Source organism: Myxocyprinus asiaticus, chromosome 7, assembly GCF_019703515.2.
Source record: "Myxocyprinus asiaticus isolate MX2 ecotype Aquarium Trade chromosome 7, UBuf_Myxa_2, whole genome shotgun sequence".
Taxonomy (NCBI): domain Eukaryota; kingdom Metazoa; phylum Chordata; class Actinopteri; order Cypriniformes; family Catostomidae; genus Myxocyprinus; species Myxocyprinus asiaticus.
The window spans coordinates 55153664-55297842 of record NC_059350.1 but is presented as its reverse complement, the minus strand read 5'-3'; the positions used below and the strand labels follow the sequence as shown (position 1 = coordinate 55297842).

The following is a 144179-nucleotide window of genomic DNA, read 5'->3' as shown; positions in this document are numbered from 1 at the left end:
GATTGTCAAAGGTGAAGTGTGTCCGAAAGGAGAGTGTCCATGGCAGGTGAGGATTTATGATCAATTCAAATAAACGCTGCTGAAAATGTAATGCATGTAGGGGCTGCACGATTATGACATAGTAACTGCTGATGATTTCCCTTCATTAATGTAGTTTTAATTAATGGAATTTACAGTTTTTTTGTTTAGGACAGCTGCATGCCATGTTCTTAATTTAGGCTATGCATCCAAAACAAGCTGAAACGTGTGTTCATGTGAAAATAAATCATGCATCAGACTGCACTAAACTCTTTAGGACCGTTTCCGATAGCCACACGGAATCTGTGCGTGCAGATTTACACAGATTTGGGACACATCATTCTCACATTCCCTGCCCCTTGTGTTTGTTTATTAATTATTTGAGCTAATTTCATTAAACCTTCAGCAGCTATTAAGACTATTCAAAAATACATAAAAAATGCAGTTCACACAAAACATTTACTTGAATACTCTACGATGATGACATTTCTGAATTCAAAGTCATTTAAATATTTTTTCAGGGGCTTAAAAAAATGTAATGTGGTGTAACCGTCCAGAGACAGTAGAAAATAAATAAATAAAAGTTTCAATAAAAGCTGAAATCCTTGAAAAAAAAGATATGTTTGCATAAGTAGTGCAGAAAAATATTTTATTAATATTTCTTTAAAAAAAAAAAGAAATCAGTGAAACAACTGTTTTAAAATATGATTAAAATTGGAAAAACTTTTGCCAACCAAAAATAAAGTCATGTGGTGTAACTCACATGTAGGGAGCAATTTTGTTGTCATGTGACAAAAATAAAATAAAAACTTTAGACCCTCATGACTGTGTGGAGTTTTAAAAAATATCAGATATTTTCCTGAAAATGCCTATTTTGTTGGTCAAATGGAGTAACCCTATGAATATTTTTTTTACTCAAAAATATTGATTAAATTGACAAATGTGTTTGAAAACTTTTTTGAAATGAATGATTAAGTAGTGTAAACACTGATGTATTCAAGGTGCAAGAAAAGTGCTTTAATACGTTTTACTTGATGGTTAAACCACATGACATTTTTAAGGTAATTTAATCCATTTAGTTTGTTGAAAATGCTATAAATGTTTTTTTTAGAACTTTATGAAACCAAATTGGACACAAAGATTACATTTCAACTTGACATTAATGTTTTAAACTAGATTTTAAAAGCTTATTTTTATAGCACTGAACACTTAACACATTTGACCATGTTTACATCCATTCCGCAAAATTTCTGGGTTCACAGAAAATGCCAAAAAGTCAGTTTGTGACTGTGCCAAAACCAGTCTAAACACCCTGATTCATTATTGCATTCATGTGTCTGATTGTTTACAATGATCAATGTTACAAAAAAAACACGACTGCCATATATCTAAAGGCAGTTCTGTCATTGACACTTTTCAGGATAAGTTAATTGCACCAGCCATAATTGTAATCGATTATTTTTTCAATGAATTGTGCAGCCCTAAAGACATTTACTGTATTTTTCCTTCTGTTTATTCAGGAATCCATTTAGTTTCTCATTCGTTCTCTCTCTGTGCTGTTTCTCAGGCTTTACTAGAGTACAGAGGACAGTATAAATGTGGAGGTGTTATTGTAAATTCTCAATGGATACTCACTGCAGCTCACTGTGTTTGGGCGAAGGATCCGACCCTCTTACAAGTGACAGTCGGTAAGACATTATTGGTATGGAGGTCATATTCACAAAAGAACAAATTTGCCTCGTTTTCATTTATTAGACTGATGTCTATCAGTACGTTTACATGCACATTAAAAGTTTGATTTCAGTCAAATAACATTCGTCTTTTTTTTTTTCAATGTGGAATGCCCAATTCCCAATGCACTCTAAGTCCTCATGGTGGCGTAGTGACTCACCTCAATCCGGGTGATGGAGGATGAATCTCAGTTGCCTCTGTATCTGAGACCGTCAATCCGCGCATCTTATCACGTGGCTTGTTGAGCGCGTTACCGTGGAGACGTATCGCGTGTGTAGGCTTCACGCTATTCTCCGAACCGTCCGAATGAACTGACTCACTTAACTGAACAGAGTTCCGAACAGTAAATGGAATCCTTTATTTGAATCGTTTCGTTTCCAAGAACTTACTGAAAGAACCGATTCACTTAAATGATTCAGTTTCATTAGGGGCAGTGGTGGCTCAGTGGTTAAGGCTCTGGGTTACTGAATAGATGGTCAGGGGTTCAAGCCCCAACACTGCCACGATGCCACTGTTGGGCCCTTGAGCAAGGCCCTTGACCCTATCCGCTCCAGGGGCACCATATCATGGCTGACCCTGCACTCTGACCCCAGAAAAAAAGAATTTCACTGTATATGTGCAAATGTATAATGTGTGATAAATATATAAAATTATAATTATAATTTTCCCAACACTACCTGAGAGAGAGGACGGTTTAGGCTGCGCTGGGCTCAAGTGAATCAGTGAATCATTTATGTGAACTTGTTCATTTCCATGAACTGTCTGAAAGAACCAACTCACTTAAATGAATCAGAGTTCCCAACACTAAACATAAGCAAATCGTTTATTGTTACCGGTTCATTTACATGAATTGTCCGAAAGAAGCTATTCACTTAAATGATTCTGTTTTCCCAGCGCTACACAAGAAAGAGAGGATGGTTTAGGCTGCGTGGGGCTCAAGTGAATCAGTGAATCATTGATGTAAACTAGTTCATTTACATAAACCAGCCGAACAAACCAACTCACTAAAATGAATCAGAGTTCCCAACACTAAACATAAGGGAATCGTTTATTGTAACCGGTTCATTTATATGAACTGTCTGAAAGAACAGATTCACTTAAATGATTCAGTTTTCCCAGCGCTACATGAGAGAGAGAGGACGGTTTAGGCTGTGCGGGACTCAAGTGAATCAGTGAATCATTTATGTAAACTAGTTCATTTACATAAACCATCCGAACGAACTGACTCACTAAAATGAATCAGAGTTCCCAACACTAAACATAAGAGAATTGTTTATTGTAACCAGTTCATTTATATGAACTGTCTGAAAGAACTGATTCACTTAAATGATTCAGTTTTCCCAGCGCTACATGAGAGAGAGAGAGAGAGAGAGAGGATGGTTTAGGCTGTGCAGGGCTCAAGTGAATCAGTGAATCATTTATGTGAACTAGTTCATTTACATGAACAATCCAAACGAACCGACTCACTAAAATGAATCAGAGTTCCCAACACTAAACATAAGAGAATTGTTTATTGTAACCGGTTCATTTATATGAACTGTCTGAAAGAACCGATTCACTTAAATGATTCAGTTTACCCAGCACTACATGAGAGAGAGAGGACAGTTTAGATGAGTGTGTTTGATTACTCTCTCGACTCCATCACTGTGTTCACAATATAATGTGACAAATGAAGTGTTTTGTGACTCTACAGCGCTACTCGCTGGAAAATGAAGCTCATTACTGGAAAACAAACGACACTATTGTGAAAATATCTGAACTATTGTCACGCTACTGAAACATGTAGTTAAGTTAGAAGCGTCAGTACTTTTAATTAGTTACTCCTCAACACTGATTGAATATTGGTTTTCTTCAGCTTGAAAACATAAACCTGCACGTTGCCTTAAAAGTCTGCAGATGCAACCCAAGCAGAAGCATCTACCCCGTGAGAAAAGATATTTTATTGTTTTTCTTTTAAGTCTTCAATATAACGCTGGCTCCCTGTTAGTGGGTTTCCTCTAACAGTTCTCTCAGTGTTGAGATCAAAGTGTTGCACAGATCTCTTTATCTTCTCTTTCTATCTCTTTTGGCTTCACTCTTAGGTGAACACATCCGTTTTAAAGACGAGAAAACAGAACAGACGAGGAAAGTGTCTGAGATTGTCATCCACCCACAGTACAACCAGACCAGCTCTGACAGCGACATCGCCCTACTGCGTCTGCTCAGCTCCGTCACTCTCAACGCCTTCGCTCTTCCCATATGCCTTGTACCCGTGAACGGTACGTTTGGCCGCACTATCGGGATGATTCGCATGTCCACTGTCAGCGGCTGGGGTCGTCTGTCGCAGTCAGGGCCCGAGTCCACGATTCTTCAGAGGCTGGAGGTGCAGAGGGTTTCATTAGATGACTGTCGGGCCCAATCAGGTCTGAAGGTGACCAAGAACATGCTGTGTGCCGGCTTCATCGAGGGAGAGCGAGACGCCTGCCAGGGCGACAGCGGAGGACCGCTGGTTACCCGCTATAAAAACACATGGTTTTTGACGGGAATTGTGAGTTGGGGTAAAGGTTGTGCACGCTCGAATGTCTACGGCATCTACACGAGGGTGTCTGTCTTTGTGGAATGGATTATGAAGACTATAGACACCGCATGAATTAATGAGCTTGTAGAATGAATGTCAATAATGGTGAAGTGTGTCTTTTGTTTTATCTTAAAATACTTTCACTGTTCTGCTGAATGATGAAAAGTTCATTAAAATAATCTGAATTACATTTTTTTACTAGGCTTAAATTGCTCTGTTATTTTCTGTATACTTTCTGTGTTTCATACAGATATGAATCATGCCTATATACTTTAAAAACCTGTAAAAATAGAATGAATAAAAGGTGGTACTGCTGCAGGAGCATTGTTAATATATAAAAGTCGTCCATATCACTCGTGCACTACATTTCAGTTCTTCTGAAGCCATGCGATGGTGTTGTGTGAGGAACTGACTGAAATGTAAGTGTTAAAACACCCCTTCACCCATGTGAATCTGCCAATAAACAAGACAGATGAGACGAAAGTGTGCACATTGGTTCTTGTGTTTTTTTATGTGTGAAAGTGAACAAGATTTGAGAACAGGGCAGTCCGCCACTTTGAGAACCACTACAGTAATCCACTAAGAATTTAGGGTAGTTTGACTTCCTGAAGACTCTGCGATGCCTTTAAGACATTGCTTGGAAAGATGGCATATGTTCTGGGGTGTCCTGGCACGCGGAAAACCAAAGTATACTTGTGTCGTTTCAGACCTGTAGTTCGTTTGGTTTCTGAAGCAGTGGCTGAAATTGTTACAATGTTGCATTTTCTCCTTGGTTTGGTTCACTTTCACAAGGGAACATTTCAAAATGGACAAATGTGTTAATAATTGATACAGCGGGCAAAATACAGGTTAAAATAATACTGGTTGAAATGTGTCAAGCGGTACAATTGTTTAAAATATTGTTCATATTTTGGTTACGCAAAACGCTGCCACGTGCTACAGAATGCACGTTTCAATTAGAGGTTGTGCCACAAATAGCATTATCTTTCCCTCAGACAGAGAAATTTCATCATGGTTATTTTTATCCATCAATAGCTTCTTTTGCCTTATTTCGGGATTAAAGATCCTGTGAAATTAAAATGAAAGTTTTGCTCCTTTTAGTCCATATCTATTAGCTTTAAGGTTATGTATGTTAGTGTTCTTCTAAACATTGACAAAATTATTTATAGAAGATATAAGTGTTTCAAATCTGCAGTCTCTCTCTTCTGGCTGAAAGACTCATGAACATTCATGACGTCACATAGAGGTTCAGAAACCTTCAATCAAACGCTTTCTAGAACTAAAACAACCCGGCTGTGTTCTAACTGCTGCTGATCATGCCTTCACAGGGCTCTTCGAAGGGAACACAGTCCATGCTGTAGGGTCATTCCAAACAGATTTTCCAATTTGAATAGCTTAAAAAGTAAGTTCTGACTGACCATTATCACCTTTCAGCCATCTGAAGCTCTCACAGTGGAGGATAATTGTCTTTGAAGGGAATAGGGCATAGGGATGATCACTTCTGAATGGGACACACCAACATGGGAACTGGACAGAAGAAAATTACTCGTTTATTGAACCCTAACCTGACCCCAACCCAGATCGATTCATCCTCGTCAAAGCACTTCACAGGGACTTTAAAAAAGGCTCTCTCATTCACACACGTAAAGATGACTGAAATGAAACATGAAGCGCTAGCCGTGTTGCACTGTAAAAAATGTCTGTAATTTTAACGGTAAAAGACTGTAAAAATGCTACTTTTTTAAGATGTAAAAAGTATAATTTTCTGTATAATTAATGATAAAAAATGGACACTGTTTAACAAGAGAGTACATGTACTTTTTACAGTAAATTATCGTAAGTAATCGGGTGTTCCCAGAATTCCCTGCATGACCCATCATATTTCATTATATTTTATGGGAATAGTTCTGTTTCTACTTATTTTTAATATCACTTACATACATTGGGTTGTTCTGTGTTATATCTGATGTAGTTTAATGAATGTTTACTGCATTATTTTAATTTCACGTTACACTGATGATGTTTAGTGTTTGTGTGAGTGATAATGTCTCGACATGTTTATTGATCATTACTCCTGAAAGAGCCACTATTGATGAACTTCATGTCATCATGTGCTCTTCTGTCATTTTTACTGTGATTATCAATACATTATACAGTAAAAAGCAGATTTTTACAGTTTCAGAAGGTTAATATCAAGTTTATGACATTTTTTTTTACTGTAAATTTACCAGATTTTTACAGTGCCAGCGTAGTCATGTAAATTACAATAGTTTTAAACTGTAAAATAAGAAGTTGTTCTGTAAAGTTGTTTACATTTTTACAGTATTTTTTCCATAATTATTCTGTCAACCACAGCTGGCAGTTTTGTTGTTGTAGTTGTGAAAACAACAGGATTTTTACAGTGTAGGTAAGTTACTCAAAAAATAAATTATCATTCTAAAATTGTAATCAGATAAGTGACTTACTGATTACTTTATTGAAAAAGTAATCACATTACTTTAATTACTTATTACTTTTTCTGTTACTTTCTAAAACACTTTTCACAGACAAAAAAACACACACATTTGTTTTTCTGCTCAACTAATTTAAAATAATGTTTATTTTTCTCCTTGTTCATTGACTTGTTAGTGGGCAAACGCCAGCTTCAGAAAACAGATGTACATATTAACGTAATTCATGCTTTAAATGTAATTAACATTTATACGATTATTTTAGAAATATGTGTAACCCAAGTAATTAACTTATTTTAAAATCATTAACTGTAATCTGATTACAAGAATCTGAAATTGAATGCACTACACTACTTTTTGTTCTAAAAAGTAATTGAAATACAGTAATTAATTAATTTGTAATTAGATTACATCCAACACTGTGCGCTAGTTCTGTTTCATGGCTCCTAAATGCGTTTCTTGTTTTTATGTCAAAAAGTTGCTAACGGCGTAAAGCTGCCTGTTCTTCCACATACAAGGAGAGAAGCAATCGCATTGACTAAATGACCCCAGGAGTGATTAAATAACACATTTATTACAGGTGCAATTATATATATATAGTTGCCAAAAACGTTTTCCAGTATTTAAATCTAAATCTGCGTTTTGATGATGAATTACAGTGACGTGCTGACCCAGAGATTTCCTCTCCATTAGGTATACTCATGGTTATCACAGGGATATTCTTTGATTTGTTGGTCCGCTGGATCGATTTGCATTCTCATCACAAGTGAACCACTCCAGAGTTCGTTTAAAAACTAACGTCCTCGAGGACCGATTGTGTTGGTGTGGATCTGAGAGCGATGGCCGTGTTCATGTTATATGCATAAACTAAACGAATCAAGGGAGAAAATGCACCAGGTTTGAAAAAAAACTTGTGCCAAATGAGCCTAGTGTGAAAATGCCCTAGCAACCGCATAGCAATGCCTTGGCAACCACCCCCATCCCCCTGGCATCGTGATTTTTGCACAGAAAATGGGGACATCTAGATACTTTTGCAGTTCTGTTTGGTTCTGCTAGTGGTGAAATCACACGTTTCACCTTTAAAGATGTATTTCTGTAAGTGTTTATGTGAAATAAAAGATGACTTTAAGCAGAAGCTGTAAATGTAAAACATGTTTTGTCCTGTGTCTGTGTTCAGAAGGGTGGAGGGTCAGGTTTACTCTAAACTCTGTGGGTGGAGAGTTTTTAGACTTTAGACCTTTGAACCCGCAGCAGACAGACTAACTGATCAGAACGCTGGTCAACATGTGTCTCCTGTCTGTGTTATATGTCCTCATAAGTCTTTACTGCTGTCATTCTGCTACAGGTAATATGAAGAGAAAAAATCATATCCACATTATACTACAAATAATCCAATATTATTCATGATCAGTATTGAATGTGTTTGCAGTATTTGTAGAGAAAAACGAGGCTCATGAAGTGTTGTTGCGGATGAAACGGGCGAACTCAGGCTGGTTTGAGGAGCTGAAGATGGGTAATCTGGAGAGGGAGTGTCTGGAGGAAAAATGCTCCTATGAGGAGGCGCGTGAGGTTTTTGAACACACGGAGGTCACAGTCAGTATTATATACAGTTTTTATCACATGATAACTACAGAAATAATCATGTGTTCAGTGAATGAAAGCATTCCGTTTGGTTTGTAGATAGTAGTCTTGCTCAATGTGATGTTTGTTAAACAAATATCTTTAAAGGATTAGTTCACCTAAAAATGAAAATTCAGTCATTGTTTACTTACCTCTGTGTTGTTATAACCCTATATGACTTTCTTTCTTTTTCTTAACACAAAGAGAGAAATTGTGAAGAAATATTGTGCTCAGTGATGTCATACAATGGCAGTTTATGGTGACCACCTCTTCAAGCTTCAAAAGAACACAGAAGTATAATTCAGAAGTCTAATAAATTATTCATGAGACTCATGATTGTTATGAAAGTATACGATAAGATTTGGTGAGAAACAAACTGAAATCTAATGTATTATTTAGTGAAAATGTTCACTGACCGTTGATCTCCTGTGTGTGTTCATGATAGGGCACGAGAGCAACAGTTCACGCAGCGCCCTCGCGACATTGGGGCGTTCAAGCAAAAACTCGTTTTTATATAAAACAGTTCCTCCACAGTGATAGTGACAACAGAACACAACTGCACACAAAACAGAGAACAGAACTTACTAAACATGTCTGAAGAGTTTGTTGTCGAAGAATTGATGCATTTCTATGCCCAGCCTTATTTTTTTAAATGTTTTTGGACCGGTGCCAGTTCACAGTGGATGGAGTTCCCCACACAATGCCGAAAATAGAAAACAAGTGATTGATAGAATGTACCGTCACTTGTCACTGCTGGTTAGGACAAAAACTCTGATTACCATAGAAAATATACCTTTTATCGTGTGTCGTTTGCCGTCAGGTTAGAACACGGTGTGACCGTGGCTGCCTGTAGCTCCTCTATGTTTCTGTTTGATTTCAGAGTACTCAAAAAAATAAGGCTGGGCATAGAAATGCATCAATTCTTGGACAACAAACTCTTCAGACATGTTTAGTAAGTTCTGCTCTCTGTTTTGTGTGCAGCTGTGTTGTGTTCTGTTGTCACTATCGCTGTGGAGGAACTGTTTTTAGATAAAAATGAGTTTTCACTTGAACGCCCCAGTGTCGTGAGGGCGCTGCGAGAACTGCTGCTCTCGTGTCCTATCATGAACGCACACAGGAGATCAACGGTCAGTGAACATTTTCACTAAATAACACTTCAGATTTCAGTTTGTTTCACATCAAATCTTATCGTATACTTTCATAACAATCATGAGTCTCATGCAATAATTTATTAGACTTCTGAATTATACTTTTGTGTTCTTTTGAAGCTTGAAGAGGTGGTCACCATAAACTGCCATTGTATGACATCACTGAGCACAACATTTCTTCACAATTTCTCCCTTTGTGTTAAGAAACAGAAAGAAAGTCATATAGAGTTATAACAACACAGGGGTGAGTAAACAATGACTGAATTTTCATTTATAGGTGAACTAATCCTTTAAGTTTTTTTAATGAGATGTACAACTTGAAATAAAAGTGACTTCAACTGCTTATTTATTTATTTTAGTTGACGGCTTAATAAGGATTTGAGTTGCCTATTTTATCAGTGTAACCCGTCATGACAAATTTAACCCATTCCTTGTTTCCACACAGAATGAGTTCTGGATAAAATACAATGGTGAGACTTTGAAGTTTTTTTTTTTTTTTTTATCTAAATAAATGTCATTGTACTTTATTCCATGCAAATAAAGTCTGTCTGTTCATCTACAGTTAAAGATCACTGCAAATCAAACCCCTGTGAGAATAACGGCAAGTGCGAGATTCATAACGCAGAATCCTACACGTGTCTGTGCGCGCCGGGCTTCAATGGACGCCACTGTGAGCACGGTAAGACTTTCATATCTGTGTAAAGGTGGCAGTACTGACAGCTCTAAGATGTGATTTGTAATTATTGATAAATCTATATTCCCCCAAAAATTATAATTGTTTTTGATAATATTTTCCACGGTAACTTCTGTAACAGGGATGAATGGGCTTGACAGAAGCATTGAACACAACACAGTAGTGCCATCTTTAATTTTTGACGGGAATGAAAATGAGGCTGTGAGAGATAGACTTAAAGGTCTCTGTTTTTTTGACTGTGCTAGGCACAGCGCAATGACCATGCAATATGTCTTATCCAATTTTCATGAGAGTGCTCATTCTAAGTGCAATTTTCGTGCCAGCGCAAAGTGCAAGTGGGCATGAGTGGGAGTGTGTAACAGTATAAGGATGGGCAAGGAGGAGGCGGGAACAGTAAACATAAACTTTAATGTTAAACTTAAAACCAACATAAACAAACACGCAGCACGGCCATGTGTGTGTCTCTCTCTCGAACCGGAGTCTCTGGCCACCCCTTTATCTCGCTCTCCCGCTGATCAGCTGATTCAGCGCCGGCCGTGCTCCATCACGGCCTGGCCACACCCTCCTTCTCATCATAGAGTGTTTGCACTACTGTATGTGTATGCGCGCAAACTGTGGGTGTGTTGTATGTTAATGAAGTGGCGCAAAACGCAATTTGCTATTTTCTTTAGAAATAGGTTATTGCGCTGAGACATTTCAAAAGCACGTCTGTTTTCAGCACAAAGTCTAAACTCAGTTCCTGCATTTGCAGTTTGGAGAATACAGTCCATTTGCACAACCAACATCTTATGAATGTGCTGTCTTTGTTTATATCGTTGGTGCTTGACAGGGAATGGACTTTATAATAGGACACAGACAGTGTCGGAGAAGAACCTCAGAATTAAATAGCACTTGACCCAGCACGTACAATTTCACCAAACCTACTTGTGAAAAAGACTTAGCGCATACTTGCACCAAAATCCCAAAACTTCATGCCCAAGACCACCGACTTGGTGCCTATGATGTATCGCATAGCACCTAAAATAGGGCCCACAGTCTCCTGAATGTGTTGTACTGTTGTTTAAAGTGTTGTTTAAACATGAGTTATGGAAAATTAAATGTGATTCAGGAGCTTTATACAGTTTGTAACCTATTCATGGAAAGTGCCTCATCTATGTGCAACTGCTTCATCAGGACATTATCTGAACAATGTTGTGAAAGCCGTTTTGGCATTCAGAGTGGCATGAGAACTGCCACGACCTTGAAGTTTAAGAACAAACAGAGATTCCTGAATCAGGCACAAAACATTCATCTTGGATTTGACTCCTTCAGTCATTAAGGATGTTCCTGACTCGTGTCTCCATGACAACGGGCGCTGTGAGCACTTCTGTGTGGAGGAGGATGGTCAACGTAACTGTTCCTGTGCAGACGGGTATTTATTAGGGTCAAACGGTCAGAACTGCCTGACACATGGTGAGAAAATCACAAAAACAGTTCAAGCTAGTCAGCCATCTATACTTGTGCTGTCTGTTTGTTTACTAAAGATTATACACATTAGTGGCTAGACTTTGTGATGTTTAGCTGGATGTTTGATGTGTTTTGATAGTATAAAGTCAAACATATATAAATGTCATTGCATTACCCTGCAGAATTAAAAAAGCTGGTTGGCTGGTTTTATCTGGTTGCCCAGCCTGGTCTTAGTTGGTCAGTTGGCTGTTTTAGAGGGGTTTTGGACACTGTTTAGCTTGTTAGTCTGGGAGACCGGCTAACAAAAAAGTGTTCAAAACCCCTCTAAAACAGCCAACTGACCAACTAAGACCAGGCTGGGCAACCAGATAAAACCAGCCAACCAGCCTAGGCTGGTTTTATCAGTTTTTTCAGCAGAGTAGACAACAAAATATCAAAGCAAGTGGTGTTTATCTGAGAGAAAGATAGCACAAGCACAATTTTCAAGCAAAACATTTGACAAATATAGCTGCAAGCAGCAATTAACGGGGTTCAAGTGTTTAAGAGCCTTTAAGTACAAATGCAACAGATATTAAATATTAATTACAAGGTCTGTTAGCACCTAAACAATGATAAAGTGTCTTAATTTTCAGAACTATCAGGTTAGGTAGCACAGAGATATTGTATTTTTTACATTCCTGACTGTTATAGCGCCACCAAGAGGCAGAAGTGTGCAATTTTGTGTGTGTCCTCAGATTTACCTACTACATAAGTGTCTAAAATATAGTGAAAATATCTCATTCCGTTCAAGAGTTATAACCATTTAAGTAAAAGGGGCCACGGCCATTTCGTACGTTTTAGCATAACATTCTGACGATTAGGGCTACATTGTCAGCAAAATCATTGCGATTATAACGTGGGTATTCAATGTATCGCCCAGCCCTATTGACGATTAATCGAATGTTTGATTTTGGTTTTATAATTATAGATATTGGGACTCCAGAAAATCTCTCTGCACTGGTTTGGTTCTAAAATGGCGAATGGCCTAGGTTTATTTAAAAAAAATAATAATAATTTAAATAATCTCAAATATTTAACAAACTATTTGATTCACACCAATGGTTCTTGAGGCAAAGTTGTTTAGAATAAAGATTCATCATATAGTATGAATAATGTGTGTCTGTGTGAAACATTGCAGTTTATACAACAATTTACACGCATGAAAAATGCGATAGCGCCTAAATTTTGCACAAACCTCTTGGGCCAAGAGACAAATAGGCCTACTACATTTCGTTTCAATCCGCCTTTTATAACCTTGTAAAACAGATGATAAAATTTGATTGGTCGCTGACGCATGTTTTTAATGATGGCACGTTGTACAAAGTAACTGCATGCAAAATTTCGGTTCCATAGTTAGAGCCATTTTTAGATTTTTAATTATTATAGCGCCCACAAGAAGCAGAGGCACGCAATTTTTTTTGTGTGTCCTCAGAATTACCCCATACAGAAGTGTTCCAAATTTGGTGATAATATCTCATTTCTTTCAAGAGTTTTAATCAGTTAAGTAAATGTGGCCACGACTACTTCTTACATTTTGGAGTAATTTTGCCACGATTAATCGAAAGTTCAAACTTTTTTTGATAATTATTGATACTGGGACTCCAGAGAATTTTTCTGCACTGGTTTGGATCTGATAAGGCAAGCGGCCTAGGACTAGTTTGAAAAAGTAGGTTTTGTGAAAAATCCAAAATTGTGCAATATCTAGGGGGCAGAGCTTTGTTTTGTTCACTATAGCGTCCCCCCCACCATTGGCTGATTGGGCCGAGTCCATGTGTATGGCTAGCCAGCTGGAGTACTACCATTCCCCAGAATTTCACGTCTCTAGGCCTTACGGTTTGGTCTGCAGGATCAGTTTTAGGGCAAAATACTAATAATAATAATGCTAACAATTGGGGCCTGGGTATCTCAGCGAGTATTGACGCTGACTATCACACCTGGAGTCGTGAGTTTGAATCCAGGGTGTGCTGAGTGACTCCAGCCAGGTCTCCTAAGCAACCAAAATTGGCTTGGTTGCTAGGGAGGGTAGAGTCACATGGGGAATAGCGTGAGCCTCCACACGTGCTACGTCTCCGCGGTAATGTGCTCAACAAGCCACGTCATAAAATGCGTGGATTGACGGTCTCAGACGTGGAGGCAACTGAGATTCATCCTCTGCCACCCGGATTGAGGCGAGTCACTACGCCACCACGAGGACTTAGAGCGCATTGGGAATTGAGCATTCCAAATTGGGGAGAAAATAAATAAATAAATAATCCTAACAATTAAAATAGGGTTTCAGCTATTTGTGCTTGAACCCCTGATAATAAGTTCACCTGTGTGTCTTCATACATCCACTAAAAATCATCACAACACCAGTTGGTTAAAAATCATTGAATAAAAAATCCCTCCGAAAAGTCAAGTTAGTTCTGAGAAAGTGTTTGATACACACAGATCACACTTGCTTTCATATTTCACTATCTAATGCAATGACATTCACACATTTTTAATGGGAACAAAAGTGTCAAAATACTTTTGGGGGGCCACTAATCATTGAGGGTCTCTTGAAATTTTATAGACAATTGGTGTTTGCATTAAAATTTCAATACTGTAATTGTCTTTTCTAAGAGGCTTTTCCGTGTGGAAAGGTTCCACTTCTTCAGGGTAAAGGAAGTGCTGTCAACCCTTATGAAGACCCCAGATCTCGTATCGTTGGTGGAGAGGAATGTCCTAAAGGTCACTGTCCTTGGCAGGTACAGCAGTCAGACATTACAGAGTCTATATGGCCCAGTGCAGTTTTGGGAGTGACAGCTGGATTTAATTGAGGGAGTGAATCCACTAAATTATTATTATATGAACTGAGTATAAGAGTCACTCTCAAACCAGCAATGTTCCGTTCTGCTAATATTCACACATCAGCACCAAAATTCACCAAAATGATTTCATTTTAGGTAAAGACTTTGTGTGATGTGTGAAGGCACCTAATGGTTTACATACTGATGACAAAGCAGCGTTTTGGCATCTTGCAGTTGTAAAACAGAAATACAGATGCAAACAGTTTAACTCTTTAAGCTCGGATTGGCCCGCCCGCCGGCAGGTCCGTCGAGAAAAAAAGTGATGATTAAAATATTTATAACTATATATTATAGTCCTGACCAACACAATATAGGTATCGTTTGAAAGCTAAAAAGCCATACTTTCCAATACATGTAGACATTATGAACAAATGTTCAAGTGCTTTAAAATTTGCAGACAAATCAGAAGTGTTCTGTTTTGAGAATTGTAATAATTTTGCGCTGTACATATTATTGTAATCAGTAAAAACATCAAACTCATCAAATAGTCCATGTGTCATATGTTGTTGGAAAGCTCTCAAAGAGTAGAATACAACCAGCCAATTTGTTTTACTCACAGACAAAAATATAGTGAGTAATAGCTAAGTATATGTGTTTGACAATTATGTTGGTGTTGCTTATATGCCGTGTTTTCGCTTCTAACTTCAAGAAAAATAAACAGAACATAAAATATCAGATATCATTACTTAGAGGAGGTGATTATCTTTCAAACGAGTCCACACACAAGATAATCAGATGCATAGATCATTAGATAATCCACATGAATCACAATGTGGACACACCACATAATGTGTTATCTGGTTAAAAACACGTTATCTTTCCTGGATCAGATGACTTCATCGGAAATGATGTAGTACGTTGTCCAGCGTAATGAACGCTAAACCAGTCGTATTAAGATTCAAATCGCTGCAACCAGAGGTGGAAGTCATCCAAATATGGGCAGAGATGATCGATCACTGTAATTACATATAACCACCAGGAGATGCCGCCAAATACATGACACAGACTCAATGATGACTCAAATAACACAGAATGGAACTGAATGAGATCTTGTTACTCACTTTTCCCCCCCTTTTTCTCCCAATTTGGAATGCCCAATTCCCAGTGTGCTTTTTAAGTCCTCGTGGTGGCGTAGTGATTCACCTCAATCCGGGTGGTGGAGGACAAATCCCAGCTGCCTCCGTCTCTGAGACCATCAACCCACGCATCTTATCACATGGCTTGTTGAGTGCGTTGCCACGGAGACAAGCTTCACGCCATCCACCGCGGCATCCACGCTCAACTCACCACGCGCCCCACTGAGAACGAACCACATTATAGCGACCATGAGGAGGTTACCCCATGTGACTCTACCCTCCCTAGCAATCGGGCCAATTTGGTTGCTTTGGAGACCTGGCTGGAGTCACTCAGCATGCCCTGGGATTTGAACTAGCGAACTCCAGGGGTGGTAGCCAGCGTCTGCCTTTGGTCTTTGTTTAATTTTGGGTATGCCACTGAAACAAGAAATCTTTAAATACACCCTCAGAGCTGAAAGTGTTAAGATTACTGACCAAAGTTAAGCCTATTCTTTCTTTTAACAATTTTGAGAGGGTGATGTATGCCTTTGTTTCTTCACGTATGGACTATTGGAATTCCCTTTACATAGGAGTCAGCCAGTCATCTTTGTCAAGACTGCAAATGGTTCAAAATACTGCTGCTAGACTCTTGACGGGTACTCACAAATGAGACCACATCTCTCCAATATTAACCTCTTTTCATTGGCTGCCGGTACATTGATTATAGAATTGATTTGAAGATTTTATTGTTTGTTTTCAAATCATTAAATGGGTTAGCACCATCCTATCTTTCTGACCTTTTGCATATACACAAGCCCCTTAGATCTCTTCTGATCAGAGGATTTTGACTGAACCTACAGTAGGACCAGACTCAAGCTAAAGGGGGACCTCTTTGGAGCAGTTTATCCCTGCCAATTAGAACAGCTCCAAAGTTGTTATCTTTTAAATCACAGTTAAAATCTTTTCTCCGAGGCTTCTAGTCGAACCGTGAGTTGAGATTTGTCTGTCCATTTGTTTATTTTTTTTATTGATGCATTTATATATTTTCTATGTCTTGTAATTTGTATTATTATTGTTGGGGTTAGGTGAGGGTTAACCCTAACCCTATTATTTATTTTTATTTATTTTTATTTTTTTAGATTTAAAATAATTAGATCTAATTAATTACAATAGAAATATGAGAAATTAAAATGTAATTGGCGATTAACACTTTTTATTGATTCACACATTTGAAACAGAAAAGCAAAACATATATTCATAGAATCAACTATAACCCCCATTATTCCCTTTCCCCCTCCCAATCCCACCCTGACCCTCAACAAATATGCCTGTGGTCACAACTTGAGTTACACACACACAAAAAAAGAAAAATATACTATATATATATATATATATATATATATATATATATATATATATATATATATATATATATATATATATATATATATAAAAACATAATAATAATAATCACACACATTTAAAATTGCACTTCTCTCTCCACTGCCCCTCCCTGAGAGTCCTCCAAAAAGGCCAAATATCTGCCCCATTTCTTATTGAAGGAATCTAAGTTGCCTAGCCTTCTATATGACATCTCCTCAAATGCCACCACCCTGCCCATCTCTGTGTGCCACTCTTGAAATGAGGGTGCTCTAGCCGATTTCCATCCCCTAAGAATGATCCGTCTGATGATCATAACACCGGCTAGGACCCAATTTTTTATGCATTTATCCCCTATATTAATGACCGCCCCATTGCCTAAAATACAGAGTCTGGGGCAAAATGAAATTTGAGTGCCCAATGCATCACACATAAAACTCTGAACCTTCAACCAAAATTCTTGAATCTTAACACACCACAAAAAAACTTGGGTTGTGTCTCCATCCTCTGATTGGCATCGCCAGCAGGTGGGTGTGTCTTTAAGACCAAACCTATACAATCTAGAGGGGGTCCAATAGAATCGATGTAAAATCTTGAACTGCATAAGGCGCACCCTTGCATCTCTAGATGCAGACTTGACATTTTTTAGAATCCTAGCCCACACTCCCTCCTCCAATACCAAGTTTAAATCTTTCTCCCATAATCTCTTGAGTGAAGTTGAAGCTCCATCCCCCAGACTCTGAATTAGCAGGGAGTAATACACTGATGCCTCATGACCTTTTCCAAAAGCAGTAATCACCCCTCCCAGAGTATCTGCTGCTTTAGGGGGGTGTGTGCTACTCCCAAAAATAGTACAGAGCAGGTGGAACTCCACTCTCATATAGGTCACCGAGTGTAGTAACCTCCCTCACAATCCACTCTGACCAACAGAAAGGGGACTTATTAATACATAGTTTAGGGTTCAGCCATATGCTTGGGGAATAGCGTGAGCCTCCACACGCGCTACGTCTGAATTAAATAAATGTCCGAATTAAACACTCTGGACACTTTTGTCCATACCGCGTGCAAATGCAGGATAATGGGGCGTAATTTAAGTTCTCCGATTAGTTTGATTGAAAGGCTTTGCGATGGTGAAATAGGGGCAAGAACTTCCTGTTCAATACAAAACCAGGGAGGGGCTCTCTCAGGTGGAAGCGACCAATGAGCCAAATGTCTGAGACCGAGTGCATAATAATAAAACAAAATCTTGGGTAGGCCTAGCCCACCTTTGTCAATCGGCCTATGCAGCTTACTGAAATGCAATCTGGCACACTTACCATTCCAAATGAAGGACTTCACTATGCTATCTAATTGCTTGAAATAAGAGAGGGGGACATCTACAGGGAGAGATTGTTGCAGGTAATACAACTCATTTTAATAACATTAATCTTCCCAATCATAGAGAAATGTAATGAAGCCCACCTGCTCACATCGCTCGAAAAACTTTTTATTAAAGGGTCAAAATTAACTCTAACTAAATCACACAAATTTGCTGGGAATAAAATACCCAAATACTTAATGCCCTGTTTGGGCCATTGGAAGGTGCTCGGCTGAAAAGCCGTTACTGAACAGTACGCTGTCAGAGACAAAGCTTCAGATTTAGACCAATTCACTAAAATGTAATTTCACATTTAAAATGTTAACATGTTTTTTTTTTTTTTTTATGTGTAAAAATGTAGTAAATATTCACAGTTTTTTAGTCATAGTTGTTTTCTTTTTATGAAAGTGTCCTTTAATTTTTGTCAATATGTAATCATGTCATATTCATTCATTTTACTAAAATGACATAAATGATATATGTAATTTTAGTTGACAGAAAATAACATTTTAGTTGACAATAATGTGCAAAATTACAAAAACATGTACAGTATATGTTAAATATTCCAACATTTTAAAACATTTATGAACTACTTTCAATTATTTAACCATTAAAGAAGAAAGTTTAAAATGTGAGATTCGTGAGAAGCTGAGCTCTTGAAATTAACACATATAATGAATATACTGAAGTATTCACTACTTTTAGAAATGACTCTGTTGTAAATTCCTCACATTTACACAGTTTATGATGTTGTGTTTCATGTAGCATGTTTTTAAGGAAACTGCATATTCACAACACAAGTTACACACTCTTTCACTCTTTTATCTTTTTTGTTTATAAATAAATAAATAAAATGGTGTTAGTGCATTGTTGCATCATGCAATATATTTGTTTCCCATCATATTTTCATCAACACTGCGTTTTAATTAAAACCACATGATTACCGTCATGATGTGTCTTTTTTGTCTCGTTGTTGTTATCGTTGACAAAATAAAAATAAAAAAACTTTAGTTGAAGAGATTAACACTGTGTACACACTGCACAGATTTAATGTGAATTTGGTTGTCATTACCTGAATGTTTTAGGTGTGAATTGTGTTGTAGAATGTAGCTCTGTGTGAACAGAATGAGATTAAACACTTAGAAGAGGAGTGACAATCATATTAGGTTCAGTGTGTTTGTGGCCATAAATGTTCTCAGGATGTTCTAGACTTTAAAGCCAATGTGTGTGTGTGTGTGTGTGTGTGTGATGACAGGTGTTGCTGAAGTACAGTGAGAAGGGCTTCTGTGGAGGTGTGATCTATAAACCCACCTGGATCATCACTGCCGCTCACTGTTTAGAGAATCTCAGAGTTGAGTTCCTCAAGATAGTTGCAGGTACAGACACTCAAAAGTCACATTTTACACCCATCCTGATGTATACATTGTGCGTTTATAATCTGTCTGTTTTGCCGTGCATCAGGTGAGCATGACATTGAGGTGGAGGAGGGCACAGAGCAGATCATACAGGTGGATCAGATGATCATGCACCCCAGATACGTATCAAAGACCGCAGAAAACGACATTGCATTATTGCGTCTGCGCAGCCCCATCATATACAGTTCATATGCTGTTCCTGTGTGCCTGCCTCAGCGAGACATGGCCATAAACGTGTTATGGACCATCAGCAAGCACACGGTGAGCGGGTGGGGCAAACGCAGCGAGGATGGGCCGACATCACGATTACTGCGACGGCTGATAGTGCCTCGAATCCGCACGCAGGAGTGCATCGAGAAGAGCAAAGTGTCCATCACCAGCAACATGTTCTGTGCAGGTTACATCGAGGGAAAGCAAGACTCATGTCAAGGCGACAGCGGTGGGCCACTGGTGACCCACTACAGGGACACCACATTTCTGCTGGGTATCGTGAGCTGGGGTCGAGGGTGTGCTCGCCCGGGGACATACGGCATCTACACGCGTGTCTCCAACTACCTGCAATGGATCCATGAATGTGCAGGAAACACCGTTCTCAATACTACAGCAGCAATTATTGAGCTTCAAAAATGACACAAATGAAGAATTACTCATTTACTATTTATATTTACCTGACTTTTTATGAATTACATGATTACATATTAATTTATCAATCCCTCTAATTCTTCATTTTAAATCCACCTATGTGGATCTGGGTAGCTCAGCGAGTAAAGACGCTGGCTACCACCCCTGGAGTTCGCTAGTTCGAATCCCAGGGCGTGCTGAGTGACTCCAGCCAGGTCTCCAAAGCAACCAAATTGGCCCGGTTGCTAGGGAGGGTAGAGTCACATGGGGTAACCTCCTCATGGTCGCTATAATGTGGTTCTCACTCTCGGTGGGGCTTGTGGTGAGTTGAGCGTGGTTGCCACAGTGGATGGCATGAAGCCTCCACACATGCTATATCTCCGTGGCAACGCACTCAACACGTGATAAGATGTGTGGGTTGATGGTCTCAGACACGGAGGCAACTGGGATTCGTCCTCTGCCACCCAGACTGAGGCGAATCACTACACAACCACGAGGACTTAAAAAGCACATTGGGAATTGGGCATTCCAAATTAGGATAAAAAGGGGAAAAATCCGAAATAAATAAATAAATAAATAATCCACCTACAGCTTATATAGTCTTCGAGTGTTTTCGGCTTCACAATTTTTGAAACAGTTTTTATTTATGACGTTGATTTACATAAATAACTGGTCTAATCTTTTAAGTAATCAGATTACAAGAACCAAGTACTAGTAATCAGTAATTACAGTTACATTTTGTTGTTGCTTACCGGTAAATGCATTAAAAGAAAACTCTTAATGGATCAAAATATGAGAATTTATATGTTTTTGTGTCTGTTTTCAAGAGAAATAAAAAAGGCACATAAAATGGAATACCTGTTTTAAGATCTTAGTTGGTATTGGATCTAACATACATGTTGTGACTTTTGATTTTTTGATAAGTTTTGTTAGCTCTTCTTGACCTATGACAGCAAAGGATTGAAGTTGCTTGAGAGGAAAATTATGAGACACTGTTTTCTGTGGTACTGTGACTGACAATTGCATAATTCCAATTTTATTTCTGATGATTTCTATATTATTAGTAAAAACATTAATGAAGTCATTACTAACTACCACACCTGGAGTCACGAGTTAGAATCCAGGGAGTGCTGAGTGACTCCAGCCAGGTCTCCTAAGCAACCAAATTGGCCCGGTTGCTAGGGAGGGTAGAGTCACATGGGGTAACCTCCTCGTGGTCACTATAATGTGGTTCTCGCTCTCGGTGGTGAGTTGAGCGTGGATGCCGCGGAGAATAGCGTGAAGCCTCCACATGCGCTATGTCTCCGCGGTAACACGCTCAACAAGCCACGTGATAAGATGCGCAGATTGACTGTCTCAGATGTGGAGGCAACTGAGATTCATCCTTCACCACCCGGATTGAGACGAGTCACTACGCCACCACATGAATTTAGACCGCATTGGGATTGGGCATTACTATTGTGCTGCGATGGAATATCTGGTTCAGTTGATGTTTTATTCCTAACCAATTTATCCACAGTACTGAATAAACACCTAGGATTGTTGTGGTTATTTTCTATGAGTTTGCTGAAATATGCTGACCTGGCAGGTTTTAGTGCCTGTCTATAGCTACAGACACTATCCTTCCATGCACCGTGAAATACCTCTAATTTTGTATTCTTCCACTTGTGCTCCATTTTCCGATCTGCTCTCTTGAGAGCATGATTGTGAACATTGTACCACGGTGCGGGGCTTTTTTCTTTAATTTTCATTAATCAAAGTGGGGCGACACTATCAAGAGTGCTAGAGAAGACCGTATTTATATTTTCTGTTATTACATCAAGTTCATCTAGACTTTTTGGTTTACTGAATATGTGAGACAATTCTGGAAGATTATTAGTGAAGCTATCTTTAGTGGTCGAAAGAATAGTTCTACCTGAAAAATAGCGTGGTGTAGATTGAGTGACATTAGCTGATTGCAGCAAACAAGAGACTAAGTAATGATCTGAGATGTCATCGCTCTTGGTGAATAGAAATTCACCAAGGAAATCAGAATATGGCCCGGGTAATCGATATACTGTAGCAAGGGAAAATGACGACAGAGATTTTTTATTTATATCTGACGGATACATTAAGCATTATTAGTTCAAAAGACTTTTATCCTGTCTTCTGTGTAACAAAAAAAACTTCACTGTAAATTGTAGCAACACCTTGAGGCTCATGTTTATAACAATAAACTGGGGGAGTAGATTCATTTAAACTAATATATTCATCCGGTTTAAGCCAGGTTTCAGTAAAACAGAGCACATCCAAACTATGATCTGTAATAATTTCATTTACAATTAGTGCTTTGGTTGAAAAAGATCTAATGTTTAGTAGCCCTACCTTCATATGATGTTTATCTTCAATTATTATTATTTATTTTTTCAAGTTTTACCTTAATACATTTTTTTCTAAATTACTTAGTGAGAGTTTTGTGTTTGGTAGTTTGTGGAACAGACACAGTCTCTATATGATATCTAGTTGATACAGTCTCTATGTGTTGTAGTTTGTGACCTGTGTGATGTCTCAAGGCAGCTAGCAAACATTCGGATTAGCCAGTTTGTCTGCTTCCTGACCTGGACCCCAGTTAGTCAAATACTATCACTATTAAGACTATGAGCCAAATTACTATAGAGGAGAGTGGCACCTTCCCTGGAGGGATGGAGTCTGTCTCTCTTTAGCAGGTCAGGTCTACCCCAAAAATTCTTCCAATTGTCTATAAATCCTATTCTATTCTCCAGACACCACTCAGACATCCAGCCATTCAGTGACACAAATCTACTATAAACCTCATCACCACGATGTGCAGGGAGGGGGGCAGAGCATCTTACAGTGTCTGATATAGTTTTTGCAAGTTCACACACCTCTTTAACATTATCTCTAGTGATCTCCAACTGGTGAAGCTGGACATCATTATTGCCAACATGAATATCAATTTTAGAAAATCTACGTTTAGCATTAACCAGCACTTATACATTTGATCTGATGTCAGATGCTCTGGTACCCGAAATGCATTTAACAATGGTGGCTGGAGTCTCTATTTGCACATTCCTTGCAATAGAATCACCTATAACTAGGGCTCTTTCAACATGATTCTCAGTGGGTGCATCACTGAGTGGGAAGAATCGATTGGAAACCCTAACAGGAACGGGAGAGTGGTGTCGCTTTGCTAAGTGAGTATGCTGCCAAGACGTCACCCAAACGCCCTGCTGCAGGGGCTCTACAGCCGGAATCGAAGTGTGTGTGTTGCTCGCTGTTCTACCCGCATCCGAAACAGTATCTACCGGCTTCTCTTTCTCACTGACTTCCACTAGCGTTCGGATGCGGGTCTCTAACTCATTTAACTTCTCCGTCAGCCTGACTAATTCCTTACATTTATCACATGTAAATCCCTCACTGCTGATGGAAGAAGCTATAGTAAACATGTGGCATGCAATGCATGAAGAAATAACTTGAGTGAAAAAATAAAATAAAAAAGAGAGAAAACGGGTGTGCGAGGTAAAATTCACGCAGTTGAAACAGTAGAAAAGCGGAAAAAACGAAGCATGCAGTAAAATGGTAAAGGATAAAACGATGAACGTATAAGAAGAATAAGCAATGCTAATCAGGCCAGCAAGCTACAAACACAGACTCGTGCAGTGTGCTGGCAGCAACACTAGAAGCGTCCGTTGCAGTGCGTTGCGACGACAGTAAACAGATGTCCCATTCCATTTTGCGCTGCGCACGCTGGCGCTACTACTGCCAACAACAAAAATAATGGCTAGGAATATTTGTGTTGACACGTCGTGTAGACAGGGTGTAAGAACAGACCAAAATATGACTATTTTTTCAGTATAATCATGACATCAGTGGTCTCCTTGGCGATCATGATTTCCAGCTCCAGATTACACTTCCTATAGCGCCATCTAGCGCTCTGTGCATGCATCAAGCACTAAGAAATTTAATCGAGCTAGAAATCATGATTGTCAAAGGAGTTATATTTTGATCTGTTCTCACCCAAAATCAACTGAATTGTTTCCGAAGACATTGATGAAACCACTGGATGTCAATAATTCAGCAGATGTCTTTGAGATGTTTATGATTTAGAATGTTTGTAAATCTGATCTTTATAAGATGTTTAGCAGATGTAAGATGCTTTCCAGATGAAAAGATTTAAAACAGACATCTCAGAGACGTACATGTGCTATCTGGGCAAATACTACCCTAATGAATATATACTTTAACATTTACACAATATATATCATTATTTTACTTTGCACCACAGTCATGAAGACAAGTTTTGTTTTTGTTTGTTTGTTTTTGTTTGGTATTTCCTTCAGTAGTGCTTGCCCATACAAATGCAATGACAACTTTCTCAGTATTTACTAAGCCATTGCTAAGGGTTTTCTTAGTGCTATAAGGGTTATTTTCATTTGTCAAGATGAAAGTCTAAAAAGGCCAAAATGGTTATACCAGTGAACAAACTGATTACTGGACTTAAATACAAAATTCACATCAGGTTAATGTCTTAAACATTGAACAGACTTTGCACTGGATCGAATGAGTGTTCAGTTCACTTCACAATCAATGACAGATAGTAAGAAATTAGGTTTCTTCTGAAAGTAAAGGCTGGCCATTCGTGTTTCCACCGAGTGAACATGAAGATTCGTACAGTTGTGTTGTTTTGTGCTTTCATAATCCAGGGATCCAGTGAAGGTAAGACAAAACAATGAGGAAATTACTGCAAAAATGTCGGCAAAATATAGACTCTCCCTTTAATATGAGCAGAGCTGATTACACTGCAAGCGTGCGAGTCAGCTTAGTTTATAGTGTTGTTGGTTTTGTTGTGTATACAGCGACTAAAATGATATATGTTATGGCTGTTTTTAGTGTTTCTTGATAAAGGTGACGCCAGTTCTGTCCTCGCAGACAACTCGGGTTTCCTGGAGGAGATGAAGCGCGGGAATCTTGAGCGCGAGTGTATCGAAGAAATCTGCGATTATGAAGAAGCGCGCGAAGTGTTCGAGGACGACACGAAGACAGTACGACCAAATAAAATCATATGTTATTATTAATGAATAAATCATTTATATGTTAAAATATGGAGTTTATAATTTCATTTTGTTCTTCATTTGCAGAAGCAGTTCTGGTTGAGTTATTCTGGTGAGTTTTTGTGTCAAAATAATTGTATGAAAAGTGATCATGGTAACCGTCAAAAACAGTTAGTTATAGTGGCTAGAAATCACGATAAATTAATATATGGTATTTTTCCAATAGTAGCTTCCGTAATCTTTTTGTCAAATATGTTTCATATAATATTTTATCAGGTTACTTAAGTTTTACAGTAGTAGAAATAACTGTAGTAGCCTAAGTATTCAATTTTATTTGTATAGCGCTTTTCACAATACACACTGTTTCAAAGCAGCTTCACAGCTGTAACAGAAAAAGATGCTGTAATGTCTTAAATTCCTCATTGTGTGGTTTAAAAATTATTTGTCTTTAGAAGGTGTAGTTAATGGAGATAAATAACTCTGGGGGGAAACCAGGCTCACCGGGGGAGCCAGTTCCCCTCTGGTTTATTATGGTATTATGGTTACCATAAATGGCTAAATATTTGTAAGGGACTTCAAATTTGATTTACTTTAATGGATGTAAGGGAGCTTGTGTATTTGATGTTTTTCTGGGAAAGTGAAAACTGATGAGCAATATTTGCACTAGCCTACAGTTTTTTTGACCCAAATTCAAAGGTTGTGTTTATTTTGAAGTCTGTTTCAGCGCAGTACAGAATACATAGGATTTAATAGAATACCTCTTATTATTTTTCTAAATTGAAGTGTTTTGAAGTGCTATATTATGTAGGCCAATGGGTAATATAAGCTGCAATCAAGTGCACTCATTTAAACTTGTATTTACATATTGATTTTATGTATAAATAAGCTAAGGAACCCTGCTTGACGAATCCATGCAAGAACAACGGCACATGCATTTATCTGGCCAACACCTACTACTGCATGTGTCTGGAGTGCTTTGAGGGCAAATACTGTGAGAAGGGTACGTTAATATGATAACACGTGTAAAATAACCAGCAGTGTGTTGTCTGAAAAGTTCATATAACTCTGATGTTTTCACTGATAGGGTTAGAGGAAACACTGAAGTGTCAGTATGTGAATGGAGGTTGTGAACACTTCTGTGACGGTTCTGGGCTCAGACGCGCATGCAGCTGTGCCACGGGTTACACTCTCACAGCTGATGGGATGTCATGTGTTGCTCAAGGTCCTCCATTGCCAACAAACAAATTATGGACAAATTAGATGACCCTGCATGTTATCACGTACAATATGTCTTGGAAACAGAATCAAATAATAATTGCTGTTGTTATTTAAATGTATGACGTTTCCTTCTCCAGTTGAGTATCCGTGTGGAAAAGTTCCTGTTCAGAAAAACACAGTTCATTCTCAAACACAGTTTGTGGGTGGAATTCACTGTCCCAGAGGTCACTATCCATGGCAGGTAACTCTGAACATGCACGTCCACTCCGTCCTCATGTATACAGAATGGGACTGAGAGGAATTTAAAAATGATGTGTTTAATTTCTGCGCGATTGCAAAAATAATTGTTGTTTTCAAACATCTTTACGAATACACCCCCGTTGATCGAACAAACAGATAGTTCCACCCCCAATTCAAACCATTGGTTGAGTAACATTGTTGGGACGAGTCTAAGTGAAGGAATTTTGATTGCGCCAATGAGACACAGTGTTTACAGTTCAAATCAGCGCCACCTAGAGGTCATGTGGTAGAAATGTTAATAAGAATATAAAAGTCTTTCAAATAGCACTTTAATAGAGAAATCATATATCAAATGAAAGCTCTCATTCTCAGGAATGTAACTGTATAGTTTATGTTCGTTGCCCTCATAACACAGTACAAAAGATTTTCAAAAGAATCCTAAAGTGAAGTATGGTTTCTGTAAGACATCAAATAGAAATGTCTCTTTAATGTGCCAATAACTGCTGCTGTAAGCAACAAATAGCTAAAAACTTTATATCTGTTTTTACCTTACAGTTTTCTTAAAAAATGAGCCATTGTTTACGTGTCTGTGAGCTTGCTTGTCTGAATAATCCAATCTTATATGTCCAGAACAAAATATGCAATCCAGCAGGAAGAGCATGCAAAACAAATCATTAGAAATATATGTTATCAGCTATTGATCAGCTATTACAATTATATATCATCGCAAAGGGGAGGATCTCAGCTTTCTAATGACACCTATATTGAGCTTCTAGTCCACTCAGAGGCCGAGATATTCAATGAAATAATGAGGGTGTTGCTTGAACTGAAAATTAGACTGAATGTCTATGGACGAGCACATCTGTGAGGAATAAAATGTGTTAGAGCGCAACCTACATTTCAGATCTGTATATTGTGATGGAATGTGATAGAGAACAAAATATTTTCTAGTACTTGCTGCCACCTAGTGGAATAAAATAAGACTTTTTGGAGGGAGATGAAGTGAACAGAACCAGAATTACATGCTGTCAAATTTAGGACAACAACAACAAAACAAAAAAAATATTTAAAAAAAAATTCTACTCATCATAAGATTGTTAACAGATACAATATTATTTATGAATAATTCAAGTATTATTTATTTGAGGTGGGTTTCTGAGAACAATTACACTATTTATTTGCAATTAGTCCACAGTATGTTTGAATGGTGAGCTTATATATTTGAGTGTGAAAAATTGCAGACAGCAGCACAAAAATGCACCAGAGTTGAAGAGGTTAAATTAATTACTTTTGAATACATGACTTGGTTTACACATTTCAAAAATAATATTTTTGTAGAATACATTTAAAACATGAATTGTGTTCATGTGTATGTCTGTTTATGTTTCCGTGACAGCTCAAGAGACAACGACAATGAACAAGGAGGAAATATAGACATTATTTTGAATTCACTGACCAGAAAAACAAACTTTTCTTTGATATTTTTTTTTTTTTAAAGTACAGTAATTAGTAGTACGATTACTTTTCCCTTGACGCAATCAGTAATCTGATAACAATTTGTAGTGGATTACTATTTTTGAGTAACTCAAATATCAACACGGATATTGTGTGCAGGTGTTGATTGATTATTACGGTGTGAGTTTATGTGGAGGGGCTCTTCTGGACAATAATTGGGTGATAACAGCTGCTCACTGCGTTCAGAAGAAGGATATGAAACATATGAAGGTTATCACAGGTATTTGACATGTTTGTACCATGCATTGTGTCATTATGTTATGTACAACAATGTTAATTCAGTGTGTTTGTAATCAGGTGATCATGATCTGGATGTTAATGATGGCTCAGAGGAGGCGTATGATGTAATTTCTGTGGTTATACATGAGAAGTATGACCCTGTGACACTGGACAGTGACCTGGCCCTCCTTCGACTTCGTGAAAAACCCACGCCCTCAGTGTACGCCGTGCCCATCTGCCTGCCCACGCCACAGCTGGCACAGAGCGAGCTAGCTGCCGCCCGCTTCCACACCGTCAGCGGATGGGGCAAACACACTGAAGGGGGCAACATTCACCCGTCTAAGGGTCTTAAAGCTCCGTCATCTCCGATAATGCAGTGTCTGGCCGTACCGCTGATACCCACAGCAGAGTGTGTGTTAAAGAGTGGCGTTAACATCACTGACAACATGTTCTGTGCCGGTTACGCTGAGGGCACCCATGAGTCCTGCAGAGGAAATGATGGCAGTCCTCTGATCACGCAGTACAAGGGGACATCTTTCCTGACGGGCGTTGTCACATGGGGTAAAGGATGTGATCAGCCTGGATACTATGGTATTTACACCAAGGTGTCCAACTTCCTGAACTGGCTTGAACAAAAACAGGTGAAGCAGCTGAATAATACTGCAGTTGAGCAGTACATTCACAATTAATGTCTTAATTGAAGGCAAAGTGCAGGTTTATGTAAGGATGAATCCAAATGTTCAAGATTGGGCTGGTCAAAATGGAGGAGTAAATCTTGAGTAACAACAAATCAGGTCTAGAGTGGTTATGGCACTGGGTTTACTGTAATTACTGATGACATTTGAAATAAAACAGTCATTCTGAATGTGTTCTGTATTTGTTTACATTGACTTTTAGCATTCACATATTTGTTTATTGACCTGCTTCAGTCATGTGACTTTCTTCCTTGTAGCTGCCATATTTGTGACCATCAGCAGGAGGAAGCAATGACTTGTGCGAAAAGTGACTCTTATGTTGGGATAAATGACAGCTTATTTTAATAAAGTAAAAGTGACAGTAATGATTATATTGTTACTGATATTTTAAAGTGAGTATCTGCTGAATATAAGCAACTTGTGCTTGGTTCAAATGTTGTATATTATTTTATTGAAAAAGCTCCTTTGAAATCCATGTATCAAATATGATACAACAGGCTTTTGAGGAATATCTCTCCATCACCGTTACATTACATTCATGCACACCACAAAACAAATTATTTTATAAGATATATTAAAGTGTGAACTGATATTTCTGTGTATTTTCATATATGCAGCGTGCTCTGTCATTATAACGATCTCATTATTTTACATCACAAGCCATTATGATGATGTCATCTTACATCTTATGATGAAGTTCATGAGACCCAGCTAAACAACAATTTCCCTTTTTTAATATGACAATATAGTGTTTGGTGCCAGAGAGTCCTCTGATAATACCCCAAGATTTACCACTGTAGAAAAACTTCAGTAACAAACGTCCTACACAAAAATCAGGAGGATAATGACCTTTAAAGACTAATGCATCAAATATGATATTCAAAACAATTTTATAGTTTGTCTAATGGTACTAAAAAACAGTTTAATATATATATATATATAAAAATAATAATTTTCGGACAATTCTTTCAAATGTCAGGCTTTACAGTGTTAACATACCCAAAGTATTCCCCACAGGTAGATTTAGGTAGGGATGGTAACTTTCAGAAAATCAGAAATGTTCCGACCAACAGTTGGGCAATTTTACTACACAGAAAATACTTTAACATTATACTATGTTTTTTCTTTTAATTTGAATGACTAAAAAAGGTATAATTATTTATGTGTAAATTATTGTCCTACCTCTTCTGAAGCAGCGTGCAAACGGTGTTGTCACGTAGCGTACTTTTCTCAGTGCTGTTCAGGATACACCAATCACAGTCGTTTGTAAGATTTTTAAAAATTCATTTTCTGGAGAATACATGCGCAAATTACCATTGGTATCTTACGTTCCGTCATTGAAATGAGTAGATTTAAACATGTATAAATATAACCCCGACCTCCAAAGATACCAAATGAGTTTTATTGAGACCGTCACGAGCAGAAACATTTGTCAAAAAGAAAACATCAGCAAAATAGCGCTCTCACCTGACAACTGTTATAAACAACATGGCATAAAAATGGCATTAAGCCTCAATAATTCACTGGAACTACAACACTATGAGAACGTGCAAAATGATTGACAGGCAGAAAGTGTCATTTTTGTTTGCTGTTTACAGAGTCTAAAGCTGTCACAGAGACCGGTGAGATATGTCCCTACCAACTTTAAACCGAACCTACGACCCTTGATTTTCCCACACAGCGGATTTTAACCGCTTTCATGGCTCTGACATGTCTGTGTGCTGCTGCCGCGCTCGCATGAAGCGTGTGTCGCCTTTAAAATGGAGTGATGGCTATATGTAAAATAAGGAAGTTGTAATTTACAGATTTATGTTATCACATCAAGTTTATATGATGCTGGGTAAATGTGGCCGATTCTGTCTTAATTGAACTGATTTGGATTTTAGAAAAGATCAGAAAACAACTTACTTTAAATTAATGCAATGCCGTGAATGAAAGTATCGTGAAACAGATATACTGTACATGCCTATTGACAACCTTACTTTATTCGCTCTAGACTTGACCTTAAGAGTAGGGTTAGACAATGTGATGTGACAAATTGTGTGTGTGTTCTATAAGATACAGATAATTCTAAGTCTTGAAGAGAATTACTGTAGAATACTGTAGGGTCGCTCTGTAACTGCATATCTTTTTCTTCGTTTGTGATGAAGAAAGTCATTTGTAACCACTGGATTGATATCTGACACTTTAATAAACACTGACATTATACCTATGCATTTACATGTTTGGACTGCAAAGCAAATGGTTTGAGGGGGATTTAACTAACATTTCCAAAGTGGGTTTATGAGGTTTGTTCCTTTTACTGACATCATTTTGTGCTTGATTAACTGGAGTCAAACAGGAAGTTGTATGTTTATATCAAAGGGCTCATCTCTTTTATGAAATAGACAGTAGCCTTTAGTTTACATCACAGCCATGAACCCTCATTTGCTATTTGCAATAGAGCTCAACAGTCTCTTTCTCTATCACATTCATTTTCTCCACTGACAAATACATTTTTAATGTTAACTTGGTAACTCGATGGTATATGCTTCTGTTGAAGACATCAGTCTGCGTTATTACAACTTCATTTTTAAACAAATCATGTTTAATAGCAGAATTCCTGGTGAAGAACTACACTACCCATAATCCTGAAGAGAGATCCACCAATCAGAGAATCACTTCAAAAGAGCTCCGCCCACCGATACACTGTGAATGATGTAATCGAGTCACTCTCTCTACACTCTCAAAATACATTTATATTTGTAAATATCTGGACATTTTGCAATCAAATTAAAATATATTGTTTCTATATTTATAATCAACAACTTTATATCAATAGTTTAATATTTTTCCATCGTTTTTAATTCGATTACGTCATTCGCAATGCTTCATGGGATTGTAGTTCATTCCCTCATTAAAGACGTTTGTCTGATTGCTTCAAATCAAAGTTTGTAATTTTGTGATTCTCCTCGTAGCTGGTTTGTTTTGTTCATGGCTTACAACTCTTTTATGAAGGATTTTATGAAATCACTATGGAAAAGATGAATGGGAAAAATACTTCCAGAACCAAGCCACTAAATTCTAATTTTGATTTCATGGGGTCTTTGAAGCACGTAGACAATGTTTATATCAGTGCAGGCCAAAGTCTCACATCATTTGATTTCACTTTCAGGGAGAATTCATGTAATTGTCTCACTCTCTCTGCAGTTTGAAGTTGTGTTTCCTGCACTCTGAAGTGAAATATTACACGTCTCAATAATGTAAACATCCCTAAAGTTCCCTCATCTGCTTGTATTTTGTCCTCCCCTCAACGTCTCTTCACTCCTCCCCCGTTTCACTCATTTCTCTCTGTCTATCGTTCAGTCAGTTCATTGACCTGCTCTCTGTTTTCTGAACGATTCTCTCATGTAGAAGAGCGCTGAAGATCTCATCATGTCTTGTCTCTTCTGGAACATTCTGTGTGTGTTTCTAATTCACTGTGTGTCGTCAGAGGGTGAGTTCACCAGCAAAACACAAGACTGTGTGTCGTCTGTAACTCATGTGTGTGTGTGTACACGGTGTGTTTTCAATTCCTCTTATAGTCGATGAGCCTGTTTTATCTCTGAACCTTCTGTGGTTGTGATCTAAAGGTCATGGACTTGACCTTAAGATGTTTACAATGTCAGACTGAAGCTTTACCGTGATTGTTACTTGTGTGTTATTGGCTTAAAGAGACAGAGTTCTGCTTATTTCACAACACTTCACTAGTGGACTTGATGATGATGATGTCACTGGTGATGTCATGTGTGTCTGCAGTCTTCCTCCATACTCAAGATGCCAATCAGGTGTTAAGTCGACATCGGCGTGCCAACACCATGTTTGAGGAGATGAAGCAGGGAAACATGGAGCGAGAGTGTGTCGAGGAGCGCTGTAGTTATGAGGAGGCCAGAGAGATCTATGAGGACGACCAAAAAACGGTCAGTTGTTTTTCTGATGTGTGTTTGCTGTTTTAACTCTCAAGAAGTCTGGAAACTGCTAATTGTTGCCTGCTTCTTTATTATTTATTTCATTGTTTCATTTTATTTGAAAAGGTCACTGCTAAACTTTCAAGACATTATATATTTTACAGGGCCTGTGTTCCTGGGTCACATTGAACACACATTATAGTTAAAAAACAACAGAGTTTTTGGAATTCTGGAAAGAGAGTGCAGGAATTCTGTATTTACTCAGAAAATACATAAAGAAGAAAATACATTGCAAACATTTAATAAATTTAAGTTCTTTTGCATGACACAATAAACAGTTAAATCTATTAAATAGTGTAAGTTCAGTATCTGTTAATTACAGTGTTGGGTAAGTTACTAAAAAAGTAATCCATTACACATTTTCAGTTACTCCTCTAAAAATTGTAATCAGATTACCTTGCTGATTACATAATATAAAAAGTAATCACATTACTAATTACTTAATGTTTTGTTACTTTCTGTTTTTTTTTTCTCTCCCCAATGTGGAATGCCCAATTCCCAATGCACTCTAAGTCCTCGTGGTGGTGTAGTGACTCGCCTCAATCCGGGTGACTCCCGTCTGAGACCGTCAATCCGCGCATCTTATCACGTGGCTTGTTGAGCGCGTTACTGTGGAGACGTAGCGCGTGTGGAGGCTTCACGCTATTCTCCGCAGCATCCACGCTCAACTCACCACGCGCCCCACCGAGAGCGAGAACCACATTATAGCGACCACGAGGAGGTTACCCCATGTGACTCTACCCTCCCTAGCAACCGGGCCAATTTGGTTGCTTAGGAGACCTGACTGGTGTCACTCAGCACACCTTGGATTTGAACTCATGACTCCAGGGGTGATAGTCAGCGTCAATATTCGCTGAGATACCCAGACCCCTCAATGTTTTGTTACTTTCTAAAAAAATTGTCAACGAATTCAAAATGTCTCTATTTCCTCTTTGTTTATTGTCAGCAATCACAGAAACGCTATAAACGCTTAGTGTATACACTAAATACAATTATATAGAAATATGTAACCAAAGTAATAATGTACTAAAAAGTAATTACCTTAATTGATAAAGGTAACTGTAATCTGATTACAAGAATGTGATGATGTACACTACTTTTTGGCTTAAAAAGTAATTAGATTATATTACTTTGTAATCAGATTATACACAACACTGGTTAATTATATCAGTAGAAAGTTAAGGAAACACACAGCACACAAATGACCCAAATGTTTTTCTCTTTTCTCTCTTAGAAGGAATTTTGGAATAAATATGTCGGTAAGTGTGTATAATGATCATCCTGTTTATTCATTATGAATTGTAACAGGTCTTAAAAAAGGTTGTGTAGTGCTGCATGTGTCTTTTAAGTGAAATTCCCCTAATAAACTCATCTATCTGTGTGTCTGTTTCTACAGATGGTGATGCGTGTTTGTCTACCCCGTGTCTCAATGATGGTGTGTGTAAAGATGGGATTGGCCCGTACACCTGCTTCTGTACTGCAGGGTATAAAGGATACAACTGTGAGATTGGTAATAAAGCACGACCTCTTCTGTTATAATGCATTACACCACCAAACAAACCTTTAAAGACCTCATGAAATCACAATGTGAGTTGTTTGGCTTTTATTTCATGTCTGTTAGCTTTAGCATCATCTGTGCTAGTTTACTTTTGATTAAGATTGTAAGATTAAGATTGTATATTAGTACCGGCCATGACTCAGGAGTGTATCAAATGCTCTGTAGAATGAGATTGCCTCTCCACCCATTTTTACAAGATCTTGTTTGAAAGCAGAATTCCTGGTGAAGAACTACACTACCCATAATCCTGAAGAGAGATCCACCAATCAGAGAATCCGCCCACTCCCATTATGCACTGTGAATGATGCAATCGACTCTTAAACTACTTATATATTTCTATATATCTTGTACATATATTTTGAAATAAAATTAACATATATTTGTTTCTATACTTATAATTAGGGATGATAGTCTATTAAAGTTTTTATCGAATTACTCACACGGTATGTTGATTAATTAATCAAACTAATCGCATATACAAATATTTGCTGAGAAAGCCCCTCAAATAACAATAATTCAATATATAATGATGAAATAATGATAAATAGGTAAATGTAAATAATTACAAATTAATATATATATATAATACATAATAAAAAAAACTGATAATTACAATGCATTACATTAAGCATTGATAAGAGTGGCTTTAGAATGCAATATATTGCATATACATAAACCTGTTATTGGCCTACAGTTTACAGCAATCCATTTTGCAACTGAGTTTGTCAATCAGTCCGAGATTTATTATAAGGATGCGTCAACGTTCACCTGTGTCAGACGGATGATTTTGGAGTGTCTCACTTTGGTTGCATTGTGTCATAAACATACCATTATTAGGTCACCGTGTCAAGTAGTTTGAAACGTAGAAAACACTTCTTGAGATCCCTGCGCTCGGATTTGCACTCCATCAAGCTGCGTTTGAACGCAAGAGTGTGTTCTCATCTTGTGTTGTCTCAGAGATTATTTCGCAGAGATTGACCACTTCTATTTAAATGAATGGGAGAAACACCCAACCTCCCGAGAGCGTTCCAAACATGACCGACAGTAGACAGACTTTGGTTGTCTCCACTTGTTAAGTGTAGTTTGTTCTCTGTATAAGATGCGTGTTGCCTATACTGCTGAAGTTTCACTTACTGCCCCCTGGAGAAAAACTTACCCTAACACTAACCCTAAATCAACAGCCCTACTTACAATCAAGTACAATCTACACACACACCACAAATGCACGTCCTGTTTCAACAGGAAGTAGTTTAGTGTCTGTGTTTGTAACTCTGTTGTGATGTTGTTCCAGTGATTCCGAAACTCTGTGAGAGTGAAAACGGTGGCTGTGCCCATTTCTGTAAGGTGGACAAAGGGAAAGTCGTCTGCTCTTGTGCTAATGGATACACGCTGAGCTCCAATGGGAAGTCCTGTCAATCTGATGGTAAATATGAGTGATAAAGTGTGTGTGAGAGAGGTTTACCACGGTAACATACCCTGATGGACTCTAATCAGGGTAGAAGCCCTATGTGAATGGCTATATTTAATCTGACGTATACTGTTTGTTCAATAATGTTTGTGTATCTTTATGTTAATCATTCAGATGCAACATTTACATTCATTTCAGATCCATTCAAATGTGGCGTTGTGTATCCTGAGAAGACCAGAACAATCTTCATATACACACCAAGCATCACCGACACTGAAAACACTGACGAATCGAACTCCGAGACTCCAGTCAACAGTGACATCGAGACAGTGGACATGTCAAACTCGAGCAGTCACTCCAGTCTTGACGAGCCAGACATCAAGATAGTGAACGGGTCAAAAAACACGCCTGTTAATGACACCACCAGCCTCTTCGGTTATCAGGAGCCAGAGGCTGAGAATCTAGTGAATGAATTGCTTCATGAAGAAGAAATATTTGTTGAAAAGAAAATTGTGAATGGAGTGGACTGTCCTCCTGGAGAATGCCCATGGCAGGTACTATTATTTTTATGGTCATTTGAAGATTTTACGTGCACAGTGTCAAACCTTTTTCATTGAGCTCTGAGGAAACATCTTCAAACTGATCAAGTGACGGCCTTGATTATTTTTTTAAATGTGCTTGACTTTACATCCTAACCTCTTCTTTTACATAAACCTTTGACCCCACAGTCTGTTAATGTTCACTAGCTCCTGTGTTTCTGTTCTTCAGGCTCTTCTCATTAATGAGGATGATGTGGGTTTCTGTGGCGGCACCATTTTAAATGAGTACTTCATCCTCTCCGCCGCTCACTGTATGAATCAGAATATCTCCATCAGAGTGATTGTGGGTATGTGAGTGCTTTTAAAGCAACATATTCTTTCAGTGTTGCTGAAGCTACTTTGACAGTGTAGTTAAACTATAGTCAAGCTACTCAAAAAAAGTAGTTAGCCACACTACAAGTTACTAACAAAAAGAAGCTTACTACATTAAATCTATTTAAGGCTGCATCCACATTAATCCGGATCCATTTGAAAACAGTGTTTTCCAAATGCTCTCCGTTCACACTGCCATTTTCAAGTGTTTTCCAAAAGTTACTCGTCCACACTTAAATCCCCTTAATGCGCATGTGACAAATCACCGTTCCATGTACAGCCTGAAGCACAATTGTCCTTGTGTTTCGGCGCAGAAAAGGAAAGCATTGTGAAGGTTGCACAAAGTAACATTTATCTTTAACAGCACTCTCAAAGTGAGTAACAGGCACAATAACGCAGCTACAACATAGGCCGCCGTCTTGAGTGTTTTGGGTTGAATGGATCACATGAATGCGTCACATGACAACAAATACATCATCGTTTTCAGATATCTCCTTTCTTCTCCGTCCACACTACAACGCAAAGACAGCGTTTTCAAATTTATCCACTTGGGAGAGCGTTTTCAAAAAGCTCAGTTTTTACTGTCAAAAACCCGGTCTCAGTTTGAACAGAAGGCCAAAACGTAGAGAAAAAGATGAAAACAGGGCCCTATTTTAAGAGCGCTAGTGCTAAGTTTCAGCGCTATGCCATTAGTTATAAGCGAAGAGTCAATGGGCATGGCCAAGAAGTTTTGGTATTTCGTGCAAGTATGCGTTCAGTCTAGGCAAAAATTGCGCACGCAAGGCCCCAATGGGTTGGGTCAAGTGCTATTTAATTCTGAGGTTCTTCTCCGCCACCGTCAGCGTCCTATTATACAGTCCATTCCCTGTCAAACACCAGCGATATAAACAAAGACAGCACATTCATAAGAAGTTGGTTGTGTAAATGGACTGTATGCAGAAGAACAGAAATATGAACTTGCGTTCTTTTATGCATTAACTGCATCCTTGTTGAATGTCAGGCATTTTTCTTTGACAGTGACACGCTCCTTTTATATGCATGGAAAATGTGATTCTCGACTGTATAGTTTATTTTGATGTCCTAATACCACAGTTCGAAAGATTTTCAAAAGAATCCCAAAGTGAAATATGATTTCTGTAAGTCATCAAATACAAACGTCTCTTTTATGCTCCGATAACTGCAGCTGTAAACCACAAATAGCTAAACACTTTATATCAGCTTTGACATTAGATTCTCTAAAAAATGAGCCATTGTTTACTTGTCTGTGAGCTTGTTTGTGTGAATAATTCAATGTTATATTTTAGATGTCCAGAACAAAATATGCAATCCAGCAGGAAAAGCATGCAAAACAAATCATTAGAAATATATGTTATTGATAACAGAATACAGTATATGTGCTATTGATGACAAAATAGTTACACATAATAAAAATAGTTATAAAAATGTTATACATCATCACAAAGGGGAGGATCTCAGCTTTCTAATGACACCTCGATTGAGCTTCTAGTCCACTCAGAGGCCGAGATATTTAATGAAATAATGAGGGTGTTGCTTGAACTGAAAATTAGACTGAATGTCTATGGACGAGCACATCTGTGAGGAATAAAATGTGTTAGAGCGCCACCTACATTTCAGATCTGTATATTGTGATGGAATGTGATTGAGAAAAAAACTATTTCTAGTACTTGCTGCCACCTAGTGGAATAAAATAAGACTTTTTTGGAAGGAAATGGAGTAAACAGAACCAGAATTACATGCTTACAAAGTTAGGACAACAACAACAACGACAAAAGTGTAAATATTTCTATTCATAATAAGATTGCTGACATTTACAATGTTATTTATGAATAACTGGAATTGTTTTTTTGTTTGTTTTTTTGAAGGGGGTGTTCTGGCAAAATGAGACCAATCTTTTGCAGTTAGTCCACAGTATGTGTGAATGGTGATCTTTTAAATTTCAGTGTGAAAAATTGTGGACAGCACAAAAATCCACCAGAGTTGAAGAGTTTAACACAAATCTGTGTCATGTGACATAAAGTCTGTGACATTATTTGATGTTCCACTATGTTTTCAGAGTTTGTACATGAACTTTATCACCACCTGCTGGTGGAATCTCCAAACTGCAAATGTAGGAACTGAGTTTAGACTTTGTGCTGAAAACAGACGTGCTTTTGAAACGACTCAGCGCAATGCCACCTCATTATTATATACAATACACACACAGTTTGCACACATACACCCACAGATAGCGCAAACACTCCCACCCACAACCACTTGCACTTTGCGCTGGTGTGAAAATGGTGCTTGGAAATAGCGTTCTCAAGTAAATTGGATAAGGGTTAGCTTACGGTCTTTGTTGGCTGTGCTTTGCGCCTCACGAGAATAGAGCCCACAGTGTGAAAGACTGCGTTTTGTGATGTAACAGCGCTACTCGCTGGATAAAGTAGCTTGTTACTTTAAAAGCTGGACTGTTGTAAAAATAGCAGAGCTATTGTCACACTACTGAATGTTTTTTAACTAAATTAGCAGTGTCGATACTTTTAGTAAACTACTCTCCAAAACTAGAATAAAAATGAAATGCTGTTTTCACTCTTTTTAAACTTTTGAAAAATGCAAAACTGATATATTTTAATGGACATTATGATTTAAATTGTATAAATATAATTTAATATAATGACAATTATTCATTGATATTTTTCATGGGCCTAATGTTTCTTTTCTGTGGGTCGTGTTTTCTGATCATCAGGAAGTATTTCTGTAAGTTTTGTGTAATGTGTTTTCTATTATAAGAGTTTGTGTGTTTGTGTGTTTGTGTATTTCCTCTCAGGTGAGTTTGACAGGCTGCACAAAGAGGGTCGTGAGTCAACACACAATGTAGACCAGATACTCATCCACATGAACTTCATCCCTGAAACCTACCATAACGACATCGCCCTCATTAAACTCAGCAAGCCAATCACATTCACCAAATACATAATTCCCGCCTGCATACCAGAGCGTGATTTTGCAGAGCGCGTGCTGATGCAACAAGACACCGGGAGAGTGAGCGGTTTCGGCCGTTTGCATGAAGGCGGTCTTCAGTCCACCAAACTCCAGAGATTAGCAGTGCCGTACGTCGATCGTGCGAAATGCTTAGAGTCCAGCAGTTTTAAAATCTCCAGTCGCATGTTCTGCGCCGGTTACGACCAGGAAACCAAAGATGCATGTCAGGGTGACAGCGGCGGGCCACACGTGACGCGCTACAAAGACACGTGGTTTGTCACAGGTGTGGTGAGCTGGGGCGAGGGATGTGCACGGAAGGGCAAGTATGGAATCTACACGCAGGTGTCCAAGTACATCAAATGGATCTATAATGCAATGGAAAAAGTAATGCCACAAACAGAAAGTCTGATAATGCCGAAAGTCAAGAGAGAGCTGCTGAAGAAGACGCAGAAGAGTTTGATACGAAGAGTTTGATACGGATACGTTAAAGTCAACATGAAATCAAAATCAACACTATTTACTTTCTGAATACAAATGATTGAGTGAATCATCAGTACATTCAAAAGAAACGACTTAATCAAGCCCTCTTATGTTTCAACGTCCTGTCATATAGAGACACTTTTCACCACCCAATACATTTCCAGTGGATAAAATCAAGTCCCGCCCTACATTTGTTCTCACTGAATATTCTGTTTCACTCAGAAATGCGTCACATTACGCAAGTAAAATGGGTTGTGAACGCTGTTTCATGTTGACTTTAAAAATCCAAATGAGACATTTACAGTGTTGGGTAAGTTACTCAAAACTGTAAATTACCAGTTATTAATTACTTTACTGATTACTTCAGCGAAAAACTAATCACATTACTAATTACTTTTCTTTTAAGCTACTTTCTAAAACACTTTTCACAGAAAAGTTCCTCTCAACGAGTTCAAAATAATGTCTATATTTTCTCACACACTCTTTAATTGTTACAAATGTAAACAGACGTATATATGAATATAATTCCTATTTTACAGTACATGTATTATACATTAATATCATTGTAGTAACATGTGTAACACTAGTTATGTACCTAAAAATAATGACCTTTATTGAAAGTCAGTAACGATATCTGATTACAAGAACTTAAAATGTAATGTGTTACTCACCTTTTGATTAAAAGTAGTTAGATTACAATAACGAATTACTTTGTAATTAGATCACACCCAACACTAGATGTTGCACAATTGTAAAAAAGAAAGTACTCAGTGATTTTGTGTTTTATTGATTTGATTCATCTGTTTCTGTAATATTCAGATGTACGATAAGTGCACTTAAACTGAGGTATTTTCAGAAATAAACTTTAAAGACTTGTCAACAATTCTAGAGACTCTTCAGCTTTCAACTTCAAACACATACACGTCACATGTAAAGTTCAGAGGTCAACAGTGAACCTCTCATGTTTGTGCAGTTGTTTACAGTCTAGAGTTCAGACACACAATTCCCAGAAACACTGAGTGCCCGATACAGTACATTGAGTTTATTTTCAGACAATCTGACATCAAATATAACTGCAAATCACAAACACACTCATGAATGTAAAGTGATTGTTTAATCACTGATTAAAACTGCATTTATGCGCTGAAATTGTTCAATCATAATTTTGAAAACAAACCCAAGAAATAACGTTCCCAAACTAAACTGGTTGTCATTCATGAAGTCTTTGGACTGCAGGGGTAGGTTTGGTCTCTTTTGAAAGAAAGGACTTCAGGTTTGTTGTCCAACATTATAAAGTGAAACAGTAAGAAAAGCTTTAATGTGTAGTGGAGTTGAGTCATGTAGAGGAGTTTTGAGTGTCAGTATTGACTGTGGGCGGTCAGATCTACAGAGGAGTTGACGATCGATCATTATGATCACTGACAGACGGGAGTCTGCGCGGTTTTGTTGATTGATTACGATGGAATTATTAATATGGCTTTTGCTTTTCTTCACACTGTACAGTCATCATGTGTTATGCTGGAGTGAACGCACAGGTAAGAACTGAACTTTAAAGCTTTCATATTTACATTATTGTGTCTGTTATCGTCAATTCATCTTTCTTGGCCTTGATTTGATGCTGTAGACTTTGATCTGATTTGAGTTTAACACACACTACACAACTGTCAGCATTCATCCATCACACAAGATTTAACTGAGATAAAAAATAATAATGCATCACTGCAGTTTTCAGAAAAAAATGACATAAATCTCCTGTGTCATTTCCAGAACATCTTAAATTTTGTGCTGTTCTGGAAATGACACTGATGGACATTTTTCATGTTTTTCAAATATAACGGCCGATGTCTTGGTAAGGCTAGATATTTAATCCTAAATACACACAGCTGAATAATATTTTTACACTTTTTGCATAATTTGGCTAAATAACAACTTCATTGCCCTTACAATAAGTCTAAACTAGACAATTTTGCTGCTTGTTATTTTCACATGCAAATGAGCTTTTGATTCGCCGCAGATGTTTGCCAGAAGTTTGCAGCTCTTTATCGTTAGTGGTGAACCTCCGGCAAACCTTCGGCAACAATGGACATTTTGCCGCAAAGCTCATTTGCATGTGAAAATGATCAGTGGTGCCACTCAGGGGTGTAGATTCCAGGAGGGATGGGGGGAGGTAACCCCCCTATAATTAAAACAAGCAAGTACAACCCCCCAATATTTATAACATGATCAATGGAAACACTGTAACTCCCCCAATGCTCCAGCCAAATCTACACCCTTGACGCCACATTTAATTAAATGCTGAAATAAAGATCGATGTATGGGATTTTAACACATTATAATCAACAGATGTGAAAAGTATACAAGAATCATCAAACACGTGCCTTCTATCTTATTATCTTGCTGCATCTGTCTGATTCATGCACAGAAATTTGCACGCTCGCAGAATTTAAAAATGTCTTTCGGTGGACCAGCTCTGGGTCAACGACATGACGCTCATTTTTTTGTCCACGTCTAATAAATTATAAAAAAATACAAAATAAAACATAAAATGCAATTCACACAAAACAATTACTTAAATATGTTTTCAGTTACCGAGTTCAAAGTCATTTTGATATTTTTTCTGGGGCTTAAATTCAAAAATGTCATTCAGCGTAACCGCCCAGCTGACACATTTATGTTCTTAAAACATTTTCCAAACGTTACATTGTGGGTGTGGGAACATGAAAATGTCCAGTTTTCTTAACATTAGTACAATGCTATTTAAGGTTAATAACGATGTTCCATTAGTGTTTTATTCACAACATTTGTTCCAAACCTTTAAATAATAATGTTTTTTTTTGTGTGGAACCTTCCCCTTTTGTACCCAATTTGGAATGCCCAAATGTGCTTTTAAGTCCTTGTGGTGGTGTAGTGACTCGCCTCAATCTGGGTGGTGGAGGATGAATCCCAGTTGCCTCTGCATCTGAGACCGTCAATCCGCGCATCTTATCGTGTGGCTTGTTGAGTGTGTTGCCACAGAGACATAGTGTGTGCCATCCACTGTGGCATCCACGCCCAACTCACTACGCACCCCACCCGGCTGGAGACACTCAGCACGCCCTGGGATTCAAGCTGGTGAACTCCAGGGGTGGTAGCCAGTGTATTTTGCCACTGAGCAACCCAGGCCCCCCAAATAATAATGTTAGCCAAAGCTGATGGAACATTCCCTGTTAGAGACAGTAACAAAAAAATAAATAAATCAAAGTCTCATTAAAAGCTGAAATACTTGAAAAAATACTCAGCATGAGTAGTGCACAATAAAGCAGTGAAACAGTTTTATTTTAAAATATGCTTAATATTCGAAAAACTTTTGTCAATCATATCAAAGTCATGTGGAGTAATTGTCATGTGACAAAAATTTAGCAATTTATTTGTCATGTGACAAAAATAATAAAACATATAAGATCTCTTTAGACATGCAATACTGTATGTGAACGTTTATAAACAAATCATTATTTTGTCATCATTAAATATCAATATTTTGTCATTTTTATGTTAAACACTCATTTTTTTCAGGTCATTTGGTGTAACTATGAGTGGAATTAAGGGACGTTAGGGGAACCTTCATCTACAATCTAAAACAAACATTCTGTTTCCATTAAAAAAAAAAAAGAAACTTTCCTGGAAACCAAAAAGTACCTTAAAGCTCTGTTCTGGGAACCAAAATTGTAGGCTAGCCTGTTTTGTAACTGGGTAAAAAGCTTCCAATTTAGTTTTAATGAGAGCTTGATATAAACAAAGAGAAAAAAGGTGAAATCTATTGTCATGTCTGCTTTATGAAAGAATATATGGCGTGATGTCTTTAGAAACAAGTGTTTCCTGTCATCTTGTCTGTCAGTGTTTCAGTCTCCTCAACATGCCAATACAGTTCTCCTGCGATCCAAACGTGCCAACATGTTCTATTTGGAGGAGTTTCTGCCAGGCAATCTGGAGCGGGAGTGTATGGAGGAGAAATGCAGCCATGAGGAGGCGAGAGAATGCTTCGAGAATGATCAGAAAACAGTACGACATCTACTTTCATATACTGAAACTGTATGACAGTCATTCATGTGTTCAGCTACACAAAACACATACAAATAAGTGAAAAACAAGTGAACATACAGTACAGTGCTTTTTTTGGTTTCAGTTAGACAATTCTTTATTGATTTAACCCTCCTATGGTATTCAAAAATGGCACCATGGTCATTTTTGACCGGAAGGGTCAGATGTGTAACCCTTTTTCTTTTGATGATGATTAATAATACCATTTCCTCCCTGAAGTAAGAACAATAAAATTGTGCATTTCTTTAGAGATTTTATGCTATTTTGATCTTATTTACATGTACATTTCTACATTTTACCATTAATTTGCATATACAAATAAGCACATTTTTGAAAAAAAAAAATGAAAAATTCAGAATCTACACTTCTATAAATTGAAACAAGAAGAAAATATGAGAATGTGACATGAATTGGAGGCAGATTTCTGCCATCTGGAGAACAAAATATAAATAACATGAATTGAAAACCAGTAAAAACCAGTAACAGCCAGTAGATGACTGTAGACACATACTGTGTAGTCTGATGACTCGTTGTAACCTCATTTTATATTTTATCACAAGATATGCATTTGGATATATATTTAGACATTATCAAACTATTATTTGTCAAAGTTTAGTATTTTAAAATTGATTTGAAGTGTCAGTTTTTGCAGTTAATGTCATTATGCTGCAATCAAACCTGACCATGGTGTTACAAAGAGAAGACACAGAATAAACATTTTTCTACCAATAATTTATTTCAAACATAAAAATGTCATAAAAATAAATGCATAATAATGTCAAGAAAATGAACATCAAGAAACAGAAATGAACTGCAAAATTCTGAAAATTCAATTAGAGTATAAAACAGAAGAATCAAAGCAGACATTTTGCAATTTTAAAACTTTCTATAGTAAAAATGTATTTTGCAAATGTGTGTGTGTGTGTGTGTGTGTGTGTTCTGCTTTGTGAGTGTGTTATCGTCTCACCCCTTCATTATTGAGTGTGTGTATTTAGATTTATTGGTTATATTTGACTAATGTAAAAAAGCTGTGTGTTATAGTCTCACCAGTTCATTTTCTGTGTGTGTGTGTGTGTGTGTGTGTGTGTGTGTGTGTGTGTGTAAGTGTGTTTGTGTGTGAGTGTGTGTGTGTGTGTATGTTTTGCACCAAGTTTTGTACTTTTCAGATAAAGGAAACCATTTTTATTCAATTTAAAAAAATTATTTCGGTCAAAAATGACCCAATACTGTAGGAGTGTTAAATGAATGTTCATTCTAGATGAGGATCAACTCTGCTAATTACAAAAAAAGAAGAAAAAAAAAAAGGAAAAACTATAGAAACACACAGAAATTCTAATTGTTTTAATGGTAATTGAATTGGTTTCATGGAAACTATATTGGTCCCTGTGGGTCTCTGCTAGTAATGTGTTGGTTGCATATTATGTTCAGTGGACATCATTAGAGACCAATACACATCTGTAATGGAAACCAATACAAACCATTAAATCCTAATGGAATATGGCCCAAAACACACTACACTCGTAATGGTATTTGTAGTGGAAACCATTAGAATTACTATTGTTTTGTTTTTTCCTTTAGGGAACTGTGAATAAAATGTGTTTCCTTTATGAACAGACAGGGTTTCAACAGTTTAGATGTTGTTAAATTCCAAATCTGACATGTAAATACTGGCAAACATCTACACAATCTTGCTCATTAAAGATATTTTTCCTTTATTCCCATCAAGGAAGAGTTTTGGACCAAGTACTATGGTGAGTAGGTATTTCCTACTATGAGTGTATTTCCAGAGTTTTCACTTTAAGCAGTGATGAACATAAGTGCCATATGTTAATTATGACAGATGGAGACCAGTGCAGTCCAAACCCGTGTCAGCATGGTGCCACATGCAAAGACCGGATCGGAGGATATACCTGCAAATGCACTGACATGTACAGCGGAGCAAACTGTGAGACAGGTAAATCATCGCTTACACTGTTTGAAAGTGTGAGGTATTGTACATATATTGTCTCCGTATGAAGCTCATCAAAGTTACTGCAATATTTTTTCATGTTTTTTTGCAGATGTATCTCAGTGTCCATCTGAAGGACCTTTAGCCTGTGAGCATTTCTGCAGAATGACACACGATTCATATCGTTGCTTCTGTGCTCGAGGATACATGCTTCAGAGCAACGGCAGAAACTGTCAGCCACAGGGTACACATCACACACTGTATATATACGCCATCAAACCTGTAAACACCTACCGGAATGTTTTTGAAACTAACATGTAACTGTATGAGCATTATCCGGCATTTTAGGGAATGAAAGTCTATTGACTCTGTATTGAACATGGTTGAATTAATATCCTCCTAAATTTCTCAGTTCAGAATCCTTGTGGAAAGACAGACACCTCCAACCAAAGTGAACGCAGCAGCTCATTTTGTAATGAAGGACACTGTCCATGGGAGGTGAGAGTTCACAATGATCCAACCATTCATCAGCACAGTAGCGGTTCTAGCTTGTATGGCGCCCCGGGCAAAACCCACTTCAACACACCCCCAAAGTTGTTGACAGCAGGGGCCTGGGTAGCTCAGTGGTAAAAGACGCTGGCTACCACCCTGGAGTTTGCTAGTTTGCTAGTTCGAATCCCAGGGCGTGCTGAGTGACACCAGCCAGGTCTCCTAAGCAACCAAATTGGCCCGGTTGCTAGGGAGGGTAGAGTCACATGGGGTAACCTCCTCGTGGTCGCTATAATGTGGTTCTCGCTCTCAGTGGGGTGCGTGGTGTGTTGTACATGGATGCGACGGAGTATAGCGTGAAGCCTCCACACGCGCTATGTTTCCACGGTAATGTGCTCAACAAGTCACGTGATAAGATGAGCGGATTGATGGTCTCAGACACGGAGGCAACTGAGATTCGTCCTCCGCCACCCGGATTGAGGCGAGTCACTACGCCACCACGAGGACTTAGAGCACATTGGGAATTGGGCATTCCACATTGGGTGAAAAAAATAAATAAATAATAATAATAATTGTTGACCGAGGGGGTGGGTCTGTGTGTTTTCTGTACAACAGAGTGTTGATTATTCATGTGTTTCAGACATTACATCAGAAATGATCATAATTAATTCAGATTTAAAGTAATGTCCAGCATCATCCAATCACTGTCAATCATGTTAAAATAAAATGATACATTATAAATTCTGAATCTATGTACTGATTATCATTGTCTCATGTCTGTCAAACATGTTGAGTGATCCAAACATCATCTGCAGCCTGAAACTGAACTTTTGATCAGATTTTAGAGAGCTATAGGATGCTCCCTTGCTCCCTATTTAGTGAATGACTTAACCTCCAGTGTGCTGTCTGTCTGCACTGGTCTCAGAACAGTTTCAAATGCACCTTATTTTCATCCTAACTCCATATAAAGCCTCTGAAAGTAATTTATTTTCTCAATGTGATAATGTACAGTAAATATAGGACTTCTATGGAAAAAAATGTGCTAAAGTACACATTAGTGTACATTGTGTTTAACAGCGTGCCGTTTCGCAATAAATTGCTCACATTTTTAAAATGACATATCGGATGAAACTAGAGACTTGTTGCCGTTTCTCCCAAAGACAAACTCCGCTGCAGTCAGCGCCATGTTGTTTGGTCACATGACACCGTGCGTCAAACATTTAACCCTTTACTGACAGCACATATTCTCCTGAACTGAGATCAGTCAGTTTAAATTAATTTAAATTATGCGTTGTGTATTTGAAAGCCAAAATACAAAGTCCACGCATGTGTACATGGGGTGGTACAAGGTTAAAGACAGATCTACCATGAGCTCAGAAGTTGTTAATCGATGGTATATGCTTCTGTTGAAGACATCAGTCCACGTTAATTCAACTTCATTTATTAAAAAAATCATGTTTAATAGCAGAATTCCTGGTGAAGAACTACACTACCCATAATCCTGAAGAGAGCTCCACCAATCAGAGAATCACTTCAAAAGAGCTCCGCCCACCGATACACTGTGAATGATGTAATCGATTCACTCTCTCTACACTCTCAAAATACTTTTATATCTGCATATTTTCCAATCAAATTAAAATATATTGTTTCTATATTTATAATCAACAACTTGAAATCAATAGTTTAATAGTTTTCCATCATTTTTAATTCGATTACATCATTCGCAATGCTTCATGGGATTGTAGTTCATTCCCTCATTAAAGACATTAAGTACACAGTCTTGTATCTTTGTCTTTTTATACAATTTTCAAACACTTTTTAGCTTCAAATCAAAGTTTGTAATGTTGTGATTCACCTCAGAGCTGGTTGGTTTGGTTCACAGCGCACAACTCTTTTATCAAGGATATTATGAAATCACTATGGAGAAACATGAATGTGAAAAATACTTTTGCCTGGAAAAGTGTGCAGGCATTGTTGCATTCTATTGTGGTATCATCCATTTCTTTTCTTTTTTTTAATTTTTTTTATTAATTTTATCCCCTTTTCTCCCCAATTTGGAATGCCTAATTCCCACTACTTAGTAGGTCCTCGTGGTGGCGCGGTTACTCACCTCAATCCGGGTGGTGGAGGACGAATCTCAGTTGCGTCCGCTTCTGAGACCGTCAATCCGCGCATCTTATCACGTGACTCATTGTGCATGACACCGCGGAGACTCACAGCATGTGGAGGGTCACGCTACTCTCCACGATCCATGTACAACTTACCACACGCCCCATTGAGAGCGAGAACCAGTAATCACGACCACGAGGAGGTTACCCCATGTGACTCTACCCTCCCTAGCAACCGGGCCAATTTGGTTGCTTAGGAGACCTGGCTGGAGTCACTCAGCACGCCCTGGATTCAAACTCGTGACTCCAGGGGTGATAGTCAGCGTCAATACTCGCTGAGATACCCAGGCCCCCGGTATCATCCATTTCCGATAAAGCTGTGGTTGGTTGTTTTGCCATGTCAACAAATGCACCCTTGCCATGTAAGTAGGCGGTTCTTGGTCAGAATAAGCTGCAAAGTAGACCAGATTTTAAGCTGATAGTCAAAAGTCTGTCCACATGATACTATTACATTCATAATTCTGGTTCAACACTGATCCAGACTTTCTGTGAGTTTCTCTGATGCAGCGTTGACCTGAAGAGGTTTGTATGGAACTATGATGAACACACAGGTGTTTTGTTTTGTTGTGCAGGTGAAGTTTCTGAACGCTAATGGTGATGTCGTCTGTCATGGTGTGATTCTGGGGAGGGTGTCTGTGCTCACATCAGCTCTGTGTATGTCCATACTGACAGATCTCCACATCAGTCTAGGTTAGTGCACCGACTCATCCGTCCTACAACATCTTCTCAACATCTAGTCATTGTCTTTCATTTTTATATACATGAGTGTTTCATCAAGGCACTTTCAGCACTCTAGACTTCTAGAAAGTGAAGTCTCATTAAAAAGTATTAATTTCTTCAGCTCTTGTGTTGGCTTTCAGGGGGTTACTCAAACATAACGCTTAACGCTGCGAGCTGGACGCCTCACAAGAAATATGTGTCGGGTCAACCGGAGGATGACCTCGCCTTCCTAGAACTGCAACAGCCCATTCCACAGGAAGTAGGAGCCGTTCCGCTGTGTTTGCCTGAGAAAGACTACAGTGAGAATATTCTGATGAGGAGTGGCCGAGAGGGCGTGGTCATGGGCAGTGCCAGTCACTCTTATCTCTCATTGGACGACTGTCGCACTCTCAACCTGACGTTCTTAATGACCAATAAGATGTTCTGCATGAAGAAACACAAGTCTGGCATTCCCATGAGATCTAAACTGCTGCAGGAACGAGTGACGTGTTCAGTGAAGTCCGGCAGTCCCGTTGCAACAGTGAACGGAAAAACAGCGTTCCTGACCGGAATTTCTCTGGCCAGTGAACACTGTGATGACAGACTCGTGTTCACTAAATTATCACGATATCTGCACTGGATCCGTCCACTTCTGCGTGCTTCAGAGAAAAATAAATGAATAAATTAATTTATTATGGTGCCTTAATACCAAAATTAAATATGCAGATAATCCAATACCAATAAACAGCTCTCACGAAACCTGTCAAGAACACATCTGGATCATGCTTCACACAAAAAAATAGAAATAATACATTATTATTTGCAATAAACGATTCTCATTACAATAAAAAATAAAATAAAAATAAAGTATTTATTTATACATCATGGTAGTATTTGTGTCATTGCCTTAATTTTATGCAAATGTATATTTTTAAAAGCATTGTGTTACATTATCTAAATGTAATACAGTAATTTGAATGTATTATGGTGTGTTCACCTCATTACCGTATGGAATTACCCTAATAAAAAAAACTTGACTTTCAAAAAGCCGTCACGTTTCCGCAGAATTCTATGAAAGCTTTGACTTGACCGTTGTGACATCATGTAAAAAGAACCAATATGGCAGTGAACACACATTTCTGCTTTATGTGCCATTTATGCTTGGAGCATATTTTTATTGTTGTTCTTCTTAAAAATAACAGCAAGAGAAGCTGTTTTGGCATTATAAGTGTTGCCATAGTGTTAGTGTTCCAGCTATCTTTTGAAACGGGTCTCCAAATTGCAAAGGCCACCTCTGATGGACACATTACAGTAGTGAGAATTTTGTCAAAAAAATCTTAACCACCTGAGACCTCGCATCCACATGTGTGGACATTACATTTTGGCTTCGCTATTTGCTATGCATAATTTAATTTCATTTAAACGGACTGATCTCAGTTCAGGAGACTCTGTGCTGTCAGTAAAGGGTTAAACGTTTGACACACCGAGTCATGTGACAAAACAACATGGCGCTGACCGCAGCAGAGTTTGTCTTTGGGAGAAACACCAACAAAACTACATCTGGTAAGAAACCTCATTAAGTTTTTTCATTGAAACCTGTTTGCGTCAAAAGATTAAAGTCTCTAGTTTCATCTGATATGCCATTTAAAAAATGTTAGTGATTTATCGCAAAACGGCACGCTGATAAACACAATGACCACATACGTGGATGATCAGTTTCAGTTCAAATATCCCATATACAGGTGCATCTCAATAAATTAGAATGTCGTGGAAAAGTTCATTTATTTCAGTAATTTAACTCAAATTGTGAAACTCGTGTATTAAATAAATTCAATGCACACAGACTGAAGTAGTTTAAGTCTTTGGTTCTTTTAATTGTGATGATTTTGGCTCACATTTAACAAAAACCCACCAATTCACTATCTCAAAAAATTAGAATACATCAGAAGACCAATAAAAAAAAACATTTTTAGTGAATTGTTGGCCTTCTGGAAAGTATGTTCATTTACTGTATATGTACTCAATACTTGGTAGGGGCTCCTTTTGCTTTAATTACTGCCTCAATTCGGCGTGGCATGGAGGTGATCAGTTTGTGGCACTGCTGAGGTGGTATGGAAGCCCAGGTTTCTTTGACAGTGGCCTTCAGCTCATCTGCATTTTTTGGTCTCTTGTTTCTCATTTTCCTCTTGACAATACCCCATAGATTCTCTATGGGGTTCAGATCTGGTGAGTTTGCTGGCCAGTCAAGCACACCAACACCATGGTCATTTAACCAACTTTTGGTGCTTTTGGCAGTGTGGGCAGGTGCCAAATCCTGCTGGAAAATGAAATCAGCATCTTTAAAAAGCTGGTCAGCAGAAGGAAGCATGAAGTGCTCCAACATTTCTTGGTAAACGGGTGCAGTGACTTTGGTTTTCAAAAAACACAATGGACCAACACCAGCAGATGACATTGCACCCCAAATCATCACAGACTGTGGAAACTTAACACTGGACTTCAAGCAACTTGGGCTATGAGCTTCTCCACCCTTCCTCCAGACTCTAGGACCTTGGTTTCCAAATGAAATACAAAACTTGCTCTCATCTGAAAAGAGGACTTTGGACCACTGGGCAACAGTCCAGTTCTTCTTCTCCTTAGCCCAGGTAAGACGCCTCTGACGTTGTCTGTGGTTCAGGAGTGGCTTAACAAGAGGAATACGACAACTGTAGCCAAATTCCTTGACATGTCTGTGTGTGGTGGCTCTTGATGCCTTGACCCCAGCCTCAGTCCATTCCTTGTGAAGTTCACCCAAATTCTTGAATCGATTTTGCTGGACAATCCTCATAAGGCTGCGGTTCTCTCGGTTGGTTGTGCATCTTTTTCTTCCACACTTTTTCCTTCCACTCAACTTTCTGTTAACATGCTTGGATACAGCACTCTGTGAACAGCCAGCTTCTTTGGCAATGAATGTTTGTGGCTTACCCTCCTTGTGAAGGGTGTCAATGATTGTCTTCTGGACAACTGTCAGATCAGCAGTCTTCCCCATGATTGTGTAGCCTAGTGAACCAAACTGAGAGACCATTTTGAAGGCTCAGGAAACCTTTGCAGGTGTTTTGAGTTGATTAGCTGATTGGCATGTCACCATATTCTAATTTTTTGAGATAGTGAATTGGTGGGTTTTTGTTAAATGTGAGCCAAAATCATCACAATTAAAAGAACCAAAGCCTTAAACTACTTCAGTCTGTGTGCATTGAATTTATTTAATACACGAGTTTCACAATTTGAGTTGAATTACTGAAATAAACGAACTTTTCCACGACATTCTAATTTATTGAGATGCACCTGTATACTGTGCATTATCACATTGAGAATAAATGGAAAATGCACACAGCAGTCACGCCCGGGTCTCAGGTGTGTTAATGGTCCTTAAAAAATAAGCTTTATTGTCCTTATCCAAATAAATAATTTCTTATTTTTCCTCTTTAAATTTTAGGGTGAAATATGCCCAGGATGTTTTCATGACTTTCACCCTTATTTTTCTACAATTAAGTTTTATACTAATGTTATTCACTGTTATAAGCCAGCAGCAGTATTCTATAAAACTGAGCAGACACATACGAAACACTTTCACATTTATTTGACATGATCAGTAAAAAAAAGACAAAAGAAAACTAAAATGAAAACACTGGGCAATAATGCAAATGGTAGCTTCCATGCTCCTTTGTTTGAGCGACTGAAGTTCGTCCTGAGATGTCGTTCAATGATATTTAAGACACACTGGACAGAGGAGGAAATGCATTCTGCTTGCTCACAACCAACTTCTGGTGCTGGTGAGAGATGTAACCTTTGATGTGACCCTGAAAAACAGACATTTAACATCACATAACAGAATAAAATCACATCAGACAGACAGGACAAGGTTATCATACTGAATACAGATATCGTTCCAAAACCTAGTGAGCTGGCTTGCTGTCTAGTGCCTCCATAGGCAGCATCCTAACTGAAATGTAACCTCATAACTGAGTGCTTTGGAGCGATCTATATAGGCAGCAACTTCATGCACCACACAAATGGCACACAAGAGGCTCGACTCCATTGATTTTAATGGAGGTTAGCATTAGCATGTTGCTAAGCTAACAACATCATACAATAAAAAGCATAAAAATACACAGCACAAAGAAATATTGGGTAAAATGGTACATTATTTATTAGACTGAACTGTTGTTATTAATACTTATTAACAAGCAGAGACAGGAAGTGACACTGTGTGTTGTGTGACTCTGACCATGTAAATGAGGTTAGCGAGAATGCACTGAACTTCATCGATGTCCACGTCCTCCACCTTCATCATCTTCAGGGCCACCAGGAACGCATCCAGAGGAAGCTGATGGGTTTTCAGTAGGTGATACCTGCACAAATCCAACAGGCTCAGTGTTTAAGAGACACAAACACACAATGTCACCTATTGTTTTCCTGCCTAAAGAACTAGAAATGAGTCAGACTGACACTAAATCAACTTGAATGACTAATATACAATGGAAACAAAACAGCTAAATAACTCCACTGACATAATAAATGCAAAATACTGTTTCATGGTAAGAATATTTGAGCCTGAATGTGCAAATTATGAAAGTGTGCTGTTTCTAAACACGTATACATCATGTGTTTTGTACTCACACTTTCTTAAAGAGATTCCTGTAGGTGATGACCTTCAATTTCTCCAGAATTAGGAAGATTCCACAACGGATGAAGAATGTCTCGTATTTGACCAGAGCTTCATTCAACAGTAGCAGGTTTCCCTCACTGACACACATGAAGAACGAGACAGCAGAAACATTCATGTTCATAGTGATATCTGAAACACTGCGTTTATGCGCCTTTTTTAATTTTCAGAAAATCATAAGTGTCCTCCTAGGCCGTTTGTCTGATTTACATGAAATTTGGTATACTTCATCTACAGACCCTCCTGACAATAAGGTATTAAAATAATGTTGATTCATCAAAGCGCTTTGGAGTTACAATCCAATAAATTATTTGGCTGTGGCCCATTTTCGCTTAACGACCTACAGTATATCTTGTAAACGCAAAATCCAAACATAACTAAACTTGGGGAACATAGACATGTAGATATTTTGAAGATGCGCACCAAATTTCATACAATTCTGCCAATAGGGGGCGCTATAACTAAAAAACCCATCATACCTCTGCAACTGTTTCATCAAAGAAGTTAAAACTTGGAATCTTCTGTGGTTCAAGTGCTAATGTAACCTTAAAATATCCATTCAAATCAACAAAAAAGGCCGGCAACAGAAAATCAAATTCAGCAGCTAATAAAATAAACTGCGTATGGACGATGGCCATGAAACTTTGTATACTCAAGCAGGGTGTCTACAAAACGTTTTGAGAGAACTGACCACAAGGTGGAGTTACAGTGAATTCAGAAAGTATTCAGACCTCTTCATGTTTTCACATTTTGTTATATTGCAGCCTTATGCTAAAATGCTTTAAATTATTTACATTTTTTTATCATCAATCTACACTCCATACCCCATAATGACAAAGCATAACCAGATTTGTGATAACTTTCCAAATATATTAAAAAGAAAAAAAATTGGGGGCCTGGGTAGCTCAGTGGTAAAGACACTGGCTACCACCACTGGAGTCGTGAGTTCAAATCCCAGGACGTGCTGAGTGACTCCAGCCAGGTCTCCTAAGCAACCAAATTGGCCCGGTTGCTAGGGAGGGTAAAGTCACATGGGGTAACCTCCTCGTGGTCACTATAATGTGGTTCGTTCTCGGTGGGGCGCGTGGTGAGCCTCCATGCGCTATGTCTCCGTGGCAACGCGCTCAACAAGCCACGTGATAAGATGCGCGAGTTGATGGTGTCAGACGTGGAGGCAACTGGGATTCATCCTCCGCCACCCGGATTGAGGCGAATCACTACACGTCCACGAGGACTTAAAAGCGCACTGGGAATTGGGCATTCCAAATTGGGTGAAAAAGGGGAAAAATAAATAAATAAATAAATGAAATATCACATGGACCGTATTAATACTCAGTACTTAGTTGAAGCTCCTTTGGCAGCGATTACAGCCTTAAGTCTTTTGGGGTATGATGCAACAATCTTTGCACACCTGGATTTGGGGATTTTCTGCCATTCTTCTCTGCAGATCCTCTCAAGCTCTGTCAGGTTGGATGGGGACGGTCGGTGGACAACCATTTTCAGGTTTCTCCAGAGATGTTCGATTGTGTTCAAGTCCGGGCTCTGGCTGGACTCAAGGACATTCACAGAGTTGTCCCTAAGCCACTCTTGTGTTGTCTTGGCTGTGTGCTTAGGGTCATTGTCCTGTTGGAAGGTGAACCTTTGGCCCAGTCTGAGGTCCTGAAGGCTCTGGACCAGGTTTTCATTAAGGATATCTCTGTATTTTCCTGCGTTCAGCTTTCCTTCAACCCTGACCAGTCCCCGAGTCCCTGCCGCTGAAAAACACCCTCACAGCATGATGCTGCCACCACCATGCTTCACCGTTGGGATGGTATTGTGCAGGTGATGAGTGGTGCCTGGTTTCCTCCAGACATGACGCTTGGATTTGAGGCCAAACAGTTCAATCTTCATTTCATCAGACCAGAGAATCTTGTTTCTCACAGTCTGAGAGTCCTTTAGGTGCTTTATGTGTCTTGCACCGAGGAGAGGCTTCCGTCTGGCCACAAAGCCCAGATCGGTGGAGTGTTGCAGTGATGGTTGTCCTTCTGCAAGTTTCTCCCATCTCCACACATGATCTCTGGAGCTCAAACATAGTGATCATCGGGTTCTTGGCCACCTCTCTTATCAAGGCCCTTCTCCCCTGATTGCTCAGTTTGGCCGGACGGCCTGCTCTAGGAAGAGTCCTGGTTCTTCCAAACTTCTTCCATTTAAGAATTACGGAGGCCAGTATGCTCTTGGGAACCTCCAATGCAGCCGAAATCTTCCTCAGATCTGTGCCTCGACACAATCCTGTCTCTGAGCTCTTTTGACCTCATGGCTAGGTTTTTGCTCTGATATGCGTTTTCAGCTGTGAGACCTTATATAGACAGGTGCGTGCCTTTCTAAATCATGTCCAATCAATTGAATTTGCCACAGGTGGACTCCAATCAAAGTGTAGAAACATCTCAAAGATGATCCAGAGAAATGGGATGCACCTGAGCTAAATCTCAAGTGTCATAGCAAAGGGTCGGAATACTTATGTCAGTGTGATATTTCAGTGTTTTCTTTTTAATAAATTTGCAAAGTTATCAAAAATCTGTTTTTTGCTTTGTCATTATGGGGTATGGAGTGTAGATTGATGTGAAAAAAATAATAATTTAAAGCATTTTAGCATAAGGCTGCAATATAACAAAATGTGAAAACATGAAGGGGTCTGAATACTGTCTAAATGCACTGTATTACTAAGCTAATTCACTCCATACTTTCTGGCTAAGCATGGAAAAAGTGTAAGTATACAGGGATGTTTTACCTCACAGCTTTGGTGACATCAGCAAACTGCATGAGGTCATATTTCTTCAGAAGCTGATTGGTGGGCATGTGACCCTATCAACACATCAGCAACAGAATAATCTTAATAAATGCATCTGTTATTACATTTCTCATTTAAAACCATTAAAGTTCAAATCTAGTACCGAATGTTGATTTGATCACAGTAAAAGACGGAAATGATAAAGTCACAGATATTTGTCGACAGTCGTTTTTTTACACCAAAAACAGATGCTTTTGAAAATGTTCCCCATAACCGCATATTTTAGAAGACAATGATGTTAGGAATCTGAAAACAAGCTTTTAAACGAAAACGGACATGGACGTGGCCTGAGTTAGATTTCAAACAGTCAATGTATATAATTCCATGATCTCCCCAACACAAATATTCATCTTATCATCATTCGTTACCAGCAGCATCTTGACGGGCAGCAGATAAATGAGGATGAGCCTTTTGTTCCTCTGACAGGAGCGATGACAGTGACTGAAGGAGAACGACAGATACTCCTCCGCTGAACAACACATGACAGAGATGAGCAGTTTCATTCAACATCACTGACCTCAAGAACAATCCATTGAGAATTTGAAATATAAAACACAGCAGCGTGACATGTCACCTGGTTTGAAGTCACTGTCAAACATCGCCTTTCGGCCCACGTAGTATTTATAGGTGACTCTCTGGGCCATACTGTACTCGTCCTTCAGGTTCGAGCTGTCGATGGCTCGTATCAGAGGCTTACAGAGGTGCAGTTTATTGATCTGATAAACATACAAATGCATAATTAATTACACGACACCAGGCTTCTTTTCTAGGCCTGACCTTGTACAGTATTTATAGGTACTCGTATATCTGCAATTCTTCAACTTTATCTGCCATAATTGTTCAAATTGAGAAAAGAAATGTAAAAAATCTGAATAAAAATGAATCTTACTTTGAAGTAGATCTTAAAGAGTTGATTGATCAGAAACAACATTCCCCATTTCTTTGAGTCATCAATACCAGCGCGACTGAAACACACAACAAACACCATCACACGACGTTACTGTTGCATATACAGTAGACTGAACATCAGACATTCACCGACCGTTTAATGCAGCTGACAAGAGCTGCCTGAAATCACAAGCTCCAATCTGATTGGCTGGATTAACTTCCAGAGGTTTAAATCAGAGTACCAGGACACAAAGTCATGTTTAAAAGTTCCCAGACTGCTTCAATGAGGAAGAAATAGTCACTGGATTTGACAAGGTTTTGAAGGTTAGTGACATGAAATCTTCTGAAAGAGAGTTTTATTGAGACAACTGTTATTAGCGATGTCATTATTTAAACTAGTTTTTTCACACTGGTCAATTATTGTTACAATGGAAGTCAATGGGGTCAATCTGTAAACATTAAAATACTTACTGTTTCAAAAGTATAGACACAAGACATAAACAATATGTGTGTTAACATGATTTTACTGTGCTATAATCACTTACTAACTGCATCTGTGGAAAGATATAGACAATTTTACAACTTTGTTGCCATGAAGACGTAAAACAACTGTAAAAACGATGATTTAACCCTTTAAGCTCTGAAGGTGTTTTGAAAGATTTCCTGTTTCAGTGGCATACCCAAAATTAAAGGATTATAACTCGACAAAAAACACAAGGAGGGTCGTCAAGTGTTTGGCATCATTGTAAAGAATACTTTTACTTTTTTTAATGATTAAAAATTATGTTAAATTATAAGACTCTCAGCCTAAGAAATTACAGAAAAGCCACAAAAAAAATTTTTGTTGAAAAATTTACTTTTTTTTCTTATTTTTCTGATTTGACATTATATATCTCTGGTGAATAAGGTGAAAAGGCGAAAAACTGCTTGTGTTTTGTTCCCAATTATCTCAACTGTAACTAAGAAAGCAATCAAAAGTTATAGCATTACAAATATAATTTATCAGTGTCCAAAAGCATCTCCAAACAAAAACATAATAATTATACATAAGAACTAATTATACATGCAAACACAACAATGACTAAAGGTTTGCATAGCATGCAGACATGATTTTAGTAATGAGATTTCACAGAATGAGTTTCATTCTGTGTCATTTGAGTCATCATTGAGTCTGTGTCATGTATTTGGCGCCATCTCCTGGTGGCCACATGTAACATTGTGCTTCATGTGGATTATCTAATGATCTATACATCTGATTATCTTGTGTGTGGACTCGTTTGAAAGATAATCACCTCCTCTAAGTAATGGTATCTGATATTTATTTTCAGTGAAGTTTTAAGTGAAAACTCGTCATATAAGCAACACTAACATAATTGTCAAAGACATATACTTAGCAATTACTCGCTATATTTTTGTCTGAGTAAAACAAATAGGCTGGTTGTATTCTACTCTTTAAGAGCTTTTCAACAACATATGACACATGACTATTTGATGAGTTTGATGTTTTTACCGATTACAATAATATGTACAGTGCAAAACTATTAATATATTATCAAAACGGAACACTTCTGATTTGTCAGTAAATTTCAAAGCACTTGTTCAGTTTTGGTCATAATGTCTACATGCATTGTAAAGTGGAGCTTCTAAACGTTCAAACGATACCTATTTTGTGCTGGTCAAGACTGTAGTTATTAATATTTGGACAAGTATTATTTTCTCAGCGGGCCCATCCGAGCTTAAAGGATTAAACTTCACAGCAAAAATAATAAACGATTTGTAATAGAAGAACTAATATATGTGCTTTTATAAAATGATAAGCTTCACATTTCTGCCTTTAAACCCTCCAAAAATGGGACGAGTCAAAATTAGTTATTGTGCTAATCAACATTATGACACAAATGTTGTCGATTGAGCTTAACTTGTATTGAACCCGGAATATTCCTTTAAGATGCGTTTTTGACAGTCGAGACACATTTACATTTATCTCACAAATGAGCAAGAACACATGTTGTTTACACCTGGTATTATCATGCGTCTCCTGCGACCACTTGTGTTCAGAATTCGAGGGTTTCTGATATCATGACGACATACATCAATCATTACATCAGCATATCACTGCATGATTATAAAGTGCAAAAAAGTAAAAGAAGCACTATTTCTCCCAATTATAATTGCATTTTTGATGTTTAGAGCAAAATCCTCCATTATTTTAGTGGAGTACCTGTATTAACTTGAGTTTCAGATGTGTGTCGCTGTATATCAGACACACTGAAGAAGGTCCATCAAGTTTTTCGGCATGTATAGGTATTCACTTTTTCTAATCAGAAGCTTATTTCCTTTGAAACCGCACGTAACTAGCACAGTTTAAAGTTTGGTTTTGCGGCGCTTCACTGCTGTCCTGAATGAAGTTGAAGCAGACAAATCTCAAAATGTTTTGGACCCCATTTACACCTGTCTTTGGTGTTGTACCATTTCAAATGGATCACCCAAAATGCATCTTAATAACAGGTGTAAACGGGGCCTAAGTGAGTCAGAATAAACTGTGAAGTGGACCAGACTATAATACCATTGTTAAAAGTCTAGCAATATAATGTGTGTGTGTGTGTGTGTGTGTGTGTGTGTGTAAACTCACTTGTCACTGGCACACACTCTGAAACAGCTCATGAGTTGTTCGGCTGCTTTCTCCAGCATGTCACCAACCTTCCCTTTACCCTTCACCTGCAGCTGCTGCTCCGCCTGCCAAACATATACATATATATATATATTTATATATATATATATACACATGCATATAATAACAATAAGAGACACTCTCTGGAGCAAAAGGATAGTTATAAATCTACACATGACACAGTCTCACTCACATTATTGGCAAACACCCTGAGGTCAAGGGTCACTGCAAACATGATTGGCAAAGCCCTGAGAAAAGACAGTGTTTAGTTTTAAAGACAAGTACTGTTGTTGTTGTAGCAGAAATCATATAAATCTATGAGTAAAGTCTCACCAGTTCTCTTCTTTATGAGCTTGAAACGCTTTCAGGAATGATGTTCAACCGTTAAAGAAAACAAACGTATGGATACAACTTCATAACTCAATATGCAACATCTGACACTACAACTTGAATGTTCCAGAAAAGGATATTGAACTACAACCGTCTGGCATTTGTACGCCTCTACAAAGTCATGATTGGACACAGCGAATGTGCATCTGCAGAGAACGAGAGATTGTTTACTGTATCATCTCATACAGTACACACAAAGCACTGAGTGTACTGAAGTATGCAGATGTTCACCGGAGATGTGCGGCCACCATCTCATCATAGGGCGGCTCCAGTAACTGCTGACACTTCTCTTCTGGACTGGACAGCTGCAGACACACAGTTCACATGTTAAATCAAACATCTGTGAGTGTCAGCTCACTTTAGCAAGTGTTCTGCATTTGTGTCTGTATTCACAGTACCTGCAGTCGAGGATTGGCCACATGTGGATGTTTGAATGACAACAGCTCTCCACAGAATGACCCGTCTCTGCTGTCTATGGCTTCCAGAACCTTACGGAAACAAAAACAGTTTGTTTGTTGACAACATTAGAAACACAAAAAGATACAGAACGAAAGTTTCACAGATACAGATGTGAGGTGAACGCTCACCTGCTGCAGGTATTGATTGAGTGTGATGTGAGCCATTGTGATCTTCAGTCATTAACCTGAAATATATCATCATCATTTGTCATTCATTCCTTCATTCAAAACAGACTGTTGCTCAAGACCTAGTGAGCTATGTACTTAGTCAACATCTTATTTGGGCATCATAGTGAGCTGACTATCTAGGCAGCAGCATTTCTGTTCATCATACTGAGCCAACTATCTTGACAGCAGCATTTTTGGCTATTATAGTGAGCTGACTATATAGACAGGAGTATTTTTGGTCATCGTAGTGAGCTGTCTACCTAGTCAACAACATTTCTGGGCATCGTAGTGAACGGTCTACCTAGTCAACAACATTTTTGGGCATCGTAGTAAGCTCACTATCTAGGCAGCAGCCTTTCTGTTCATCATAGTAAGATGACTGTCTAGACAGCAGCATTTCTGGGCATCATAGTGAGCTGACTACCTAGGCAGCAACATTCTTTGGCATCATAGTGAGCTGACTATCTAGACAGCAGCATTTTTGGCACCATAGTGAGCTGACTATCTAGGCAGCAGCATTTTTTGGGCATCATAGTGAGCTGATTATCTAGACAGCAGCATTTTTGGCACCATAGTGAGCTGACTATCTAGGCAGCAGCATTTTTTGGGCATCATAGTGAGCTGACTGTCTAGACAGCAGCATTTTTTGAGCATCATAGTGAGCTGATTATCTAGACAGCAGCAATTTTTGGGCATCATCATGAGCTGACTGTCTAGACAGCAGCAATTTTTGGGCATCATAGTGAGCTGACTGTCTAGACAGCAGCATTTTCTGGGCATCATAGTGAGCTGACTGTCTAGACAGCAGCATTTTTTGAGCATCATAGTGAGCTGACTATCTAGACAGCAGCAATTTTGGCCATTATAGTGAGCTGACTATCTAGACAGCATCATTTCTGTTCATCGTAGTGAACTGACTATTTAGACAGCAGGATTTTTTTGGCATCATAGTAAGCTGACTATCTAGACAGCAGCATTTTTGGGCATCATAGTGAGCTGTCTACCTTGTCAACAACATTTTTGCGCATCATAGTAAGCTTACTATCTAGACAGGAGTATTTTTGAGCATCATAGTGAGCTGACTACCTAGTCAACAACATTTTTGAGCATTAGAGTGAGCTGACTATTTAGACAGGAGTATTTTGGGGCATCATAGTGAGCTGGCTACCTAGTCAACAACATTTTTGGGAAGTCAGCTTACTGTGATATCTAGACAGCAGCATTTTGAGGCATCGTTGTGAGCCGCGAACCTATGACTCGGAACCTATGATGTCTAAAAATGTTGCTGTCTATTTAGCCAGCTTACTAAATTGAGAGACACAGTAAACAGTTAGTATGTGCTAGAAGAGTTCTGCTGTATGCTCTTAATTCAATGCACATCTGTCGAGCTGAGCTGTTAATTCCTTTATTTTGACCTTCAATAAACACTTAATTTGATCAGATGTGTCGTTCTTTCATCAGATACCTCTCTGTAAACATTATAATGAATTTAAAGACAATCATGTTTATTTATTTACCTCAGTTCATTCACATCACCCGCGCGTGTACTTTACTGTAGACTCCGATGACGTCACACACACGCTTCCTGTTTCCATCTGCGAAAACGCAGCTGATGATTACATAAGGCACTTTCGACAATTAGAAAAATAATAAAATACCTCACTTAAAGCAACCTGTATGGTTGTGGTTAATCTTAAAGCCTTTTAGAGAAATACGTATATTTAAAATTTTATTTTACAGTTTTGTGTATTATAAATGGCATCCAAAATGTTACAAAACGTTTGTAAAAAAATACATAATAACATTTTACATACAGAAGAGAACATGCTTATATACAAATGTATTACAATTATTTTATTATATTAGTTTATTGTTTTATTTTATTATTTTATTTTATTATTTTATTATTTTATTTTATTGTACAATGACTCTTCTGATATGGTGCAGAGTGTATGTGATGATTCTCCAGCCGCAGATTCGTTGATGTTTGCCATCTTGTTGTGATTGTCGCTGTGGATCAGAATGAGTGTGTGTGGAGTTTATATGATACATATATGATGAATATTTGTAGATTTCTATATAGAAGTGTGTGTTATAAAGTCACAGCAGCAGCCAAATTCACTCCATGAGGGTTCTGGTCCGTGTCGATGGGTTTAGTTCGGTCGGTTCGGCGGTTTAAACAGTGTTTTTCTCTCGTGTTTTTAGGTCTCTTTAGCTAACAGCTAACACAGACGAATTGAACTTTATTTGCCCACAATTAAACTCTATTATTCAACTATTGTTATGATTGAATGTTTAATGTAAATGCACATTCACTAAGATCAAATCAGCTCACCATGGAAGAAGATATCGAACAGAACCAGAAATCAAACGTTAATGGACTCACGAAAACAACTAAAACAGGAGCGACAAAGAAACTGATTATTAAGAACTTTAAAGGTGAGTTTATTAAAACAACACAACTCCTGTTATAATCAACGAGTGTTTGTCTCAGTTTATACAGAACACACAACTCTATACTAGTTAAGTAATAGTTTTCTTACATTTCTGAAAAACATTTATAGCATTTTCTACAAAAGATTACTTTTAAATGTCATGTGGTGTAACCATCAAAGCACTTTCCCTGCACCTTGAGTACATGTGTACACAACTTTATCATTCATTAAACAGCTTTCAAACTCATGTTTCAAGGTACAATGTATATTATTTTACAAATATCAAGAAGTTTTCTCAGGGTTACACAACATGACCTGAACAAAAGATGCTTTTTATAAATGTTAAAATATCTGATATTTTTTATTCACACACAGTCGTGAGGGTCTAAAGGTGTCTCTGTTTTATAGTGTTTGTCAACATAACACAGTGGCTACCAACATTTTTTGTTACACCACATGACAAAAAAAGGTATTCAAAATTAAAATACCATATTTAAAACAAAATTGTTACACCGCTTATTTAAAAAAAAAAAAAAAAAATATATATATATATATATATATATATATATATATATATATTAATAAAAGATTATTCTGCACAACTCATGTCAACATTTCATTTTCAGGAAATGCTGCTTTTAATGAGACTTTTATTTATTTATTTATTTTTTACTTTAAGCCCCAGAAAACATCAAAATGACTTTGAACTCAGTAATTAAAAAATGCTAATCATAGAAGAGATGTATTAAATTTATTACATCTGGACAAGTGTCACGTCATTGACTCGTATGTTAAAGTGAAAGGGCATCCTGGGTTTTTGGCGATAATAAATGTTAGGGAAATTAGAGCATTTGCTCACCTGTTGGAGAAACACTACAGGTAAATATGTTAAACATTTATGATGTTGGGGCCTGGGTATCTCAGCGAGTATTGACTATCACACCTGGAGTCGCGAGTTTGAATCCAGGGTGTGCTGAGTGACTCCAGCCAGGTCTCCTAAGCAACCAAATTGGCCCGGTTGCTAGGGAGGGTAGAGTCACATGGGGTGACCTCCTCGTGGTCGCTATAATGTGGTGAGTTGTGCGTGGATGCTGCGGAGAATAGCGTGAAGCCTCCACACGCGCTACGTCTCCACGGTAACGCGCTCAACAAGTCACGTGATAAGATGCGCGGATTGACGGTCTCAGACGCGGAGGCAGCTGTGATTCGTCCTCCACCACCCGGATTGAGGCGAGTCACTACGCCACCACGAGGACTTAAAGCGCATTGGGAATTGGGCATTCCAAATTGGGGAGAAAATCCAAAAAAAAAATAAAATATGCGTGATTTTTCTATGCTGTGTCTAATGCTAAATAATAATGTTGTAAAACATGTGAATGTACAGTTTTATTCACAGGTATGGTTTAACTTGTCCGCATACAGTGAGATAGTTTATGTCCTGCTCCCACAGATGTCTTGATGTTTTAAAGGGGAAATTTACATTTTTGGATGAACTAATCCTTTAAATGTGTTTATTTTACAGACAGACCGAAGCTGACAGACAGCTACACTGAAGACACGTGGATGAAGCTGCGAGATGCTGTGAGCGCCATTCAGAACAGCACTTCCATCAGATACAACCTGGAAGAACTTTACCAGGTGTGAAAACAGCTGAGCTCACATGGGTGTGATGGTGCCATCTCTGGTTACTGCAGATGCGTTCATGTTGGTTTAAAGCAGGGGTTTTCAAACTGGGGTCCAGGGGCCTCAAGGGGGTGCTAGGTGGTCCACGAAAAAAAAAAAAAAGTAAAACATCTCAACATTGTTTGAAATTATTACTGTTTCTATGGAAGTATTTTAATGACAAATGTCTTAGGAAAAAAAACAACATGCTGAATTGCACTAATTGAAATATACACACATTGCAGGAACAGTGCTTGCATTTTTTGCGGATGAAATTTCATATAGTTGTATATTTAAGCTGTAAATATTTTGGCTCTAAATAAAATAAAAAAGCAAATTCGGCTCTCAAATTTCAGTGGTTAAAATTCGATTGGAAATTCACTTTTTCAAATTCACTGCTTTTGCTGCAAAGCCAAGATGTACAAAGTTGAATTTCCAACCGAATTTTAACCCTTTAAGCTACAGTCTTGACCAACGCAAAATAGGTATCGTTTGAAAGTTTAGAAGTTCTACTTTACAATGCATGTAGATATTATAACCAAAACTGAACAAGTGCTTTGAAATTTGCAGACAAATCAGAAGTGTTACGTTTTGATAATTTATTAATAATTTTGCATTGTACATATTATTGCAATCAGTAAAAACATCAAACTCATCGGGTGCCAGGGTAGGTCAGCAAACAAAGACATTGACTATCACACCTGGAGTCGCGAGTTCGAATCCAGGGCGTGCTGAGTGACTCCAGCCAGGTCTCCTAAGCAACCAAATTGGCCCGGTTGCTAGGGAGGGTAGAGTCACATGGGGTAACCTCCTCGTGGTCGCTATAATATGGTTCTCGCTCTCGGTGGGGTGTGTGGTGAGTTGTGCGTGGATGCTGTGGAGAATAGCGTGAAGCCACCACATGCGCTACGTCTCCGCGGTAATGTGCTCAACAAGCCACGTGATAAGATGCGCGGATTGATGGTCTCAGATGCGGAGGCAACTGAGATTCGTCCTGCACCACCCGGATTGAGGCAAGTCACTACACCACCACGAGGACTTAGAGCGCATTGGGAATTGGGCATTCCAAATAGGGGAGAAAAAAAAGAAAAACATAAAACTCATCAAATAGTCATGTGTCATATGTTGTTGAAAAGCTCTCAAAGAGTAGAATACAACCAGCCTATTTGTTTTACTCACAGACAAAAATATAGTGAGTAATAGCTAAGTATATGTCTTTGACAATTATGTTGGTGTTGCTTATACAGTATGCTGCGTTTTCACTTATAACTTCATGAAAAATAAACGTAACATAAAATATCACATACCCATATTTTCAAACGAGTCCACACACAAGATAATCAGATGTATAGATCATTAGATAATCCACATGAAGCACAATGTTACATATGACCACCAGGAGATGGCGCCAAATACATGACACAGACTCAATGATGACTCAAATGACACAGAATGAAACTCATTCTGTGAAATCTCATTACTAAAATCATGTCTGCATGTTATGCAAACCTTTAGTCATTGTTGTGTTTGCATGTGTAATTAGTTCTTATGTACAATTATTATGTTTTATTTGTTTGGAGAGACTTATCAGTGTCCAAAAATTATTTTTGTAATGCTATAACTTTTGATTGCTTTGTTGTATCAGCACTAAATTTTTCTCAGATACAGCTGACATGATTGGGAACAAAACAAAAGCAGAGCCACCTTATTAACACCCAGAGATATATAATGTCAAATCAGAAAAGCGTAAAAAGAGTTTTAATGACTTCTGCCTAAGTGTATGTAAACATCTGACTTCAACTGGATATAATATCAACTCAGAAAATAAGAAAAAAAGTACATTTTTGGCTCTCTTTTTTTGTGTGATTTTTAAGTAGTTTCTTAGGCTGAGAGTGTCAGAATTTATCATAATCTATATTATTAAAACATTTGAACATTTTTCTTTACAATGATACCAAACACTTGACCCTTCCTGTTTTTTTGTTTTTGTTTTTTTTGTCGAGTTATAAGCCTTTATTTTTGGGGTATGCCACTGAAACAGGAAATCATTAAAAACACCCTCAGATCTTAGTGTTAACCACTGAAATTTTAAAGTCGAATTTGTAAAGCGAAATATAATGGACCGAAGATTACCTGTCGAATAACAAAGATGACATTTTTAATTTTGGAACTGATCTTTGGGGGGTGAATATTTATTGTTGAATTTTTAATGCTGAAAGTTTGTGTGAAATATTCAGAGCTTAAATATACAACCATATAAAACTGCATTTCCCAACAAATGCAAGCACTGTTAATGCAAAGACTTTATTTTTCATTTAGTGCAATTCAGTATGCTTTTTTGTTTTGACGACATTGTCATTAAAATATCTCCATATGTTTCATTCTGCAAACATGGGATTAATCACAATTATTCTGGTGACAGCCATAGTTTTAAACCATGAGAAATAAAAACACATCAGAATATAATTTAATATATTATAAAAAAAAAACATTTTTTATTTTTAAGAAATAATGGTTGTACTTCAGTATTCTCTTTAAATCTGCTTTAATACAATATTTGTGCTATATAAATAAATGTAAATTGAATTAGAAATGTTTTTCATCGGGTTTAAACATCTAACATTATTAGAATGATTAAATAGTATATATTTTCCATATAAATTGTAAATAATTTATTTTGCTTTAGTACAATGGCACTATGAAAGTTATTTTTATTTAGCAAACAACATGTCTGTGTAATGTCATGTTTGCTATTTTTCTCACACAGGGTTTTCAAACTTTTTGAATGTCAGAGGGATCCCTTTTCTAAAGCAGAAAGACAACATTTTGTTTGCAAAATTAAATAATTGATGTATATATTGTCACTGTACTAAAGCCAAAAGAAATGACTAAAATATTATATGCAAAATATTTACTTTGTATTAAGTTCACAGTGTCTTTTTTTTCTAATCACTATTAGAGTGATAGATTTATAAACCTATAATTGATTTCAGATATGTTTTGCATAGTGCTTTTCACAATAAATATTGTCAACAGAACAAAATAAGCACGATTATTCTTGTTTTTTTGTTTTTTTTTTACCATTCTTTTAAAGGCAGAATGAAGTAGTAATAGCATCAAATTCTGTACATGTTTTTTATTTTGTGTTTGAAAACATTAAACGGTGAAATATTCCTTTATTCATACATTATTGAGAATGTATTCATGAATAATGAGTTTTTAATAGAGCAATTTCTCCCTTTGTGTCTCTCAGGCAGTGGAGAATCTGTGCTCGTATAAGGTGTCGCCCATGTTATACAAGCAGCTTCGTCAGGTGTGTGAAGATCATGTTCAAGCTCAGATACACCAGTTCAGAGAATATCCTTCATCAGTAACCAGCCGTCAGTGTGTGTGTTTGTGTGCAGATAACACTTGTTTTGCTCTGTCGGCTGATGTTTGTCACTAGACGGCGCTGTGCACATCAGTCTATACAGGACAGTTGTGGGAACTCAGAACCTCACTGAACTTCATCTTTCATACTATCAAAAACCTGACTAGACTTATGCTAAATCAACCTAGATGGTGCAAAACTAGATCGCTCATATTATAGTTCATTAATATAAACTCTGGCAGCAGCTGATGCAGCATGTGTTCAGCTGACGGATGCACTGTTGTTCTAGATGCTTTATTTTCCCCGTATGTCTGAAAGGAGCACTAATGATGTATTGAGAGTATAAGCCCTTAACAGTGTCCCACAGAGTCTCTGGACAGCCTGTCATTTCTGAAGAGGATGAACAGATGCTGGCAAGACCACTGCAGACAAACGGTAAGAGAGACATCGTCTCCTGTCATCTGATCACACATGGTCCAGATAGATTGCTGTTTACACCTGGTATTGAGATGCATCTGGATTTTAGTACATTTTTAAACATGACGTTTTGTACAGAGCACTCAATGAGTATGTTTACATGCACGTTTTTCCACTGATTATGCTTAATATTAAACAGCTTTCATTTATCGGTGTGAGGTCATAAACAGCGTAAGCATAAACCGATCGACACGGGTAGATTTTTGCCCATTACCCTTATTTTGCGTGTCATTTGAACACCTTTACCAGTGTTCTTGCCGGCTTATCCAATGTGCGCACGTGTAATGCACATGCATCTTCACGGTTTGACATCAAAAGCAGAGAATAACTTGATTATTTAAAGTCTCAAGTGAACGTGGTTTACTTGCTTTGTCTGATTTTTTTAAATAAGCAGACTTTTGGGAGTAATAAGCGTATTGGTTTGCATGTAAATGGACTCATTGTTATTTCAGTCGATCACTGTTATTAACTTAGCTTCAGATGCACTTTATGGAAGTATTTATATATAAATATATATATATATATATATATATAAATGTTCTCCCCGATTTGGAATGCCCAATTCCCAATGCACTCTAAGTCCTCGTGGTGGCGTAGTGAATCGCCTCAATCCGGGTGGTGGAGGACGAATCTCAGTTGCCTCCACGTCTGAGACAGTCAATCCGTGCATCTTATCACGTGACTTGTTGAGTGCGTTACCGCGGAGACGTAGCACGTGTGGAGGCTTCACGCTATTCTCCGCGGCATCCACGCACAACTCACCACGCACCCCACCGAGAGCGAGAACCACATTATAGCAACCACGAGGAGGTTACCCCATGTGACTCTACCCTCCCTAGCAACCGGGCCAATTTGGTTGCTTAGGAGACCTGGCTGGAGTCACTCAGCATGCCCTGGATTCAAACTCACGACTCCAGGTGTGATAGTCAGCATCTTTACTCACTGAGATACCCAGACCCCAGAGTGATTATGTATTATTAAAGTGACGTGTGAAATGTTTTCAGGTGAAATATTCACAGCTTAAATATACAACCTTGTTAAATTGCAGCCCAAAAAATGCAAGCCCTGTTAATGCAATGCATTTTTGTTTTTCAATTAGTGTATGCAACATGCTTTTTTTAATCAAAATAAGGTTGCAAATTTTAATGTTCTTAATCGACAATTGTTAATGTTAATAAATAAAGATCAATGCATTATTAACAATAAACTGTAAGCGTTGAACAGCTTTAAACTCTAAAAATACAAGACGCATATATATCTTCAAGCAAATCTTTATTTATAAAAAGTATCTTCCCCTTAATATAATTAATTCAGTGTATTTTTAATACATTCAGGCTGTTTGTAGTATGAATTTGTGAATTATTGAATTTGCTGTTAATGTATTACTGTTAATTAAAGGGATGGGTATTGATACAGATTTCCTAATTCGATTCCGATTCACAAGCTCTTGATTAGATTCGATATCGATTCATGTGTATATTTCAGTTATAATGTCCCTTTTGCTTAAATATAAATAAATTCTCTCCCAGCTAATGCTGTGAATTATACAGGGGACCTTCTAACTAGGTACAATATAAAAATATTTGACTAATCATATTTTATTCAGGGTTCCCACGGGTCCTTAAAATGTCTTAAATTCAGTTTTCTAAAATTTAAGGCCATAAAACATCTTAAATGGTATAACAAAAGTCTTAATTATAATTTAAAAAGGTCTTGAATTTGACCAGATAAAGACCAGAATCGTGATTATTAAATTTTAAAAGGCTACGATTTCATTTAATAAACGTATGTTCTGCGTGTGCTGCGGGCTTCAAAGTGAAAAGCACACCGGGAACTCAAGATTCAGTGTTTCCAGCGGCTTCAGACCGTTTCGCGATCAGTGAATACCGTACATTTATGACAAACGATCGCTGATGATCTGATATTTTTGAATTATAAGTGTTTATATTGTAATACCTTGTAGATGAATGTTAGAGTGTGTATTTTATTTCCTTTATCTGTTTGAATGAGCAGCTGGAAGCAGTGAAGCACAGACATTTCAAAATAAGAGTCCTCTGAGTTTATTGTTAAAAGTCCTGCGTTATACACCATATCCTTTTTCTTTTTGGTTATTATTGATATTTTAGTTGCACAATAATCTGCTTCTGGAATTTATTGCATTTCTTTCAACACATTCTTATCGTGTGAGCAAAATCCAATATCGTTCGAACTCTAATTGATATGCATTGATATATTGGTACATAAACCAATTTTAATTTAATATATATATATGACACTCTGTTTTACAAGTTCTAAGGGCTTGTTGAATGTGTGCCAGCCTGTTTAAGTAAAAGAATCTGTGAAACATTATTTATTTGGGACTCTGTGTTTGTTCTGTATGGACATACGGTATTAGTTTTATTTGTTCAGGTCTTAAATAGGTCTTAAAAAGTCTTAAATTTGATTTTAAAAACTCTGCAGCAACCCTGTTATTAGTTTATCATCATTTTGGTCACATTTTAGCTTATTAAAAATAAACAAATCAATGTATTTAATCAATATGATGCTGTGATGCATATATTATATTTTGTTACATGTTTATTATTTAATTGCATAATTTGTACTATTTAGAGGTATTTATGGCACATTGATTTGTTGAACAGGTGCTAAAAACGGTACTGTCTCTTTAAGAGGATCCGGCATTTCTGTAAACAGTGTCTTTAAATTAGTGCATGTTAACGAGAGACTCGAATGGCATTATCTCATCTGTACACTGCGTGATTACAATTAAATGTTTAGTTTTGGTTGTTTTTGATCAAAAACTGAAACTGAATTAAAAGAGACATTATTCAATGACAAATGGATTGTGTGGAGCTCGGACGGTTAATTTCTTTTAAAGCTGCACGAAACTCTTGATTGACAGTGGTGGTTGATTGAGGTGTTTCTGACTCTGAATGTGTCTCAGTGAGCCCATCATAAAAGCTTTAGACCTCGTGTACACTGTATTTAGTGCTGGATTTATCTCTTTTTATTTAGGAATTATCTCTCCTCAAGTGTTGAAATTTACAGGTGTCAATATTGAATGAATCTGAGTTTCTGTGCATCTCTCCTGCAGATCATGATTCGTAGTATCTTCCTGTTTCTGGACCGAACGTATGTCCTACAGAACTCCCTGCTGCCATCCATCTGGTGAGTCCAATGATCAGAGATGTTTCCACACACACAGCTCATGTTGCTATAGTAACACCCGTGTTTTGTCAGGGATACGGGGCTGGAGTTGTTCCGCACACACATCGTGAGTGACAGCGCTGTTCAGAGTCGGACGGTTGAGGGAATTCTGGAACTGATCGAGCGCGAGCGGAACGGAGAGACCATCGACCGCAGTCTGCTGAGGAGTTTACTGGGCATGCTCTCTGACTTGCAGGTGATTGGCCAGTGACCTGATGATGTCAGACAGAGGGAGTTTTCTATTGGCTGTAGATGGTCAACACAAGTTACATTGTTCATTACTAGACAGTATGCAGTATTATTGTCATAATGTTTCATTCAGCAAGTGGCATCCAGTTATCATCTTACATATAAGTGTCTATCTTGCATTTTGTTCTTACTTTACCATAACTTTTGACTGTTTGATGAACTAAATAATTCCTTTTACTCTGGGGCATTTTTGTGCTGCTGTCTGCAATTTTTCACACTCATTTAAAAGATCACCATTCACACATACTGCGGACTAATTGCAAAAAATGTCTACTTTTTCAGAGAAACCCCAAAATAAAAATAAAAAAAGACTCCAATTATTCATAAATAATATTGAATGTGTTTATAATCTTATTATGAACACTGTTGTTTTGAAAAATAATTGTAATTTGTAATATAATTCTGGTTCTGTACACTCTTTGAAAAGTCTCATTTTATTCCACAAGACAAAATATTTTGTTCTCTATCACATTCCATCACAATATACAGATCTGAAACGTAGGTGGCACTCTAATGCATTTTATTCCTCACAGATGTGCTCGTCCATAGACATTCAGTCTAATTTTCAGTTCAAGCAACACCCTCATTATTTCATTGAATATCTCGGCCTCTGAGTGGACTAGAAGCTCAATCGAGGTGTCATAAGAAAGCTGAGATCCTCCCCTTTGCTATTTTATGAGCAATAGTCAAAAACATATTTTTCTGATAACTTGTTTTGCATGCTTTTCCTGCTGGATTGCATATTTTGTTCTGGACATCTAAGATATAACATTGGATTATTCACACAAGCAAGCTCACAGACAAGTAAACAATGGCTCATTTTTTAGAGAACTTCCGAATGTCAAAGCAGATATAAAGTGTTTAGCTATTTGTTGCTTACAGCAGCAGTGATCAGAGCATAAATGAGACCTTTGTATTTGACAGAAATCATATTTCACTTTGTGATTCTTTTGAAAATCTTTTGATAAGTCGTATTAGTGCAACAAAATAAACTATACAGTTACATTCCTGTAATATAGCTTTCATTTGATATATGACATGTCCATTTAGGTGCTATATGAAGGACTTTTATTTTCATATAAATATTTCTACCCCATGACCTCTGGGGGTTACTAATTTTCAATGTGAATGTTTTGAGACCTTATTTTGTTATTTTAAGTAACATAAATGCAGAAGTGATGGTTATCTCTGAAAAGTTCATATTCTAATCTTTCAAATGATACCTCATATGCTAGCCTCATGTATACGGAGACTTTAACGTTTTAAACATAAGCTTGTTTTGCAATATAGCGCCCCCTTTGGACCCGCCGGTGTGTCTATAGTGTTTAAGGGTTTAACAAAAATATGTTGAAAATGTGTTTGGTATTACAGTTGTAATAGGAGTAGTATACTAGTCCGAATGTAACATACTAGCTGAAATGAGTGTAAGTTGTGATGTCGTAATTGTGTAAATGTGTTTGTTCTTGTGTTGTCAGGTGTATAAGGAGTCGTTCGAGCATCGGTTTTTAATGGATACCAACCATCTGTATGCCACTGAGGGTCAAACACTCATGCAGGAGAGAGATGTGAGAGATACAGTGCTGTGAGAAAGTATTTGCCCCATCCCGATTTCTTTTTTTTTTTGTGTACATCTCATAGTAAATTTTTTCAAAAATTCAAACAAAATCTAACATAAAACAAAGGCAATCTGAGTAAACACAAAATACAATTTTTAAATGATAATGTTATTTATTAAAGCAAAAAAGTTATCCAATACCAACTGGGCCTGTGTGAAAACGTATTTGTCCCTTAGTTTCTAAATCCCCAAATCTATGAAACTGCATTCATAATGGGGTTCAGCTGGACTAGACACACGCAGACCTGATTAATGCCACTCTGTTCAATCAAATCAACACCTAAATACAACTTTTTCAGCTGCTTGAAGTTGGCTAAAAGGTCTCACCCAGTAACACACTATGCCAAGGTCCAAAGAAATTCCAGAAATGATGAGGAAAAAGGTGATTGAAATACATCAGTCTGGGAAGGGTTACAAAGCTATTTCAAAGTCTCTGGGACTCCAAAGAACCACAGTGAGAGCCATTATCTCCAAATGGAGAAAACTTGAACCTTCCCAGAAGTGGCCGACCTTCCAAAAGTCCTCCAAGAGCACAGCGACGACTCATCCAGGAAGTCACAAAAAAGCCAAAGACAACATCCAAGGAACTGTAGGCCTCTCTCGCATCAATAAAGGTCACTGTTCATGACTCCACTATCAGAAAGACACTGGCCAAAAATGCCGTCCATGGAAGAGAACCACTGCTAACCCAGAAGAACATTAAGTCTTGTCTGAATTTTGCCAAAACACACCTTGATGATCCTCCTTTTGGGAGAATGTTCTGTGGACTGATGAGTCGAAAGTGGAATTGTTTGGAAGACAGGAGTCCCGTTACATCTGGCGTAAATCAAACACAGAATTCCACTAAAAGAACATCATACCTATGGTCAAGCATGGTGGTGGTAGTGTGATGGTGTGGGGATGCTTTGCTGCTTCAGGGTGACTTGCAATAATTGAGGGAAACATGAATTCTGCTCTCTACCAGAAAATCCTAAAGGAGAACGTCCGGTCATCAGTCCGTGAGTTGAAGCTCAAGCAAAACTGGATTATGCAGCAAGACAATGATCCAGAGCATAGGAGTAAGTCCACCTTTGAATGGCTCAAAAGAAGCAGAATTAAAGTTTTGGAGTGGGCTAGTCAAAGTCCTGACTTGAACCCGATTGAGATGCTGTGGCAGGACCTTAAATGGGCAGTTCATACTCGAAAACCCTCCAATGTGACTGAACTAAAGCAGTTCTGCAAAGAAGAGTGGGCCAAAATTCCCCCACAGTGTTGTGAAAGACTGATCTCCAGTTATCGGAAGCGTTTGGTTGCAGTTGTTGCTGATAAAGGCGGCACAACCAGATATTAAGTTTAAGGGGGCAGGTAGTTTTTCACATGGGTGATATAGATGTTGGATAACATATATATATATATACAGTTGTGCTCAAAAGTTTGCATACCCTGGCAGAAATTGTGAAATTTTGGCATTGATTTTGAAAATATGACTGATCATGTTTTTTATTTAAGGATAGTGATCATATGAAGCCATTTATTATCACATAGTTGTTTTGGCTCCTTTTTAAATCATAATGATAACAGAAATCACCCAAATGGCCCTGATCAAAAGTTTACACACCCTTGAATATTTGGCCTGTTACAGACACACAAGGTGATACACACAGGTTTAAATGGCAATTAAAGGTTAATTTCCCACAACTGTGGCTTTTTAAATTGCAATTAGTGTCTGTGTATAAATAGTCAATGAGTTTGTTAGCTCTCACGTGGATGCACTGAGCAGGCTAGATACTGAGCCATGGGGAGCAGAAAAGAACTGTCAAGAACCACATTATAGCGACCACGAGGAGGTTACCCCATGTGAAAAGGATATAAAAAGATATCCAAAGCCTTGAAAATGCTTTAAAGTACTGTTCAATCACTTATTAAGAAGTGGAAAATTCAGGGATCTCTTGATACCAAGCCAAGGTCAGGTAGACCAAGAAAGATTTCAGCTACAACTGCCAGAAGAATTGTTCAGGATACAAAGAAAAAAGCCACAGGTAACCTCAGGAGAAATACAGACTGCTCTGGAAAAAGACGGTGTGGTTGTTTCAAGGAGCACAATACTTGTTGACCCCTCTCCAAACATAGCGCTTATGGTTGTGACCATAAAGCTCTATTTTGGTCTCGTCACTCCAAATTACAGTGTGCCAGAAGCTGTGAGGCGTGTCAAGGTGTTGTTGGGCATATTGTTATCGGGCTTTTTTGTGGCATTGGCGCAGTAAAGGCTTCTTTCTGGCAACTCGACCATGCAGCTCATTTTTAATGACCATCATTATATTTGGAGGAAAAAGGGTGAGGCTTGCAAGCCGAAGAACACCATCCCAACCGTGAAGCATGGGGGTGGCAGCATCATGTTGTGGGGGTGTTTGCTGCAGGAGGGACTGGTGCACTTCACAAAATAGATGGCATCATGAGGAAGGAAAATGATGTGGATATATTAAAGCAACATCTCAAGACATCAGCCAGGAAGTTAAAGCTCGGTCACAAATGGGTCTTCCAAATGGACAATGACCCCAAGCATACCTCCAAAGTTGTGGCAAAATGGCTTAAGGACAACAAAGTCAAGGTATTGGAGTGCCCATCACAAAGCCCTGACCTCAATCTGATATTTGTGTGCAGAACTGAAAAAGCGTGTGTGAGCAAGGAGGCCTACAAACCTGACTCAGTTACACCAGTTCTGTCTGGAGGAATGGAACAAAATTCCAGCAACTTATTGTGAGAAGCTTGTGGAAGGATACCCAAAACATTTGACCCAAGTTAAACAATTTAAAGACAATGCTACCAAATACTAACAAAGTGTATATAAACTTCTGACCCACTGGGAATGTGATGAAAGAATTAAAAGCTGGTTTACTCAGGTTACCTTTGTTTTATGTTATACCTCGTTTGAGGATCTAAATCTATTTCATATGAAAAATACACAAAAATAAAAGAAATCAGGAAGGGGCAAATACTTATTAACATCATGGTATACTTCATTACTGATGTTACCTCATATTAATGACATGAACATTTATTACACAATTGTGTGTTTGTCTTTCATTAAGGTCCCCAAGTATCTTCATCATGTAGCTCGTCGTCTGGAGGAAGAGAATGATCGTGTCATCAGTTATTTAGATCAGAGCACACAGTGAGTCTGACACACATTCATAAACACACTGATCTCAGATTAAACTCTAGACAAGTGCAAGATAGTCAGCTAGTCCTTTTTGACGCCAAGGTCCCCCCACTGTATGTGTAGTTTTATGCCTACATCTTAATTTTTTTAATTAAGTTTAATATATCGTTTTAAATAATTTAGAGTCATCTTGCAGCCTCATTGGAAGTTTGCTGAGGCCCCCCGTTTAAGAAACCATTTCTGTGGGGGCCTGGGTATCTCCGAGTATTGACGCTGACTACCACACCTGGAGTCATGAGTTCGAATCCAGGGAGTGCTGAGTGAATCTAGTCAGGTCTCCTAAGCAACCAAATTTGCCCGGCTGCTAGGGAGGGTGGAGTCACATGGGGTAACCTCCTCGTGGTCGTGATTAGTGGTTCTCGCTCTCAGTGGGGTGCGTGGTAAGTTGTGCGTGGATCGTGGAGAGTAGCATGAGCCTCCATCAGTCTCCACGGTGTCATGCACAACGAGTCACGTGATAAGATGCGTGGATTGACGGTCTCAGAAGCGGAGGCAACTGAGACTTGTCCTCCGCCACCCGGATTGAGGCGAGTAACCGCGCCACCACGAGGACCTACTAAGTAGTGGGAATTGGGCATTCCAAATTGGGGAGAAAAGGGGATAAAAAGGCTGAAAAAAAATAAACCATTTCTGTGAAGTTGCATCAGTAAGTGTAGATAAACACACTGATGTCAGTAAATGTGTGATTGTGTCGCAACAGGAAGCCGCTCATCGCCACTGTTGAGAAGCAGTTGCTGGAGGAACACATGAACAACATTCTACAGAAAGGTTTGATTTCTGGGGACAGAGATAATACAAAGTCAACTGATGTTATGAAACACACACTCAGTTACTGTGTGTTTGTGTTCATGTTCCTCAGGCCTCAGGACTCTATTAGATGAGAATCGTGTGTTTGAGTTGACTCTGTTGTATGAACTCTTCAGTAAAGTGAAGGGAGGACTGACTGCACTGCTGCAGCACTGGAGAGAATACATCAAGGTACACACACATTCATTCATCACAAGATCAAAAGAATCCATCAGAATGAATCAATGAACTGAATGTATCAAAACCCATCAGGAATATTTCCAGGAGTGTTTTTAATCTGAGATGTAAAGAAGTCATGCTGGGCCCACGAGATAGAAAAACATAACTACAATCTTGACCAACACAAAATAGGTATCGTTTGAAAGTTTAGAAGCTCTACTTTACAATGCATGTAGATATTATGACCAAAACTGAACAAGTGCTTTGAAATTTGCAGACAAATCAGAAGTGAAACGTTTTGATAATTGATAAAAATATTTGCACTGTACATATTATTGTAATCAGTAAAAACATCAAACTGATCAAATAGTCATGTGTCATATGTTGTTGGAAAGCTCTCAAAGAGTAGAATACAACCTGCCTATTTTCTTTGTCTTTGACAATTATGTTAGTGTTGCTTATATGCCGCATTTTCACTTATAACTTTACGAAACATAAATCGAACATAAAATATCAGATACCATTACTTAGATGAGGTGATTATCTTTCAAACGAGTCCATACACAAGGTAATCAGATGTATAGATCATTAGATAATCCACATGAAGCACAATGTTACATATGACCACCAGGAGATGGCGCCAAATACATGACACAGACTCAATGATGACTCAAATGACACAGAATGAAACTCATTCTGTGATATCTCATTACTAAAATCATGTCTACATGTTATGCAAACCTTTAGTCATTGTTGTGTTTGCATGTGTAATTAGTTCTTATGTATAATTGTTTTATTTATTTGAAGAGGCTTTTGGAACTATGATAAATAATTTTTTAATGCTACAACTTTCGATTGCTTTGTCATATCAACACACAATGTTTCTCACAGTTGACATGATTAAGAACAAATCAAAAGTTTTTCAGAGCCACCTTATTTACACAGAGATAATGTCAAATCAGAAAAATAAGAAAAAAATATAATTTTTGGCTATATCATTAAATAATTTGAATAGTTTTCTTTACAGTGATACCAAACACTTGACCTTTCTTTTTTTTTTTTTTTTTTGTAGAGTTATAAGCTTTAATTTTGGGTATGCCACTGAAACAGGACATCTTTAAAAAATACCCTCAGTAAATGTTTAGATTTCAGTCACCAGTAATTAATTGGTATAGCGGTGGAGAATTCAGCAGCAAAATCCTTAAAACTGCATGTTGAGAAAAAAAGTTGTTCCGTGTAAAGTGTGTCCAAAGATGAGTGTGTTTCTCTTATAATAACTTTTCTGTTCTTTACAGTCAGTTGTTGATAAAAAAACAACAAAAAATATAAATATAATTCTACCAGCAGCCATATCACCCTGCAGCTCTTGCCTGGTTGCCTACTAAAGCTAAGCAGGGTTGAGCCTGGTCAGTAACAGGGTGCTAACCCTGTGGTATGTGTGGGTCCTAACGGCCCAGTATAGTGATGGGGAAACTATACTGTAAAAATGCACCGTCACAGGGTTCTGGGTATCTCAGCGAGTAAAGACGCTGACTACCACCCCTGGAGTCATGAGTTCGAATCCAGGGTGTGCTGAGTGACTCCAACCAGGTCTCCTAAGCAACCAAATTGGCCCGGTTGCTAGGGAGGATAGAGTCACATGGGGTAACCTCCTCGTGGTCGCTATAATGTGGTTCTCGCTCTCGGTGGGGCGCGTGGTGAGTTGTGCGTGGATGCCGCGGAGAATAGCGTGAAGCCTCCACACATGCTACGTCTCCGCGGTAACGTGCTCAACAAGCCACGTGATAAGATGCACGGATTGACGGTCTCAGACACGGAGGCAACTGAGATTCATCCTCCACCACCCGGATTGAAGCAAGTCACTACGCCACCACGAGGACTTAGAGTGTATTGGGAATTGGGCATTCCAAATTGGGGAGAAAATAAAAAATAATAAATTCACCATCCTTTGGATGAGACGGAGGTCCTGACTGATGTGCACTCATTTACAGATGCCTTTACAGACATGCCGGTTTTCTTAAAGAGACAGTACCAGTTTTTACCACATGTTCAACAAATCAATGTAAATAGTACAAATTATCAAGTAATTGTTTTGTGTGAATTGCATTTGTAATGTATTTTTGAATCATTTAATAGATCTGGAGCGTCACGTCATTAAAAGACATTAGAGGAAAACGTGTGTAGACTTTGTAATGACCATTTCTGTCCATCTAAAAGTCATTAGCAAACAAAGCAGAATGTTACATGACTGATGAGATAAATGTCACAAGCTATTTCAAATCCATTGACGAGTTCTTCCTCGAGACATGCTTGTTGTATCAAGCTGGTGCCTTGTAAACACCACTTTGTTTCCTGGCAAACTGATAAAACCCTTTGCGCTCTAAATCACAACAGCCAATCAGATTAGAGACTATGCGTTTGGCCGGTTTTGTGTAAATTATGGATCATATGTTTCTATCATCATTGTGAGTGACGTTCTTTCTGCAGAACTTTGGTGGAGAGATCGTGAGTTCTCCGGAGAAAGATAAAGACATGGTTCAAGAGCTGCTGGACTTCAAGGAGAAGATGGACAACGTGACTCTCGGATGTTTCCAGAAGAACGAGACCTTCATCAATGCCATGAAGGAAGCCTTCGAGAACTTCATCAACAAGAGACCCAACAAACCTGCTGAGCTCATCGGTCCGTCCACATGCAACACAATATCAAGAATCGGAATTGATCCGGCTTCATACAAAACAAAACAAAACTATTTTTATAACAAATTCCATTGTGAATGTGTATCTTTAAGTAACATTTCCAAGCATACAGTGAATAAGTACGATTCAGGAACCACTCTGACTGATTCAGTGAACGATTCACGAGACTGATAAATACTTTACAGATTCATGAAAAGAATCAGCTCATAAGAGTCATTAGCTCATGAATCAAACTTCGCCGTTTGTGCTTTTGTTTTTATAAGTGTTTAGCCATCAAACTGAATCAGATTCACTTCAAACTGCAAAGTCAAAACTCAAATAGAACATGATTTCTGTTGCTGTAGATTCAGCAGTGCTGCAAGAAACACAAATACACTCTACATCTATCATTGCTCATTTAACAGTTTAATTTATTGTGCTCGAGTGAAAGCAGACACTCAATACTTCAGTGTGTTTATTCTTAAATGTGTGTTTCAGCGAAGTATGTAGACTCTAAACTGCGCGCTGGAAATAAAGAGGCCACAGAAGAAGAGCTGGAGAGAATCCTGGACAAAATCATGATTATGTTCCGTTTTATTCATGGTAACGTGTGTGTGTGTGTGTGTGTGAGTGTATTCATATTAGATTAGTTGTAGTAATAGTTTTATTCTTGTTAATATAATCATTCTAGACGGATCTCTTATCAATATGACCAATTGCTGTGTGTCAGGTGATGTATGTTCTCTCTCTGTCTCTCTGTCCGGCAGGTAAAGACGTTTTTGAAGCATTCTATAAGAAGGATCTGGCCAAGCGTCTGCTGGTGGGGAAGAGCGCGTCAGTGGACGCAGAGAAGTCAATGCTGTCTAAACTCAAACACGGTTCGTCACAGGCCCCATTTACACCTGGACAAGCGAGACACATCACTGCTCATAATATGCATCATTAATACTTTTGATCACCTCTGAATGAGGTTCAGAACCTTTTGGACCTCGTTTACACCTGTCTTTAGTGTCGTCCCGATTCAAGACTCATCTGGGTGTAAATAGGTCCAGAAACACTGTCTATTGGTCATCAGTCTATTGGCTGTGTTTCCTGCCAGTGAGGGTGGAAGTCAGTGGGTCACGTGATCATGTGAACAGGAAGAAAGCGCACAGCTGTGGTTGAGTTTTGATTTGAGTGTTTCACACTGAACTCTGAAGAAGCTCAATATCAGACACAAAATAACATCACTTTTATTGTGTCGACTTTGTTTTTAAACAATATTAGATGATTCCTAAAGTTTTTTTTCTTTCTGTACCATTAGCGTCACCAAACAGAATTGAAAATATAACTAGATTTAAGGAAGAAAATGTGAGTGGTGCTTGCCGTGGCAAAATTCGTCACCAAAATGTCCCACCAACTGCCCCAAGTTGAAAGAGCCCACCCCAATGTTTGTGAGATGTTCTGGTGCAGAGATATGCTAGCATATTTTAACCGGTCATTAGGCATTGCTAGCATGTTGCAAGCATGTTTTGGCATCAAGCTAGGCAATTCTAACATGTTTTAACATGTAGCTAGGCATTGCTAGCGTGTTGATAGCATATTTTAGCTTCAATCTATACAATACTAACATTTTTTAGCATGTAGCTAGGCAATGCTTGCATGTTTTAGCATGTTGCTAACATGTTTAACATGTAGCTAGGCTTTGATAGCATGTTGGTAGCATGTTTAGCATGATGTTAGGTGTTAGTAGCATATTTTAACATGTAGCTAGGTATTTCTAGCATGTTGCTAGCATTTTTTACATGTTGCTAGGTGTTGCTAGCATGTTTTAGCATGTAGCTGTGTTGCTAGCAAATTTGAGCATGTAGATAAGTGTTATTAGCATGTTTTAGCATATAGCTAGGTGTTGCTTGCATGTAGCTAGGCATTGCCAGCAAGTTTTAGCATGTAGCTAGGTGTTTTTAACATGTTTTAGCATATAGCTAGGTGTTGCTAGCATGAAACTAGGCAGTGTGTGCATGTTTTAGCATTAGCTAGGCAGTGCTAACATGTTTTATCATGTAGCTAGGTGTTCTTAGCATGTTTTAGCATATAGCTAGGCAGTGCTAACATGTTTAGCATGTAGCTATTTGTTGCTAGCATGTAGCTGTGCAGTGTTAGCATGTTTTAGCATGTAGCTATGTATTGCTAAAGCAAGTTTTAGCATGTAGCTAGGTGTTCTTAGCATGTTTTAGCATGTAGCTAGGCAGTGTTAGCATGTTTTAACATGTAGCTAGGTATTGCTAAAGCAAGTTTTAGTATGTAGCTAGGTGTTCTTAGCATGAAGCTAGGCAGTGCTAGCATGTTTTAGCATGTAGCTAGGTATTGCTAAAGGAAGTTTTAGCATGTAGCTAGGCAGTTCTAACATGTTTTAGCGTGTAGCTAGGTATTGCTAAAGCAAGTTTTAGCATGTAGCTAGGTATTGCTAAAGGAAGTTTTAGCATGTAGCTAGGCTGTGCTAGCATGTTTTAGCATGTAGCTAGGTATTGCTAAAGCAAGTTTTAGCATGTAGCTAGGTGTTCTTAGCATGTTTTAACATGTAGCTAGGCAGTGCTAGCATGTTGTAGCATGTAGCTAGGTGTTCTTAGCATGTTTTAACATAGCTAGGCAGTGCTGGCATGTTTTAGCATGTAGCTAAGTATTGTTAAAGCAAGTTTTAGCATGTAGCTAGGTGTTCTTAGCATGTTTTAACATATAGCTAGGCAGTGCTAGCATGTTTTAACATGTAGCTAGGTATTGCTAAAGCAAGCACCACTAATGACAAGTTGAAAAAATTTCCCAGTCTGTCATTGGTCAGTCAAATAGATTCCACCTCCCAAACTCACACCATTGGTTGTCGGATTGCTCAAATAAACACATTGCAGTTCCATATGGTGCCACTAGAGGTGCTGAAGTGACACACTGCAGCTTTAAATGTCTCATGTTGTTTTGTGTTATGTATATTTAGCATATATTCAGTATACAGTATCAGTATATGATATAGACTGAAAAGTAGTCTGTAAAGTGATGTAATGACGATGTCATCAGTCCTCTGGTCTTTGTGTGTTACAGAGTGTGGAGCAGCGTTCACCAGTAAACTGGAGGGGATGTTCAAAGACATGGAGCTCTCCAAAGATGTCATGATCCAGTTCAAACAGGTGTGTGTTTGTGCACTACTGTAAACACACAAGGACATATCAGATAATTATATTGTGTTCATATAACAATGACTACAGGCTAACCCAAACCATAATCATAAAATAAGACTTGTTTATTCATCAGTTATTTTTTACTTTTGAGGATGTCACCAGCGAGAGGTTTATCACATTTGGTTAACGTTTTTTTGTAAAAGTGAAGTTACAGTGTAGCTAATAACACACACAAACATGCTTTCATTCTTTGTTGAAACAAAGTTAAATTGGCATTCAGTTCTGCTCAGTTCTCTTCAGACTGTGATCGTGTGTGTTGTGAGTGAGTGTTGCATCTGGAGCTGATCACACGTGGTTTTATGTGCTCTCATGAGGTGTCATCCATTTATGAGTGTACTAGAGATGAGAATCTAATCAGTTGTCTTTTTTCTCTCTGTGTGTGTGTGTGTGCAGTACATGCAGAATCAGAGTGAACCTAGCAACATCGAGTTGACCGTCAACATCCTGACGATGGGCCACTGGCCTTCATACACACCTATGGATGTCCACCTGCCCGCTGAGGTCTCTGTGTGTGTGTGTGTGTGTGTGTGTTCACATATATCTGTCAAACCTCAGTATGTCTGTGTGCAGCAGTGTGAAATGCTGTGTGTGTTTGTGAGTACAAAAATGGACAAGTGCTGCTCAAGTGCTAAGAGTGTATGTTTGTGTCAAGGTTCACTTTTATCTTAATGCTATATTTAAAATGTACATTATATTTCAGTTTAGTTGATTTCAGCATTGTATTGTTAGTTTCAGGGTTTTTTCAGTATCATTTGCTTGTAGTTTTTCATGTTCTTTGCATTAAATCCATCATTTTCATTTTAATGTTAGTATACGATAATGATCCAGGTGTGTGTGTGTGTGTGTTCAGATGGTGAAGCTTCAGGAAGTGTTTAAGATGTTTTATTTGGGGAAACACACCGGACGTAAACTACAGTGGCAGCCCACACTGGGTCACGCCGTTCTGAAAACTGAGTTTAAAGAGGTGACGCATTCAGATACACTCAAAAACACTCAAGCATCTCAAATGCTCAAAAACACTGAAATACACTAATACACGACCTCAGTAGAATTCAACAATGCAGTGTGAGAGGATGTGTTATATTGTGAATATAGCTACAGATGAAGGCCGTTATTAGGCACGACACACAGCAGAGTGACCAGATTTATAACACGACAGTGCCTTATTGTTTTTATTAAGCTTTAGTAAATAAATATTGTATTAATCATATTCATTCTTATTACACAAGATCTGGTGAACAGTTGTTTCACATCAAATTTGATACTATATTGTGTATTTTAATACAATGAAATACTTTATTGACCAATCAGCATCCAGGATTGCAACTATCAGATTTATAATGATGTGTGTGTTTGTCTCTCTGCAGGGTAAAAAGGAGCTTCAGGTGTCTCTCTTTCAGACTCTGGTTCTGTTAATGTTTAATGAGTCTGATGAGTGTACAGTTGAGGAGATCCGCACAGCGACAGGCATCGGTACATACAGTGCACATGACATCATCATCATCATCAGTGTCACAGACTCATCTAAACATACACACAAGCACCTGGAATACAGTTCAGATTCTGGTACCATTTACTCACCCTGATGTTGTTCCAAACCTGTATGACCTTTTTTATTCAGCAGAACACAAACAGAGATGTTCAGCAGAATGTTCTCGCTGCTCTTTAATATGCAGTAAAAGAGAATGGTGACGGACACCGTATCATAAAAGTAGTCTCTACATCTTGTGTCCTTTCTGGAGCATGACAGCCCCTGGTCACTGTTTACTTCCAGAGTATGGAAAAGATCAGCGTGAACATTCTGCTAAACTTCTCCTTTTATGTTCCACTGAATAAAGTCAGTCATACAGGTTTGGAACAACATGACGTGAGTAAATGATGGGAAAATGACATTCCCTCTGTTTTTCTGTTTGTGTTTGTCAGAGGACGCTGAACTCAAGCGAACTCTTCAGTCTCTAGCGTGTGGTAAAGCTCGAGTGCTCAATAAAACGCCCCGCGGTAAAGACGTGGACGACGCAGACCGATTCAACTTCAACAGCGACTTCAGACACAAACTGTTCCGCATCAAAATCAACCAGATTCAGATGAAGGAAACGGTGAGTCATTCTTTTACTGATACTGTCACTTTAAACCTCTTCCTCATCTCTAAAGCTCTCTCTCTCTCTCGCTCGCTCTGTCTGCTGTTACCTCACTTCCTGCCGAATGTCTCAATCTGCTCCATATTTGGCTGTTTAGAGCGTGTAAAAGATTATTAGCTGTGTTTAAGTCCAGCATCAAACCTCATAATATACTTGAGTTTGTTTGTTGTTTGTTTGGCTCATGTGCATGTCTGTGTTGTCATGATCAGGTGGAGGAGCAGGTGAGCACCACTGAACGAGTGTTTCAGGACCGTCAGTATCAGATCGATGCAGCTGTAGTGAGGATCATGAAGATGAGGAAGACCTTGAGTCACAATCTGCTGGTGTCTGAACTTTACAACCAACTCAAATTCCCCGTCAAGGTGCAGTATAAACAAGACGTGTCATGAGCTTCCTGCCAGTATGTTACAAAACTCAAAAACTATTTATTTTAATGTAAAGACTTCTCAAATCAGCGACAGAGAACAGACACATTAGTTGTAAACTTTACCACTCAACATCTGCACAGACAATGAAGACAATAAACAGCTAAACATGAACTAACTAAATTATCTTATTTTTGTTGACTAAAATTATATGCCATTTAAATCAGAGTAAAGTTGACTACATTTATAGGAAATTTTCATATAAATAGAAAACTTATGACTAAAATAAAAAAAGCACAAGTTAACACTGAAAGACAGTAAGAATAGAAACCTTTACATAATATGTGCAAAATAATACATTTATCATACTCCGGTATATTCATTATTTACTATTTTTTCAGGAGCTCAGGTTATCACATCATTCATCTTTAAGCAATATGTCAAATATGGGATGATCATTGCATTTAAACTCACTCTCTGTTGTGTTTTTAGCCATCAGACCTCAAGAAGCGCATCGAATCGCTCATCGACCGGGACTATATGGAGCGAGACAAAGAGAATCAGAACCAGTACCACTATGTGGCGTAAGAGCGGCTCTGAGGAGGTGTTCCCTCACCTCTGCCCTGTTCATCCTCCTTAAAGGGCTCCAAACGGCTCCCGTGATGCTATAAACCCCTGCATGACCTCTCATGACCCTTTGGCACAAAGACTTCTGCAGTGAATTTGGGGGGGTCGCACTGCACTCACGGACAGAGGGGTGATTGTAGAATGATCATGAATGATTTTTACTGAAGATGCACTTTTCTCTTTCACTCACTGTCTGTTTAGTTTGTGTGATCAGTTCTGTTCTACTGTAGCTTCTGGATTTGTTCTTTTAGATGATTTTGAATAGTTCTTGTTCATGTTCAAGTTCAGTTTTGATGCTTCAGCGTTTGTCATTTACATTCTCAGGCAACAGAAATCTGAAGCAAAATCAATGTGTTTGGACATCTATCACTTATGAGCTGTATTCTGAATGACACCCGTCATATATAATTTTGTAGAACAGAGGATTCTATTCTTTGTACGTGTGCAAAGATATGACAATATTAAACCATATTTAATTAAGATATTTCTACTTTCTCTTGTTTATCATTCTGTGTATATTCTTAAGGGCTGAACCTCACACAACTGTCAAGAACACGTCCAGCTTTTATTTCACCCCACATTAAACATTTAAGCTCGGATGGGCCCGCTAGAAAAAAATAATCGTCAAAATACTAATAACTACAGTCTTGACCAACACAAAATATGTATCGTTTGAAAGTTTAGAAGCTCTACTTTCCAATGCATGTAGACATTGTGACCAAAACTGAACAAGTGCTTTGAAATTTGCAGACAAATCAGAAGTGTTTCGTTTTGATCATTTATTAATAATTTTGCATTGTACATATTATTGCAATCAGTAAAAACATCAAATAGTCATGTGTCATATGTTGTTTGAAAGTTCTCAAAGAGTAGAATACAACCAGCCTATTTGTTTTACTCACAGACAAAAATATAGTGAGTAATAGCTAAGTATATGTCTTTGACAATTATGTTGGTGTTGTTTATATGCTGCATTTTCACTATAACTTCACGAAAAATAAACCGAACATAAAATATCACATATCAATTAGAGGAGGTGATTATCTTTCAAACGAGTCCACACACAAGGTAATCAGATGCAGAGATCATTAGATAATCCACATGAAGCACAATGTTACATATGACCACCAGGAGATGGCGCCAAATACATGACACAGACTCAATGATGACTCAAATGACACAGAATGAAACTCATTCTGTGAAATCTCATTACTAAAATCATGTCTGCATGTTATACAAGTCTTTAGTCATTTTGGGTATGCCACTAAAACAGGACATCTTTAAAAACACCTACAGAGCTTAAAAGGTTAAAGGAAATGTGCTTATTTATCATGAATGTAATGCAGAATATATCAATAGGCTGCATTTTCCTTATGCAAAATATAATTTAAATTTTTTGGGCTGACTTATGACATTTGGTCTCACTGGAACACAGATTTGTGCTTTTTTTAAAGAAAAGGAGGAATGAGTCGAAATAATTTTTGTGGTAATCAACATTATGACACACATGCTGTCGATTGAGTTTAACTTGTACTGAATCTGGAATATTCCTTTAAGTTTTTATTTTATAAATATTTTATTCTTAAGTATGTTCCATGAATCCAGCCGCTGGTGTTGTTATTAACAGGTTTTGTGAGATTATATTCTTCATCAGTGATCTAGTGCTTATATATCTGTATGTTCTTAAACTCCATGTCTTTATTCTCTGCCTGCAGACACAAACACTGACACACTAATGTGATTTTCTGCCTCATTCACAGAGTAATTCTTAAAGAAACAAATTACAGCCGAGAGAGTTTGACACAGCACACAGTGTGTTATCTGCGGTCTCACACACACACACACACACACACTGCTGTTAAATAGTAGTTCATCTCTGTACTAAACGCAGACACACATCTTCAGTAAAACTGACCCAGTTTAACTGCACTTAGAATGGAGATCATCTTCTCTGGAAGTATATCGGGGCCTTTAGTCTGTTATAGAGTCATTCAGTCACATGTTCAACTGCTGTGAAACCATTTAGTGTCTTAAGACTTTATCTGACATTTCTCATGGGTGCATGACATATTGACAGAACACAAACATGTAAATATTAGACTTACAATTAACACTTAAAGGAGGATTCAAGAGTCCTGATAAAAGTTTTGATTTCCATAAATGGATGCTTTTAATCTTTTGTAATATCCAATTGTGGAAAGACAAAATGACCAAGTTTACTCACACTTTTCACATAAAGACTCGTGTGTGTGTGTGAAAACCTCAAGTGTTCCTCAGAAGTTTGAATTGACGCCAACTCATTTACTGTGGTGTTCATCATATATATATATATATATGTGCTGTATGATTTCAGGAAGGCAGTTGTGGTTCTTTGACTCTGATTATACGAGTCGTTTAACTGGGTTAAAGATGTCAGAGTTTGTTCAGAGTATTTACTCTCCTGTGAGAATGACCAGCACTCAGCTCACGACCGCTGGGGTCAGAGGTCATTCCTGAAATGCCGACACATGACCAAAAAGAGACCAGCACATTATGTTAGTACAACTACATTTATTGCCATCAAAGCATTTAATGTCACAGAATACACTGAGATTTATAGTAATTTACAAAACAAGATAACACTTTAAATGTTTCAGACCAGTGTTGGGTAAGTTACTCTAAAGCATTTATTAATTACTAACTACTAATTACATCTTCTACAGTGTAATTAGATTACTGTACTAATTACTCTGTCTGAAAAGTAACTGCATTACTTATTACTAATTACTTTCTAAAACCCTGATCATCCTCGACCAGATGAAAAATACAAGGATAATTCTTTCAAATAAAATCAAATAAAATCAAATAAATAATTCATGAACTGGCCAAAGAATTTAAAGGGGCGGCGTTAAATTAGAAAACATATTTTAACGTTTGACGTTAAATTTCGATTTTAAATTCACTATTGTTTTATATAGAATTGTACTAGAGTCTATACAGTTTTAATGCAATTTCATCAGAAGTATCTAATTAAGTTACTGAAAAATTAAGAGTAATCCCTTACTTTTATCAATAAAAAAGTAATTTAATTACAGTAATTAATTACTTAGTAATGCATTACAACACTGTTTCAGACATGTTCACACTGTATTCAAACAGAAATATATGAAAAATAATAAACTAATAATAAATATGTACATTAATTACAGTTGTGTGGTGTGGGTTGGCACACTTTTTAATCTTTGTTGAATATCTCTGGTGGAACAACCAATAAGAGACCCCAATACAGGTGCAAATGACAAATTAAGTTCTTAGTTAAAACAAACTCATTCTACGTCATCAAATATTTATTAACGTTTGTTAATGTTTAATATTATATTGTGCATTAGTGTTAAAACACTCAAGTTTTAAGAGAGAAGCAACACATAGAAAAACAAAAATAATGTTTTTTTTTTATCAGGACAACAGAACTCAACACAATTGTGTCTTATATCATTAATATGAGAGATGATTGTGTCATTAATATGATTATATTAGTATGATTATGATATATATGTGATTCAGTTGTGGTTTGGAATTAATATGAACCATCATTACATATATAAACTTTATTTGTAAAATAAATATACAAAATTATTTGTATAAATGTAAAAGATTTTTTAACATAAACGATAGCCCTAGTTATAATTATGATAATAACATTATTATTATTATTATTATTATTATTATAGATTATTTTATGTTATATATATGTGTGTGTGTGTAGAGGTATAAAGCTGATGAATAGTGTGTATGAAGGTTATAAATTATTTGTTATTCTTTTTCGACCCAATGCGTCAACCAACCGCACTCACTCGTTTTGTGCCGATTTTTCTCTCCCCAGTGTTCTTGTGTTTAGGGGCGGGGTTTAAAGAAGAACGACCAATGAGTCCCTACTGTGATTAGAGTTGGAGGCGGGCTTTAGGGATAAGGACCAATCAGGTAGCAGGGTGTAAGAATCTGGCGGGGACTCAGATTTCGGCACAACACAGCTAGTACAACTGATCACAGGCCTGCAAATGTTATACTAAAATATAGTTTACACCCAGCACTAGTATTGACTAAAATTAATTTATTATATGTATCGAATGGAATGGTAATACAGTGGTACTTTTATATATATATATATATATATATATATATATATATATATATATATATATATATATATATACACACCATGGAACTGGAAGATTACCATATTTATGTTCCATAATATTTTCAGTATTTTATTCCGCGTTTTAATTTTAATATATGAGTGCGCATCACGTGACCACTGTGGGCGGAACAGATGTAAAGCCCCACCCCCAACACTCACATGACTGGAACATTCTTCCTGAACAGACATACACAGCAGCGGTAAACTCACTTTATACCCTTATATTTTATTATTACCGTATCATATTTAGTGCTTTATTGACGGCGATCGACACACACTGAGGAGATGTTCGTCACACAGTCTTCATTCACTGCAGGTGTCTGCTTCAGTCTCGGTGAGTCTTTATAACTGAAATAAAACAAACATGAATATTAATCTCTACGGACTGATGAATGTCAATGATTTAAACGGACTCTACGTTTAATATTAGTTTGTTTCTTGAGTTTTCAGTGCTGTTAAAACTCCATTATTTACTGCGTGTTTGTTTAATTTGGTTCTTCTATCGTCTTTAAATGCTTTTTTTGTATTAACTGAGCTGCGTCATTAATGTCTCTGAACGCGCTCAAAGCTTCATCTTGACTTTCATGATTATTTATAGAATATTAATTGCTCCTCATTTACATAGTGTCATCACGTGACAGAACAATAGACAAGCGTTTAATAAATGGAATAGTTGACATAACGTTTAATTCTGTCATCATTTACTCTTCTGTGGAACACAAAAGAAGATGTTTAATAGAATGCTCATGCTGCTCTTTTCCATACAATGAAAACAGACAGTGACTAGAGGTTCTCAAGCTTCAAAAAGGACAAAAAACACCATGAAGTCATACAACAGCTTTATGTGAGGAACAGACCCAGTGCACAACTCATATGGACAACTAGACCTGTCACGATTAATAAATAATCATCTGAATGTGATTATTTGATCTCAAATACTCAAGACGCCCAATTCTATTTCTGTGGAGATGATAGAATGAAGAAACAGAACCTCAAAGGTTTTCTTTCATGAGAAATAAGGGCTGGTGGGTTTAATCTGAGAGCCTTAAAATAATGTGTGAAAGTGAAGAATTTAGGACAGAAATATATTACTATTTAGGGCTGCAGCTAATGATTATTTTGATAATTGACTAATCTAATGATTATTAGAACGATTTCGACTATTCGCAGATTATTGCAATGATTAATCATTAGCTCTAAACCGATTATTCAGCTTGTGCCTTTAATAATCGATTAATCTAATGATTATTAGAACGATTATTTGACTATTCGGGTGATTGCAACGATTAACCATTAGCTCTTAACCGATTATTCAGCTTGTGGTTTTGATAATCGATTAATCTAATGATTATTAGAACGATTATTTGACTGTTTGGTGATTATTGCAACGATTATTCAGTTTGTGATTTGATAATTGACTAATCTAATGATTTTTAGAACGATTATTTGACTATTCAACGATTATTGAAACGATTAGTCATTAGCTCTTAAAATGATTATTCAGCTTGTGGTTTTGATAATCGACTAATCTAATGATTATTAGAACAATTATTAGACTACCTGCGATTATTGCAACGATTAACCATTAGCTCTTAACCGATCATTCATCTTGTGATTTTGATAACCAATGAAGCTAATGATTATTAGAACAATTATTCGACTGTTCTGCAATTATTGCAAAGATTAATCATTAGCTCTTAACCGATTATTCAGCTTGTGGTTTTGATAATCGATTAATCTAACGATGATTAGAACGATTATTCGACTATTCGGGCGATTATTGCAATGATTAATCGTTAGCTATTAACTGATTATTCATCTTGTGCCACGACTTAAAAGGTTGTATTAAACGTGCTTACTAACAATGAAGAGGACAAAATATTTTTTTAAAATGCCTCTACATGACATTCACTGAATAAAGGAAAAAAATACTTTTTATTAAGTTTAATTCACTTAAAGGAGACCTATTATGCCCCTTTTTACAAGATGTAATAGTCAGGTGTCCCCAGAATGTGTCTGTGAAGTTTCAGCTCAAAATACCCCACAGATCATTTATTATACCATGTTGTAAATGCCTCTTTTTGGGTGGAATCAAAAACACGCTGTTTTCGTGTGTGTCTCTTTAAATACAAATGAGCTGCTGCTCCCCGCCCCCTTTCCGGAACAGGGCTGTGCCTTTATAGCTCATGCTTCGGATACTATAGCAACAACAAATCAGAACCAATATGACTGATACCGTAAATACCGGAGTGTTTTTCAGCCATTTAGCAACGATGGATGAGCAACACAAAAATATACTGTAATGACGTTAGCTATGCGCTATAACGAGACATGACATTTTAGGGGGTTGTCTTGCATCATGCGATTCGCAAATGTTCACAAAATATAAAGTGCGATACTTACATTTTCAGGATATAAAACTGGAACACGAACAGTTGGTACTGATCAATGCTTGAGAATCAAATTTTTAGAAAATCCTGCTTTATACCCTCATTCACAAAGCAGTCCGGTGTAAAATGATTTGCATAAACATACTCAAATTTTGGTATGTTTTGGGGCACATTTTCTTCAAAAACAAAACTTGTCCACTGCGTCTTCAGTGGCTCTGATGGCGGGAGTACATGAAGACTCTTATGTTCACTTTTACAGCCAAGAACAGAACACGTATGACATTTATGAAGCTGAGACATTATTCTTCTCACCGTAGCTGCTCCAGCGCGGAAAAAAACGGCGGACTGTGTGTCGATCACTCAGGGGAGGATCTATGATAATAGGGTGGAGTCCGTCACCAGTCGTGGGCGGGGCCTGCGCTAAAATGACGTCACTTTAGAGCGGATACGAAAACCGATCATTTTGAGACACTGTTTTTGATTAATAGAAATTTAAGAAAGAGGAGTGGGTGGATTTTTAACAGTGTAGGGTGGTTGTGTACACACACTGCTGACTCACATTTATGTTCAAACACCATGTAAAAGCCTTTAAGAAAATCACTGCAAAAAATCTTATTGTTTCAAGTGTTTTTGTCTTTTAATGGTTAAATTTTCCATTTAAAATGATAAAAAAAAATCCTTAAAACAAGATATATTTACATGAGAAGCAACATATAAGATATTTAGACTTGCTTTAAGAGTATGTATTTTGTATATAAGTGTATTTTTCACTTGTTCATACTTCTGCTAGTTCAGTAAAGACAAAATATACTTATATTCATGATCTGTTCTCTAAAAGCAAGTCTCTTTGTAACAAGGTTAAGAAAGGGCAAGGAGTAGGTGGGAACTGGCTGAACAGTCAAAGTAATATTTTAATTTAAACTTAAAAAGACACAAAACATAAATGCAAACACGCTGCTGCGTGTGGCTCTCTCTGCCAAACTGACGCATCCTGCTGCATTTATCCTTCTCCTCGGCTGATTAGCCCGATTGTGGGCCGGGCGTGCGTAGTCATGGCCCCGCCCTGCCCTCCTCCTCATCACAATCTTATATGCTGCTTCTCAGGTGAATGCATCTTTTTTTTTTTAAAGGATTTTTAGATATTTTTTTATATTATATTCAGTATTCTCAGATAACAATTTTTTCTTCTGCAGTATAGCTGCTAAAGAAAATGCATGTTGTTTTAAAGGAGTTTTAGATATTTATATTGGAAAACAAGCCAAAACAAAAACAAATCAAAAACGTATTTTGTTGCCGTGTATAATGGGGTGAAGACTACCCTCTCTCACCTTTCTGTTCACTTCAATCCATCTTTAACTCACAAAAACACAAACTCTCTCTTATTAATAAAGCTGCGTATTGACAATGTTCTTCACGATAAGAAATGCACAGTGACACATATATATTATGATTCAATAAGTCACGAGTCATCACGTTATAATCTAGCTGCATTAAGCATGTGCGCTCGAGGGATGAGCGTCCCGTGACAAGAGTGTGCATCAGCCGGTGCAGTTTCAATCTCTCCCCCTTAGATCGGGACATTCACACAACTCATAGAAGAGACGCTGACCACACAGAGAAATGACCGTTTCAGAGTTTGAAGTTATTTACATGATCTGTGTATAATTTGAACTTTAATAAAGCTATAACGCATTAAATATAACCGCATTAAAGATGTAACGCATTAAATATAACCGCATTAAAGATGTAATGCATTAAATATAAGCGCATTAAAGATGTAACGCATTAAATATAACCGCATTAAAGATGTAACGCATTAAATATAACCGCATTAAAGATGTAACGCATTAAATATAACCGCATTAAAGATGTAACGCATTAAATATAACCGCATTAAAGATGTAACGCATTAAAGATGTAACGCATTAAATATAACTGCATTAAAGATGTAGCGCATTAAATATAACCGCATTAAATATAACCGCATTAAAGATGTAGCGCATTAAAGATAACCGCATTAAAGATATAACCGCATTAAATATAACCGCATTAAAGATGTAGCGCATTAAATATAACCGCATTAAAGATATAACCGCATTAAAGATGTAGCCGCATTAAATATAACCGCATTAAAGATGTAGCGCATTAAATATAACCGCATTAAAGATGTAACGCATTAAATATAACCGCATTAAAGATGTAACGCATTAAATATAACCGCATTAAAGATGTAACGCATTAAATATAACCGCATTAAAGATGTAGCACATTAAATATAACCGCATTAAAGATGTAGCGCATTAAATATAACCGCATTAAAGATGTAACGCATTAAATATAACCACATTAAAGATATAACGCATTAAATATAACCGCATTAAAGATGTAACCGCATTAAATATAACCGCATTAAATATAACGGCATTAAAGGTGTAACGCATGAAATATAACCGCATTAAAGATGTAGCGCATTAAAGATGTAGCGCATTAAATATAACCGCATTAAAGATGTAGCGCATTAAATATAACCGCATTAAAGATGTAACGCATTAAATATAACCACATTAAAGATATAACGCATTAAATATAACCGCATTAAAGATGTAACCGCATTAAATATAACCGCATTAAATATAACGGCATTAAAGGTGTAACGCATGAAATATAACGGCATTAAAGATGTAACGCATTAAATATAACCGCATTAAAGATGTAACGCATGTTCATCTAAAATAAGATGTACATCCTTATTTTATTGTAGGATTCCAAGTTAAAAATGAATGAATGACTTCTTACGGTGTATGAAGCATGCATTAATCATCATAATCGCAACTGTTTGTTTGACAATTAATCATCAGCCAAATTTCATAATGGTGACAGCCCTGTGGACTACTTTAATGATGCTTTTATGGTGCGTATTTCTCCCTTTATGGAGCTTGAAAGCAGCCTGAACATTCTGCTAAACATCATGAAAGTCGTACAGGTTTAGAACAACATGAGGGTGAGTAAATGATGGCAGAAGTGTGAAGTGCAGTTGTGTGTGTTTCATGTCACGTGTGAAATATAATGTAGTAATATTAGACAGTATATAGTGATGATGTGTATTCAGATGTGATTGGACAGAGTCAGCAGATCCACACAGTGATTGTAATTGTTATTATTCAGCTGATGTAAGACTCATTCTGACTGGAACTCTAAATGATCTGCAGGACTGTTTTTAGCTGTTTGTTTGGTAATTTATCACATGAATAGACCATGTTAATGCTGTTAGTGTGTGGTCATCATTTCACAAACTCTTTCGGTCATGCTGTGATTTGATTTCACAAGAGTTTTACTTCAGTTTTCATAACATTTACACAGTTGAGCAAAATATAGCAGAAAACATGACATAAACTACCCCTGAGCTATGTTTGCCAGTGTATGCAAGTGAATGGTGACCAGAGCTTTGAAGCTCGAAAAAGCACATAAAGTCAGCATAAAAGTAATCCATAAGACTCCAGTGGTTTAATCCATGTCTTCTGAAGTGATATGATAGGTGTGGGTGAGAAACAGATCAATCTTTAAGTCCTTTTTTTTTTAACTATAGATTCTCCTCCCTTACCAATAGGTGGCGATATGCACGAAGAATGTGAATTGCCAAAAACAAAAGAAGAATGTGAAAGTGAAAGTGGAGATTTATAGAGAAAAAGTAATGTCAAAATCAGTAATGTTTTGGATTGGATGTCATTGTTTCCACCAAAACTAGTTTATTGCTAAGAAAATTTAAATATTGCTAAAAATAAAACATGTATAAAAATAAATACAATTATATATTTGGTGGGGCCAGTGAAAATGTTGGCAGGGCAGGAAAAAAACATATACTGTATATATATATATATATATATATATATATATATATATATATATATATATATATATATATTAATACATTCTTATAAAACCAATAGTTCTGGTCCTGGATGCTGATTGGTTAACAGCCGTGTTTTATTCATGATAAATCACAGTTCTGACCTCTTCACAGAACTTCTATTTGTATCACTCCGCAGCACCTGACAGATATTCTTGTTGCCTAGCAACATTCTGTTCACTGTTTACTGTCAGGGACTATCTCTTCTAGCGGAAGGATGACATAACTTTATTTTTTATATTAAAATAATTTATTAATAAACTTCTGTGTCCTTAATATTTTTATAACAAGGTAACCGTTTAATAAAAGCAATAAGGCACTCAAGGCTGTCCAATATTGTGAATGACTCACAATGACACATGCCTAACAATGGTCTTTAGCCGTGACAATATTCACAATATAGCACAGTCTCTTATTCCTTACTGCTTAAATATATACAAATATATAATTAGAAAGATTATTTGACTATTCAGCGATTATTGCAATGATTAATCATTAGCTCTTAACTGATTATTCAGCTTGTGATTTTGATATTCAATTAATCTAACGATGATTTAATAAAAGCAATAAGGCACTCGAGGCTGTCCAGTATTGTGAATAAGTCACGACTCGCAACGACGCATGCCTAACAGCGGCCTTTAGCTGTGACAATATTCACAATATAGCACGGTCTCACATTCCTTACTGCTTAAATAAATATATACAAATATATAATTAAATATATATATTTATACCATGGTCTGATCGTATACTCAGTTCTGATTAGCTGGAATTTGTGCGTTAAAACAGTTTAATGCACAAGTAGTTCCAGTCAGTTTTAATCACCGTTCTGTATAATGCTGTCCTCAGTAATGAAACTACCTCTGTATGTAAATATTGTGTAGTAAGTCTGATGAGTCTCAGAGACGAGATTATCCATCACATCACAAAACACAATATCATAAGTCATGAAATAGCATCTTTAAATCAACTATGAAGCGCTACTGGAAAAAAACAGAAGAGACAGCAGTGATCATGAGCCCCGTATTACTGAGTCTGACCTGGAGATAATTAGAAATACACCTGAACTTTCCTCTTACATACCGATAAGACTTGACAGGAAAGTTTTGGTTTGACATTTGGTTGTTTTGCACGGAGAGGGAGAGAAGGAAACCAAGACCAATGAAAGGCATCTTTCGCTAACCTGTAAGACGATTTGAATTGTAATATAATAAACATTATCTAATATTGTTGTGCTGTTCAGCATGTGCCTCACACAACCGCTAGAGGGCGCCGCTTGATCACACATCACTGACTGAAGCGGTCAATGCGATGCGTTTTTTTGCTGTTTATTATTCGTGATTTCATTCATAATTCAATCAGTTGTGTAATATTAAGGGATATCATATTGATGTCTCAGAGGTAAAAGCCTGCAGGTTTCAAAGTGTTTTGGATGTTTTTCCCCTCATCATGAACAGTAAGTGCCACTTTTACAACGGTCACATTCACAATGCCGGATTTTCCTCATTAATGTAATATTAAATTTATATTCTTTGTAATTTTTACATGTTCTTAGGAGTGCCAACCCTTCTACATTATTTGTAGAATATTTACTATATTATTATTTCTGGATTGAGTTTTTACAGTGTGTGGTCTCCAAAAAACTTCCAATTATTCATACAGATTTTTATTTAATTCATTCCAGTAAATGTCATTTTATCGCACTACTGTATCTTTGTGTCTCATTTAGAACGGGCAGAACTCTTGATCTAACAACCGGTAGATAAAGATATTCTTACAGTTCAAATTTGCTTTTCAAAAATCAATGTGTGGTTCTTCGCCTCCACGTCGTGCATTAAAATCATGTAACGCACCCCTAGCCCTGGTTTATCCCTTACATATTCCTTACTGTTTACACACACACATACAGGCCTCACAAGTAAGGAATATTTCTGCTGGTTTAGATTTTTTACATTTTCAGTGGAAAAACAACAACAACAACAACAAAACATTTTATTTTTAGCAACAGAGTTTTATGTGCTAGGATTTTTTATATTTATATTTTTCTTTACAAAAAAAAAATAAGTTTAAATTAGCAAATATAACTTCAAATACAGCTATAATGTCTATCCATGACAATTATAAATTCAAAAACACATTTATGGTACAAAATGATGACACAATGCAAACATTACATATTGGTTTGTATTTTTCAACCCATTCTAAGTGATGCGTTCAGAATTATCCCAGGTCATTAGGGTTGTCATAAAATATCGATTATTGATCTGCATGTTAATTTATCGATACATTCTTGAGACATCGATATATTAACATCAGCCGACATTTAAATTAGAAGCCTAATTTGTGTGCTTTCAATTCACTGCAATGTAGTCTGACGTAATAGCTTTGGGAGACCACAAGGGGGCGACATTACATTTACTGAAGCCGGTTGAGACATGGACAAGGGACAGATCACGCATATTACAAGCTGATGCCAGTCCAAAGTCGCAAAGGTTTTCATACATCAAGAACGAACAAAGTGATGATGATGAGTTTGCAGGTTAGTGTATGAAATTGGTGTAACTGCGCAAACTGGACGATTAGAAATGGAAATGTTTATTATGCAATTTCCCTGTATGCAGTATTGAATAGATCTTTCATTTAAGCTGTCAAACCACAAAAAGGCATACTTGTAACTGAAAATATGTTGTGTAGGGTCTATGATATGATGATAATAATGTAGTGGTGCTGCAGAATTTTTAACAGCCTCCAGAGACGGCGCGTTCGCAGTGTTTGCGTACATTCCTTCATAGAAAATAATTGTTTTGAATTTTATAATGTGCCATGTCATCTGCCAGACACTTATTAATTAACCCTGTCGCTCACACTTCTGAAAAAAATCCGATATATTGCTAATCATCGGGAAAATCTTCCGATAATCGATACGTGAAAACCCAAGCCTACAGGCCATCCCCACCTCATCTGTGTTTGCCAACTAGATAACTTGCCCTTGGTGACCTTTAAACATCAGCAAAACTTGCAACAACATTGAATTTATAAAAGGAAACCAAATGTTTATATTTACAAGCCACAAAAACACGTTCAGTGTAAGTTTTAGTGACAAGGCACCACTGGTCCAACTGGGCAAGTGACTGTGCCATCAAGTGGTCGTTGAGCCCTGATGTATATATATATATATTTACAATATATGCCTCCGTCAAGAGGTTTTCAGTTGTGTGATGTGTGACATGAGCACCATCTGTTGGACATGCTGCAGAACAACATCACTGTCACTATCATGAACCAGTAAATGTTCTTTGTGTTGTCTGGATTCTCTTTGAAAGGCTTTATGGCTAACTGGAATAAGAGAGGTCATATAAGTGATACAATTATATCTTAACACATTAGTGGCCCATGATGGTGATTATATAATGAGTTTGTGTCTGATTGTGTTTCAGTTTGTTTGGTCGTAGCTCATGCTGTGACATTCGAGGTGAAGGAAGGAAACTCCACCTGCATTATAGCAGAATTCAATGCCAACTTCACCATCACCTACAACACCACCAATGGAACGGTACAACACACACACACTGACCATTAACAACATATTCACTCAGATCTGTCATTATTATGTTGATGAATTAAATTAAACCATTAATGAAACATTAGATTGTTCATCACTTTAACAGTTGAAAATAATGTCACGGTGCACCTCAATGGTTCATAAAATAGACTTTATATTTTCTTTTGCTGTTGGAGTGAAATATGACCTGTCCAGTTGTCTGATGTGCTGTTGTGTATTGCTGTAGAACAGCGCTGTGTTTGTGTTGCCCGCATCAGCAGTGGTGGGCACAGGAAGTACCTGCGGCGGCAGCGGCGTTCCTCCAGAGCTGGCAGTGTCGTTCGGTGACGGTCACACACTGTCTCTGGAGTTCTCCAGTGATAATAGACTGTATACAGTAGCCAATCTGAGTGTACAGTACAACCTGAGTGACAGCAGCACCTTCCCACAATCCACCAGAACAGGTGAGACACAAACAAAATCTGATCACAAGTGGACTAGCATTTAACAGCCTGAATGTTTGTGATCAGTTCACCCGAGGCGGATAGCATGTGTAAACATAGCAGTTAATCACATGTGTTTGTGTTGTTCACAGGACTTGTTTCAGTGATGACGAACGTGCCTGGCATGTCAGCGAGGTTGAACTCGACCTACAGATGTCTGAGTGCTGCAGCAGTCAGTCTGGGCGGAGCGGACGTCACCGTCACCTTCTCTGATGTTCGGATAGAGGCGTATATGCCTGGAGCAAACCTCAGCACAGACGGTACAATGTGAAACAGAAGTTGGGCAGGACAAATCAAAGAGCTTGAACATTATTTTTACATTCCCTTGTTATACATTTATCCATTCCTTACAAAAATTAACCATGTTTTACTTATGTAACCACACTTGAACTATGGTATTTAACCCTTTACACTCTTAGGGTGTTTTTAAAGATTTCCTGTTTCAGTGGCATATCCAAAATTAAACGCTTATAACTCGACAAATAAAACTAAAAAACTAAAGAGGGCAATTGTTTGGTATTATTTAAAGAAATTTTTTTACATTTTTGATCAATTCTGAGACTCTCAGCCTAAGAAACTGCTGAAAAAAACTTGCATATAAGGTGGCTCCAAAAACATGCTTTCGTTTTATTCTCAATCATGTCACCCATAATTGAGTAGTTTTGTGTTGATTCAACAAAGCAATCAAAAGTTATAGCATTACAAATATAATTTATCAGTGTCCAAAAGCCTCTTCAAATAAATAAAACATAATAATTGTACATAAGAACTAATTACACATGCAAACACAACAATGACTAAAGGTTTGTATAGCATGCAGACATGATTTTAGTAATGAGATTTCACAGAATGAGTTTCATTCTGTGTCATTTGAGTCATCATTGAGTCTGTGTCATGTATTTGGCGCCATCTCCTGGTGGCCATATGTAACATTGTGCTTCATGTGGATTATCTAATGATCTATACATCTGATTACCTTGTGTGTGGACTCGTTTGAAAGATAATCACCTCATCTAAGTAATGGTATCTGTTATGTTCCGTTCCGTTTATTTTTCATGAAGTTATAAGTGAAAATGCAGCATATAAGCAACACTAACATAATTGTCAAAGACATATACTTAGCTATTACTCACTATATTTTTGTCTGTGAGTAAAACAAATAGGCTGGTTGTATTCTACTCTTTGAGAACTTTCAAACAACATATGACACATGACTATTTGATCAGTTTGATGTTTTTACTGATTGCAATAATATGTACAGTGCAAAATTATTACAATTATCAAAACAGAACCCTTCTGATTTGTCTGCAAATTTCAAAGCACTTGTTCAGTTTTGGTCATAATGTCTACATGCATTGGAAAGTAGAACTTCTAAACTTTCAAACGATACCTATTTTGTGTTGGTCAAGACTGTAGTTATTAATATTTTGATGATTATTTTTTTCTCCCGCAGAGCTTAAAGGGTTAAAACCATGGTTCTTACTACAAAAAATTGTGACATGGTTACTGCAGGTTTAGTGAAAACATGGACATGTGTTGTCAAAATTACCGGTACTTCAGTACCAAGTCGGTTCTAAAATAAAAAAGATGTAACGATACCAGTGATTCTACTGTACCAGTAGTACCGAGCACCGACTCAATCCGTTACCCGCACACTGTCTTACTGACACACGACTGCTTTCAAATGCTCACACGAGTGCTCTGTTACTCCTTTTATACTGAAATGCACAACTAATCAAATTAAAATCGTGATATGTCCTAGTGTGATTATTAAACTGTGAAATGCTGCAATCTTAGTCTGTATGAGCTGCATGAGCTTTAAATGAATGTGTGAAGCAGACCGCTCATACACTGGAAACTGAGAATCATTTGCGTTGTATGAGATGACAGAGCAGAGCACTAAACCACTCTGAAGCGTTATTTTTATATAATTTATATAATTAAATCACAGCATTTGCGCTTTAACGATCACACTGGGCCATGTAGCGAACTGTTTTCAGGAGAAGTTAAACTTCCATCAAAATACACGTCAAAATAAAAGCACGATTCATAATAAAAGTGAACCCAGATAGCACACGTATGTCTCTGAGATGTCTGTTTTAGATCTTTTCATCTGGAAAGCATCACAATCTAATTAACATCTGCTAAACATCTTTAAAATCAGATTTACAAACATTCTGAATTATAAACATCTCAAAGACATCTGCTGAATGTCTTATTGACATCCGAGAGGAAACGTCTTGTAGAGGTATTGCAGATGAGCAAACAACCTGAAAACTACATCTAGATAATGTACGTGTTCTATCAGGGAAACACTTGAAATTAAAGAAATTGCAACAGAAATATATTATAACTGTATAGTAAAATGTTATCCTCACTGTAGAAATAATAATAATAAATAATAAATAACAATTAATGAATAGTGATTGTAATAATAAAAATTAAGCAATAAATCACAAGCAAGAGTGCTTTTGTACTGAATAAAAGTTTGTTTAAGAATGCAATGGTAGGGGGCCTGGGTAACTCAGCGAGTATTGACGCTGACTATCACCCCTGGAGTCGCGAGTTTGAATCCAGGGCGTGCTGAGTGACTCCAGTCAGGTCTCCTAAGCAACCAAATTGGCCAAAAACACACAACTTTCCACACGCCCCCATTGAGAGCAAGAACCACTAATTACGACCACGAGGAGGTTACCCCATGTGACTCTACCCTCCCTAGCAACCGGGCCAATTTGGTTGCTTAGAAGACCTGGCTGGAGTCACTCAGCACACCCTGGATTCGAACTTGTGACTTCAGGTGTGATAGTCAGCATCAATACTCACTGAGATACCCAGGCCCCCGGCAAAAGTCTCATTTTGATTTAATGGTGTTTTTAAAGATTATATAAATATGGCTTTTTTATTGAATATGTCACATTCAGCACTTGTGTATGTGTATGTGTGTGTGTGTGTGTGTGTTCTATTTTGTATTCTGTAGAAAACAAGACTTATAAAACAGAACGCAGCATTTTTAACAGCTTAAGTTCTTATAACTTGACAAAGTGTCTAAAAAAATGTGGTGCCCCTGTGTGAGACGCTGAAAGAAAAAGTGAGATGCAGCGCAATGATGTCTGTCTAGTGCGTGTTGAAATAGGAATACACAGACAAACACAAAAACGTGTTTATTGTGAACAGCCCTTTTAAAACACTGATGTGCTCTGGATCAGAGTGTCTGTAAATGTGTTTGAAAGGAGACTTGTGACTTATTATTCCGTGTTTGGTCTCTAACTGCTCATGTTGAAGTTTAATCGTGATGTAATGTGTGTGTGTGTTTTCTAGAAAGCGTTTGCAGTGCCGATCAGAAGGCTACAACTGTTGCCCCGACACAAACACCCAGAACAACCCCTGCCCCTGTTCCAACGAGCGACCCAGAGCGCGGCAGCTACAACGTCACCAACAACAACGAAACCGCGTGTCTGCTCGCCACAATGGGACTACAGCTGAACATCACACACTTTTCAAAATCACAAAATAAGGTGATGACACTCACACACACTCCAAATGACTGGCATTGTAAGGTACTTTTACAGTGAAATTTCATGAATCTCAATACAACAAAAAAAAAATACGACAGCAAAAACTGCTAGTAAACACAGTAAATATTGATATGATTATTAAATGAAAACTATGGCACGCAGTATTCAAATCAATGAAGTCAAGTGTTAAGTAAACAGTTACAAAAAAAAATAATTCAATATAAATTAAAAACTTAAAGGAATAGTTCACACATTCTCATTGTTTACTCGCCTTTATGCCGTCTTTGTTCTGCATAAAACAAACGGAGATATTTTGATGGATCTATGAGGTCAGAATATCAGTATATCTTTGTTTGTGCTCCGCAGAAGACGGCATAAAAGTGAATAAACAGTGAGAGAATGATTATTTTTTGAATTAACTATTCCTTTAAAAGTTGAAAAATGAACTCAAAACATGGTACTTTCATGAGACCATCAGCAACCGTCTACAGTTATGGCCTTTGGAAAACTGAACGTGAATGTTCAAACTCTACCAGTCTGTTTATGTGTATATAATATTTCTGTTTGTTAATGTTTGATTGTTTCTCCTCACAGACCGTCAGTGAAGTGATGAATCTGCAGCCCAACAGAGCAACAGTGTCGGGGTCATGTGGGGTCACAGTCGCTACACTGACTCTGACAGAAGATCAGACCAACCTCAGCTTCACTTTCACAATGGTCTGTCTCTATCTCTCTCTGTCTGTCAGTATGTTCTTTAACATCTCTTCTCTCTCTCATTAATGTGATATGTTGTGTGTCTGCAGAACTCCACCACACAGAAGTTTCATCTGAGCGCTGTGAACGTGTCTGCTGACTGGCCTGACATGACAGGTAACAACAGCGTCTCAAGCACATCACAGTTTCATATTAAACATGTATATAATACAGAATACATCCAGCACAGAACATGATATCAATTCATTGTATTTGATTAACACTTGGTGTTTTTAAAGATTTCCTGTTTCAGTGGCATACCCAAAATTAAAGGCTTATAACTTGACAAAAAAAACAACAAAAACAAACAAGGAGGGACAAGTTTTTGGTATCATTGTAAAGAAAACTTTTATTTATTTTTCCCCTCCCCTTTTCTCCCCAATTTGAAATGCTCAATTCCTAATGCGCTTTAAGTCCTCGTGGTGGCGTAGTGAATCGCCTCAATCCGGGTGGCGGAGGACGAATCTCAGTTGCCTCCGCGTCTGAGACCGTCAAGCCACGCATCTTATCACGTGACTTGTTGAGCACGTTACCGCAGAGACGTAGCGCGTGTGGAAGCTTCACGCTATTCTCCGTGGCATCCATGCACAACTCACCACGCACCCCACCGAGAGCGAGAACCACATTATAGTGACCATGAGGAGGTTACTCCATGTGACTCTACCTTGCCTAGCAACCGGGCCAATTTGATTGCTTAGGAGACCTGGCTGGAGTCACTCAGCACACCCTGGATTCGAACTCGCGACTCCAGGTGTGATAGTCAGCGTCAATACTCACTGAGATACCCAGACTCCCATAAAGAAAATGTTTTAAATTTTTTAATGATATAGATTATGATACATTCAGAGATTCAGCCTAAGAAACTGCTGAAAAAAAATAAAAACGACTGAGCCAAAAATATATTTTATTTTTCTGATTTGACATTATATATCTCTGGGTGTAAATAAGGAGGCTCAGTAAAACTGCATTTTTTGTTGTTGTTATTGTTTTCAATCATGTCAACTGTATCTGAGAAAGCAATCAAAAGTTATAGCATTGCAAAAATAATTTATCATAGTGTCCAAAAGCCTCTCCAAACAAATAAAACATAACAATTGTACATAAGAACTAATTACACATACAAACACAACAATAACTAAAGGTTTGCATAGCGTGCAGACATGATTTTAGTAATGAGATTTCACAGAATGAGTTTCATTCTGTGTCATTTGAGTCATCATTGAGTATATACATATACTTAGCTATTACTCGCTACATTTTTGTCTGTGAGTAAAACAAATAGGCTGGTTGTATTCTACTCTTTAAGAGCTTTCCAACAACATATGACACATGACTATTTGATGAGTTTGATGTTTTTACAGATTACAATAATATGTACAGTGCAAATTTAATTTTAATAAATTATCAAAAGGGAACACTTCTGATTTGTCTGCAGATTTCAAAGCACTTGTTCAGTTTTGGTCATAATGTCTACATGCATTGTAAAGTAGAGCTTCTAAACTTTCAAACGATACCTATTTTGTGCTGGTCAAGACTGTAGTTATTAATATTTTGACAATATATTTCTTTTCTCACGGGCCCAACAGCAGAGCTTAAAGGGTTAAATTATAAAGTGTTAGATGGAGTCATTGCACCCATGAGATGAGGTAGACCTTGGATTGACACTAATACTGTATGTGTGTGTCCAGCTCCATTCTCCACAGCGAACAGTTCTCTGGAGTATTTTCAGGGCAGTGTGGGCCGCTCGTACATGTGCAGTTCTAAGCAGACACTCACTGTGATGTCCACATTCTCCATCAACACATTCAGACTCCAGCTACAGCCCTTTAATGTCACTGGAAACCACTTTGCTGCAGGTATGACCATGCTGTTGCATGTCCTGTTTACATATGTCTCAGGTGATCCCATTTACTGATGTGCAAAACTACACATTTTCAGTATTTAATAGTCAGTTGTAATGAAGTATAATTAGGGTGGTTTTGGTTCATCTGAGCCAATCGGACGCATTTCTTAGGGGGCGTTTACATAAGACACAGTGCAATAGAATGTAACTCCCTGCAAGTGTTTTTGAGTCAAACCTTTTAAACTATTTTTAACTTGAAACACTATCTTAAAAATGCAGCACTCTTGGTGGGACAAAAACAAACCAAAAAACACAGAGGGTTTTACTGAACTGAACTGTTTCATGCATCCAGCATTGTCGTCACTTAAAGACACAGGATTGAAGAAGAAGGCAAGAAAAGCAAGACGCAGCTGAACACTGGTGTCTCTAGTAGAGGTTGACCAATAGTGGATTTTGCCAATACCGATAACTTTAGGGGTGAAAAAGGCTGATAACTGCTTAATCGGCCGATAGTTTTTAAAATCGATTCATAAAATGTTACAAAATGTTCTTAGTTGGCACAGACATAGAGGTCAAAGTCCAAAATGAATAAAATCCCAGATGTAGTTTATTTTTCAAGCAAAATCCCAATAATAATCAGAAAAAAAGATTGGGTGCATAACATGGGACTTTAAACACTAAACAAGCCTGAAACACACCAGGGACTCTTATTTTGAAATGATGGAGACTTGGCTCCGTTACAATGCTCTATATTTAAAGCTTTAAGCTTTTTAAAGCCTATATATTATTATTATTCACAATATGAAGTTGGAGACACAATGTATGTGCTGATGAGGGATGTTTCTATATAGTATTTTATTTTGCAAGCCCTCATTTCAATTTAAAACACTTAAAACACTTAATTTTCAGTAAAACACTTAATCGGAAACTATCGGCATAGATTTTTGCTGACAAATGATAGTTCCAAAAAGCAACTATCGGCACCGATTAATCGGTAAAACCGATATATCTGTCTACTTCTAGTGTCTAGATGTGTTTTTACAGGCAATGTTCATTTTAAGTTGACACGGCATCTAAAAAATAAGAGACGCCGAAAAAAACCCAGCAAGACACGGTGGAACGGTCAAAGGATTTGAGATATTTACAATTCAATTTTCACTTGTTAGAATGCTATTTTTTTTATTATTACCTTTGCACTAATAAAAAAATGACAACATTGCTTGCAAAAATACACATTCTTGATATAAAACATTTAATTAATCTAGTAAAAAACACAATTACTGATATTTATAATTAATTTGTGACTTGTTGAAATTCCAATTTCACATATTGGCTGTGTTGTTTCTAGTAAAAATGCTCACTTTTGATATCTGTGAATTGGTTTTCACTAATGGCAGTGCTTATTTCACATATCTGGAATGTTATTTTTACTACTAAAAATCATTTAAAGATATCTTTAATTACTCTCAATTTAAAAATTCTAATTCAAAAATGAGCATTTTTACTAGTTGTTATTAAATTGTTGATATAAGAAATGGACATGTGCACTAGTAACAATGTAATTATTGATATCAAAAATGATATTTTTACTAGTAAGAAGAACAGCTGGTCAGAAATGATTATAGATATCAGTAATGGTGTTTTGAACAGGAGTGAATATGCACTTACAGTATCAAGAATATTTAGTTTTACTAGTTGCAGTTCTATTGTTGATATCAAGAATTCATGTTTTTACTAGTGACAATTGAATTGCTTATACATAATATTCAATATTTAAGTGAAAATGTCCATTCCTGATATTAAAAATGGTATTATAGCTAGTTCAAATGCTCATTTCATATCTTTAAATTGGTTTTCACTAATGGCAATGTTCATTTCAGATATCTGGAATGTGATTATAACTAGTAAAAATATAGCAACATGAATTGACTTTTAATCATGTGCAGGGTTATCAATTATAGATATCAACAATGCAATTTTCACTAGTTAAAATGCTAATTCTTCATATCAGAAATGGAATAACTACTAGTGAAAATGCTTGTTTTTGATATCAGTAATTACATTTGCACTAGTAAAAATTGTCATTCTTGATATAAAAAATGACCACTTGCAGAAATACAAGATTTTATTAATAATTGAATTTCAACTAGTAAAACATCAATCTTGACATCTGAATTTTTACTAGTAGAATTTGACAATGATCATTTATTCACTCCTTTTCAAAACACAATTACTGATATTTATAATTCATTTATAATTATGTACTTCTTACTAGTAAAAATGATAATTTTTGATATCATTAATTACATTACATACGTTACTAGTGCAAATATCCATTCATGATACCAACAGTTAAATTACAGGTAGTAATCTCTGAAATGTTACATTTGGTATTTCAGTATCTGAAATGAACATTGCCATTAGTGAAAACCAATTTAAAGATATGAAATGAGCATTTGAACTAATTGTAATTCAATTGTTGATATCAGGAATGGACATTTTCACTCGTAACATTGTAATTATCCATATAAAAAATGATCATTTTTACTAGTAAGAAGAACAGCTGATATGTGAAATTGGAATTTCAGTTAGTAAGAAATTAATTACAGATATCAGTAATTATGTTATTTACTATTTGAATTACATTTTTTGATATTAAGAATGGGTATTTCTGTGAGTGATGACATCATTGTTTGATATCAAGAATTAACATTTTAATTGGTGAAAATTGAATTGTTTATCCATTGGGGTGTATATATTTACACTAACAACAATTCGATAATGATTCTTTACCTAACGATTACGATGCATTGTGCATCCATGAATCGATTCAATCTGATTCAGTTATTTTAGAACGATTCATAATTATTGAAAAACAAATATGCATAAAAAAAGTTTCAAAGTTTTTACTGAACGTTCACTAATTCAGTGTCTCTCTCTCTCTCTCTCTCTCCAGCGGAGGAGTGCCGTGTGGACCAGGAGAACATGTTGATCCCCATCATTGTTGGAGCGGCTCTGGCGGGTCTGGTGCTCATCGTTCTCATCGCGTATCTGATCGGCAGGAAGAGAACTCATGCCGGATACCAGACCATCTGAAACATCCACAGCATCTCGTGTGATTGGCTGATTCAGAGCGAGCGAGTGAGTGTATGTGAGAGCTGGTTTAGGATTGTCAGACTTTTTCTTACTTGCTCGAGGTCACCGATGCATCAGTCGATATTCGTTCTCTTTTGTGTGTCACTCAGCTCTCTAGTTCAGTAGTCCAGGAGTCTGTCCCAATCTCAAACTTGTTTCAGTGGAGTTCACTTAATATGGTCAAGTCTAAAGTCATTTTCAAAACCATTTCACCGTGTACCCTTAATAGTGCTTTTGTTCTTTTCTAATCTTTGTTTGTATTTCTGCATTTAAAGGTGTTCTCAGTCATTTTGATTATGTTGCGCTCAACACTCGCTCTGTGTGAATGAAACCACTTTTATCAAAACACAAATATTCATCTCATATTAAACACAATTTTCTTTAGAAGTACTTTTCATTTCTTGATATGTTAAACATTTTTTAATGAGGAAAAAGACTATATATTATTATAAGTAATCAATGTTGTTAATAAATACCAGCTGTTTTAATGCTTAACCTTGAAATCATGTGGCAGACAATTCAGTCAGTAGTGTTGTAATGTTTAGTCCTTCAGGGCCCTTAATAGTGTTCAAATTCATGTTCACTATGAACTAGAGAGCTGTAGTGTATTTGCCCAGGTTCATCATGTTTTCAATCCATGATTCGCTCCACCTGACCCACTCCAAATAATTCAGTCCATATGATTCACTCCACCTGATTCAATCCAAATGATTCACTCTGCCTGATTCACTCCACATGGCCCACTCCAGCTGATTTAGTCCACATGACTCACTTCACCTGATTCAGGCCTAATGATTCACTCCACATGATTCACTCCACCTGATTCAATCCAAATGATTCACTCTGCCTGATTCACTCCACATGGCCCACTCCACCTGATTTAGTCCACATGACTCACTTCACCTGATTCAGGCCTAATGATTCACTCCACATGATTCACTCCACCTGATTCAATCCAAATGATTCACTCTGCCTGATTCACTCCACATGGCCCACTCCACCTGATTTAGTCCTCATGACTCACTTCACCTGATTCAGGCCTAATGATTCACTCCACATGATTCACTCCACCTGATTCAATCCAAATGATTCACTCTGCCTGATTCACTCCACATGGCCCACTCCACCTGATTCAGTCCACATGACTCACTTCACCTGATTCAATCCAAATGATTCACTCCACCTGATTCAATCCAAATGATTCACTCCACCTGATTCAATCCAAATGATTCACTCTACCAGATTCACTCCACATGATTTACTCCACCTGATTCAGTCTAAATGATTCACTCCACCTGACCCACTCCACCTGATTCAATCCAAATGATTCACGCCATATGATTCTTTAGAAATGTACACTGCATAACAGTCCAGAAAATTCAGTGTTGCTTCATTTGTGTGTATTTATGATGCCAGTGTGAACAGATCTGAACACTGTTTTTTGTTTATTTGGATACAGCTGGGATGTTCATAACCAAACATCGATAAGAACTCTTTGAAGAGATGCTTCATGTTTGAAACATAAATTATCAGATGTTTCCTGACAACAACAAAAACGTACAATGATGTTTCATTTGTTAACAATGAGCAGAAAATGCTTATTAAAAGGATAAAAGATTCTCTAAATATAACCATAAACTCACTTTAGAGAGAATAAACATGGATGAGTTCAGTCTGAAGAATTGAAATCAGTAGAATTGAGGAATTGTGTGTCTGAAATATTGACTGGAGATTGAAGTACGTGTAGAGTTTTCAGTTCTACATTCAGGGTTCCTGAAGTTTATTGCAAATATTATTTATTCCTGATTAACAATTTAAATGCTGTTTGAATTGTTCTGTAGTGAAAATCTGTAGAATTGGGTGTAATCCAGATTGTGTCATCTGTCGACATTTCTTCCCAGGTCACAGTAAACTACACGATCAGATCAGCCACAACATTAAAAGCACCTGTCTAATATTGTGAGTTCCCCCTCGTGCCACCAAAACAGCGCCAACCCACATCTCAGAACAGCATTCAGAGATGATATTCTTCTCACCACAATTGTACAGAGTGGTTATCTGAGTTACCGTAGACTTTATTAGTTCAAACCAGTCTGGTCATTCTCTGTTGACCTCTCTCATCAACAAGTGTTTCCATCCACAGAACTGCCGCTCACTGGATGAGTTTTGTTTTTGGCACCATTCGGAGTAAATTCTAGAGACTGTTGTGTGTGAAAATCCCAGAAATACTCAAACCAGCCCATCTGGCACCAACAATCATCCATGTGATTATCTAATCAGCCAATCGTGTGGCAGCAGTGCAGTGCTTGAAATCATGCAGATACGGGTCAGGAGCAACCTGCATTTCAGAATACCATTTGGTCCAAATCACTGAGATTAAATATTTTCCCCATTCTGATGGTTGATGTGAATATTAAAATGATTTTATGCACTGCAGCCACACGATTGGCTGACCAGACTGGTTTGAACTGATGAAGTCTACAGTAACTCAGATAACCACTCTGTACAATTGTGGTGAGAAGAATATCATCTCTGAATGCTGTTCTGAGATGTGGGTTGGCGCTGATTTGGCGGCATGAGGGGGAACTACACAATATTAGACAGGTGCTTTTAATGTTGTGGTTGATCTGTTTATATAAACATGTATATATACATGTACAGTACTGTGCAAAAGTCTTAGGCACATAAGATGTTTCACAAAAGCATTTGTCTTAAGATGGTTATTTATATCTTCAGCTTTAGTGTGTCAATAGGAAATACAAATGTTAAACTCACAAACATTACTTTTGCAAATAGAATAGAAGAACAGGGAGCCCTGCAACAGGTGTCATGGCCCCTACAGAGCCCCCACTGAACATCGAGTCAGTCTGAGATTACATGAAGAGACAGAAGCAATTGAGACAGCCGAAATAGAAGAACTGTGTCCAGGTGTATCTCGGAGAATTGATGCTGTTTTAAAGTCAAAAGTGGTCACACTGAATATTGATTTAGCTTTTTTATGTTTACTGGACTTTGTGTGACATTAAGTGATAAAAACTATTTATGACATTATTTTTGAAGACATCCTCACTATGCAACATTTTTCACAAGCGCTTAAACTTTTGCACAGTACTGTGTATATATACACACACACAGACTATAGGAGAGATGCTCTTTAGGGCTGGGTATTGATACAGATTTCCAAATTCAATATGATTCTGATTCACAAGCTCTTGTTTTAATTCTGATTCCAATTCATTTGGGTATATTTCAGTTATAATGTCCATTTTGCTCACTTATTAAAAAATGATCTTATGCTGTTAATTATACAGTAGTCCTTCTTACTTGGTCAATTATGAATATGTTCATTTTGTGCTGAGTGACTCCAGTCAGGTCTCCTAAGCAACCAAATTGGCCCGGTTGCTAGGGAGGGTTGAGTCACATGGGGTAACCTCCTCATGGTCACTATAATGTGGTTCTCGCTCTCGATGGGGCGCGTGGTGAGTTGAGCGTGGATGCTGCGGAGAATAGCGTGAAGCCTCCACACGTGCTACATCTCCACGGTAACATGCTCAACAAGCCACGTGATAAGATGCGCAGATTGATGGTCTCAGACGCGGAGGCAACTGAGATTCGTCCCCCACCACCCGGATTGAGGCGAGTCACTACGCCACCACGAGGACTTAGAGCGCATTGGGAATTGGGCATTCAACATTGGGGAGAAAAAAAAAAAAAAATATATATATATATTTACAAAAGGTATTTTATCATTAGTTTATCATTTTGGTCACATTTGAACTTTTTAGAAATGTAAAAATTTCATGTTAACCATGAATAAATTTGTCTTGAAATTGCATATTATATTGCGCATATACACTACCGGTCAAAAGTTTTGAAACACTTACTCATTCTTTATCAATTTATTTATTTTGTTCATATTTTAGAATAATAGTAAAGTCATCAAAACTATGGAATAACATAAATGGAACTATGGGAATTATGTTGTGACTAAACAAAATCCAAAATAAATCAAAACTGTGTTATATTTGAGCATCTTCAAAGTAGTCACTCTTTGTCTAGAATTTGCTGACATTTTCTCAACCAACTTCTTGAGGTATCACCCTGGGATGCTTTTTAAACAGTATTGAAGTTTTTTTTTTATTTATTACATTTTAGTTTTATAATGAAATAAATTAATATGTTGGCACAATTATATTTTTGTCTACAAAACTAATTTCAAACATTTAATCATACGCCTTCAGATCAAAAGATTTCTAAGATCATGAGAAACATTTCAGTCAAGTGTTTCAAAACTTTTGACCGATAGTGTATATATAATTAATGTTACATGTTTATTGTTTACATGCATTATTTACAATGTGTTTTAGAACTTGTGCTAAAACTGTACTGTCTCTTTAAGAAAGATTCTTACCCAGCCCTAATGCTTATTTCATTCTTTTTCTTTTGACTGGCATTAATTTAGCAAATGAGACATGAAAAACCTTCTAGAAAAGTCGAACACAGTAAATATTGTTTTTCTGTATCTTGCTGATATCGGTTGCAGTGTGTGAGCTTTTATATTTGTAAAGAATGCTTCAGTATTTTTGATCTGAGTGACGGGTTAATAAATAATGACTTACTCTCTCATCTTTGTGTTTCATTAAACTCTTCTTATATAAGTGAACTGCTACAAGAGATCACACTCATGATCAAAATCCCATAGACTTACATTAGAGGACACACTAATAACACCTGAGCAATGGACTGGCAATTATAAGTGTTTGAGTCACAGTGTGAGTGTTAAATCAAGGTTTTATTTCACAGTATTGTTGGTCATCTAAAACGAAATGAAAGTTTGAGTCTCAAACATTAAGACTTCCTCAGTCAGTATGTGATCTAACAGTCATTACCTTCATACAGCATCTGATTATCTGCAGATCTAGAAAAGTAAGAAAATATACATCAACATGATTTTGTTTCCAGTAAACACTATGAAGTTATCTTCAAGTCTACAGAAATCTGCTTGTCAAAAATAGATTGTTAAAGTCAGTAGGAAAACGAGTGCAAACAAAGAGTTTGGAATGTCTGAAGTCTTAAAGAGGCAGATCAGGATTCCTCAGACACTATCCGAGCTCGGCAGGTTTCCCGGAGCTTGGAAATCGTTGCCATGGAGAGGCTTCCGGGCTCCAAGAAGATTTTCTAGGAGAAGGTCAGACAAAGAGGAGAAACAAAAAACATTTTTGTTTTAGAGCAGTGTTTCCCAATCCTGGTCCTGGAGAATTCCGGCAATGCATATTTGGGATGTTTCCTAATTTAAAACACCCGTATGTATTAACGAGGAGGTGTCACGATTATGACGATTAATTGTGACGCTTTTTAATGTGTACGTGTGCTTCAGAGAACATAAGAAGTTATTTATTCATATTTAACTATTTATAGGGATATATGATTTCCTTTAGACTTCTAAACTTTGCGGAAAAAAAAAAATACAATAAATTAGAATAAATATATACAAATATAATTAACGAATACATAATATCCAAATACTTAAAATATGTCTCTTTTTTTTTTTTTTTTTTTTTTAAATCAACTTTATTCTTGGTTGATTTTAAATTGACACTTTTGTTTTTGGAACCCAGACAAACTGAATATCTATTTTATTATATTTAGGGCTGTCAATCAATTAAAATTACTAATCGAATTAATGACATAGTATGCCAATTAATAAACAGAATTAATGTCATATATAAATATCTGCCCCTCAAATAAAAAAAAATTAATCAATATATAAATATTAATTAATTATAAATAGTTATATTTCAATTATTGTAAATATTCTAAATATAATAATTCAGATAATTAAAATGCATTACATTAAGCATTAATAAGAAAATACAAAAAGTGGCTTTAGAATCTGATATATTGTTTATTTCCATATTACTGAACATAAGCCTAATATCAGCTCACAGCAATCATTAATTATGAGGGATTGTTTAATGACCCGCATCATAAACATACTGTTTTTAGGTCGCTGTGTCTACGTTAAATGTAGTTTGAAAATTAGAAAAACATGTCTTGAGATTATTTTTATATATTTAAGGTTTTCAAAATGAGAATCCTCGCGTATCTGTATCACGAGAAATACATTTTAAAAAGCTTTAATTCAGCACAGATGAAAAAATACAAATACAATTTTTTTGTTCAGTCTCACTGAACCTCGTATTAAACTCCCAAAAAATTTTAAATACAGTATAAATGTATAAATAATCAAATTACTGAAACCAAGTCAAATTTATTTAACTATTTTCATAAATTATATATATTATATACAGAATGTGCATTAACCTTACCATCCCAGTAACAGAGCAGCAGAGAGTAATAAGCTGTGCAATAAACAGTGCATTTAATACTGATTATAACAATATTAACGTTCAAAGTGGAGGAAGCACTACATCAGATATTACAGTGCAGATTTACAGAGTAAGAACATTAGCTACATACACTACAAACAGTCTCACAAACGGGATATTTTTCTGAACATGATCTTTTATTTATAGGGATAATAAAATTACTATGAAAAAAAATCTTATTTTAAAATGTGAACCGTGTGGTATGTAAAAGACAGATGTATATCAGAGTTGGTTTGGCTTCGTTGTGTGAAATACTAAATGAATATTAAATTTTACTAGTTTTATGATGATATCAGGAACAGATGAATGAGATGAAATATCAAGATAGAGAAGCAACCCAAACAGACACGGAGAATAACCATGAGAATTTATTGTATTATTTAACTTATTATTATAGTTATTTATAACTGGTGTCGTCTATGACTAGTAGCAGCTTGAATATCTCCGTGAATATGCTGGATTCATTATATCTCAATTTAATTTTAAATATGAAGACTCTGATTTCAGCAGATCACATTTCAATGGCCGTTATTGATATCAGAAGTATTTCACCCCTGGAAACGAGAAACGCGGAAGTGTGAAAAAGGACTATTAATGAGTTAAATCGACAGCCCTAATTAGGTTGGCTTGAAAAAGAACCCTTTTCCTATTGACTCCCATTCACCAATTTCGGGATATACCTTCAGGCTTTTCTGACTCTGGTTGCTATGATGTTTTAGGGTGTGTTCACACTTCGCAGGTTTGGTTCGATTAAAACGAACTCTGGTGTGATCACTCTGTTAGTGCGGTTCATTTGAACAAGTGTGAACGCTGCCATCCGAACAAGTGGACCAAGACCGCCTGAATAGTGGGTCTCTGTCTGCTTCCAAATAAACTCTGGTGCGGTTTGATTGATATATGAACGCAGCATGGACCAAAGATGTCTAAACGGACCAATAACAGGAAGTAATTTGCCTTTAATAATGACCTCAAGCATACCTGGTTCTTCTCATCATAGGAGCTATGTTTCCCATTACGGTTCGGTACAGGCGTCGGAACCGCTGTCAGCCGTCCGAACCGCCGTCAGCCGTCCTTGCAGCATATCTTCATTTGTGTGCGCAACAGAGGAATTCCTGGCGCTGTTTTGACTCCTTTACACATTTTATTAGCCCTTCATTTGTTCTCAGCTGGTAAAAATACCACCATATATACATAAACTCAGCAAAAAAGAACCGTCCTCTCACTTTCAACTGCTTTTATTTTCAGCAAACTTAACGTGTAAATATTTGTATGAACATAAAAAGATTCAACAACTAAAACATAAACTGAACAAGTTTCACAGACACGTGACTAACAGAAATTGAATAATGTGTCCCTGAACAAAGGGGGGGGTCAAAATCAAAAGTACCAGTCAGTATCTGGTGTGGCCACCAGCTGTATTAAGTACTGAAGTGCATCTCCTCCTCATGGACTGCACCAGATTTGCCAGTTCTTGCTGTGAGATGTTACCCCACTCTTCCACCAAGGCACTTGCAAGTTCCTAGACATTTCTGGGGGGAATGGCCCTAGCCCTCACCCTCCGATCCAACAGGTCCCAGATGTGCTCAATGGGATTGAGATCCGGGCTCTTCACTGGCCATGGCAGAACACTGACATTCCTGTCTTGCAGGAAATCACGCACAGAACGAGCAGTATGGCTGGTGGCATTGTCATGCTGGAGGGTCATGTCAGGATGAGCCTGCAGGAAGGGTACACATGAGGGAGGAGGATGTCTTCCGTGTAACGCACAGTGTTGAAATTGCAATGACAACAAGCTCAGTCTGATGATGCTGTGACACACCGCCCCAGACCATGATGGACCCTCCACCTCCAAATCGATCCCGCTCCAGAGTACAGGCCTCGGTGTAACGCTCATTCCTTCGATGATAAACGCGAGTCCGACCCTCACCCCTGGTGAGACAAAACAGTGACTCGTCAGTGAAGAGCACTTTTTGCCAGTCCTGTCTGGACCAGCGAAGGTGGGTTTGTGCCCATAGGCGATGTTGTTGCCGGTGATGTCTGATAAGGACCTGCTTTACAACAGGCCTACAAGCTCTCAGTCCAGCCTCTCTCAGCCTATTACAGACAGTCTGAGCACTGATGGAGGGATTGTGCATTCCTGGTGTAACTCGGGCAGTTGTTGTTGCCATCTTGTACCTGTCCCGCAGGTGTGATATTCGGATGTACCCATCCTGTGCAGGTGATGTTACACGTGGTCTGCCACTGCGAGGACAATCAACTGTCCTTCCTGTCTCCCTGTAGCGCAGTCTCAGGCGTCTCACAGTACAGACATTGCAATTAATCTACAGTCCTCATGCCTCCATGCAGCATGCCTAAGGCACGTTCACACAGATGAGCGGGGACCCTGGGCATCTTTCTTGTGGTGTTTTTTAGAGTCAGTAGAAAGGTCTCTTCAGTGTCCTAAGTTTTTATAACTGTGACATTAATTGCCTACCGTCTGTAAGCTGTTAGTGTCTTAACGACCGTTCCACAGGTGCATGTTCATTAATTGTTTATGGTTCATTGAAAAAGCATGGGAAACATTGTTTAAATCCTTTACAATAAAGATCTGTAAAGTTTTTTAAAAAAATTATCTTTAAAGAGCACGTATTATGGTTTTTCAAATATTAACTTTCATGTAGTGTGTTATATAGCTGTTTGTGAATGTAAAAAAAAAATCTGCAAAGTTTCAAAAATCAAAGTGCACGACAAATGGAGTTATTGACTCCCAAAAGAACCGATTCTGAACACCTGAAACAAGTCGTTAGTAATTCCAGACTTACTTCCTGTACTAACCTACGTAATTTGGTAACAAAAACCCGCCTCTGGTCTTCATTGGCTGCTCGCGAACAGCTTTGACCCGCCCTCAAACACTACACTAAGCGGTAGACCAATCACAACAGACTGGGACATCTGACCAATCAGAGCAGCGTATGCTCTCTGAAAGGAGGAGTTTAGAATGAATCCTTTAGAATGGATCAATGAACGAGTCGTTTTTGACACTGGGAAAAAAAAGGTGATGCTGCAATTTAAATTATGAGCAAATTAACCTTGGATGCATGTAAATCTATTGTATGAGACCTTTAAAACAAAATTAGGCACGTTTAAAAACCATAATAGCTGCTCTTTAAAATACAGTGTCCTGAAAAAGAGACGTTTTTTTTTTTGCTGAGTTTATATATATAAATCCAACGAGCGCATTTCGCCCAGCAGCCAGCATTTTTTGGGATGTTCGGCAAGCTCCGTCACAAAATATACATCATAAAAGCTGTCCAATCAGATTGTGACTTTATACTGATGCCTTTTGTTTTGTATCTTTAGGTTCGGTGTTAAAAATGGAGTGGAGTGGAATGGTGATGGTGTAGTGGGCTAAAGCACATAACTGGTAATCAGAATTCACCAGTAATCTGGTTGAATCCCCACAGCCACCACCATTGTGTCCTTGAGCAAGGCACTTAACTCCAGGTTACTCCGGGGGTACTGTCCCTGTAATAAGGGCACTGTAAGTCGCTTTGGATAAAAGTGTCTGCCAAATGCATAAATGTAAATGTAAAATGCCAGTGTGAACGCTAAGCGAACCAGGATTAAATGTATCATTTTCTTTTTTGGTCCGGACCAAGAGAACTAAGCAAACCGAACTACAAGTGTGAACACACCCTTAAACTGATCGGACTTACGGTTTCTGCACAAGGGATGATCAAATACCAGAAAAATCCCATTGACTTTCAATGATGGAATGTTCATGAATTCAAACTCCAACTCTCACAAATTCAAATATAAACAAACCCACACAAGGCCTTTAATGTTGCTCTCTCTCTCTCTTATTCTTTCTCTCTTTAAGAGAAAGCTACATGCTAAAACATGCAAGCAACCCGTAGCTACATGCTAAAACATTCTAGTAACATGCAAGCAACCCCTCGCTACATGCTAACACGTACTAGCAACATGCAAGGAACCCCTAGCAATATGCTAAAACATGCTAGCAATATGCAAGCAACCCCAAGCTACATGCTAAAACATGCTAGCAACATACAAGCAATCCCTAGCTACATGCTAAAACATGCTAGCAACATGCAAGCAACCCCAAGCTACATGCTAAAACATGATAGCAACATGCAAGCAACCCCTAGCTACATGCTAAAACATACTAACAACATGCAAGCAACCCCTAGCTACATGCTAAAACATACTAACGACATGCAAGCAACCCCTAGCAACATGTTAAAACATACTAACAACATGCAAGCAACCCCTAGCAACATGCTAAAACATACTAACAACATGCAAGCAACCCCTAGCAACATGCTAAAACATGCTAGCAACATGCAAGCAACCCCAAGCTACATGCTAAAACATGCTAGCAACATGCAAGTAACCCCTAGCTACATACTAGCAACATACAAGCACCCCCAAGCTACATGTTAAAACATTCTAGCAACATGCAAACAACCCCTAGCTACATGATAAAACATGCTAACAACATGCAAGCAACTCCTAGCTACATGCTAAAACATATTAGCAACATGCAACCAACCCCTAACTACATGTTAAAACATGCTAGCAACATGCAACTAACCCCTAGCAACCATGCAAGCAACTCCTAGCTACATGCTAAAACATGCAACCAACCCCTAGCTACATGCTAAAACATGCTAGCAACATGCAACCAACCCCTAGCTACATGCTAAAACATGTTAGAAACATGCTAGGAACACCTAGCTAAAAGCTAAAACATGCCATCAGTGCCTAGCTACATGCTAAAACATGTTAGCAACATGCCACCAATGCTTAGCTAAATGTTAAAACATGCTGGCAACATACTAAAACATGTTAGCATAACAGCATGTTGAAACATGCTAGCAATTTCGAGCAACACCTTAGAACTGTAATCTGTATAAACTTCAAACTTTTAAAACTAGTTTAAACTTTCAGACAAGGCTTTTTCATGCCAACCTTAAAATAACTTTTCTAGTTATTTTATATTATGTAATAGTAAAATATATCTGTCCTAAATTCTTCTTTCAAGCGTTATTTTAAGGCTCTCTGATTAAACCCACAAGCCCTTATTTCTCATATGAGCTTCTGTGTTTCTTTATTCTATAAACTCTACAGTATTATAGTAATCAGGCGTCTCCTCCTCTGTGTCACTGTGTGTCATTAATACTGCTTGTATGAACCCACAACGACCAAGAACATTTGTCATAACGTGAACGTTAAAGTGAAACCAGAGCACTTTAGGTTTACTATCAAAATCCTTTTGTATATTTAGCCGGGAGTTTGTCGCTTCAGAAGCGATTCATCTTCATGCACTCTTGAGCTACTCTGTGTGCGGTGTGTGTAGGTCACGTTCAACTGGACCACTCACAAGGTGCTATAACAGCGTAAAATGAGACACAACAAACATGCCATTCATGGCATTTCTATATTTGCTTAAAATCGCTTTTTTTAATAGTAAAATGTGATTGGAATTTGAAGTGCACAGTAATCTCGGTTCGATAAAATAATTGCAATCAGACGAATATTTAAAAGTCGCGATATAATCATTTTATATGTGATTTACCTGCATGAATGTGTGGCAGTCATCCACGTAAGCTCCTCTGGTGATCTGTTTGAAGCACTCACAGATGTCGGGCAGGTTTTGGGCCTGTAGAATGAGCATCTGATGGTGTCGGATCAGAGTCACAGCCACACGGAACAGAATCTTAGAACCCTCATAGAACAGACAGTCCCAGATCCTCAAAACCGTCTAACAGGAAAAACAAGTTAAAAAAAGCACATGTATGAGCACAGTCATTGGCTTTGATGTGCGCTCACGATTAATACTAATACTAATCTAAAGAAATAATTTGGTCTTCTCAAGCTACAAGCTACTCATAACTTTAAGTATTTAAACTACTGTGTGTGAGGAGGCAGGCGAGGAATGAGGATCTAAATGCAGCTTTTAATGGAAACCAAAGATAAACAAAGTACTCAGAATAAAACAAAACAAAACACAGGAAACCAGGCACAGAACGTGACAACACATGTGAAGACTGACAAAGAAACCAGGGGAAAAATAGTCTCTGGGGGAGCGGGCGGAGCCGCAGGAGGAATAGTCTCTGGAGGAGCGGGCGGAGCTGTGGAAGGCTCTGGGGGCGGAGCCGTGGAAGGCGGAGCCTTGGCAGGATCGAGGGGCGAAGCCATGGAAGGCGGAGCCGTGGCAGGCTCGAGGGGCGAAGCTGTGGAAGGCGGAGCCGTGGCAGGCTCGAGGCAAATAGTCCTGGATGAATGGGAAACGAACTCTGTGGTCGCGAACATGGGAAGAGACTTGGGAACGACCTCCATGGTCGTGGGCATGGGCAGAGACACGAAAATGACCTCCATGCTCGTGTTCATGGGATGAGATTTGGGAACGACCTCCATGGTCGAGAACATGGGCAGAAACTGGGAAATGACCTCTGTGGGCATGGGCGGAGACTTGGGAACAGAAACTTTTTTCCTTCTTCTCCTCGATTGCCGAAGTTGACAATGCTGGCTCTGGGACAGACGAGGCTGGCAACACAGGCTCTGGGACGGATGAGGCTGGCAACGCAGACTCTGGGACAGACGAGGCTTCTAGCTCGTTGGCCGTGGCAGGCGTGGACGTTGGCTCGCTGGCCGTGGCAGGCGTGGGCGCTGGCTCGCTGGCCGTGGCAGGCGTGGGCGCTGGCTCGCTGGCCGTGGCAGGCGTGGGCGCTGGCTCGCTGGCCGTGGCAGGCGTGGGTGCAGACAAATTTTGAGGTAGGGTCTTCATGGACCTACGCACCGATATCAGTGGCAGATCATACAACTTCGAGACAGGGGCCGTGGAAGGCTTCAAAACAGGGGCCATGGAAGGTTTCAAGAAGGGAGCCGAAGATGAAGGTTTCGGAGCCTTCTCCACATATTCGCAGAGCGTCCAGTGAGAATCAGCCGGAGGCATCAGTTCCCTCAGTGCACTATTCAGACCGGCCCGGAAGAAAACCACCAGAGAGCGGTCTGGATAGTGCACTTCATTTGCCAGCTCTAAAAACTCACGGACACGATCCTCAACTGGACGGTCCCCTTGTTGAAGGAGTAGAATTCTGACAGCCGCTAGATCCATTCCTTGGTCAGTCTTTCCGTGAGGAGGCAGGTGAAGGATGAGGATCTAAATGCAGCTTTTAATGGAAACCAAAGATAAACAAAGTACTCAGAATAAAACGAAACAAAACACGGGATACCAGGCACAGAACGTGACAACACATGTGAAGACTGACAAAGAAACCAGAGGAAACAAGGGCTTAAATACATGGGGCCAAACAAGGGAACGAGGAACACCTGTGGAAACAATCAGGGGAAAACCAATCATAAAATGAAACTACAAAAGGACTACAAACTAAAAGGAAACAGGAACTTAACAAGAATTTCAACATAAAAGTAAACACAAAAACAGCGAATATGTGACACTGTGTTACTGGTTACCTCCACAGGTAGAATGTCGATGAAGAGGCAGATAAACCAGCGTGAGACCACCAGAGTCCACATGATGCCGTGATCCTGCATGAGCTGCCAGACCGCAGGGACCTTCATCCTTACCAGCTCGCCCAAAACCTCCTGATCCGCCTTCAGACCCAACATCGCTGGAGTGTAGTAATCTGGTCAACACATGCACAATAAATCACTTTAATCATTTAGGACATTCATGACAGGAGTTCAGCTTTTCCAGTAATGAGCACCTATTCCCAATGAGGAAAACCTGCTATGTACTGGACATCACATTTTAGTCTGTTTTACTGTCACTAAAAGTTTATATAATTGTAGTCTACCAAAATAAAAATTTTAAAAATTTAACATTTTAGTTGACAATGAAGTGCAAAATGACAAAAAAAGTTTGTCAAACTGCAACTGACCAAACTTAAAATATTCAAACATTTAACCCTTTAAGCTCAGATGGGCCTGCAACAAATTTGTTTTTGTAAATATTAATAAATAGAGTCTTGAACAACACAAAATAAGTATCGTTTGAAAGCTTAGAAGCTCCATTTTCCAATGCATGTAGACATTATGACCAAAACTGAACAAGTGCTTTGAAATTTGCAGACAAATCAGAAGTGTTCCGTTTTGATAATTTCTAAAAAAAAAGAAAAGAAAAATAGCACTATACATATTATTGCAATCAGTAAAAACATCAAACTCATCAATAGTCATGTGTCATATGTTGTTGGAAAGCTCTTAAAGAGTAGAATACAACCAGCCTATTTGTTTTACTCACAGACGAAAATATAGTGAGTAATTGCTAAGTATATGTCTTTGACAATTATGTTGCGTTGCTTTTATGCCATATTTTCGCGTATAACTTTACAGAACATAAATGGAACATAAAATATCACCATTATTTAGAGGAGGTGATTATCTTTCAAACGAGTCCACACACAAGATAATCAGATGTATAGATCATTAGATAATCCACATGAAGCACAAGGTTACATATGACCACCAGGAGATGGCGCCAAATACATGACACAGACTCAATGATGACTCAAATGACACAGAATGAAACTCATGTACTTTTTGTTAGTACCTTGTACTGTAGTACCTTGTCTAGTATTGTAGTTTAATATTTTTTGTTAGTAACTTTGTTAGTAACTTGTACTGTAGTTCGATACTTTTTGCAAGTAACTTGTACTGTAGTTCGATACTTTTTGTTAGTAACTTGTACTGTAGTTTGATACTTTTTGTTAGTCCCTTTGTGAGTAATTTGTACTGTAGTTCGATACTTTTTGTTAGCAACTTGTACTGTAGTTTGATATTTTGTAAGTAACTTGTACTGCAGTTTGATACTTTTTGCAAGTAAATTACTACTGTAGCAAAGGTCAGAAATAAATAACAGCTTGGGACGAAAATGCCCCCATAATGAATTTCCTTTGTTTTATTTGTGACACCTGATTTATTTCTTAATATTCTCTATTCCAGGCCTAGGTACACATATTATTGCAAACATTTGTACCAAAAAATTTAAATTTAAGCAAGTGTCATTATTTTAAGTTATATGATAAGAAAACATATGCCCTCATAAAAGTAAAAATGCCCCTGAAATTCAAATCCAGGGGGCAAATATTGCACTTTAATGGAAAAGTGAATTTCTGACACTGACTGCTAACTACTTTTTCTAAACGGTGGCTAGATTAACTACATTAAATGATGAGTAGCTTGTAGTTTAACAAAACTAGTTTTAAAGTAGTTTCATAAACACTGATTCTGAAGAGGGGTACGAGTTTCAGTGAGATAATTAAACTGCTAATCTAAACTCCCAAACTCATTAAACAATCTCAAACTATCTGTGTAACTGGTTTCATTCAGTCATATTTGTTCCATTAGAATAATCTGGACTCAACAGGAACAGGAAATTAATGGCAATCCTACTGAAGTCCTATCTTTGCTAACAGGATCAGATCATGTGACCTGAGCTTGAGTTTATTCATAGACACACACTCAGAATAGACCTCATGTCATACACACACGCAGATACACGTTCAAACACACAAATACAAGTACACTCAATGACCTGCACACTTATGCAAACCCTCACTGGGAAAATAAAGACAATCACTTTAAAGAGAGAGTTCATTTACTCACCCTCATGTTGTTCCACACCCATATGACTTACTTTCTTCTGTGAAGTTTGTTTCATGGAACTAAAAAAAAGACCCCTCCATTTCATCTCTCAACTGCGTTTTTCAATGAATAATGACTTAAATGTGTGTCTGTTCCTCACACAGCTATCGTGTGACTTTATAAGACTTGGAATATAGCGCATATGGGCTACTTTTATGATACATTTATAAAAACTGTTTTTTTCTGTCGTTTTTTTAGCTTGATAGCTCCAGTCCCCATTCACTGTCATTGTATGTTTAAGAGGACAGTGAGCATTCTGCAAAACATCTCCTTTTGTGTTCCACAGAAGTAAGTCATATGGGTTTGGAACAACATGAGTGTGAGTAAATTAGGACAATTTTCATTTTTAGGTGAACTATTCTTTTTATAAATGGGTTTATGAAAGTGTATGTGTGTTTAACAGTGTTGGAGAAGATTCTTTGAAACGGTAGTTTGTACAAGCTTCTAAAAAAGTAACTAGCTATACTTGCGTTATTTAAAAAAAATCTAATGTATAACAGTCAGATTATATTATTTATGCAATTAAATAATATAATCTGATAATTATATAATTAATTAGGGTGACATTTTTTTAAATAATATTTTGGATTTTCTCTCCTTTTCTCCCCAATTTGGAATGCCCAATTCCCAATGCGCTCTAAGTCCTCATGGTGGCGCAGTGACTCGCCTCAATCCGGGTGGCGGAGGATGAATCTCAGTTGCCTCCGCGTCTGAGACCGTCAATCCGCGCATCTTATCACATGGCTTGTTGAGCACGTTACCGCGGAGACGTAGCGCGTGTGGAGGCTTCACGCTATTCTCCGCGGCATCCACGCACAACTCACCACGCACCCCACCGAGAGCGAGAACCACATTATAGCGACCACGAGGAGGTTACCCCATGTGACTCTACCCTCCCTAGCAACCGGGCCAATTTGGTTGCATAGGAGACCTGACTGGAGTCACTCAGCACGCCCTGGATTCAAACTCGTGACTCCAGGGGTGGTAGTCAGCATCTTTACTTGAAAATAGTGATGAATAGCAGCAATTCACTAAATATTTACTAAATATTACACTAAATAGTCCGTTTAAGGCTGTGTGGGGCTCAAGTGAATCAGTGAATCATTTATGTGAACTAGTTCATTTACATGAACAATCCAAACAAACAGACTCACTAAAATGAATCAGAGTTTCCAACACTAAACATAAGGGAATCGTTTATTGTAACCGGTTCATTTATATGAACTGTCTGAAAGAACCGATTCACTTAAATGATTCAGTTTACCCAGCACTACATGAGAGAGAGAGGACAGTTTAGATGAGTGTGTTTGATTACTCTCTCGACTCCATCACTGTGTTCACAATATAATGTGACAAATGAAGTGTTTTGTGACTCTACAGCGCTACTCGCTGGAAAATGAAGCTCATTACTGGAAAACAAACGACACTGTTAAAATAGCAAACAATAACAGTAAACACACCTGGAAGGATTCTGCCGAGAAGCGCTTCCATTAACCAGAATGATTTCTCCTCATCTTTAGTTATTATGATGAGATATCCTGCAATAAAGTTCATACCCTGAAAGATCAATGTTAAAACAGTGTCAAAGACTTATAATCAAAAGCAAACGCTGGATACTATGAGATAAAATGACAATTACACACATGACAGACTGAAGTGACAGAACAGGTAAGCTGTTTTATAAAGCAGTGATGAGTCATCTGCAGTGAATTATTTGCATAGAAAATCAGGCACAAGCAGCTTTTAAAAACTTTGCATTGATGAAAATAAATCATCATTTCGGTTTGTTTGAGAGAACATGAATAGAGTCTGAAATCTCATCAGGACTCAACAATAAGGCCTGGTCAGATTTTTACTGGTCCTGCCAACATTCTCACGGACCACAAAGTTAGAAATATGATAAATAACAGTGTTGCCAGATCTCGCAAGAGAAACAAGCGACCTGGGGCCTAATCTAATGAAGCTTAACACTAATGACTTATAAGCTTATATAACTGATCCATGTATTACCCTTATGTCCACGAAATTAACATGTAAGCAGTTAAATGAGTTGATATAAATGAATGTGGATAAATGCGGATGGCAGCATTAATACTTCTAGAAGATTTCAGGACGGAGCATGTGTTTCGGGATCACACTGATTTTTATCACTAGTCACTAGTCTTATGAGCATAAGTTAGGTTAAGTTATGCTTTATATACTTAAAATTAATTCCAAATGATTTGAGAATAAGACACTTAAATAATATAAAATAAGATATATTCTCTGTCAACAAGTCTTAATATAGAATTATGTTTCTCAGGTAAATTGATCTTGTTTAACCTCGTGTGACCCCGTGTAAACATGCGTGGACATTGTATTTTGGCATCGCTATTCACAACGCATCATTTCATTTCATTTAAACGGACTGATCTCAGTTCAGGAGACTGTGCTGTCAGGAAAGGGTTAAACTTTCAACGCATTGAGTCGTGACAAAACAACATGGTGCTGATCGCAGCAGAGTTTGTCTTTGGGAGAAACGCCAACAAAACTACATCTGGTAAGAAACCTCATTAAGTTTTTACATTAAAACCTGTTTGAGTCAAAAGATTAGAGTCTCTAGTTTCATCCGATATGCCATTTTTAAAATGTGAGTGATTTAACGGGAAATGGCACGCTGTTAAACATAATAACCACATACGTGGATGATCAGTTTCAGTTCAAATATCCTATATTTACTGTGCATCACACTGAGAATCAATGTATTCATGCAAAAGCTGAAAAATGTTGCTTTCAGAGGCTTTATATGAAAATAAGGTGCATTTGAAACTGTTCTGAGACCAGTGCAGACAGACAGCACACTGGAGGTTAAGTCATTCACTAAATAGGGAGCAAGGGAGCATCCTATAGCTCTCTATGCAGTTAAGTGCATTCACTCCTAAAATCTGATCAAAAGTTCAGTTTCAGGCTGCAGATGATGTTTGGATCACTCAACATGTTTGACAGACATGTGACAATGATAATCAGTACATAGATTCAGAATTTATAATGTATCATTTTATTTTAACATGGTTGACAGTGATTGGATGATGCTGGACATTACTTTGAATCAGAATTAATTATGCTAATTTCTGATGTAATGTCTGTAACGTCTCAAAAACATGAATAATCAACACTCCTGCAAACATAATCAACTATTTGATGAAAAAATCTGACATTCTATAGCTTGATATTATTTAACATTTCACAAATTAGTCCCGCTGTCGATATATGAGGACATCTACTGTATTTTTAGGAAAACTATTTGCTCTAGAAATGTTTTTACTTGTTTATTAGGTGCTACTAGTTACAAATCAAAAAGGGAAATTAAAAATGCACACAGCAGTCACACTCGGGTCTCAGGAGATTAAAGGAGTTTTAGATATTTTAATACTAAAATAATACAAAGATTAAGAAATTATTTTTAGCAGCAGCGTCTGTTTACATGCAACATGTGGCTTCAGTCTGTTTTAACTTCTGTTTTACTGGCCTGTTAAACGCAGTAGTGTCATATGTCTGGATCGCAATATGCATTTTGGTACATTTAAAAAAAAAATTTTCCCCCAATTCGGAATGCCCAATTCCCAGTGCGCTCTAAGTCCTCGTGGTGGCGTAGTGACTCGCCTCAATCCGGGTGGTGGAGGACGAATCTCAGTTGCCTCCACGGCATCCATGCACAACTTACCACGCGCCCCACCGAAAGCGAGAACCACTAATCATGACCACGAGGAGGTTACCCCATGTGACTCTACCCTCCCTAGCAACCGGGCCAATTTGGTTGCTTAGGAGACCTGGCTGGAGTCACTCAGCACACCCTGGATTCAAACTCGCGACTCCAGGTGTGATAGTCAGTGTCAATACTCGCTGAGATACCCAGGCCCCCCTGCATTTTGGTACATTAATTATATTCAGATGAGGTAATGCTTAATAAAAACATAAAAGCAAAATCTGACATAAAAGAAGATGTTTTTGCATTTGTTTCGGTGGTTCGTAACAGCTCGTCTGGGTGAACTTTTAGAAAAACTTCTAACCGGCTGATAAACACCTTCTTACTGCCATTGGTCCACGCCATCGGTAGGTGTGAACTGAAGCTCCACCTACTACTTTGTTCACATTTTTCAGTCAGTATTCAACATGAATATCAGTACGATCGTTCGCATAGAGACATTTTCCAAGATCATGTCATGCGATTTTTTTTTTTTTTTACAAAAGGAAGTAAGGTCCAGGCCTTTATTAATGTTGAACACTGTGTTATTGTTAAAGCTCATATCTTTAACACTGTAGGTCGTTCTGAATGAAATGCATGTGTTGTGCGGCATGTATTTGCATTACTAATTCATATCACCATCACCCACATAACCTGACTGTAAACTGCTGAAATTACTGTCAGCTTCCTGATTGTGTGTGTTACCTGACAGTATCCCACAGCTTTGTTATGGTGTCCATATGCTAAGAGAACATTATACAGGGCTTTCTGCAGACACGGGTCAGCTGATTTACGGAACTGAACGTTGTCCGGGAACGTTCTGTGTAGATCTAAAGACATAATGCACTTGGTTATTAAACAAACAGTATCTTGACATTTCTCATGCTGATATCAAATAAGCCTGGCCATTATATAGAATAGAATATGTTATCAATGATTTGCTGTCGAGATGGGCGTATCTGCAGGTGTATCTCACCTGTCCGGATGGTCTCCACTAGTCTGGGGTCATGTTGACTGTTCAGCAGTGATTGGTAATATCCAGGGTTTCTGTCCAGCTGCTCTTGAGCGCCGCTAGCCGCCATCCACACCAGTGAACGATGCTCGTTAGGAACGCCCTTCCGTACGTAACGCTTTACTACAGTACACATCAGTGTCAGAAATTCACTTTTACATTATGGGGCGATATTTACTGCTGGATTTGATTTTCAGAGGCATTTTTATATTTAAAACAATCTGTTTCAAATATTTCAAGGAATATTCCGGAGTTAAGCTCAATCGACAGCATTTGTAGCATAATATTGATTACCACAAAAAAATCCTTTTCTTTAAAAAAAGCAAAAATCTGAAGGGTCTGGGTATCTCAGCGAGTATTGACGCTGACTGTCACACCTGGAGTCACGAGTTTGAATCCAGGATGTGCTGAGTGACTCCAGCCAGGTCTCCTAAGCAACCAAATTGGTCCGGTTGCTAGGGAGGGTCGAGTCACATGGGGTAACCTCCTCGTGGTCGCTATAATGTGGTTCTCGCTCTCGGTGGGGCGCGTGGTGAGTTGTGCGTGGATGCCGTGGACAATAGCGTGAAGCCTCCACACGAGCTATGTTTCCACGGTAACGTGCTCAACAAGTCACGTGATAAGATGTGCGGATTGACAGTCTCAGACGTGGAGACAACTGAGATTCGTCCTCCACCGCCCGGCTTGAGGCGAGTCACTACACCACCACGAGGATTTAAAGCGCATTGGGAATTGGGCATACCAAATTGGGGAGAAAAGGGGAGAAAATCCAACAACAAAAAAATATTTAAAATGTGTGTTCCAGTGAGACACTTACAATGGAAGTCAATGGGGTCAATCTGTAAACATTAAAATACTCACTGTTTCAAAAGTATAGACACAAGACATAAACAATATGTGTGTTAACATGATTTTACTGTCATAAAATCACTTACTAACCACATCTGTGTGAAGTTATAGACAATTTTACAACTTCATTGCCATGATGGCGTAAAACGACTGTAAAAACGATGATTTAAACAACTTTACAGCTCAAATAATACATGAGTTTTAACAGAAGAATTAATGTAAGTGCTTTTATTAAATTATAATCTTCATATTTCTGCCTTTAAACCCTCCAAACATTCGACCCCATTGACTTCTATTGTAAGTGTCTCACTTTGTAACCTCCAATTTTTTTTTATTATTATTATTAGTTGAAATTATTTTCTGTGGTAATCAACATTATGCCACAAATGCTGTCGATTGATCTACACTTGTACTGAACCCGGAACATTCCTTTAAATGTAAATTCATAAATGCAAATTCTTATACAAATTCTCAACACCAAGAATTTGTTACACATACAAAGAATTCACTACAAGGCCATTTTTTGCCTTTACAATTTGAATTTGGGGGGCATTTTTGTCGAGTCCCTATGCATTTCTGACCCTCGTACACAGGAACATAACACTATTAAAAAAGACCATAATATTACTATGGTTTACCCCTTTATAAAGTAGTAAGCAGTGTATTTTTGGGAATGTACCATGGTATTAGTACAATGCAAATACAATGTTGAATATGAGTAGGGTAATTATTCAGTACCATGGTATTTATAAGTACCAAAACATTACCATCTGACCATGGGAACACCTTTCTGTACAACAAAATGGAAATATCATATTTATATACAGATGGAGATACACACAGACTGAATGATATTAGGAAAATACATTTCTTTGCTAATCTGAGCACTAATTATAATATGGCATTACTACCAGTAAACAGAAACATTATAACTCAAATATAATTTTGATATACTGTATACCAGAGAGAAATTTGCCGGTGTAGAATATAAACTACCATCAGTAACGGAATATATGTAACGGGATTACGTATTTAATTACGTTGGTAATCAGAATACATTTACATTCAAAAAGTATTTCGATTACTGAAGAGATTACTTTGCATTTTATTGTCATTTCTTTCATTTACTATTTAGTCCTTTCAGATGGAAAACATTTATCCATGTAAATGATGCGATCTGAGGAGCGTTTGAACAGCGGTGAAACACTTTCTTATGATGCGTTTCATTCATACGTGCGCTTTCACACTGTTGTGAGTGAAATATGACGTCATTCAGAAACTTTCCCTTGGGAGCTTAATAAAGGAGCTACATCATGTTTCTACAGCTTAACAACAAAACTGAAACACTTTAACAGATGAAACATAAATCCAGTTAATACATGATTACATGCCTGGTCAATGTTGTTTATGCAGTTAGGGTATTTTTACTAGAAATGCTAACAGGTGTAGCCTTAAACATTGTATAGAAAGCTACAAATAATATATTATATGAACAGAATCCACATACGATCAGAAAAGGATGTCGTCGTTTTCACTCTGTGGGGTTTTGAAGTTTGGAGCAGTAAAAATATTACATTTAAACGTGAACATTTAGCTTTATGCTAAGCTAAAATGCTATTTGCATGCATCTGATGCCAGACTCGATTATATTTCATAATGAATTCTATGCTGAAAATTCACGTTGGAGCATAACGCTTTTCTCTAGTAAGACCTTTGATATAAAAACAAAGATGTAATGCAAAAATCTTATTCTTAATGAGAATTAAATATTGTTTTTCTGCAAAATATCTAAAAATCTTTAAAACAAGATAAATACTTGAGTAGCAAAACTGCATTAGATAGTTAAGCTTTTTTTCAGGGAATGTATTATCACAGTGAAGTGTATTTTCTTGCGTTATTTACTTGTTTATAATCAAAACAAATGCAAAAATCTGCCAGTGCTGAAGAAGTAATCCAAAGTTTTTAGATTACATTACTGACCTTGAGTAATTAACGGTCCACATTACAAATTACATTTTACAGAATGCATAAAAAAAGTAACCCTCCCAACACTGGCTACCATGTTTGCATAAACTGAAACTATGAGATAAATGTTTGCATTCATACAAATATAAATTTGAGTGTCACTTACTCTTCACATTTCTGTCCACACGCCTTCTCCCCTGCAGCAGTTTTGACCACTTGATAGACCTTCTAGTGAGCACTGCCAAGTACTCAGACATGAGCTCTTCATAGGATTCATAATCAAAGTCATCCGAGCGCTCGAATCCATACGGATCAACACTGAGGACATAAATACATCACAGTTTAACTGCTGGAATCAATTAGTTTGTGAGGTTTGAAATTATAAAACAATAGAGATGTGTTTCTTTAACTTCTGGCCTTTTTATATGAATTTCACATTAAACCTGAATTGAAATTTTTTTTTGATACTTTTTAAATGCCAATAGGCCGATAGTTTGTCAAATTGATTTATAGGTGTCAAAAAAATTATCTTAATCTTTATGGTGGGTGGGGGCCTGGGTAGCTCAGTGGTAAAGACGCTGACTATCACCCCTGGAGTTCGCTAGTTCAAATCCCAGGGTGTGCTGAGTGACTCCAGCCAGGTCTCCTAAGCAACCAAATTGGCCCGGTTGCTAGGGTGGGTAGAGTCACATGGGGTAACCTCCTCGTGGTCGCTATAATGTGGTTCGCTCTCGGTGGGGCGTGTGGTGAGCTGAGCGTGGATGCCACAGTGGATGGCGTGAAGCCTCCACATGTGCTATGTCTCCGTGGTAACGTGCTCAACAAGTCCTGTGATAAGATGCACGGGTTGATGGTCTCAGACACGGAGGCAACTTGGATTCGTCTTACACCACCCGGATTGAGGCGAATCACTACGCCACCACGAGGACTTAAAAGCACACTGGGAATTCCAAAATCCTAATAATAACTAGAAAAAAATCATATTTGGTACATAACGCAGGACTTTTAAGTACAACCAATCCCGAAACACACTTGGGACTCTTATTTTGAAATTATTAAATGATGAAAAAACTATCAGCAACTATCAACAGATTTTTGCAGATAACCGAAAGTTCCAAAAAACAACTGTCAGTTTGCATCACTTCTATGACACTTTCATCTCACATGTCAGGTTGCGTGTTTGGCTGAGCTTGAACCGGCAGTATTCAGAGTCCAACACTCCATCAGGTGAGCTACTGCACAAGCTAATCACAATCAAATAAGAATGTCAATGTAGGAGTGTCTGTCAGGGCGTAGATTTGGCTTAAACATTAGGGGGGGTTGCAGTGTGAAGCATTTACCCATGTTTCTATTGATTATGGTATAAATAATGGGGGGGGGGGGTTGTACTTGCTTGGTTTGATTATTGGGGGGTTACCTCCCCCCCATCCCCCCCGGGAATCTACGCCCTTAAATACAAGCGTTAAAATGTATTGTTTTTCAAATGGTGCATTAAAGTGTTTTGATATAATAACATACTGTTGCAGTGAGTGAGTAATAGAGCGAAAACAAAGTGTTTATAAAGTCATAATCAGCCGTTGTACTTGTGATTTGTGTGAAAGTGAATAAAACGCACAGTTGTTATAGTGCCTCTAGTGTTCATTTCACCAGGAAACTGCTGTGAAACGTAGAACACTCAGTTTGCAAAAATGTAGTTATAGTAACGTTCAATCTATAAGGTTGTAAATAAATATTATAGTATTTATTTTTTATTTACTTTTTATTTTTATTTTATTTTCAATTTTCATTTGAATTTCAGTTTTAGTAATTTTCTGTATTTTGTATTTGTTTGAATTAAATACAAACATTTCTATTTAGTTATTTCTTTTTATTTTAGTTTTAGTAATTTTAGTTTCATTTTAATATATGAAACACTTCAGCTGACTGAGTGAAAATGGAATAAAACCTCATTTATGGCACACTTAAGTTCTGGTGGTACTATTAAACTTACCAAATAGTTAACTTCTTTAACAGAGGTAGTGTAATAATTATGCAAATGTACAGATTTAACCATATTATTATTTATATTGTATACAGAAGCAATGCAACACGCTTCGCTATTAAGATAAAAATATTTCCAATTATTGCCAACTAAGGAACAAAAATAACATTAAAAAACATGGCAATTTAAAACAATCAGGGAGAAAAACAAATAAAAATACCAATAATGGTCCTCAATCTCTAATTGTATTTTTGAGAATGTGTTTGTTTATTATTTCGGTGCCACAGATAGTTTTGTGTGACACAACGATGCACTTGATTTTTAGAGTCACTTTGTCATATTGAAAGTTCTCCCCCACAGCACTCATTGGCTTTCTGCCAACCGCCATCACAACAGTATACCCCGTTAAACACAGCTGGCAGGTTTTGAAGACACAGAGTAGGCGTGGCACCGAACATCTATTGTTGTGGTGTGAGATCTGACTGTTTAAAACTGCAGATAAGTTCATATTGCTCCTTAATATTCACATAATATTGGACAGAAAAATGAAACTAAAAATAAAAAACTAAATATAACTGCTGTGTGTTATTTTATTTTAGTTAGTAGTTCAGGTGGAGGGGTTTAATTTATATAACTGATTCCGTGTTTATTGTTTTTTGTGGATGGAATCAATAAAAATGTTAATAACAAAGTGTATTGGGTCATTTAATACCAGCGATATGTAATAGAGGCGTTTTTTGTTTATTACAAGACAAATGAATAATATATTCATACAAATAAATACTATGTCACGTTGATTTTCTGTGCAACAATGGTTAATTTTCTGTACTCCATACACATATATACCTATATAATATACATGCTATTTCTTACTCAAGGTGACGCTGATGTTTCAGTGATTGACTTAATTTAAATTTGATGAAGAAGCAATGTGGAAGTAAACTATAGCATGTTTAACACATGAACAGTATGATTTGGTTATTGTCATTTGTGTGTACTACTGAAATTATGTAAGTTGTGCATCTATTTAGACTCAAAAAGTGCCTAAGAAAATATATAAGTGTAGAATATATGTAGCTCAACATGTGTAGAATATGTGTAGAATATGTGTAGCTCAATATGTGTAGAATATGTGTAGCTCAACATGTGTAGAATATGTGTAGCTCAGTATGTGTAGAATATGTGTAGCTCAACATGTGTAGAATATGTGTAGCTCAATGTGTATAGAATGTGTTGGTCAATGTGTAGAATATGTGTAGCTCAATATGTGTAGAATATGTGTAGCTCAATATGTGTTGAATATGTGTAGAATATGTGTAGCTCAATATGTGTAGAATATGTGTAGAATATGTGTAGCTCAATATGTGTAGAATATGTGTAGCTCAATATGTGTTGCTCAATATGTGTAGAATATGTGTAGCTCAGTATGTGTAGAATATGTATAGAATATGTGTAGAATATGTGTAGAATATGTGTAGTTCAATATGTGTAGAATATGTGTAGAATATGTGTAGTTCAGTATGTGTAGAATATGTGTAGAATATGTGTAGAATATGTGTAGCTCAATATGTGTAGAATAAGTGTAGAATATGTGTAGCTCAATATGTGTAGAATATGTGTAGCTCAATATGTATAGAATATGTTGCTCAATATGTGTAGTTCAGTATGTGTAGAATATGTGTAGCTCAATATGTGTAGCTCAGTATGTGTAGAATATGTGTAGCTCAATATGTGTAGAATATGTGTAGAATATGTGTAGCTCAATATGTGTAGAATATGTGTAGTTCAGTATGTGTAGAATATGTGTAGAATATGTGTAGCTCAGTATGTGTAGAATATGTGTAGCTCAATATGTGTAGAATATGTGTAGAATATGTGTAGCTCAATATGTGTAGAATATGTGTAGCTCAATATGTGTAGAATATGTGTAGCTCAGTATGTGTAGAATATGTGTAGAATATGTGTAGCTCAGTATGTGTAGAATATGTGTAGAATATGTGTAGCTCAGTATGTGTAGAATATGTGTAGCTCAGTATGTGTAGAATATGTGTAGCTCAATATGTATAGAATATGTGTAGCTCAGTATGTGTAGAATATGTGTAGCTCAATATGTGTAGAATATGTGTAGCTCAATATGTGTAGAATATGTGTAGCTCAATATGTGTAGAATATGTGTAGCTCAATATGTGTAGAATATGTGTAGCTCAATATGTATAGAATATGTGTAGCTCAGTATGTGTAGAATATGTGTAGCTCAATATGTGTAGAATATGTGTAGCTCAATATGTGTAGAATATGTGTAGCTCAATATGTGTAGAATATGTGTAGCTCAGTATGTGTAGAATATGTGTAGCTCAATATGTATAGAATATGTGTAGCTCAGTATGTGTAGAATATGTGTAGCTCAATATGTATAGAATATGTTGCTCAATAAGTGTAGCTCAGTATGTGTAGAATATGTGTAGAATATGTGTAGTTCAATATGTGTAGAATATGTGTAGCTCAGTATGTGTAGAATATGTGTAGCTCAATATGTGTAGAATATGTGTAGCTCAGTATGTGTAGAATATGTGTAGCTCAATATGTGTAGCTCAATATGTGTAGAATATGTGTAGAATATGTGTAGCTCAATATGTGTAGAATATGTTGCTCAATAAGTGTAGCTCAGTATGTGTAGAATATGTGTAGCTCAATATGTGTAGAATATGTGTAGAATATGTGTAGAATATGTGTAGCTCAATATGTATAGAATATGTTGCTCAATAAGTGTAGCTCAGTATGTGTAGAATATGTATAGAATATGTGTTTGATGGGCAGTTGCATCTCATTATACAGGTGCATCTCAAAAAATTTGAATATTGTGGAAAAGTTCATTTTTTTCCATAATTTAATTCAAAAAGTGGAACTTTCATATTTTCTAGATTCATTACATAAAGTGAAATATTTCAAGCATTTTTTGTTTTAATCTTGATGATTACAGTTTACAGCTCATGGAAATCAAAAATCCAGTATCTCAAAATATTAGAATAAAGAGTTTATAATAGAGAAATGTCAACCTTCTGAAAAGTATGTTAATTTATGCACTCAATACTTTGTCGGGGCTCGTTTTGCACAAATTACTGCAAATAATTACTGCTCAGTGGTCTAAAGTCTTCTTTTCAGATGAAAGTATATTTGGCATTTCATTTGGCATTTCATTTGGCAGTGCCATGTCATCTGCAGGTGTTGGTCCACTGTGTTTTCTCAAGTCGAGAGTCAGTTCAGCCGTCTACCAGGAGATTGTAGAGCACTTCATGCTTCCATCTGCTGACAAACTTTATAGAGATGCTGATTTCCTTTTCCAGCAGGACTTGGCACCTGCCCACAGTGCTACTAGTAACTGGTTTGTTGACCATGGTATTACTGTGCTTGATTGGCCAGCCAACTCGCCTGACCTGAACCCCATAGAGAATCTAATGAGAGACACCAGACTCAACAATACAGATGAGCTGAAGGCCGCTATCAAAGCAACCTGCGCTTCCAGAACACCTCAGCAGTGCCACAGGCTGATTGCCTCCATGCCACGCCGCATTGATGCAGTAATTCATGCAAAACGAGCCCCAAACAAGTTTTGAGTGCATAAATTAACATACTTTTCAGAAGGTCGACATTTCTCTATTATAAACTCTTTATTCTAATATTTTGAGATACTGGATTTTTGATTTCCATGAGCTGTAAGCCATAATCATCAAGATTACAACAAAAAAAAAGCTTGAAATATTTCACTTTCTGTATCGAATCTAGAATATATTAAAGTTCCACTTTTTGAATTAAATTACAGAAAAAATGAACTTTTCCACAATATTCTAATTTTTTGAGATGCACCTGTACTTCAGTGTGGAAGTAATGAATCCTGTCCTAGTTTTGTTGCATCATCTCTTTGATATATGAAAAATAAAACATCAAAATATATTCTATTCAATTATTTTGTAATTGTCTTGAAAATCTGGTCATTTTGTCGATACATTTATTTCAGATCTTCATGCCGGGTCTCTACACACACGAGTGTGTAATAATGTTTGGTGAAACAATCATTGCATTTAAGACTTAAACTATGAAAATTCATTAAAAACACTAATTATTACATGTTTAAAACTATGATCATCTAAACAAAGAGTGAAATCAACAGAAACAATTCAATATTTATTATGTGAAAATGATTTCTATGACATTTGCAAACATTACGACTGTCCACCACAACAAACAATATGTTTATTTTGCCCCCAATAAACACACAAAAAGAGACATTCTATTAGACATTCATCAAAAGACATGAAACGAGTCACCTGTTCTGCACCTGCACAGGTAACTGTGAGTCAGCTCTTATATAAGGGGGTCAGGTGACAGGTTGGGCTTTTCTGAGACAATAGAGACTTTATGAAAGAATTTCAGCCCTCAGGTAACACATACACAAAACTCACACCTGCCATCATAACACCTCACTACTGTCAGTGCACGCACATAAAACTGATACATATTATAGCTGAATATAAAGGATAATAAAGTTAGTGTTTTACCTGGGCACTCTCTCTTGCGCGGTGCTGGGCACATTAATGCGGAGCTGCGGCTGTGGAGTGGACTGACTCCCGTTCCGATGATCCATATTCACAATTCACATCCACATCTACAGATCCGGTCCAGAACACCGAGCTCACACACACACACACACACACACAGAGGCCGCTGATCAACCTGTCGTGTGTTTCGATTACAACATCCACTCTGAGGTAAAGATTTAACTCAACTTTATTCATTCGCGGATTATATTCGGTGTTTTAATCGCGCATTCCCCATAGCGAAGAGTTTTCCAAGCAACACGCGCGATTAATTCCACCCGGGAGCTCAAGGACACACGTCAATCAAACGGAGAGGCGGAGTTCTGTGAGGACCAAGTCACGCCCCTCAGCCACACTGCCTTTTTCGTCCAATTTGCAATTTAAAAGTACTTTATTAGCATGATTGTGTTTATGTACATAACACACACACACACACACACACACACACACACACACACAAAATAATAATAATAATAATAATAATTACCAAAAAAGGAAAATATAAATATTCTTTATGAGTGTATGGTCAAGTGCTCATGGAAAAAATGTGTCCTTAGCCGTTTTTTGAAGACAGAGGTAGTGTATATTATATATAAACTATATAATATAAGACATTGTGAACATAATGGAAATAAAAAAAATACTGTATTAGATGTACATTGATACCACTTGATTATGTTGATCAAGGCAGTGATTGGTTTCTGAGGGTGTTCAGCTTATATATATATATATATATATATATATATATATATATATATATATATATATATATATATATATATATATATATTCGTTTTTACACGTCAATCAAACAGACAAGGCTTAGTTGTATGATTGAAACCACGCCCTTAACCAACCAGGGAGGTGGGGTTAGGTGAGCAGTAGACCACGCCCCTCGGGCACGCAATGTTTTTACGAGAATTTGTATGTGCCATTGAACTTGTCTGAGCTCGTGTCCAGTAGGGAGTTTTATTTCTATTCACTTGCTAGATGTAAACAGAAACGTACCATTTTATTCTCCAAAGTATACCTTGGTGTATGATGTAAATATCATGGTATTCATTCAGTATATACTGTATATACATGGTATCAAATAAACCTAGTTTTCTGGTTGAAAAAATGTTAAGCAAATAAATGTTATGACGTAAAATTAAGTAGAAATATTTCATATTCTGCACTATTTCAAGGTCACTAACAAATGTAAGTGTGACATTGTGACAGGAGAACCAACTAAACTAAATAATAATATAAAAAATAACCCTGTAAAGCCTGACATATGAAAGAATTGTCAGAATCTTTATTTTTTATTTTTATTTTATTTTTTTTTTTTACATTAAACTGTTTTTAGTACCATTAGACAAACTATAAAAAGGAATCATATTTGATACATTAGGCCTTTAAAGGTTATTATCAGGCCCAGCAATTCATTTTTGTGTAGGACGTTTGTTACTGAAGTTTTTCTACAGTGGTAAATCTTGGGGTATTATCAGAGGACTCTCTGGGCTTTTCAGAGATACCAAATGTTTGATAGTTTGATCATGACAACTTCCTCTCATTGCTCTATAAATATGGATTGAAATGTATCAAATACAACATGAATAAAAATATTATTTTTTCAATAAACAATTTTTATCATATGTATTTTATACATCAAACACCATATTGACAATTAGAAAAGGGAAATTAGGGCTCTGGGTATCTCAGCGAGTATTGACGCTGACTATCACACCTGGAGTCACGAGTTTGAATCCAGGGCGTGCTGAGTGACTCCAGCCAGGTCTCCTAAGCAACCAAATTGGCCCGGTTGCTAGGGAGGGTAGAGTCACATGAGGTAATCTCCTCGTGGTCGCTATAATGTGGTTCTCGCTCTCGGTGGGGCGCGTGGTGAGTTGTGTGTGGATGCTGCGGAGAATAGCGTGAAGT

General features: G+C 37.5%; 9 protein-coding genes across 12 annotated transcripts in view; 7 read left to right on the top strand and 2 right to left on the bottom strand.

The window, feature by feature from the left end:
- Positions 1-4794, top strand: part of f7l (coagulation factor VII, like) — a 10507-nt gene extending 5713 nt beyond the window's left edge. The window contains exons 6-8 of the mRNA XM_051702081.1: positions 1-46; positions 1586-1706; positions 3831-4794. The exon at positions 1-46 is cut by the window's left edge and continues 46 nt beyond it. Coding sequence (XP_051558041.1) covers positions 1-46; positions 1586-1706; positions 3831-4378 — 715 coding nt within the window. The 3' untranslated portion in view covers positions 4379-4794. The remainder of the gene's footprint in view (positions 47-1585; positions 1707-3830) is intronic.
- Positions 4795-8001: 3207 nt separating this feature from the next.
- Positions 8002-21217, top strand: f7 (coagulation factor VII). Of its 2 annotated transcripts, none has more exons than XM_051702079.1 (8): positions 8002-8101; positions 8186-8343; positions 9970-9994; positions 10087-10203; positions 11530-11670; positions 14308-14432; positions 19582-19702; positions 19788-21217. In XM_051702079.1, exons 1-8 carry the CDS (start codon positions 8041-8043, stop codon positions 20369-20371), a joined length of 1332 nt encoding a protein of 443 aa, XP_051558039.1. In that variant the 5' UTR covers positions 8002-8040; the 3' UTR covers positions 20372-21217. The 2 variants fall into 2 exon arrangements, with proteins under 2 accessions (XP_051558039.1, XP_051558038.1); XM_051702078.1 differs by having other exon boundaries at positions 8186-8349.
- A 3702-nt stretch (positions 21218-24919) lies between these two features.
- Positions 24920-29474, top strand: f7i (coagulation factor VIIi). Its single transcript, XM_051702080.1, has 8 exons — positions 24920-25078; positions 25253-25404; positions 25501-25525; positions 26300-26413; positions 26498-26635; positions 26769-26872; positions 28486-28606; positions 28684-29474. The coding sequence occupies exons 1-8, from the start codon at positions 25021-25023 to the stop codon at positions 29292-29294; spliced, it is 1323 nt and encodes a 440-aa protein (XP_051558040.1). The 5' UTR covers positions 24920-25020; the 3' UTR covers positions 29295-29474.
- A 3142-nt stretch (positions 29475-32616) lies between these two features.
- Positions 32617-41508, top strand: f10 (coagulation factor X). The gene is made up of 8 exons (XM_051702061.1): positions 32617-32775; positions 33078-33238; positions 34521-34545; positions 34683-34796; positions 36136-36267; positions 36451-36806; positions 37021-37138; positions 39991-41508. Exons 1-8 carry the CDS (start codon positions 32715-32717, stop codon positions 40617-40619), a joined length of 1596 nt encoding a protein of 531 aa, XP_051558021.1. The 5' UTR covers positions 32617-32714; the 3' UTR covers positions 40620-41508.
- A 156-nt stretch (positions 41509-41664) lies between these two features.
- prozb (protein Z, vitamin K-dependent plasma glycoprotein b) lies at positions 41665-51055 on the top strand. Its single transcript, XM_051702091.1, has 8 exons — positions 41665-42160; positions 44500-44663; positions 46429-46453; positions 46543-46656; positions 46763-46894; positions 47063-47148; positions 49880-49997; positions 50168-51055. Exons 1-8 carry the CDS (start codon positions 42085-42087, stop codon positions 50683-50685), a joined length of 1233 nt encoding a protein of 410 aa, XP_051558051.1. The 5' UTR covers positions 41665-42084; the 3' UTR covers positions 50686-51055.
- A 2548-nt stretch (positions 51056-53603) lies between these two features.
- On the bottom strand, positions 53604-63732 carry pcid2 (PCI domain containing 2). Its single transcript, XM_051702092.1, has 15 exons — positions 63628-63732; positions 62072-62127; positions 61883-61972; positions 61716-61789; positions 61565-61630; positions 61428-61469; positions 61288-61342; positions 61056-61159; positions 58425-58500; positions 58110-58251; positions 57904-58004; positions 57476-57549; positions 54663-54788; positions 54271-54394; positions 53604-53842 (listed from the first exon to the last, which is right to left on the bottom strand). The coding sequence occupies exons 2-15, from the start codon at positions 62105-62107 to the stop codon at positions 53753-53755; spliced, it is 1200 nt and encodes a 399-aa protein (XP_051558052.1). The 5' UTR covers positions 62108-62127; positions 63628-63732; the 3' UTR covers positions 53604-53752.
- Positions 63733-64107: 375 nt separating this feature from the next.
- Positions 64108-88789, top strand: cul4a (cullin 4A). The gene is made up of 20 exons (XM_051702034.1): positions 64108-64549; positions 66068-66183; positions 69461-69565; positions 69944-70012; positions 73149-73222; positions 73295-73457; positions 74986-75075; positions 78194-78276; positions 79025-79092; positions 79184-79302; positions 81778-81970; positions 82465-82569; positions 82734-82844; positions 85039-85124; positions 85569-85676; positions 86026-86139; positions 86543-86648; positions 87099-87271; positions 87523-87675; positions 88171-88789. The coding sequence occupies exons 1-20, from the start codon at positions 64402-64404 to the stop codon at positions 88264-88266; spliced, it is 2280 nt and encodes a 759-aa protein (XP_051557994.1). The 5' UTR covers positions 64108-64401; the 3' UTR covers positions 88267-88789.
- Positions 88790-92637: 3848 nt separating this feature from the next.
- Positions 92638-114061, top strand: lamp1a (lysosomal associated membrane protein 1a). Of its 3 annotated transcripts, XM_051702089.1 has the most exons (10): positions 92638-92816; positions 102217-102332; positions 102568-102784; positions 102916-103083; positions 106142-106338; positions 106933-107055; positions 107142-107208; positions 108780-108947; positions 111891-112075; positions 113529-114061. In XM_051702089.1, the coding sequence occupies exons 1-9, from the start codon at positions 92768-92770 to the stop codon at positions 112028-112030; spliced, it is 1245 nt and encodes a 414-aa protein (XP_051558049.1). In that variant the 5' UTR covers positions 92638-92767; the 3' UTR covers positions 112031-112075; positions 113529-114061. The 3 variants fall into 3 exon arrangements, with proteins under 3 accessions (XP_051558049.1, XP_051558048.1, XP_051558050.1); XM_051702088.1 differs by lacking the exon at positions 113529-114061 and having other exon boundaries at positions 111891-112279; XM_051702090.1 differs by lacking the exon at positions 113529-114061 and having other exon boundaries at positions 92669-92816; positions 102573-102784; positions 111891-112279.
- Positions 114062-114140: 79 nt separating this feature from the next.
- On the bottom strand, positions 114141-142570 carry grtp1a (growth hormone regulated TBC protein 1a). Its single transcript, XM_051702099.1, has 8 exons — positions 142218-142570; positions 135847-135998; positions 132831-132989; positions 132560-132684; positions 129591-129687; positions 125938-126110; positions 124037-124222; positions 114141-117247 (listed from the first exon to the last, which is right to left on the bottom strand). Exons 1-8 carry the CDS (start codon positions 142301-142303, stop codon positions 117155-117157), a joined length of 1071 nt encoding a protein of 356 aa, XP_051558059.1. The 5' UTR covers positions 142304-142570; the 3' UTR covers positions 114141-117154.
- Positions 142571-144179: the final 1609 nt, after the last annotated feature.

Coding starts and splice junctions, on each gene's coding strand:
- prozb (XM_051702091.1), top strand. CDS start 42,085: ATGGAATTATTAATATGGCTTTTGCTTTTCTTCACACTGTACAGTCAT. Junction 46,454..46,542: donor GTTTTGGACCAAGTACTATG/GTGAGTAGGTAT, acceptor TAATTATGACAG/ATGGAGACCAGTGCAGTCCA. Junction 49,998..50,167: donor AGATCTCCACATCAGTCTAG/GTTAGTGCACCG, acceptor GTTGGCTTTCAG/GGGGTTACTCAAACATAACG.
- f7i (XM_051702080.1), top strand. CDS start 25,021: ATGAAGATTCGTACAGTTGTGTTGTTTTGTGCTTTCATAATCCAGGGA. Junction 25,405..25,500: donor TCGAGGACGACACGAAGACA/GTACGACCAAAT, acceptor CTTCATTTGCAG/AAGCAGTTCTGGTTGAGTTA. Junction 26,414..26,497: donor GGGCAAATACTGTGAGAAGG/GTACGTTAATAT, acceptor TTTCACTGATAG/GGTTAGAGGAAACACTGAAG.
- pcid2 (XM_051702092.1), bottom strand. CDS start 62,107: ATGGCTCACATCACACTCAATCAATACCTGCAGCAG. Junction 61,973..62,071: donor TCAATCAATACCTGCAGCAG/GTGAGCGTTCAC, acceptor TGTTTCCGTAAG/GTTCTGGAAGCCATAGACAG. Junction 58,501..61,055: donor AGAGTGTGTGCCAGTGACAA/GTGAGTTTACAC, acceptor TGTGTGTTTCAG/TCGCGCTGGTATTGATGACT.
- grtp1a (XM_051702099.1), bottom strand. CDS start 142,303: ATGGATCATCGGAACGGGAGTCAGTCCACTCCACAGCCGCAGCTCCGC. Junction 129,688..132,559: donor AAGCTGTGGGATACTGTCAG/GTAACACACACA, acceptor TTGATCTTTCAG/GGTATGAACTTTATTGCAGG. Junction 124,223..125,937: donor TCGACATTCTACCTGTGGAG/GTAACCAGTAAC, acceptor TTTTCCTGTTAG/ACGGTTTTGAGGATCTGGGA.
- cul4a (XM_051702034.1), top strand. CDS start 64,402: ATGTTTAATGTAAATGCACATTCACTAAGATCAAATCAGCTCACCATG. Junction 73,223..73,294: donor TCCCTGCTGCCATCCATCTG/GTGAGTCCAATG, acceptor GTGTTTTGTCAG/GGATACGGGGCTGGAGTTGT. Junction 85,677..86,025: donor ATGTCCACCTGCCCGCTGAG/GTCTCTGTGTGT, acceptor GTGTGTGTTCAG/ATGGTGAAGCTTCAGGAAGT.
- f7 (XM_051702078.1), top strand. CDS start 8,041: ATGTGTCTCCTGTCTGTGTTATATGTCCTCATAAGTCTTTACTGCTGT. Junction 9,995..10,086: donor GTTCTGGATAAAATACAATG/GTGAGACTTTGA, acceptor GTTCATCTACAG/TTAAAGATCACTGCAAATCA. Junction 19,703..19,787: donor GTTCCTCAAGATAGTTGCAG/GTACAGACACTC, acceptor GCCGTGCATCAG/GTGAGCATGACATTGAGGTG.
- lamp1a (XM_051702089.1), top strand. CDS start 92,768: ATGTTCGTCACACAGTCTTCATTCACTGCAGGTGTCTGCTTCAGTCTC. Junction 107,056..107,141: donor TCAGCTTCACTTTCACAATG/GTCTGTCTCTAT, acceptor GTGTGTCTGCAG/AACTCCACCACACAGAAGTT. Junction 108,948..111,890: donor TGGAAACCACTTTGCTGCAG/GTATGACCATGC, acceptor CTCTCTCTCCAG/CGGAGGAGTGCCGTGTGGAC.
- f10 (XM_051702061.1), top strand. CDS start 32,715: ATGTCTTGTCTCTTCTGGAACATTCTGTGTGTGTTTCTAATTCACTGT. Junction 34,797..36,135: donor AGGATACAACTGTGAGATTG/GTAATAAAGCAC, acceptor ATGTTGTTCCAG/TGATTCCGAAACTCTGTGAG. Junction 37,139..39,990: donor CTCCATCAGAGTGATTGTGG/GTATGTGAGTGC, acceptor ATTTCCTCTCAG/GTGAGTTTGACAGGCTGCAC.